Source organism: Monodon monoceros, unplaced genomic scaffold, assembly GCF_005190385.1.
Source record: "Monodon monoceros isolate NGI ecotype Baffin Bay Population unplaced genomic scaffold, NGI_Narwhal_1 Super_Scaffold_11, whole genome shotgun sequence".
Taxonomy (NCBI): Eukaryota; Metazoa; Chordata; class Mammalia; order Artiodactyla; family Monodontidae; genus Monodon; species Monodon monoceros.
The window spans coordinates 113,119,809-113,263,987 of NW_021703767.1; the positions used below are offsets into that span (position 1 = coordinate 113,119,809).

The window sequence follows — 144,179 nt, forward strand, 5'->3', positions numbered from 1 at the left end:
CTCAGTAGTTATTGAATTTTCAAATAGAGTTCTTAAATTTGCTATCTTTTTCTTATTAACTTCTAAATGGTCAAGGAATATGGCTTGCATTTTTTCCCTGTTGTTTAAAATGTACTGATATTTTCTTGGTGGTTGATGACATAACTTAGGACTGTTCCATGTATATTTGACCCCCCCAAAAGGTTTACTAGCACAAAACTGTGTATGTCTAAATGTTCTATTTACACTTCTCTCTATATCCTTTTCTTTTTATTATGGTTCATTTATTTCTGAGAGATGTATGAATGTCTCCCAATATGACTGAATTAGTACATTTTTCCTACAATTTCTATCAGGTTTTGCTTTATCTGTCTTGAAGCTCTATGGTTAGGAAATTAAAGGTGTTGACAGTCTTCATGGTGAGTTATACTTTTCACCCCTGGGCCACCTCACTTATTTGCCTTTCATCTGTACCCATTACATGACTCAGCATATCACTGAGGGTTTTTGTTTCTATTTTGACAAAAAATTTTAATGTCATCAATATGTATTATTCCCAGTTTCCCTCTTAATGGTCTTTGCCTTAAATGCTACTTCATATGATGTTAAATCGCTACACCTGCTTTCTTTTAGTTTGCACCAGCTTCATACATCTTTTTTTCATCCTTTGATTTGCAACCTTTTTATGTAGTTTTGAGTTAGATGTGTCCCTGCAAACACATCTAACTTTTGTTGCTTTCCTCAACCTAACAGACTTGATCTTTTAATACGTTATATTTTAATGGTTATTCTAAAATTAACGTATCTTTTTTTCTATATGCATAGAACTAAGTTCCAAATCCTCTAGTTATTTTCCTTGACAATTCTCCCAAATCCCTCAGAAAATATTAACTATATACACACACATACACACACACACACACACACACACATATATATGTATATATATATTCTAAGGTCTGTTTCCCCGAATATTAGCATCTCTGACAGGTAAATCTGGTGTCTCTCATTGAGAAGCCCTGTTTTCCTGCATGTTCTCCTTACCGAAGTGTCCTTCTGCTAACTGTGGAGGAGTGGCATGTGCTGCTGAGGGGTGGAAGGCGAGCTCCAGCGCCAGGCTTCCAGCCTCAGCCTGTGGGCACCGCGGCTCAACACAAAGGGGAGGCCAGGGGACCATGGCAATATTTACCTCAAGGCCTCTCCTCCTCCCATTGCTGTTGACTTTGACCTCAGAACGTGTGTGTTTGGGATTAGTGGTTCCATCTGGTCATTTATCTCTCTACGGATGTGGTCCCAGCTGCTTCTTGATTTTCAGGAATTCCTTAAGATTATTCCTGCTGATAAAAAAAATTTTCCTATTTCCTATTGATTTACTCTCTGAAAATGTTTTCTGCCATTTTATGGGAATTGGGATCGAAGGAAAACTAAAAATGGAGATCCATCCTCATTACTCAGGCATCTCATCCTCCTTCCCCCCTCCCTCCCTCCTTCTTCCCTTCCTCCTTCCTCCCTTCCAAAGGGGGGAGGGATAAAAATGCAGGAAGATGCTGCCAGTTCTCACGTCTCTGGCAGGTAAGAGGTCACTCAGCTTTGCAGGAGGTAGTAGGTGGGCTTGCATTAAGCCCCGCCCCGCCCCGCCACGCCGAGGCTATGCAGCCCTCCTGCGCTGCCTCAGAAGCCGCAGCCGGGAAACACCTCAGGCGAGGCCGCCCTAACAGACACTTGACCTTCCCGCAGCTGCGAGGAGACAGCATCAGCCTGAATCACTCAAGGCCGTAAGGAAGTGGGGAGGGTGGAGGGCAAGGAGGGTCGTGTGGAAGGGCCTCCTGGAGATTGGGGCGCGCTTTAGAAGGAAAGGTGCCTTAGTCATCCCGGCTCCTTCTGGAAAGCCCAGCTCAGGGCTTTCCCAGCCTCTAGGCCCGCACCCACCACGCTCTCCGCACTGGGCGTGTCCCAGGGACGGGGTGCCTGCAGCATCTCTGTGCTTCCCCCAGCAGATGCCGGTAAATGACTTGAATACATTGTAAGCATTTGAAAGAAAGTATCCCATTTCTATGTGGTCTGGCCTGCTGTAGTCTCTCATATCTCCAGAGCACCTCAACTCATTCCTGTTCGGACTAGAATTAACACCACTGCCCCTATTTATAGATAATTAGACTCAAGAGGGAATCCAGCCCCAGATTAGTGTCGCCTCTCGCCTCCTCCCACCTCCTGCTTCAGCAGTCACCATTTCCACCCTGGACTCTGAGCTTCCCTTCTCTCTTTCCTGAAAAGCTACCAAACCCTAAAGAGATTCCAGCACTCCGACACCTGAACGGGGACGACCTTCTTCTGCTGGCCAGTTTAATAAAGATCCGACGCCTGTTTCATAAACTGGAAGGATGTGTGAATTTCCCCTCCAGCCAGGTTTGGGAAAAATTAAAGCAACCTTCCTACCTTTCTTCACTTTCTCTAAAACTAATTGCCCTTTGTCACAATTCTGGTATGAAGCAAGATACAATAACAACAATAGCAGCTTTGATAAATGAAAAGATTTAACGACAGTGATGGTGCTTTCCTTTGTTTTCTTGAGTTTCTCCGGGAGGGGGTGTCGGAGATTTCAAGAAGTGTATAAAACGACTAGGAAATACCAAGGAATGTGCTTTATTACAAATTTAGAGCACATCCAGAGTCATCACTGGTTTGCATTCTTGGTGGGAAAACTAACAACTCACTCTGAGGACAGCAGAGAACAAGCAAGTCTGCCAAAGTGCCCCTATCAGCCAGAGTTCCATCAGGAAAACCGAAATCAGGGAGGGAGCAGGTGCTTCCACAACCTTCCCCTTCCTAAAGGCTGGGAAAGTGAAGGTCAAGGAACTGCCCTTAGGTCTCTGGGGAAATGAGGTAATCTCAGGAAGCCAAGAAGCCAACAGCACCAAGGAAGAGCTGCAGCCTCACATCCCCGCCGGTGCAAGACAAACAGCTACCCCCCTCCCCAAGTCCACCCTCCTGCCAGAGGTGAAGGATGGCTGCTGCTTCTCTCCCGCCTCCCACACCTCAGGCAGCTGCCTCCCCCTGGGGAAACATAATGGTTCCCACCGGCAAAGGGTTATGGAACAGTATGTATCTCCCCTTCTGAGGGGAGGGAGGAGAGATGTTGCTGGATCTGCAATGATGGCCCAGCACAGCATCCTCTGCTCAGTGATGAAGATGCTTCAGAGCAGAAAGCAGAGTTTAGAGTCGGATGTGGAGAACCCTAAAGACTGGACCGCCCAACCCTGCCCTCTCCTGAACTTCTGTGACTTCTCAGTTCCCTATTCTTTGGGAGAGGGAGGAATGTAGTTGGAGGGGCCATTCCTTATAGTGAATAACGCATTTGGTGCTAAGGTGTAGCAAGAGAGATTAAGCCTATCCACCGGTGATTGATCAGTTAGCGTGAGGTACTAAATCATACTGTTTTCCTACTAAAAGCCCGCTGAGGAAGCATGGGGAGGAGAAGGAAGGGACAGGAAGAGTGGAAGGATGCTGTGTCCCAGGGAGGGCTGAGTGCTGGGCAGCACGAAGCAGGTGAGCTACTGGGAGACTAGGGGCTGGTCTTGGTATTAATCCATTCACCACCTTTTTGTTTAAAGCTGCCTTTAACAAATTTACGGTTACCAAAGGGGGAAGCGGGTGGGGGAGGGATGAATTAGGAGTTTGGAATTAGTAGATACAAACTACTATGTACAAAACAGATAAACAACAGGGCCCCACTGTATAGCACAGGGAACTATATTCAATATCCTGTAATAAACTATAATGGAAAATATGAAAAAGAAAATATGTATGTATAACCGAATCACTTTGCTATACACCAGAAACTAACACAACATTGTGAATCAACTATACTTCAATTTAAAATAAAAATTTTTTTAAAGCTGCCTTTAGGGGACTTGTCTGGTGTCACAGGGTTAAGAATCTGCCTTCCAATGCAGGGGACACGGGTTCGATCCCTGGTCAGGAACTAGATTCCACATGCATGCCACAACTAAGGGACCCACAGGCCGCAACTAAGGAGCACGTGCCACCAACTAAAGGAGCCAGAGAGCCACAACTAAGGAGCCCACCTGCTGCAACTAAGACCAGGCGCAACCAAAATTTAAAAATTAAAATAGAAAAAAAAATTTTTTAAAGCTGCCTTTGGGCTTCCCTGGTGGTGCAGTGGTTGGGAGTCCGCCTGCCAATGCAGGGGACACGGGTTGGAGCCCTGGTCCGGGAGGATCCCACATGCCGCGGAGCAACTAAGCCCGCGTGCCACAACTATTGAAGCCTGTGCGCCTGGAGCCCGTGCTCCGCAACAGGAGAGGCCACCGCCATGAGAGGCCCATGCACCACGGTGAAGAGTGGCCCACGCTCGCCCCAACCAGAGAAAGCCCGTGCACGCAATGAAGACCCAGTGCAGCCAAAAATAAAATAATTTTTTTTAAAAAAAGCTGCTTTTAATTATCTTACATTTTAGGAACTGTGTCAACACTGAGAATTCAATTTTCTTATTTTTTCATTTCCATTCTTGCTAATCTCCGCTGCTTTCTGAAAAAGAGGTTCCGAGGCTTACGTCTTGATCAATGCTAAATGTCTCTTTCTCTTTCTTATTTTTGCCTTTTCCTTTTCACTGATAAGTGAAATTTTATTTTCTATAAAGTGAGACAGAAATATTGAGCTAATATGTTTCAATATAGCTCTGAAAAATAGCATATAACAGTATAACATGTAACAATCACAACAAAGCCTTAACTGGATCTGTTTTTGTACATCATTAAACACTATTTTTGGGTGTGCTGAGCCCTAGTGGATACTGAATAAGGCCTTGATTAACTGGAGATTGGCAGGATAATGAGACAACATCTTTCAACAATTTTGCTTCATGTTTAATAATAAAATGTTATTTAATTATTTAAAATAATTTATGTGTAATAAAGCAATTTATGCTGCTTCTTTAAAATGTATTAAAAATGAAAATGTTTATATCTACTTCTAGCTATCTTTTACGGTCATATTTCAAGGCAACTGTATTTACTGAAGGGACTGAGTTGTTAAAAATAACAATAATGATAAATTTTATTTTGAGTATCTATGTATACCAAAAGTGCATTGGGATATGCCACAGATTTTATTTATCATTGTCCATTTTTCCACTTCTCTGTTTCAGGTAATCTTGGTTTTGAATAATCTATTCTGTTAATTCATGGGGTGTTTTTTTTTTTTTTCTCATTTTTCACAATAAAAACCTCTTCAAAAAATTAATCTCGTCTAGGAAACCATAAACAAAACAAAAAGACAACCTACTGACTGGGAGAAAATATTTGCAAATGATGTGCCTAACAAGTGCTTAATTTCCAAAATATACAAACAGCTCATGCAGTTCAATATCAAAAAAACAAACAACCCAATCCAAAAATGGGCAGAAGACCTAAACAGACATTTCTCCAAAGAAGATATACAGATTGCCAACAGACACATGAAAGGATGCTCAACATCATTAATCATTAGCGAAATGCAAATCAAAACTACAACGAGGTGTCACCTCACACGGGTCACAAATAGTAAGTCCACAAATAATAAATGCTGCTGAAGAGGGTGTGGCGAAAAGGGAACCCTCTTACACTGTTGGTGGGAATGCAAATTGGTGCAGCCACTATGGAGGACAGTATGGAGGTTCTTTAAAAAACGAAAAATAGAGTTACCATATGATCCAACAATCCCACTCCTGGGCATGTATCTGCAAAAGACGAAAACTCTGACTTGAAAAGATAAATGCACCTCAGTGTTCACAGCAGCACTATTTACAATAGCCCAAGACATGGAAGCAACCTAAGTGTCCATCAACAGGTGAATGGATAAAGAGGATGTGGTACATATATACAACAGAATATTACTCGTCCATAAAAAAGAATGAAATAATGCCATTTGCAGCAATGTGTATGGACCTAGAGATTATCATACTAAGTAAAGTAAGTCAGACAGAGAAAGACAAATATCATATGGTATCACTTATATGTGGGATCTAAAAAATAGTACAAATGAACTTATTTACAAAACAGAAACAAACTCACAGACATAGAAAATAAACTTATGATTACCAAAGGGAAAGGGGATGGAGGGATTAACAGAAACACACTACCATATAAAAAAATAAACAAGGATTTACTGTATAGCACAAGGAACTATATTCAGTATCTTGTAATAACCTATAATGGAAAAGAATTTTTAAAAAGTATACACTTAAATATATAGATATGTATAACCGAATCACTTTGTACCTGAAACTTAACACAATATTGTAAATCAACTATACTTCAATGAAAGAAAAATTAAACTCTTCTAGCCATACACCTGAAAACTAACACAATACACCTGCAATTAACACAATATTGTAAATCAACTATATTTCAATAAAAGAAAAAAAATTAAACTCTTCTAGCCATAAAGTTGTCATATAGTAATATTGCATAAATTGAGGGAGAAGAAAACACTCTAAATGTGTAGGTTTTTCCAGATGTAAATTTCAAAAGAATTATTGATATACTTAAAGCTTAAAGTAGGACTACAAATCCTTGTCTCCATTTATTCCTGATCTCAGGATTTTCACTTTTTTATTTTGTTCATGCATATTTTACATTTTATGTGTACCATTTTGAACAGATAAAATGATCATCTTTGAGAAGATACATATATGCACTTCAATGTAACTGATAAGAAATGAAAACTTTCTGCTTCAGGTAAAGCTGGCAGCAAAGCATGTCAGCAAAGCCTTGGAGAACTGAGACGTAAGAGCACATCCAGTGTATGGGCCTCTGCACAGTTCTAATAGTGTGTGAGCAATATACACCAAAGTGAGTTTCATTGGTAGCTATTCCTGCTAATAAAAGTCATACCAGGGAATTCCCTGGAGGTCCAATGGTTGCAACTCCACGCTTTCACTGCCTAGAGGTCTGATAATAAATAAAATTAATTTAAAAAAATAGATTATAGACATAGGTCACATAGACTAAAAATTAACAGGAACTGGAGGCTGATATCAGAGTGAATGATTTAATTATTGCTATGACATAAGCTATATTGATAAGTACTGACAACAGCAAAAGTATCTTTGTACTATACAGACATATTTGTCTCTCACGGACAGAGAATGGATAGAAAATGCCGTGCACATACAAAACACATCCACGTAATTTCCATGAGCACACTTTTTTTTTGCAGAGTTTATTAGTCATCAGTCCTAATACAGATGAAGTTGTGAAGTATGAATCAACTTCTGCTTCATTAAACTACAAAGAAAAGGTTTAAAATAAATTACCTTCTAGTGAATGGTCCTTGGCCCTCCAGAAGGAAACGAAGCAATCCATCTAGAGCAGTGATCACTTTTCCCTTCTCAAGCCCTTAAAAAAAATTTTTTAATGCATGTTCTCCCTTGTACATTTTTCAGTTGACATCTATAATGATTCATCACAAGTTTAAGCAATTGCAAAGAATCTAATTTCCAATGTATTATAAATCTTAACATTTTGAAATAAAACATTACTTTCTGAAATGAATCCAGTGGAATCTAAATACCATAGCAATATGATACCCGTCATTATCCATTAAAAATATATGATTTTTAAAAATTTTTATTTATTTATTTTTGGCTGCATTGGGTCTTCGTTGCGGCGTGCAGGCTTTCTCTAGTTGCGGCAAGCAGAGGCTACTCTTCGTTGCGATGCACGGGATTCTCATTGAGGTGGCCTCTCTTGTTGCACAGCACAGGCTCTAGGCGTGTGGGCTTCAGTAGTTGTGGCACGTGGGCTCGGTAGTTGTGGCTCGGGGGGCTCTAGAGGGCAGGCTCAGTAGTTGTGGCGCTCGGGCTTAGTTGCTCCGCAGCACGTGGAATCTTCCTGGACCAGGGCTCAAACCCGTGTCCCCTGCATTGGCAGGCGAATTCTTAACCACTGCGCCACCAGGGAAGTCCCTGAACTAACTCTTCTTAACATCATTCTTTTTTTTTTCTTTTTGAACTTACACTTTCACCCTACTTCCTTCAAAGAAGTTTATTGGACTGTGATATATTTTTATGCTTGAAGATCTACTACTGATCATCTGCTCATACTTCTTGACTACAAAAGTATTTTATTTTATTTTAAAAAATTTTAAACTTCACTTCTTATGATCTTAAGGCTGTAAGTGTTCAAAAAAATTATTTTGATTGAGTTAACATTACCATTACTGGTAGCACATAATTGATCAAAACAACATGACAAATTTTAATTGAAAGTAAAATTTTAGTGGAAATTTATGACTCACCCTTTTAAAATTTGATTTAAAGCAAAGAATTGCAAACCCCTTGACAGTGATCTTCAAACTGGCGGCTGTCAATTAATACACAGGCCCCAACCACTAGGACCTAAGATGACAAAAGAAAATTCTTCCTCCCAACAGTGTTTGTGCGTTTATGTGTAGTAGTATCTGTTTCGTGACCAAGAACCATCTCCATTTTGCACCTCATATGGTGGGGAAACTGGACAAAGCATATTTGGGGTGTCAATTCTACCCTGGATATTCAGCTAAAGCTGATCCCCTGGGGAATCCTTCACCCCTGGGTGTCCTCATATCCCCAGTTTAAAGATCACTATTCTCACCATTTCAGTATATATTTAAAACTTTTCACGTAAGTGGAAAAACCACAACATACATATAAAATATACATATATTTTATATTTATATATACACATACATATATTTTATATTTATACACACACAGACACACACACACCTCAGATGGCTGGCTCCACCATCTGATTCTAAATTTAAGTTGGTCTAGGATGGAGATGGGCTTCAGTAGTTTTTTAAAGCTCCCCAGCTGATTCTAAAGTGCAGCTGAGGCTGATAATGACTGGATTAGGGCTAAAAGAAGGAAGAAAAAAAATTCCCTAAAAGCATCATAATCAGTGCAGACTCCTGCCTACACTCAGCAGGGCCTGCTTTTTTTGTTGTTGTTGTTTTTTCCTTTTGTACTGGAAGGAAAAACCATCACCTCCACCATGAAGAACTCTGGGACACGGTATTGTCTGGGAATTCGGGGACAGGGAAAGGGTTCTTCCCTGTAAAGCATACTGTCTCATGCAGAGATCAAACTGACAGTATTCAGACTCAAAGGAAACGTGTTTTTTTTTTAAACCAAATTTTTACAAGAAATTCAATGCATCCATTTTAAGTGTAGTGTCCCTATCTTCTGTATGGAGGGCTTCCTCTTCCTCTATAAGCAATGTGTCTTGTCTTCCTCCGGCTGCTTTATAAGGTTTTTCTCTTTATTATTGGTTTTCAGCAGATAGGAAAACAACAGAAAAAAAATCAATAAACCAAAAGTTTTTTCTTTGAAAATATCAACAAAATTGACAAGCCTTTAGACCGGCCAAGGGAAAAAAGAGAAAAGACTCAAATTACCTAAAACAGGAACAAAAGAGGAGACACGAAACTTACAGATATGAAAAGGATTATAAGCGAATACTATGGACTATACTAACAAAATAGATAAATAAAATGCACAAATTCCCAGGAATACACAAAATACTGAAACTGATATAAGAAGAAATGGAAAATATGACTTGGCCTATAAGATATAAAATTAGTAATTTTTAAATTTCCACAAAGAAAAGCTGAGGCCCAGATGGCTTCACTAGTGAATTTTACCAAACATCCAGAAAAGAAATGATATAAATTCTTCACAAATTGTTCTGAAAAACAGAAGAGGAGCAGACACCTCCCAACACATTCTATGAGGCCAGTATTACCCTGATACCAAATCAAAGATAGCACAAGAAAAGAAACTAAAGATCTATATTGCTTATGAATATTGATGCAAAAACTCTCAATAAATACTAGCAAACCAAATCTAGTAACATATAAATAAGATTACACACCACACCATGGCCACATGAAATTTATCCCAGGAATATGAGGTTGGTTTAACATCTGGCAATCAGACGGCTTGAAGATGGCGGAAGAGTAAGACGCGGAGATCGCCTTCCTCCCCACGGATACACCAGAAATACATCTACACGTGGAACAACTCCTACAGAACACCTACTGAAGGCTAGCAGAAGATCTCAGACCTCCCAAAAGGCAAGAAACTCCCCACGTACCTGGGTAGGGCAAAAGAAAAAAAAGAGACAAAAGAATAAGGACGGCACCTGCACCAGTGGGAGGGAGCTGTGAAGGAGGAAAAGTTTCCACACACTAGGAAGCCCCTTCGCGGGCGGAGACTGCGGGAGGCGGAGGGGGGAGCTTCGGCACCGCGGAGTAGTGCACAGCGACAGGTGCGGAGGGCAAAGCGGGGAGATTCCCGCACAGAGGATCGGTGCCGACCGGCACTCACCAGCCCGGGAGGCTTGTCTGCTCACCCGCCGGGGCGGGCGGGGCTGCGAGCTGAGACTCGGGTTTCGGTTTTGGACGGAGCGCAGGGAGAGGACTGGGGTTGGCGGCGTGAACATAGCCTGAAGGGATTAGTGCACCACGGCTAGCCGGGAGAGAGTCCGGGGAAAAGTCTGCACCTGCCGAAGAGGCAAGAGACTTTTTCTTCCCTCTTTGTTTCCTGGTGCGCGAGGAGAGGGGTTTAAGAGCGCTGCTTAAAGGAACTCCAGAGACCGGCGCGAGCCGCGGCTAAAAGCGCGAACCCCAGAGACGGGCGGGAGACGCTAAGGCTGCTGCTGCCGCCACCAAGGGGCCTGTGTGCGAGCACAGGTCACTCTCCACACCCCTCTTCCGCGGAGCCTGTGCAGCCCGCCACTGCCAGGTTCCCGGGATCCAGGGACAACTTCCCCGGGAGAACGCACGGCGGGCCTCAGACTGGAGCAACGTCACGCCGCCTCTGACGCCGCAGGCTCGCGCCGCACGCAGTGCCCCTCCCTCCACCACCACCACCCCCCCCGGCCTGAGTGAGCCGGAGCCCCCAAATCAGCGGCTCCTTTAACCCCGTCCTGTCTGAGCAAAGGGCAGACGCCCTCCAGCGACCTACACGCAGAGGCAGGGCCAAATCCAAAGCTGAGCTCCTGTGAGCTGTGAGAACAGGGAGGAGAGGGGGAAATTTCTCCCAGCAGCCTCAGAAGCGGCGGATTAAAGCTCCACAATCAACTTGATATACCCTGCATCTGTGGAATACCTGAATAGACAAGGAATCCCAAATTGAAGAGGTGGACTTTAGGAGCGAGATCTATGATTTTTTTCCCTTTTCCTCTTTTTGTGAATGTGTACGTGTATGCTTCTGTGTGAGATCTTGTCTGTATAGTCTTGCTTCCACTATTTGTCCTAGGGCTCTATCCGTCCATGGTTTTTTTAAAAAAATTTTTTTCTTAATAATTAATTGTAATTGTAATAACTTTATTATACTTTACCTTCGTTCTTTCTTTCTTTCTTTCCTTCCTTCCTTCCCTCCTTCAGACAACGAATCACCCCAAATTGAGGAGGTGGCCTCTGAGAGTAAGATTTATGATTTTTCCCCCTTTACCTCTTTTTGTGAGGGTGTATGTGTATGCTTCTGTGTAAGATTTTCTCTGTATAGCTTTGCTTCCAACATTCGTCCTAAGGTTCTATCCGTCTTTTTTATTTTAAATATTTTTTAATTCAATAACAATATTATACTTTATTTTATTTTTACTGTATCTTCTTTCTTTCTGTCTTTTATCCTTCTTTCCCTCCTTCCTTCCTTCCTCCCTCCCTCCCTCCCTCCTTTCTTCTTTGCTTCTTTCTTCCTTCCTTCCTTTCCTCCTTTCCTTCTTTCTTTTCTCATACTTCTACTAATTCTCTCTACTTTTTCTCCCTTTTACTCTGAGCCGTGTGGATGAAAGGCTCTTGGTGCTCCAGCCAGGAGTCAGGGCTCTGCCTCAGGTAGGAGAGCCAACTTCAGGTCACTGGTCAACAAGAGACCTCCCAGCTCCACATAATATTAAACGGCAGAAATCTCCCAGAGACCTCCATCTTAACACCAGCACCCAGCTTCACTCAACGACCAGCAAGCCACAGTACTGGACAACCTATGCCAAACAACTAGCAAAACAGGAACACAACCCCACCCATTAGCAGAGAGGCGGCCTAAAATCATAATAAGGCCACAAACACCCCAAAACACACCACCAGACGTGAACCTGCCCACTAGAGAGACAAGATCCAGCCTCATCCACCACAACACAGGCACTAGTCCCCTCCACCAGGAAGCCTACACAACCCACTAAAACAACCTTAGCCACTGGAGACAGACATCAAAAACAACGGGAACTACGAACTGCAGCCTGCAAAAAGGAGACACCAAACACAGTAAGATAAGCAAAATGAGAAGACAGAAAAACACACAGCAGATGAAGGAGCAAGATAAAAATGCACCAGACTTAACAAATGAAGAGGAAATAGGCAGTCTACCTGAAAAAGAATTCAGAATAATGATAGTAAGGATGATCCGAAATCTTGGAAATAGAATGGACAAAATGCAAGAAACAGTTAACAAGGACCTAGAAGAAATAAAGATGAAACAAGCAACGATGAACAACGCAATAAATGAAATTAAAAATACTCTAAAAAAAAAATACTCTAGAAGGGATCAATAGCAGAATAACTGAGGCAGAAGAACGGATAAGTGACCTGGAAGATAAAATAGTGGAAATAACTACTGCAGAGCAGAATAAAGAAAAAAGAATGAAAAGAACTGAGGACAGTCTCAGAGACCTCTGGGACAACATTAAACGCACCAACATTCGAATTATAGGGGTTCCAGAAGAAGAAGAGAAAAAGAAAGGGACTGAGAAAATATTTGAAGAGATTATAGTTGAAAACTTCCCTAATATGGGAAAGGAAATAGTTAATCAAGTCCAGAAAGCACAGAGAGTCCCATACAGGATAAATACAAGGAGAAATACGCCAAGACACATATTAATCAAACTGTCAAAAATTAAATACAAAGAAAGCATATTAAAAGCAGCAAGGGAAAAACAACAAATAACACACAAGGGAATCCCCATAAGGTTAACAGCTGATCTCTCAGCAGAAACCCTACAAGCCAGAAGGGAGTGGCAGGACATACTGAAAGTGATGAAGGAGAAAAACCTGCAACCAAGACTACTCTACCCAGCAAGGATCTCATTCAGATTTGATGGAGAAATTAAAACCTTTACAGACAAGCAAAAGCTGAGAGAGTTCAGCACCACCAAACCAGCTTTACAACAAATGCTAAAGGAACTTCTCTAGACAAGAAACACAAGAGAAGGAAAAGACCTATAATAACGAACCCAAAACAATTTAGAAAATAGGAATAGGAACATACATATCGATAATTACCTTAAATGTAAATGGACTAAATGCTCCCACCAAAAGACACAGATTGGCTGAATGGATACAAAAACAAGACCCTTATATATGCTGTCTACAAGAGACCCACTTCAGACCTAGAGACACATACAGACTGAAAGTAAGGAGATGGAAAAAGATATTCCATGCAAATGGAAACCAAAAGGAAGCTGGAATAGCAATTCTCATATCAGACAAAATAGACTTTAAAATAAGGACTATTAAAAGAGACAAAGAAGGACACTACATAATGATCAAGGGATCGATCCAAGAAGAAGATATAACAATTGTAAATATTTATGCACCCAGCATAGGAGCACCTCAATACATAAGGCAAATACTAACAGCCATAAAAGGGGAGATCGACAGTAACACATTCATAGTAGGGGACTTTAACACCTCACTTTCACCCATGGACAGATCATCCAAAATGAAAATAAATAAGGAAACACAAGCTTTAAATGATACATTAAACAAGATGGACTTAATTGATATTTATAGGACACTCCATCCAAAAACAACAGAATACACATTTTTCTCAAGTGCTCATGGAACATTCTCCAGGATAGATCATATCTTGGGTCACAAATCAAGCCTTGGAAAATTTAAGAAAATTGAAATTGTATCAAGTATCTTTTCTGACCACAATGCCATGAGACAAAATATCAATTACAGGAAAAAAATCTGTAAAAAATACAAACACATGGAGGCTAAACAATACACTACTTAAGAATGAAGTGATCACTGAAGAAATCAAAGAGGAAATAAAAAAATACCTAGAAACGAATGACAGTGGAGACACAACGACCCAAAACCTATGGGATGCAGCAAAAGCAGCTCTAAGAGGGAAGTTTATAGCAATACAAGCCCACGTTAAGAAGCAGGAAACATCTCGAATAAACAACCTAACCTTGCACCTCAAGCAGTTAGAGAAAGAACAAAAAAATAACCCCAAAGCTAGCAGAAGGAAACAAATCATAAAAATCAGATCAGAAATAAATGAAAAAGAAATGAAGGAAACGATAGCAAAGATCAATAAAACTAAAAGCTGGTTCTTTGAGAAGATAAACAAAATTGATAAACCACTAGCCAGACTCATCAAGAAAAAAAGGGAGAAGACTCAAATCAATAGAATTAGAAATGAAAAAGGAGAAGTAACAACTGACACTGCAGAAATAAAAAAAATCATGAGAGATTACTACAAGCAACTCTATGCCAATAAAATGGACAATCTGGAAGAAATGGACAAATTCTTAGAAATGCACAACCTGCCAAGACTGAATCAGGAAGAAATAGAAAATATGAACAGACCAATCACAAGCACTGAAATGGAAACTGTGATTAAAAATCTTCCAACAAACAAACGCCCAGGACCAGATGGCTTCACAGGTGAATTCTATCAAACGTTTAGAGAAGAGCTAACACCTGTCCCTCTCAAACTCTTCCAAAATATAGCAGAGGGAGGAACACTCCCAAATTCCTTCTACGAGGCCACCATCACCTTGATACCAAAACCAGACAAGGATGTCACAAAGAAAGAAAACTACAGGCCAATATCACTGATGAACACAGATGCAAAAATCCTCAACAAAATACTAGCAAACAGAATCCAACAGCACATTAAAAGGATCATACACCATGATCAAGTGGGGTTTATTCCAGGAATGCAAGGATTCTTCAATATACGCAAATCTATCAATGTGATAAACCATATTAACAAATTGAAGGAGAAAAACCATATGATCATCTCAATAGATGCAGAGAAAGCTTTCGACAAAATTCAACACCCATTTATGATAAAAACCCTGCAGAAAGTAGGCATAGAGGGAACTTTCCTCAACATAATAAAGGCCATATATGACAAGCCCACAGCAAACATCATCCTCAATGGTGAAAAACTGAAAGCATTTCCACTAAGATCAGGAACAAGACAAGGTTGCCCACTCTCACCACTCTTATTCAACATAGTTTTGGAAGTTTTAGCCACAGCAATCAGAGAAGAAAAGGAAATAAAAGGAATCCAAATCGGAAAAGAAGAAGTAAAGCTGTCACTGTTTGCAGATGACATGATACTATACATAGAGAATCCTAAAGATGCTACCAGAAAACTACTAGAGCTAATCAATGAATTTGGTAAAGTAGCAGGATACAAAGTTAATGCACAGAAATCTCTGGCATTCCTATATACTAATGATGAAAAATCTGAAAGTGAAATCAAGAAAACACTCCCATTTACCATTGCAACAAAAATAATAAAATATCTAGGAATAAACCTACCTAAGGAGACGAAAGACCTGTATGCAGAAAATTATAAGACACTGATGAAAGAAATTAAAGATGATACAAATAGATGGAGAGATATACCCTGTTCTTGGATGGGAAGAATCAACATTGTGAAAATGACTCTACTACCCAAAGCAATCTACAGATTCAATGCAATCCCTATCAAACTACCACTGGCATTTTTCACAGAACTAGAACAAAAAATTTCACAATTTGTATGGAAACACAAAAGACCCCGAATAGCCAAAGCAATCTTGAGAACGAAAAAAGGAGCTGGAGGAATCAGGCTCCCTGACTTCAGACTATACTACAAAGCTACAGTAATCAAGACAGTATGGTACTGGCACAAAAACAGAAAGATAGATCAATGGAACAGGATAGAAAGCCCAGAGATAAACCCACGCACATATGGACACCTTATCTTTGATAAAGGTGACAGGAATGTACAGTGGAGAAAGGACAGCCTCTTCAATAAATGGTGCTGGGAAAACTGGACAGGTACATGTAAAAGTATGAGATTAGATCACTCCCTAACACCACACACAAAAATAAGCTCAAAATGGATTAAAGACCTAAATGTAAGGCCAGAGACTATCAAACTCTTAGAGGAAAACATAGGCAGAACACTCTATGACATAAATCACAGCAAGATCCTTTCTGACCCACCTCCTAGAGTAATGGAAATAAAAACAAAAATAAACAAATGGGACCTAATGAAACTTCAAAGCTTTTGCGCAGCAAAGGAAACCATAAACAAGACCAAAAGACAACCCTCAGAATGGGAGAAAATATTTGCAAATGAAGCAACTGACAAAGGATTAATCTCCAAAATTTACAAGCAGCTCATGCAGCTCAATAAAAAAAAACAAACAACCCAATCCAAAAATGCGCAGAAGACCTAAATAGACATTTCTCCAAAGAAGATATACAGAATGCCAACAAACACATGAAAGAATGCTCAACATCATTAATCATTAGAGAAATGCAAATCAAAACTACAATGAGATATCATCTCACACCAGTCAGAATGGCCATCATCAAAAAATCTAGAAACAATAAATGCTGGAGAGGGTGTGGAGAAAAGGGAACACTCTTGCACTGCTGGTGGGAATGTGAATTGGTTCAGCCACTATGGAGGACAGTATGGAGGTTCCTTAAAAAACTACAAATAGAATTACCATATGACCCAGCAATCCCACTACTGGGCATATACCCTGAGAAAACCAAAATTCAAAAAGAGTCATGTACCAAAATGTTCATTGCAGCTCTATTTACAATAGCCCGGAGATGGAAACAACCTAAGTGCCCATCATCGGATGAATGGATAAAGAAGATGTGGCACATATATACAATGGAATATTACTCAGCCTTAAAAAGAAACGAAATTGAGTTATTTGTAATGAGATGGATAGACCTAGAGTCTGTCATACAGAGTGAAGTCAGAAAGAAAAAGACAAATACCGTATGCTAACACATATATATGGAATTTAAGAAAAAAAAGGATGTCATGAAGAACCTAGGGGTGGGACGGGAATAGACGCAGACCTACTGGAGAATGGACTTGAGGATATGGGGAGGGGGAAGGGTGAGCTTTGACAGGGCGAGAGAGAGTCATGGACATACACACACTAACAAACGTAGTAAGGTAGATAGCTAGTGGGAAGCAGCCGCATGGCACGGGGATATTAGCTCGGTGCTAATATGTGGGGATAGGGAGAGTGGGAAGGAGGTAGACGCAAGAGAGAGGACATATGGGAATATATGTATATATATAACTGATTCACTTTGTTATAAAGCAGAAACTAACACACCATTGTAAAGCAATTGTACCCCCATAAAGATGTTAAAAAAAAAAGTCTTTTATGTTTTTTTTAGATGTTGGGGGTAGGAGTTTATTAATTTATTTTTGCTGTGTTGGGTCTTCGTTTCTGTGCGAGGGCTTTCTCTAGTTGCAGCAAGCAGGGGCCACTCTTCATCTCAGTGCACGGGCCTCTCACTGTCGCAGCCTCTCCTGTTGCGGAGCACAGGCTCCAGACGCACAGGCTCAGTAGTTGTGGCTCACGGGCCCAGTTGCTCCGCGGCATGTGGGATCCTCCCAGACCAGGGCTCGAATCCGTGTCCCCTGCATTAGCAGGCAGATTCTCAACCACTGCGCCACCAGGGAAGCCCCACTAGACACTTTAATTACAGTGAATTTCATGCTCTCAGGACAAAAAGGGAAGCTCCTTCGTCAATAAGCAGAAAATAGATACAAAGAGATATTTAAATGATACCCAAGAGTTAAAAGTTAAATTTTAAACATGAGACTTTAGATTTAAGGAGGGTAATTCTAAGGGAATGTAAATTTTATCATGAACCCAAACCTTAAAGTAAAAGAAAACTCCCGAATATAAAGGGACTATGACCACAGAAGCTGACACTTATTTTTAATTGAATAAATCAGTGTGTGTGTGTGTGTGTGTGCGCGCGCGAGGATGCCAGAATAATATTTTTGTTACAGCCTCTGCCTCCCCTCCACTAAAGCCCTCCATATCCTCTCTACAGCCAAATTACCTCAAAACCCAGATCTGATCCTACTACTCATGTACACAAAAACCCTCCTTGGCTATCATCCATAGAATGCAGCCCAATTCCTCAGCTCTCAGTGCCCTCAATCATCTTTCCCCGACCTACCTTTCCAGCCTATTTCCCACCACATCACCCACCCCTCTTTCACCCACCCCCTCCGAGACACTTCTCCTCTATGGTCCTTCCCTTACAGGAATTATCACAAAGACCCTGTGCCTCTGTGCTCTTTCCCATCTCTAAAATGCTCTTTGTTCCTCTGTGCCTTCCCAACTCCCCTCCCCCATCTATCAAAAATTCTATATTTAAGGGCTTAGAGCCACTGCCCCACCCTCTGCTTCTGTAGCCCGCTTTGTTAGGCTTCTTTTACGAGGTCTTATTATGTTGTGCTGTGTTTAACTAAACTATAAGCTTGAATGCAGCAATTGTATTAGACGTCTTCACAACTGTTATCCTCCACATTACCTTGCACAAAGAAACCCCTCAAAACATGCAGGGCTTCCCTGGTGGCGCAGTGGTTAAGAATCACCTGCCAATGCAGGGCACACGGGTTCGAGCCCTGGTCCGGGAAGATCCCACATGCCGCAGAGCAACTAAGCCCGTGCACCGCAACAACTGAGCCTGCACTCTAGAGCCCGCGAGACACAACTGCTGGAGCCCATGTGCCACAACTACTGAAGCCCGCACCCCTGAGCCTGTGCTCTGCCACGAGAAGCCACTGCAATGAGAAGCCCACGCACCGCAAGGAAGAGTAGCCCCCACTCACAACTGGAGAAAGCCCACACACAGCAACGAAGACCCAACGCAGCCATAAATAAATAAATAAATTTATATATATATATAAAAACATGCTTGTAAGAAGCTAAATGGAAACATTATTCTGAAGTTGGAATATTCCAAGAACACGACTGACTTTCAAGTTGTGGATCTGCTTGTCCCTCGGTACAGACTCCAAAGCTATTTTTCCCCCTCAGTCAGCCTAAGGATAGGTGGAAGCCTGGAGAATTTAAACATAGTTATTTTAATCGTTGGAAGCCACTGCTGGACTCTACCAGTCTGGAATGTTAATCATCTTTTACCATCCAACTCATTAATACAAATGTCTCAAGGGGAAAAAATATTCCTACACCAATGCCACTTTTTTTAAGTTATTTATTTCAAAGTTGCTTCTGATCATGTAGCTTCACTTTCCCACACAAGTTCCAAGAAAATAGGAACTTCCCTAGGAAACACTGTAAGTCTCTTCTTTATGCACCCTTCTGTGCTCTGCTCTGACCCACGACCAACCTCAAGCCCTCAAAGTTCTTCTCTCCATTCCCTAATCAAAAACAGGATTTAATAAGAGCCATTTCTCTTTGTTGGCCTGTTACATTTGACGGTTCTTTCCCACAAAAATATGTCACCTTCAGTTTAGCTTTTTATTTCATTACTGGAATGAAAGGCTTCCTCTGTTGAAGTAATTTGAAATTTAAATATGGAAAAACTACTCAGGGGGGCAAAGGAGACCCTTTGAAACCACATCAGGCCTCCTTAATAGCAAATCCTTTCAGGCCTGGCTAGAAAAGAGCTGCCCTCTCCCACCCCCCTGGAGGCTGATGAGTTTTTCCACCCTCCTTCCCCTCCAGGTCCCAGCTAAAGGCTATGTATGGTTCCCAGGCTCCATTCCAGGACCCTCTCTGCATGAGCATGTGTTGGTCCACTGGTCTCTGTCTCTCAGTCTTTTTCTTCTCCTTTCCCACCACCCTCCTCCAACTCTCCTAACCCAGAGTTCTCAACAGCTGCCCTACTAACATTTTGGACCAGATTATCCTTTGTTGTAGCAAGCTGTCTTGGACACTGTGGGATGTTTCACAACATCTCTGGCTCTACCAGCTACATGCCAGGAGCAACACACCCTACGCTCCCAGGAGTAACAGTCAAAAATGTCTCATCACCACGTAGAGAATGGACTTGAGGACACGGGGAGTAAGAAGGGTAAACCGGGACGAAGTGAGAGAGTAACACTGACATATATACACTACCGAATGTAAAATAGCTAGCTAGTGGGAAGCAGCTGCATAGCACAGGGTGATCAGCTCGGTGCTTTGCGACCACCTAGGAGGGTGGGATAAGGAGGGTGGGATAGGGAGGGTGGGAGGGGAGACACAAGAGGGAGGGGATATGGGGATATATGTATATGTATAGCTGAATCACTTTGTTATACAGCAGAAACTAACCCACCATCGTAAAACAATTATACTCCAATAAAGATGTTTAAAAAAAAATAATAAAGCAAATAAAACAGAGGCTTAAAAAAAAAAAAGTCTCATCACCAGTGTCCACTAGAGGGTAAAACCCCCAGCTGCGAACCACTGCCTTAACCAAATCCATTCATTCATCCATCCATCCACTCATTCATAGGTAACATTTATAAAAGCACCATTTTAGCCTTCCTCAAGACTTCCAGAGGCTTATGTTATCAGCATGTCTGTCATTACTTTACTCTAGACAGTATTTAGTTTTTTGGTATTGTAACTCTATTTAACACTTTAAAACTCACAGTTATGCTTCTCACATTATCTTCCCACATGCATCTTCTGGATACAAATTTCCTGGAACACATCCTCTTCAGTTATTGTAATAAGTCCTAAGTGCAAAGCTTTAGCGCAGATTATATATAAATTTTATGTACATTTAAAGAAAATGACTATAATGTAGATCACTCCATGTTTCTTAAGATGGTGTGTACAAACAAGCACACTCACACACCCACACCGAGAAAAATAAGCAATGGAGCAGGGATTACACAGTCTCAGGAGAAACGGTTTCCTGGAATATGAATTTTGCTTGAAGATTTAGGGAGTTATTAATACAATAAAACAAAATTTTTATGTTAAAAGCAACATGAACAATTTGGAGCGAATTTCTTGCATGAATTTTAAAATAAGTATTTGGCAAAATTGTATTTTGCAAAGGATCACATCAAGCCGTAGTCCCAGGCAGACCTGTGCTTCAGCAAAAAAGTTGAGAAGCCCTACTTTAGTGGAACTTGCCTTCTCTTCTTCTGGGGTACCCTGCACTGTGTCGCCTTTTATTTTCAGTTTAGTTGAAGTGAAAAATTCCACACCATAGCTAAAGTAAAAGTAAATAAACAGTTGTGAAGTGAAACTGAGATTAAATTTTTAAGTTTGCTTTGTTACTGGTCTCTTCTCTTCCCACCAGGAGTAATTTCTGACGAAGCTCTCTTTGCTTTTCTACTCCTTCCCCAAGCCCCACCAACAGTATAGGGTTTTGTTTTCCTTTCATTTTAGCATTGCCACAAGCTATAGAAATCAGGGCAAGATACTTAACTCCTAGTCTTTTCTTTAGAATTCTGAAGTAAATCTCAAAATCTTTTGTAACACTAAATTTCCATGGCTCTGAATAATATAGAATTTTACTAGCAGAATCACACTGATTAACTTACCTATTGTTTAAATACATTATATATTTTAATACCTTTAAAACAGTCTCATCATGAGAGCCTATGGACTATTAAAAGATGAAATGCAGCCGCATTTTCTAATACATTAAAAAATATATATTTAGAAGGAAATGTCATCAGTACACTTCCCTGCAAACAGACCTGCTCTTAGCAACTCAAGAATAAACAAGAACAGTAATTGTCTTTTCCTCTAGTAAGAGTTGCTAGTACACAAAGTCATGAGTATAGCCAGTGGCCCCAGGGAGTACTGGTAGCAACCTGCCTGCCAGGTTCTAACACTTTACTAACCAAGCCAAGCGACCCAGTGCTGGCTCCTGATAATTCCCAGATAGCTAAGCACTTGGTCTCAGCAGCTTATAACCACAAAGACATAAACTTGTCTTAAACAGTTATGATCCTGAATAGGAAGGAGGTTGGGTGGAGGGAGTAAAGTCAATAATTAGAGAAAAGGAAGAACTAACATGACAAAATTATTCGTGGATATCAAGTGAGGAACAGAATCCAAAGATACGAATGTAACCCCAAGTTACACCAAAGTGCTTTCTAGGACTTTATCAATGTTCTCATTCCTCTCCCATCCTCCCCAGCCCCCCACAATCCTCTCCCCAATTATGGTGGAGGCTCATGGAGAAATGAGGCCAACTTTACCTTGGATTTTTCAGTTAAGTGAAAGTAAATCCTTTACTTCTGGGGGGCTTAATTAAGTTCAGATTGGATTTCCCCAGTGATATAAAGAATTCTATTATGGTTACTAAAATAAAACTAAAAGTATGCATTTTCCCTACTGAGAACAGTAAAAATTTAAATAATTTGTTTGACGTGAAAATCAAGATCAGTTGTCATTATAAAGATTAATGCAGGCATGTTGCCCACTTTGAGAAAACCTGGCAATTCAAATCAGTTATTTTATACTCAAAGATTTAACATTTCCTTTTAAAATACCCACTCCAAAAGTTTTAACATACTAACCCAACAAAGGATAACAAATATGTTGCACTGATACAACAGATTAATTGGGACAATTAAGTCCTCAATTTGTTTGCTTGGAAACAATCTCCCTCTCATCTCATTCTGTTTCTTCTTTTGGGTTCTCATTTTACTGAATTTCTTGTTGTTAAGTCATTCCATAAATGTGAAGCAAATATGCAAAATTTTCTTCTGTTCCACGACCTGTATTTCCTTCCAGAGTGTCCTGGGTCTTTTGCACTCTGACCTGTGATGGTGCAGTGCTCCTCAGTGTGGACCTCAAACTGACAGCATCAGCATTATCTGGAAGCTGGGCTAAAGTGCAAATTATACGGACCCCTCTCAGACCAAATGAATCAGAATCTCCAGGGATGGGATCCAGTAGTTTATCCTAATGATTCTTAGGCACACTAAACTTTTAAAACCACTACTGTTACACGTTTGCCTAGATATCATGTTGTTTCTTTTTATTTTGCTCATGCTTAACAAAGGCAACAGAAGACATTCTACAAGCCTTGACAAAGAATGGGTGACTTAACACTCTTCCCACTGTACATGAGACCAATTTCAATTTTTCTTCAAGATACAGTTCAGATCTGGGTCTGCTTCTATTTGCTTTTTTAAGCCTAGGGAAAAGGAGCCTGGGAAAAGGCTCAGCTGGATTTAAGAAAAATATCTGAACTTTTGCTTTCTCTTCTGAGATTGTTAAACTGTCTATATCAGTCAAGAGAAGTCCTCATCTTATTTCTATCCAGATTTTGGGAGGCTAGTATGACTTTTCTCAGGGATTCTGGAGGTTGGGGGTAAAGGAGATCAGTAATATAAACTGCTCCTCTTTGCTCCACCCCAGCACAGAACACACCACAGAACTGTTGAAATTTCAGGTAACAATGAAGCACACAAAACTGGACCATAAGGCTCAAGAAGTAGTTTAAGGTCCCAGAGTGGTAATACTGGGAGTGCCAGACTGGGAGGGGGAGAGGGGGGTGTAGCACTGGTTGGGTTAAGAAACCATTAGAAAACATTACTTGATGACAACAATTTTTACAACATAATATTTCCTAAATACAGTTATCATATAAAGTGCTCTAGCACAGATTCAGTTCCAGAAAGGAGGGGTTCCTTTCATATCAGCTTAATAAAAGTTTATTTTCACAATGCTTTAAAGCCCCCAGACTCTGCAATTCCTGTTTCTCTCAAAAAAGATTTTTTAAAGTCTTAGTATGAAATATTAAATCATGCTTTAAAATTCTGTAGGCTATTTCTTTTTCATCTAAATTAGTTAAAATCATGACAATAAAATGCCAACCAATCAAGGTCCCCAGCTAATGACATTCAAAATAAGAATCATCATTAGGATCCTGTTATGTTTTGATAGTGGTAAAGGGTGATCAACTGCCGCCATTGATCTTAGTGCCGTTAAGTTAATAACGCATTTATATTCTGAAAGCATATGTGTCTTGCACATTTCGATGCTGAGGTATAAAGCCATGTTTTGCCAACATTTTTAAATTAATCTAACATGTAATCTCTTCCACAATAGCAACTATGGTAAAAACCCCAATAACAGTAGCCAACCTGCTGTCATGTTCTATGGTCTTGCAATTAACAGAGTACATAAACATTTATAAACTACACAACCACACCAATTTGTAAGCAACTATGTAATAAATTTTGAAATGTTAGGAATATAATAAAGCCACATTCTAAATAGCTTTCTAACTTTCCGTTTTTTCATGTTTTTTTTTACATTCACACTTCCCACTAATTTTTTCACTAGACTACATTAAATCTTAGATTTAAATATGGCCAAACATAAAATAATATTGAAATGGGTGTGAACAAAATAGTTGAGTTTTATCAATGACCTAGCCACTTAAAGCTATTCTCCAAAGGATAAGTTATTCACCCAAGGCAAACATGGAAAAAATTAGAATTAAATCTTAAATTCTTCATGGTTGGCCTGTCAGATACATGGGAATATCCAAGACAAGTTTGGAAGGTCTAAATGTCAAAAGGTTAACTGTCACTGGTGGAATGTCTGTCACTGAAGAAAGACCCTACACACACTCAGCAGTGTGTTCAACTTGCAGAAGGAAGTTTGGGCTGGTACAAATCAAGTTAACAAAGTTTTAAGCCCTAGTCAAAGATAACAAAATGTTATTACACCTGAATAACAATCTCTAAGTAACCTCTAGCTTAAATTGTATAGACTCTTGCTACTGTACGATCTTAGGTTAACAGTTCTGCAGCCTTAATTAAAAGGATAAGGCATTTAATCAATTTTCTGCAGTGAATTATTAGGCTAACTTCTTTTCAGCTAGAGACTACAGTATGTTCCACCTTGAGGCTGTCACAATCATGATAATTACCAGACATGCATTTCAACAAATATTCACTGACAAATGAAGTATAAGATTGTGCTAAGTGTTTGGTGGACTCAACATTGAATTATCTCATTACTTTTCCATAAATCCCTTTACTTCCACTAATAAATCTAGACCTACCACTTTTATTCCTACAGGGAAAATGAAGTATGTTATGACTGTTGCTATATGACTATTTTTCTATATTATGGTCCTATTTCTGCTAAATTACTCTTATAGTCTTTATCAATTTAAGCTTTAAAAAAAAAACTACCTTTTAGAACTCTGGAAAGATATTAAATTCACTGAATAAAAAACCTTTCAATTTTGTCCCTCAAATATAATAAAATTCTGATATGATGTTAGACAAGTAAAATTATTAGACAAGTGATCTCCATTTACCTAATATTAATGTTGTAAAGAGGTTCAACCAACCTTTCTTTAGTGAGGCAAGTTTCAATTATCCTAAAAATGGTAAATGACCTATTATTTGTGTGTGAATCTAAAGTGTGTCCCATAGGAAATTCTCTGTGAGTCAAAAACAAAACTTCGCAGACAACTGTTAAATATAATGTTAACAGGTACGCTGGGCAATAAACTCAAGTTTTTTATTTAACTTACATCTGCTTAGTTTTTTATTGAGTTAAGTATAAAGGCCCAGGTAATCAACTCATTAAATTGGTCAAGGCAGGACACTTGAACTACATTAACAGGATTTAAAAAGTGGTTGGTCTTTTAGTAGTTCTCTGGTAATCACACACACACACACACACATACACAAATTGGTAGAGTACTCTGGATATAGGATTTCCCCCCATAATCTTATATAATGTGCTGTTCACAATCCGCAGTATTTTGAAAACTATATAAATTGGACATGACCAAATTAGAGATGTCTGATAAACTCTTATAAAGTATTTGGGAACTACAGCTCTAGTCCCAAAAGGATCAATTTTAAACTATAAAAAAGGAAAATTCATATAAAATCACAACAGACTTAACAGACATCTTTGAAAAAAAAAATCAAATTGCAACTCAATTTTCTACTTTTTCAAATATGACCGAAAAAAAAGAAGTGCAAGTAGTAACGTCTGCATTTTTTTAAAAAACTATTAACCGAGTGGACTTGGGGAAGAAAAAAAAAACTATACAGTATTATTGCACTCCACGAATGTGCAGAATTCCAAAATGTGCCAGCACTGAAAAACTGCCTTGCATTGAGGTTTTCCAAGAGGTACAACGAGCCTGCCAAGAAAGCATCTGGTCTGTACTAACAGCTTGCTGTCTTCAGTACAGGCCTTCATAATGTCAGTCACGCTGCTCTTGCAAAACTCCCTTAATGTCTGAAAGACACACAGAAAAAATATTTTGTTTCAAAATTCACTCTTGTAAAATCCACTCACTGATCAGAAAAGAACTGAGTACATCTCTGTTAAACAAAATTAACTAACTTTCACCTCTCTATGTTCACCCACATTTGCTTATAAATTTTCTATCTTGAGCATGTGAAAAGAATTTGCATAGTTTTAGGAACTAGTTATTTGAAGGTAAGGGGAGGGTATATATGTACAATGTATGTACAGTATATGAATTCTGGCCATTAGAAGTTCACAAGTCAAAAAAAAGATGTTACAGGCCCAATTACTAAGCCTTAAACATAAAATTAATAGTACAACCTTACTTTATTTTAGCAGATCCAAACTCTCTTGGTCATTTATAAATTTTAATGAAGAAGACAACCATCTGTTAAACCTTAAGTTGGAAACTCAATTGACAATATATGCAATATCTAATATTATATATATCTATATATATTATGCTAATATATGAAATATCTTGCTGATTCATGACAATTAACTGATACCTATACATAGTTACTGTATTTTTAAACTACTTACAGAAGAGTTTTCAGTGCTGATAGGTGGGGCTATGATCGATGGTGTGGGATTGAATCCATATGCACATTGAGCTTCATTTCATTGTCAAGAATTTGAACAAGCTGTTGCATGGATGGAAGGTGACCAGATTCCAGCTTAGACCACACAGGTACATCTATAAAAATAAATGGTACCACCCCTTCCACATTAAAGATGATTCTATAATAGACATTCATTCTATAAACATGTATTGTCTAAGCACACAGCTGGAGATAGAATTCAGCTTCTTGCTTTCATGGAGTTTACATTCTAGTAGGGGAAATATAAAAAGAACTATATAAATAGCTACAAAATCACATTTGTATACTAAAAATCAAAACTAGAAGATGCTATGAGAGGGATATATGAGAAGCTGGGAAGGAGCCTTTGTACTTACTATCATTAAAAGAGAGAGATTATTAAAATTGGGAGATATTATTAAACGTGAAAGCTGAAATATAGAAGAGTGGTACAAGGGAGGCTGGAAAGGTTGGCAGGGATTAGATCAGGGATCAAGAAACTATAAAGTAAGCATTTTCAGCTCAAGAAGATGCATAGTCTGTCCCAGCTACTTAACATTCATTGTAGCCTGAAAGCAGATAAATGAATGGGCATGGCTGTGTTCCAATAAAACTTTATTTACCAAGCAGGTAGCAGAGGACATGGTCCACAGGGCTATGGTTTGCCCATGCCCAGGCTACATCATTCAGGGCCTTTTGTCCATGTTAAATGTTCTGGTCTTTATCTTGAGAACAAAATAAGGCCATTTAATAAACTTGAGGGAGTGAAGCAACAAGATGAAATGTGCATTAAAAAAATTTTCTTTTAAATGACTCAAGTGTTGGAGCAGGTGTCAGCAAATTTTTCTGTAAGAAGCCAGATAGTATATATTTTAGGCTTTACATACCAAGAGGCAAAATCAAGGATACCATATAGGTACTTATAAAACCAGGGAGATATATTTCCACAAATTTTTCAGTGATGAAACTCAAAACTCTAGGTATGAATACTGAAGTCTGAATGTCATATAATTTCCACATCACAAAGTATTTTTAATTTTTTTAGCCATTAAAAAATATAAGAGGGAATTCCCTGGTGGTCCAGTGGTTAGGACTTGGTGCTTTCACTGCTGGAGCCCAGGTTCAATCCCTGGTCGGGGAACTAAGATCAAGAAAGCTGCGTGGCTTGGCCAAAAAAAAAAAGTAAGAGCCACCAAGCAAGATGGATGTACCTAGAGATTATCGTACTAAGTGAAGTAAGCCAGACAGAGAAAGACAAATATCATGTGATATCGCTTATATGTGGAATCTTAAAAAATAAAGACACAAATGAACTTATTTCCAAAACAGAAAGAGACTCACAGACACAGAAAACAAACTTATGGTTACCAAAGGGGAAAGGGGGGTGGGAAGAAGAATAAATTAGGAGGCTGAGATTAACATATACATACTGCTTTCTATAAAATAAATAACCAACAAGGACCTACTATATACAGCACAGGGAACTATACTCAATATTATGTAATAACCTATAAGGGAAAAGAACCTGAAAAGAATGTGAATCACTGTGCTGTATACCTGAAACCTACATGATATTATAAATAAACTATACTTGAATTAAAAAAAATTAATATAAAGAAATTTTAAAATTGTAAAGCCACTGTTAGCTCATAGGCCATACTTGCCAACCTCTGGTTTAGAGAATATGTTAGAGGATAGCAAGATAATTGTGGCTTGGATTAGGGTGGTTAGCAATGAAGATAAATAGAAGATTTTTGAAAACTGTAAAAAGTAGAATTGAGAAAAATTGGTAATCCATTAGATATGGAGAGTAAGGGAGAAACCTAGGATGTTATCCTAGGTTTCTGACATGGGCAACTGGGTAGAATGATAATGGTGCCCTTAAATAAGTGAGAAATGTCAGGGAAGGAGCAAACTGGAGTATAAAAGAATTGCAGGAAGCTGAGGTAATCAACAGTTTGGGAGTAGGTAATGTTCAGGATTCCTGGCTATAACACCTAGAAGAGAGGTCTAGAGCTCTCCAGAGCTATACATTTAAGGGTCATCATATAGATGTTATTCTAAAGCCATGGGAGTAGGTGAGGACCATGTAAAGAGATAATTTAGCATATTATGAAAAATGGAAAAGCCTGATGCTTATTATAAATCATTTAACATTTATCACAGAATGCAAACTATTCAGAACCTACCATTCAAAGTTATCTCAAATGCACCTGTTGACATACACTGGTTCTCAATCATGTTGCTCAAGAAAAAGACCATCATACATGCATAGACCTAAAAGAAAATACAATTAAGTACAATAGGTAAACTCATTTTCAAATCAAAACAACATCACAAATTAAGTAAGCTTTTAAATCGTCTCATTTTTATTTGGTAATTGCTCTTTTTAAATCTACTTTAAGTTTCTATACAAATTATTACTGCTACTCCATATATTCAGATAGTGTACACAGAAAATTGCAACATTAATTCACAGCTCTATACATTCTGAAGAAATTACGTTATTCCTAATGTAAAGATAAAACTTCTAGAAATCTCATAATGGCCTTAATAAGTTAAACAAAAGACTACCAGCATAAGAAGGGTTCATTTTAGAATTTTTATAATATAATGTATGAACTCACAAAAGACTAGCGATGCAACTAGTCAGCAACTCCCTGTATTCAACACAACCTGTCCGTGTTCCAAACAAATCATTTTAAGTCAAACTAAAAAAAAGTTGGTTAGAAAGCACTAGCATATTAAGTTACATTCATTCACCTTTTGAAGGCAAATCTATACTGTCCCAAAAGATCAGAGGCTCCTGTTGAACAGAAAAGTTTCAATTTAACAAAATCACCTAAAAGCAGGATGTAGTGAGGATGTCAATTCACAGCCAGCTGTTTCAGAAAAATAAATCAAAATGCCTATAGCAGATGAGAAGGAGATTTCCCCTAACCCCACTTGAGCTAGGTGGGCTTTGATTTCACAGAAGTTATCCTAGCATTTGGGCACAAAGTCTACTTTCATGAGAACAATACACAAGTCAAGTGTCACGAAAGCTACAGCCTTCAAGTATCCTCTTCCACAGTAGATTGACAATGTTATAAGCCTAAAGAAGTAAAATGCACTAAAGACAATTTAGAATCAACAGAATGAACAAATATAGCACGAAACATTATCAGTAAGTACTTAATTTCTAATTCTTAATCCTATGTAAATCAATATTTTGTTAATAACAGAGTAGAGACACATCTGAATTAGAGGTAGCACCTAAGGATGTTTATGTTAAGAAGCCTTGCCTGTGACTGGAAATAAGTGATTCCCTAAGAAAAAGAAGTACAGCTATGTTAGGAGTTGGCTAAAGGTAGTCTCAGCCTAGAACTAAAGGATAAGACCAGAGGACTCCAAAAGAGAATACTTATTAGAAGGAAGCCTAAGTAATCTCATTCAAGAGAGAAATTATTCCCATTTCTCACAGCAGAAAGGTACACCCTCCAGAAAAGATGGTTTTAAGTAAAACAGATGAGAGATCTGGAAAGAGTATATGATGCAGCAAGACCCTACCAAAGAATAAAATAAACAGCACAAGATTCTTACGTATATTTATATTAATTGTTTCAGGTAATCTGCTTTAGGTTACCCATGAACAGAAAAGTCAAAGAACAAATAATAAAAACAGAGAATTCTGATAAGAATAAATTGGTGGAAATCCCATTTTTAACATGAATAAACCTATTAATACCCATATTAGTTGGTATAAAAGGCCTACATCATGTATATATTATGTTTTGCTGTATGATTTGGCCCAACTTATATAATCAAAATCAAAAGCAGGTATTAAATTATTTTGTGCCCAGGTTCTACTAAAGTAACACCTCTCTGTCCTTCAAATAATAAAAAGGTAAGACCTAATCATTCTTAATGTATAAATATGGAGACTAAGGCTAAAGGAGGTTAAGTGCTTTGCCCAGAAATAAAAAGTGGTTTAAGTTGAAATAGCAAAAAGTACTTAAAAAAAAAAAAAAAAAGAAAGAAAGAAAGAAGAAGAATCCATTAAAATATCTCACTGACAACTAAGAACCTACAGCTACCAAAGCTATTACATTACATACCTTGTTTTCTTGGCCCCACTGCCAGATGCTAGGCGCTTGCATGCCAAAGAAAGCAAAAGGATCCTTGCCAACAATTATTAAGCCTATTAACACTAGCTTGAAGACTGACAGGAAAGATGCTATGTGTCTATTAAAAGAAAAGAAGGAAATTCATCAGAAGCTGCAATTTCGAATCTACTTCAAAATTTCTTTAACTCAAGTCTATGTGTATAGACATTTTCTAAACACCAAATCTAAAAATTGCCAGTTACACTAGGAAAAAACTAGTAACTAAATTTTATTGTGCAGTTTTAAAACAAAAATGTTTAACATCTTTTGAATCAATCAAAAAGTAATTTATAAAACTATAGAGCACTGGCCTTTAAAAATACTATTTTAACAGTACAGAATTTTGTACCACTGACTTTCTATAAAAATGTAGGAGTTCTTGGGCTCCCCTGGTGGCGCAGTGGTTGAGAGTCTGCCTGCCGATGCAGGGGACACGGGTTCGTGCCCTGGTCTGGGAAGATCCCACATGCCGCGGAGCGGCAGGGCCCGTGAGCCATGGCCATTGAGCCTGCGCATCCGGAGCCTGTGCTCCGCAACGGGAGAGGCCACAGCAGCGAGAGGCCCACATACTGCAAAAAAAAAAAAAAAAAAATTGTAGGAGTTCTTGATCTATGGCCACAATAAAAATTACATAAGAAAACACATCTTTAGAAGGGTTGCCATCTCTGAAATGATCTTCCTCTATTCCTTGTTACAGAAAAATTCTTCCATATTTGGATCAAATAAACTTGCCATTTATAAAACTGTTCTCTGTAAATTATAACCAACTAAGAAATTATAATAACCAAGGAAAGTTAATTGAACCAATTCACAAAAGTTTATTTACAAATGTGAAAGAATTCACTTAAAAAACTCGTTTATAAACTACAGAAATTTACTTACCTATATATTGGTTGAGGGAGGTAATTCTCTCCTTCAATGCGGATGTCCGGGTACCGCTGGCTAATAACCCGCATGTACTCCTCAAACACCCGCCTATAACCTCAGGAAACACTGCAGAAAAACGAAAGTGCTTCCAATTAGGTCGTTTAGAATATGACTAGATTTATTTTGTAGTTATACAAAGCCTAAAAATTATTACCAAGATTAAATATGTTTCTCAAGAACAGTCACAAACTAATAATGATTGATGCTGGATACATGAACTTTTTTCATAGATTTCACATATTTAAGTTATCTTCCCTTCAAGTAAATCCTTCTATTAGAACATTAAACTTTATAGATCTGGGTTACTGTTGGAGAGGAACAAATACCTATTCAGAGAATCCACCATATTCTGAGCTCTCAAATCATTTTGCCTTTTTTTCTGTTGTTGTTGTTGGTATCAACAACTGTATAAACACTGAAATGAAAACAACTCTTATTTATCTGAAATAGGGACTTTCAAAATTTGGGCACAGGAAGCTTAAAAAAATACCAAGGCACGAGACATGACACCCTGTTTCTTATTCCCACTCTACCCTTAACTAGGCAAACATGCCTGCTCAATCACAATAAAAGAAACTTGAAAAATTCTTAGAAAAAAAAAATTCTTAGATCCTTTCTGACTCTAAGATTTGATTCTATTTTGCAAAGGAAAACAAAGATTGGGAAGATACTTTTCAGCAATATGACAGTAATCTATGTCATTACTCCAGAAATTAAGTCAACAGCATCCCATCACCTTCATTAAAATCTCTGAAAAACTAGGCTATGGATATATGATATTTGTTGCCCCAGCAAGAAAAGGGAGATATGCCACCAGAATGAATATACAGGGGGAAAAAAGTACACTGAAAACTTTAGTAAGACATTAATGAAAGAAACTGAAGACACAAATAAATGAAAACATATCTCATGTTCGTGAATCAGAAGAATTTATATTTTTAAAATGTCTATACTACCCAAAGCAATTTACAGATTCAATGCAATCCATATCAAAATTGCAATGACATTATTCACAGAAATAGAACAAACAACCTAAAATGTGTATAAAACCAGAAAAGACCCCAAACAGCCAAAGCAATCTTGGGAAAGAAGAACAAAGCTGGAGGCACCATGCTTCCTTGTTTCAAACTATATTACAAAGTTACAGTAATCAAAACAGTATGTATGGTAGTTGCATAAAGACAGAAACACAGATCAATTAGACAGAAACCAGAAATAAACCCACACATACATGGTCAATTAATTTTTAACAAAGAAGCCAAGAATATACAATGGGAAAAGGATAGTCTCTTTAATAAATGGTGTTGGGAAAAGTGGACATGCAAAGAATGAAACTGGATCACTATCTTACACCACACACAAAAATCAACCCAAAACAGTTTAAACATTTGAACAGAAGACCTGAAACCATAAAACTCCTAGAAGAAAACATAGGGAGTAAGCTCCTTGACACTGGTCCTGACAATGATTTTTTTTTGGCCTTGACACCACAAGCAAAGGCATCAAAAGCAAAAAATAAACAAGTGGGACTATGACAAACTAAAAAGCTTCTGCACATCAAAGGAATCCATCAACAAAATGAAATGAAGGGCAACCTACACAATGAGAGAAAATACTTGCAAATATAACCTCTGATAAGGGGTTACTATCTAAAACATATAAGAAACTCATACAACTCAATAGCCAAAAAATTAATAACCTAATTAAAAAATGGGAAAAGGCGGGGCTTCCCTGGTGGCGCAGTGGTTGAGAGTCCGCCTGCCAATGCAGGGGACACGGGTTCGTGCCCCGGTCCGGGAAGATCCCACATGCCGCGGAGCGGTTGGGCCCGTGAGCCATGGCCGCTGAGCCTGTGCGTCCAGAGCCTGTGCTCTGCAACGGGAGAGGCCACAACAGTGAGAGGCCCGCGTACCGCAAAAGGGAAAAGGGGGGGGAGTTCCCTGGTGGTGCAATGGTTAGGACTCAGTGCTTTCAACTGCAGGGGCCTGGGTACAATCCCTGGTTGGGGAACTAAGATCCTGCAAGCTGGGTGCATCCAAAAAAAAAAAAAAAGGCAAGGAAAGCTGAATAGACATTTTCACAAAGATGACATACAAATGGCCAACAGGTAGATGAAAAGGTGCTCAACATCCCTAATCAACAGTGAAATGCGAATCAAAACCACAATGAATTATCATCTCATACCTGTAACGATGTCTATCATTAAAAACACAATATAAAGCAATGAAGGTACCACTTGGTAGGAGGGAGCAGAATCAGTAAGATAGTAGGGTGAAACCCGAGATGCCAACTTTGTCAATCATACGATCATCAAGGAAAAAAATACCACAATCATTAAGGAAAAAAATATCGACCACCACCACGACCAACTCAAGGGATCAGCAACAAGTTTAAATCTGATAGGGAGAACCAGTCCAAATATTAGTAGATCTCAATGTAAGAAAACTCACTTTTCAAAAAAAAAAAAGAGAGAAATTCACCACTCTTTCTTTACAAGTAATACTTCTTTTACATTTAGAATGAAAATTTCACACAAGATTAAGTCCCTAAAAAGTATGAAATTTTTGCAAAGGGAGACAAGTCTCTATTAACTAAATACTTAAAAGAACTTAATCTCCAGACACCTTATCTTTCCTAAACATTCACCTTATCCAACATTTTATTATTACTGTTGTCAGATTCACAACTGCTTTCTATATAAGAAAATTTTAATGTTGCTTTTGTTTTGAAGATACTACCAAAAAAAATGTAAAGCACTTATATGCCTAACTACCTTGAAACCAAGAAATGCCACCTGATTTCAATGCCTAAGTTTGCATCGGTGTTTACAATGGAGTTGATGATCTAAAATGACAGTAGATAACTTTTAATGCATTAATTGAGAGCTGGAGACTTACTGAGTTGAAATTTCCTTTTTTATAGATGAAGGGGAAAAAATTGAAACCCAGAGAGATCAAGTGACTTCAGATATGGTCCCTGCCCTTAGTCAGGGCTGAGATCAGAACACAGACTTTGTGATTTGAGATCCTAGGCCCTTTCCATTAAACCTCAATAAAAGTTAGATGATGTAAGAGCTAACCTTCCCTGTGTCCACAAAGCCACAATCAAGTACCCATAAAATAGCAGATATCTCTTGAGGTTCTTCCATGATGAAGATATAGATTCTCCCTCTGGGTGAACTAAGCCTGTGGACCCCAACAGTCCTCACATTTGCTCTGGGACTTCCAACCCTTCGTAAAGGAAAGTATAGTCTATATGTAGGCCACACTTTAGGTCAGAGTCCTCCTAGTCACCCAGTTTTCTGGCTATTATGCTCAGAAGCCTAACTCTATCCTTGGTTCTTCAGGTCTCAACTCCTCAGTTAAGTCACAAATCTTTGTATCAAATTTCAAACAGAATCAATCCATAATCTTGAAATATAAAAAGGACTTTAAACCTTGTAACTTTCTTCAAATTTCCAGTTATAAAATGATAAAGTCGTGGGGATATATAATGTACAGCATGGTGACTGTAATTAATAATACTGTATTTCATATTTGAAAGTAGCTAGGAGAGCAGATCTTGAAAGTTCTCATCACAAGAAAAAAATTAATGTAACTGTATGGTGATGGACATTAACTGGACTTATCGTGGTGATCGTTTTGCAATATATACAAATATCAAGTCACTACATTGTACACCTGAAACTAATGTGTTATACCTCAAAACAAACTGTACATTTCTTATTTCTGAAAAATGAAGTAGTTTACAAGACTGACACAACCTATTTTTAGGCAAGTTTACTTATGCATTAGTAAACTTTCCTCCCTATATTTGCTTTGAGACTTGTGAAGAAAAAACAAGTAACTTTTTCCCTATGTAATAATTTTCCCCAAATGTTCAAATTGTTTTGAAATAGCCATCTCTACTGCTGACAGATGTTTTCCAAAATAAAACATACCTACTGTTTATCAAGGTGGGCAAAATGTTAAATTAAAGGCACACATGGTAAGGAGCCAGTAATCATTCCACCTCTACCACCACACCCAGTTCTTTCAACTTTTCACTCTTTCTGGGTCAGTGAGTAAAACTATACAACTCAGAGTATACCTTCAACGAATAAATATGTAAACATGCTAAAAATATGTTGTAGCTGCTGCCTATTTCTTCTGCCCCTGGACCAAAGGCCCTTAAGTAAATTAAACTGTGAAAAGAAATCTTAATTTAAGTCCTAATCACCTTGCAAATCTCCTTCTTGCAATACAAAAATATCTTACTATATGGAGTCAACTTTTGCAGTTGTTTAATTTAAAATATTTTACACAATACTTTTCTAAGATTAATTTTCTAAAAGAAAGAACTTGCATACAAATTAGATCATCTTTCTGTAATGAACAGAAAGGAAATTTAAGCAATTTGTCCATGTTATTTCAAATAGATTCTGTGCTTTTTTAAGTCCATCAAGTTTCAGTCTCCTAATCCATGGTGCCAACCATCCCACTTTTCCTTTTCTATACTAACATCTGCCCCTAACTGTAGTCAAATGCCTACTTATATCAACTTGAGTCTGTCACAAACCCCAACCTCTCCTATCTCCTTATTAAAGGAAAACGGGGCAAAATCTCAGATATTTACTGTTATGAAGTAAATACTTGTGATTTCTATTTTTCGCATCTCTTGAACTCACCTTCCCCTTTTATTTACGATAACCTCCCCTCCAATTATCCTCCCACCCACACATAGGATTGGATCATGTTTATACAATAACACCCAACCCCTTGCCAATATCTAATGTTCCAGAAATGCAAGCCTGTCATGAAGGCTTGAGTTTCCTCCCTAAAAATGAAGAACTGGAATTTTAAAAAGTAACTATCTCCAGACAGGTAAACATTTAATCAGAGCTGTTGTAGGGTAGAGGAGAGTGGTAGTCTTTCAAAAGTACTGAGGAGGACTTCCCTGGTGGCACAGTGGTGGAGAACCCGCCTGCCAATGCAGGGGACACAGGTTCTATCCCTGGCCCGGGAAGATCCTACATGCCGCAGAGCAACTAAGCCCATGTACAACTACTGAGCCCACGAGCTCTACAGCCCGTGTGCCACAAGAGAAGCCACTGCAATGAGAAGCCCACAAACCTCAATGAAGGATAGCCCTCCGCGTGCCGCAACTAGAGAGAGCCCATGTGCAGCAATGAAGACCCAGCACAGCCATAAATAAATAAATTTTTTAAATAGTAAAAAAAAAAAAAAAAAAAAAAGACTGAGGAGATAAATCAATCTTCAAAGAGAAAAAGAAAAACGAAATATATTTTACTGAGAAGAATACAGATGTGAGCCAGAGCAAGAGTGTATGAAGTCCTCTCAGACCTTTCAGTTTTCTATTTCAGGCCATCTTCAGGCACTGATGCATTCCTGCCTTTGGATTCTATACTATTCTTTTAGTAGTTTTAAACAGATTTCCAAATATGTTGTTTAAAGCAGTTCAAAACTGGTTTCTCTACTTGCATTCTAAGAATGTCAACTAATATTTCTCCCATGGTGTATGCAGAAAATCAGGAAGGTATTTTTACCATGCTTTCTAATTGTCAACAGCATTGACCAATGCAATGAACACTGGGTTTTTAGAGGTAATCTTTACTTCTCCTTGCTCTGTTTAGTAGAAGCACTAATAGACATTTGTCTGGTGCATTACCTGCTCTAAGTGTTTTAAGCAATGAAATCTGAACAAGGGGCTCTATAAACCATACAAGAAACAAGATATTCAGGAGTGAACAGACTAACCTTATAAACGCTTTTTTTAAAAATTACAAACAAGAGTGCTCACACAATGTTCACAGCAGCACTATTTACAACAGCCAAGGCATGGAAGCAACGTAAACGTTCATCAACAGATGAATGGATAAAGAAGATGTGGTACATATATATGGTGGAATATTACTCAGCCATAAAAAAGAATGAAATAATTCCATTTGCAGCAACATGGATGGACCTAGAGATTATCATAATAAGTGAATGAGCCAGACAAAGACAAATAGCATATATCGCTTATATGTGGAATCTAAAAAAGATACAAATGAACTTATGTACAAAACAGAAATAGACCCACAGACATAGAAAACAAACTTATGGTTACCGCAGGGGTGGGGGAGGGATAAATTAGGAACTTGGGATTAACAAATACCCACTACTATATATAAAATAGATAAAAGACAAGGACCTACTGTATAGCACAGGGAACTATATTCAATATCTTGTAATAACCTATAATGGAAAAGAATCTGAAAAACTAACTGAATCACCTTGCTGTACACCTGAAACACTAAATCAACTATACTACACTTCAATAAAAAAAAAAAGGACTTTGAATGAAGTCCTTTGAATGAAGATCAAAATGTACATCAGAACTTGCTCAGCCTTTTGTTTTAATTGCGGTGTAGTTGTTTTACAATGTTGTGTTAGTTTCTGCTGTACAAGGAAGTGAATCAGCTATATGTATACATATGTCCCCTCCCTCTTGGACCTCCCTCCCGCCCCACCCCACCTGCCATTCTACGCCTCTAGGTAATCACAGAGCACCAAGCTGAGCTCCCTGCGCTTATACAGCAGGTTGGCACTAGCTATGTTTTACACATGGTAGTGTATATATGTCAATCCCAATCTCCCACTTCATTCTCCCCCTCCCCCTTGTCCACACATTTGTTCTCTACATCTGTCTCTATTCCTGCCCTGCAAATAGGTTCATCTGTACCGCTTTTTAAAGTTTCATATAAATGCATTAGCATACGATATTTGTTTTTCTCTTTCTGACTTACTTCACTCTGTATCACAGACCTTAGCGTTTACAGCACTAAACAGGTATGAGCTTATCAGGTTTAAGAACTGTATTATATGAAATCAAGTGATTTCCCTTCCAGCTGCCTCACTCTAGGAGCACCGCAGTGGCCACCACAGTAAAAACGCATACGAATACAAAATATGCCTAACATGGCTTCTAAGATTCCAGGCTTCCTGGGACTTCCCTGCCGCTCCAGTGGTTAAGACTTTGCGTTACCACTGCAGGGAGCTCGGTTCGATCCCTGGTCAGGGAACTAAGATTCCACATACCATGTGGTACGGCCAAAATTAAAAAAAAAAAAAAAAATTCAGGCTTCCTTAGAGTTTTTTCCAAAGATTTGATAAACCTAAAATTCAATTAATGATCTGTTTTTATTCTCTTCCTTCTTTGTGTCTTATTCTTGCGATCACTAGTTTCTAGTTTTCCTATACCTTTGGCATAACATTTCAGGAAAATTTTGCTGCAGACTATTCCACAAAGAATTTATAAATTGTGGGCTTCCCTGGTGGCGCAGTGGTTGAGACTCCGCCTGCCGATGCAGGGGACACGGGTTCGTGCCCCGGTCCGGGAAGATCCCACATGCCGCAGAGCAGCTGGGCCCATGAGCCATGGCCGCTGAGCCTGCATGTCCAGAGCCTGTGCTCCGCAACGGGAGAGGCCACAACGGTGAGAGGTCCGCGTACCAGGGAAAAAAAAAAAAAAAAAGAATTTATAAATTGTGTAAGTTCCTCAGCTCTTTGTGGAATTTTATCTCTTTACTCTGGAAAGCATTTCTCATCAACAGATTTATAAGGTATGGCAGCCACTCGGTAAAAGTGACTTGATAAAAGCATTCAATAAATGGTGACTTACCCGCATTTTGCAGGAATTTTTGTCTCATCTTAAAATATTTCATACATAACTTGATGCTTCTGTTAGAGGAAACACTGACTGAAACCGCCCGCCCTGGCCAGGCAAAGACAGTAACAATGTGCATGAGTTATTTTATGACAGGAGATCCTTGTCAGGAACACGAACTAACAAGCCACCACCAAAGGGAAGAATTCGGGAAAGGTCAAAAAGAGAGAGGAGGGGCTTCCCTGGTGGCTCAGTGGTGGAGAGTCCGCCTGCCGATGCAGGGGACGCGGGTTCGTGCCCGGGTCCGGGAAGATCCCACGTGCCGCGGAGCGGCTGGGCCCGTGAGCCATGGCCACTGAGCCTGCGCATGCTGAGCCTGCGCATCCGGAGCCTGTGCTCCGCAACAGGAGAGGACACAACAGTGAGAGGCCCACGTACTGCAAAAAAAAAAAAAGAGAGAGAGAGGAGATGCCACATGTCCACCTCCCAGAATCCTCCTCGCTGGAATCTATCTTGGCTGAGCAGTTGCACGTGCCACCAGGAAGGACCCTGAGTCTGAATGACTGGCCAGAGACAACCCAGAAACTAACCCATCACCATAAAACCCGAGACTGCGAGTCACGTGGCAGAGCAGTCCTCCTGAATTCCCTTACCCTCCTGCTCTACGCCCAGGCGCCCCTTCCAAATAAAGTCTCTTGCTTTGTCAGCATGTGTATCTCCTCGGACAATTCATTCCCAAGTGTTAGACAAGAGCCCACTCTCAGGAAGGGGTCCCCCTTCCTACAACACTTTTATTCTTTTCAATACATTTTTTAAAATTGAGATATAATTCACACACCATAAAATTCATGCTCGGTGCATTTTTATCATTTGTTAGAGAGACTGATAAAAAAAATATATTGTGTTCTATGCTAATTCAATGGCAAAACTGGATATGTCTCTTGTTTGCTTTCCTGCTTTCCTGTTTGTCTTATACTTTTACCTGTTGGTTGTAGACTGACTTCAGACATGAGAATAAACTCGATTAAAAAACCCAGGGATCTAAGAAAGAAAACCACCAACAGGATAAGCTGTAAGGGTGTGTTGGCCAATAAGAGCAGCAGGAAGATGACTGACAATAACACAATGAATTCTGGAAGTTTAGCCCCATCAGCAGAGATGGAGGCCAGGTCGAGAAGGTTACTGAGTGAAGAGTATGTTCAAAACTGAAGTTTTACATGTATCACATTCTATGCCTAAAAGCTACCAAACCAGAGGTCAAGCAAGTAGAAATCCACCTGAAAGGAACAGTATCAGAAAACACTGATCTATACTCCAGTTAAGAATTTTTAAAGGGAAGTGAGGAGGGAGAAAATAGGTTATGTCAGAACCAAACACAGTGGACTACCACGAGATTGTACTCACTTTTTCAATAAATATTGCCTGATGACAGGTACTGTTTTAGGCTCTAAAGATATACGGCAGCAAGCAAAACAGACAAAAATCTATGCCTTTCTGATGCTGGCAACATTCTAATGAAGAAGAGAGAGTAAGCTGTAACAGTCTAATGGAGAAGATACAGTTCATCAATTCATAATATCCGAAGCTGTTTCCCTTGTCTTGCTTGAGAAACAGGAACGAAAAAACAAAACAAAACACCCGAGGGACTATGGAAAAAGTGTCACAAATTGAAAGAGCAAAAACATCGAACAAGATTCAAAACAAGAACCGACAACCAAAAATATTCTGCAAGAAGCAGAAAAGGATGATAAAAGAGGTAAGGAAGGACTGTAAGAAACCTCAAAACCAAAAGCAGAATTTAAAAAAATATTTTAAGGCCCTGAAGAAGAAAATTGGTGGGTGGGAAACTGAATCAGTGTTAGAAGATGAATAATAAAAAGTACAGAAGATCTGAATAGTATCATCAATAAATGGAATCCACAGATACATCAGTTTTTTCCTATAGAAAACACCCTGAGAGACCACAGAATATTTACAACAATTGACCATCTATGTTAGGTCACAAAGAAAGCCTAATAAGTAGGTGGATGAAGAATGTCACCAACTATCAGTAAACAAAGGATGCTGCAACCATCAAGCCACTGCAGACACCCCCAGCTGTGCACCCTGAGGAGATTCAGGATGGAAAAAGACTCTTGCATCTTCCCATACACAGAAAAGCACTAAATTCATTAACTTGAGATGTCTGGTTTTCTTTAATTAACAGTAATCTTTTGATGTTCCGATAACCTGGAGGTTTTTTTTTTTTTAAACTCCTATATATTCTGGCTCCTCCCTTCTTCAGAATAGTCCCTCAGAGTTGAGAGGCTGTTTCCTGGGCCTAAGGCCTCAGTATGTCCGCGGAATAAAACATAACAGCAAATGTCACATTCTCTAATTACAGTGCAATAAACTAAAGAATTTTAAAAACCCAACCCACTTTAAGATCTTCTGGTAGGAATATTAACTAGTTTAATCATGTCAAAATTTTAAATGTGATACCCATTAACGTAATCATAATATTTTACTTCTATGGATTTAGTTTATGGAAATAATTGGACAAGCACACATGATATCTGAGGACAGTCATCTTAACAAAGTAATTTTATGAAAAATTAGGACCAACATTGTAAGGTCGGATCTTAACAAACGGCACCGCGAAACAGAGGAAAGCTTCAAGTGAGCTTTATTAGGGAGCGCTCCGGGCGAGGTTCACTGGTCCGAGAGAAAGGGGCCAGAGAAGTCGCACCCGGGCGAGGGTTGGGCAAGATTTTATAGGGGAAGAAGGGAAAGGGGTGTGGTGAATCTGGGAGGGCGCAGGGTATTCCTTATTTGGTGGTCTTTTCGGGTATCCTGGGGGACAGTTAGTCCCGCCCCTCGAAAGGCGGGAAGGCTGGGCCGGGTGCAAAGTCCCCAGGTCAGTTCCTGGAACTGGGTGGTCCGGAATGTCTCCAGGGCAGTTTCTGGAACTGGGTGGTCCGGAGAATTTCAGTCTGATGCAACCTGTGAATCTGATTGTGTTCCCCTGCCTCGGGCCAGTTGGCCTTACAAACATAAATATTAAACAAACAGATTCAGTGACTTAAATAAATTAAAGAATACCCATCTTATGGAGTACTGTGCCTGTTGATACAGAACAGTATCTGCCGATATGAAAAGATAAGTGATGAGGGGAAGGCAAATTTCAAAAAAAGCATACAACTATAAACTCACTAATATAAAATTATATAGCATTATGTTTCTGCGCGAAGAGTCGGCTTGAAGGAGGTTCTTCAAAATGTTATTAAAGAGTTACAAGGATATTTCACTTTCTTCCATATACTTTTTTAAAAATTATTTTTACAGTTAACATGTTATTTTCACAGTGAAACCGAGAAGGATCCTGTGGGGCTCCAGGGCATGGAAGCCTTTTTGTCCCCCATTTCTTACAGGCAAGACTCCAGCCTCCATGAACAGTTGCTAATCAAGGGAGGAGCAGCCAAGAAACCACCTGAGGGAAGATTAAAGGGACCAGAGAAGCTCATCAAGATTAAGAGACCCTGCACACACCCTAACCTTGTCCGTGACCCCACCCTTGAATTATTGCTGTAAGACTCCTCCTCAAATCCTCCTGGGTTGGGACACATAGCTTTTCAAGGCAGGAGCCCGCTGTGTTCCCCTTTGCCTGGCAAAGCAATAAAGCTATCCTTTTCTACTTCACCCAAAACTTTGTCTCTGAGATTCGATTCCGCACCAGTGTACAGAGAAGCTGAGCTTTCGGCAACAACAGCCAGAGAGCTATTTTCACTTTTTTAAGCTGAAAGTCAATAAGTAAAGGTTTCAAAGGTTTATTTACTGCAGGTCTTATTACAACATTAAAGACAATACAAATAATAAGTTACGATAACGAGCACTTGATAAATGGCAGTAGCAGGTACACTGTGCTAGGTGTTTTTAACTGATTAGCTGACTCCAGCTCTCCTCATTTCCTGTCTCCTCCTCCCCCTCTATGCTGAGTCAGGCTTCATTTGCATGTGTTCTTCTTTTAGATAGTAAAGCTCATTCTCTGTATCTCCTGGTGGAGTTCCCCATACCCTTGCAAAATTTCATTTCCTCCTCTGCAAAGCCTTCCAACTCTCCCTGAATAAGTAATCCTTCTTCTCTCTGGGTTTTTAAGACTTCTTTTAGAACACTCAGAACAGAGTGGTTTACTGTTATATTGTTTACATGTCTGTCTCTCCCACCAGACAACTGGTCTTCAAATGTTACTGTGAAAAACAAATTCGTATCTTCCTAAAAATTGGACAAAACAGGAAAACAAGTGGCATGAAAAAGGGGACATTAAAAACAAGGGCCTGGGCTTCCCTAGTGGTGCAGTAGTTGAGAGTCCGCCTGCGTCCGTGCCCGGTCCGGGAAGATCACACATGCCGCGGAGCGGCTGGGGACCCATGGCCGCTGAGCCTGCGCGTCCGGAGCCGCAACAGGAGGAGGCCCGCGTACCACAAAAATAAAACAAAAAAAAACAAGGGCTTGATAACACAACACTGTAAATCAACTATACTCCAATAAAAATTAAAACAAACAAAACAAGGGCTTGATTATGAGCACTTCGTGCTAAAATCTGTGACCAAGATTTCTTCCTTATCACTCCCAAGCTACACCCCAATCAAGATAAAGTATGTGAAAACATGATTTTCCTTTTTGAAAAGCAGGGACGGTGACAAAAATCAAATGAACCAGAGGACTCCAACTACACTCTTAAGTGACAAAGATGGAAATGAAACATACATGCATGCTTTTACTTTTTTCCTTCAAGCTTCTTTACAGTATCTAATAATAGAATATTAGAGGTAACTGGAATGCAACCAACACCCTTATTTTACAGATGAACAAGTTGAGAGCTAGAGATTAAATATTTCCCCAAAGTCATTCAGAAGATAAAACGCAGATCGAGTTAAGAACTAGGCCTCCAAACTGCTAGTCCAGTAAATGCTCACCTTCCCAGTACCTATACCATTCAAAATCTACGAGGTTATTTATGAGATTTCCAAATAATATATTAAATTTGATCTCTACCACTTACCTTAATGGCAAACTGTAAGGAAACAATGTTCCCATTTTCTGTAAGAGAAGATAAAACCTTAAACCATTCATATTTTACTTACATCTAAAAGCTTTGAACTAAGGTACTTCATTCATTATTAAGAAGAAACAACTATTTTGTGCACGGTATTCAGTTAGCTCCTGAGCTATTTATTGCTTAAAATGGTAAAAAACAAAAAACAAAAAACAGGGCTTCCCTGGTGGCGCAGTGGTTGAGAGTCCGCCTGCCAATGCAGGGGACACGGGTTCGTGTTCCGGTCCGGGAAGATCCCACATGCCATGCTGTGGACTGGCTGGGCCCGTGAGCCATGGCCGCTGAGCCCGCCTCCGCAGCGGGAGAGGCCACAACAGTGAGAGGCCGTACCGCAAAAAACAAACAAACAAAACTGGTGACTAAATTCTATGTAACTTCAAAATTCTAACATAGTGGCAGGTGCAGCAGCCACCATTTTATTTGTTCTCTAGAGCACTCTGTACTACTCTACAACCTGAATCAACTTATCTTATTACTCCTTTACTTCACTGTTTCCAAGTAGTACATTCTTCCTATTTAGCATCTTTTCAAAAACCAAGATTTATCTTATAACCATTAGTGTGTCACAGTTTAAATGGCCACAGTTTTTTCCTTCTGAGCGGTATACAGAAAAATGGTGTATCTTACAACCTATCATATTGTAGGTTTGGAGAAATATAATAACTGTTATTTAAATTTTTAGTTTCAGTTACTGTGACTATTTTGGGGAGATGAAAATTTCTTTGTAGGATTTTCCCCTGGCTGCTGTGTTTTTAGTTTTAAAAACTCAGCAACAAAGCAAAACAAACTTATGGTTACCAAACAGGATAGGGGTGGGGGGAATAAATTAAGAGTTTAGGATTATCATATAAACACTACTATATATAAAACAGGTAAACAACAGGGACCTACTATATAGCACAGGAAACTACACTTAACATCTTGTAATAACCTATAATGGAAACGAATCTGAAAAAATATATATATACTATATATACTTACATATATCTATAAGTAAAAATATATACTATATATATTTATATATATAGTATATCTATAACAATCGCTTTGCTGTACACTTGAAATTAACACAACATTGTAACCTATGCAAATTTTTTTAAATTCAGGATTCATCCCCTTCAGTTCCCCCTCCCAATGCCCTGCAAAAAAAACCCATAAAAATTGTCTTCTTTGTTTATCACTACAGTGAATGGCACAGCATCGCTCCAGAACTCAGGAGTCACCTGTGACACCTCTCACTGCATGCCACCTCTCCGGCCCCTCAAATAATGTAATCACCAAGAACTGCTAAATTTATCGGCAAAAAAATCTCTTAAACCTGTCCCTTTACTCCTACCACCACCCTTCTATTTCAAGCTCCATTGTCTCTTGCCTGGGCAACTCCAAGAGTCCCCTAAAATGGTCTCCCCACATCTATTTTTGTGTTCCTTGCAATGTCTTTTCCACAATGATACTTACTGGTTTTTCCTTAACATAGCCATCCAGACCTTCCAGGGTCTGTGCTACCTTCTCTTTGATCTTTAAGGTCAGCAGCCTTGGCCTCAAGAAATTATGTTCCCTTCTTGGATTGGAAGAATCAATATTGTAAAAATGACTATACTACCCAAAGCAACCTACAGATTCAATGCAATCCCTATCAAATTACCAACGGCATTTTTTACAGAACTAGAACAAAAAGTCTTAAAATTTGTACGGAGACACAAAAGACCCCGAATAGCCAAAGCAGTCATGAGGGGGAAAAAACGGAGCTGTAGGAATCGGGCTCCCTGACTTCAGACTATATACTACAAAGGTACAGTAATCAAGACAATATGGTACTGGCACAAAAACAGAAATATAGATCAATGGAACAGGATAGAAAGCCCAGAGATAAACCCACATGGTCAACTAATCTATGACAAAGGAGGTAAGGACATACAGTGGAGAAAAGGCAGTCTCTTTAATAATTGGTGCTGGGAAAACTGGACAGCTACATGTGAAAGAATGAAGTTAGAACACTCCCTAACACCACACACAAAAATAAACTCAAAATGGATTAGAGACCTAAATGTAAGACTGGACACTATAAACCTCTTAGAGGAAAACCTAGGAAGAATACCCTTCAACATAAATCACAGCAAGATCTTTTTTGATCCACCTCCTAGAGTAATGGGAAAAAACCCAAAAATAAACAAATGGGACCTAATGAAACTTAAAAGCCTTTACAAAGCAAAGGAAACTACAAACAAGACGAAAAGACAACCCTGAGAATGGGAGAAAATATTTGCAAACAAATCAACGGACAAAGGATTAATCTCCAAAATACATAAACAGCTGATGCAGTTCAATATTAAAAAAACAAACAACCCAATCCAAAAATGGGCAGAAGACCTAAATAGACATGTCTCCAAAGAAGACATACAGATGGCCAAGAAGCACATGAAAAGCTGCTCAACATCACTAATTATTAAAGAAATGCAAATCAAAACTACAATGCGGTATCACCTCACACCAGTTAGAAAGGGCATCATCAGAAAATTTACAAACAACAAATGCTGGTGAGGGTGTGGAGAAAAGGGAACCCTCTTGCACTGTTGGTGGGAATGTAAATTGATACAGCCACTATGGAGAACAGTATGGAGGTTCCTCAAAAACTAAAAATAGAATTACCATATGACCCAGCAATCCCACTACTGGGCATATACCCAGAGAAAACCATAATTCAAAAAGACACATGCACCCCAATGTTCACTGCAGCACTATTTACAACAGCCAGGTCATGGAAGCAACCTAAATGCCCATCGACAGATGAATAAATAAAGAAGATGTGGTACATATATACAATGGAATATTACTCAGCCATAAAAGGGAACGAAATTGGGTCATTTGTAGAGACATGGATGGATCTAGAGACTGTCATACAGAGTGAAGTCAGTCAGAAAGAGAAAAACAAATATCGTATATTAATGCATATATGTGGAACCCAGAAAAATAGTACAGATGAACCAGTGTGCAGGGCAGAAATAGGTACACAGATGTAGAGAACAAACATATGGACACCAACGGGGGAAAGTGGCCGGGGGGTGGGGGTGGGGGTGTGATGAATTGGGAGATTGGGATTGACATGTATACACTAATATGTATAAAATGGATAACTAATAAGAACCTGCTATATAAAAAAATAAAATTCAGAAAAAAAAGTACAATTGATATAATAGCAAAAAAAAAAAAAATTATGTTCTCTCCTACTGTAAGGTCACTGAACGTGCTATTTCCATTGCCCAACAGTGCTCTCTAAATACATTTTATCCTTCAAGCCTCAGTTCAAAGTTCATTTTCTCCTGGAAACCTTCCCTGACCCTGTGACTAGGTCTCTTTCATATCATATTAATCTCCTACAGCAATTAACACAACTGTAATTTTATGTGTTGTCCATGGATTAACGACTGCCTTCTACTCTTGCCTTTAACATCTATGAGAGCACTGAACGGAATTCCCAGCACCAAGCAAAGCACCTTCACACAGTCGGTGCACAAATATTTGTTAAATATACAAATGTTGTCTAAGTAACTAACATGATCTCTATAACTCCCAATTTCTCAGATTTCTTCAATTCAGCATTTTACTAATCTTGATCAGTATCAACACCCAAATCAGACTTAGGCCTTTATTTTCTTGCCTCTATACCATGAAAGCAAAGGCTAAGTTGGTATAAATTTCAATTAAAATCTGTTCTTCTAGTAGTTGCTTCATTTACCTCTTAAAACTCCATTTAGAAGTTGGTTGTCCTAAAATTATAGCAGTGGATTCTTAAATTAACAAAAACTGGAAAATTCTGCTGTATTCTGCTTATGTTTTGATATATTAACTTTAACCTGCTATTCTTAGTAAATCAACTGTCAAATGTTCAAATAACTGTTAACCATAAACAGCTGTAGATAGTAATCTCTTTAAACTCCAACAACTGATAAAATGTTGTAAATCTGATGACATGTTAATTCACATGTATGGGAGGAAAAAAGCATGCATACGAACATGCCAAACAGTACCTGTCAGAATACATTTACACAAAAAAAATCACAAGAAAGGAAAATGTGACGAGGGAACTTTATTTTAAGCTCTGATTAGAGAACTTCCTTTTTTATGTTTAATACTTAAACGTCCAAATAAGCAGTACAAATTTTTTCCCCAAATATGCAATCAATGTCATCAAACTTACCTAATTCAATTGCTCAATCAACGGATGTAATAAATCAAACACTCAGGTACATAAAGTAAGTCTGTGCTTCTCTGTAGGCTTCCAGAGGAGCCACATTTGTCTTGTTCACCAAGGTATCTTTAGCCCTTGGCACAAGCAGGTACTGAATGAGGATTTACTGAGAAAATACATCAACACAAAATAGGAACGTTTGTTTTAAGCTATTTTGCATGCTTGATCTCTCTCCCTTCAACTCCATTTATGTGTTGGGTTATTTTTTTCTATTAGCAATTACAAAAGTGCCACAATTAACAGATGATATATTGAGCTAAAGTTAAAGAAAGAGTACTCATAATAAATATAAAATAATAAGGGACAAAAGCAATGGAAAGGAAGGTAAAAATTGTTTTCTCCTTTGTTAACATTGGTAATTAATGAAAAGTTGCATTTTATAGCACTCCGATTTCAAATGGAATTAAAAGAATTTTCACATATTTACCCTCAATTGTCTTCGCTTCCTCTCCTTTCCCAAACAAACTTGCAAATAAATGCCCAAGAAACTCTACCAAAATCAGAAACCAAATATTCACTTTCCTATATACACATTAATCTCTGGGGGAAAAAGTAACAAACAAGCAAATTTACCTGTAACGGGTATGGCATAGGGCATATTAATAGTTATTTCCCATCTACAGATTAAAAAAAAAAAGGGAAGGATTTTTGTATGTAACATGCTCAGGATGACTGCAAAAGAAAATACTTAACAGACTTTTGTAATTCTCTACTTAAAGAAAAAAAAAGGAAAGGAAACAAAAATTAAGTATCAAAAGTTTAACTGAAAAAAAAAAAGTTTAACTGAAGTACTTAGACTTTTTTAAAAGTTTAGTTTGAAGGACTAAATGCCCTTCCCCCTACATTTGTTTACACATTTTCAAAACTTTATAAGGTACATTTGTTAAATTATTGTGACAAGTATTCCAATACAAGCAACTGTAAAAGAAGAGTATTTTGGAAAAGCCCAAGTGAAACCAAGATATACAAAATAGAAAAATTACATAACTTGGAAAATGCAGTCTTTTTTTTAACTACTTAAATCCAAAAGTATCACACTTAATCCTTAACAATATTTATTAGTAAGATGACTGCCACTTTCTAATGGAAAAAAATAAATATGGAGAAAAAAGTCAGAATAATCAAGCCATAACTGCCCCTTACAGTATCATATACGAAAGATGATATGATGATATATGCCAAGCACACAGTAAACACTACAGAGAGCTTTTTTTTTAATCAGAAGGAAGTTGCAAGGTTTTTAGTTTTCACTCCAAAAATAAAGACTTACCATCTTATTTTCTGACTCTCTTTAAACAGCACTTAAATTGATTTAATATTAAAGATTTGCTTAGTCTTTAAAGATAAAGCAAAAAAAAATAGTTGGATAAGTAGAAAATCTAAACTTTAGTACACTTATATTAATACATGAAGTTTGAAAAAGCTGATTTTAAATGCATTATGGACAACACCAATGTTCCAAAGTATCAGGACTCTGAAGACTTACTAATCCAACCATCCTATTCTGAAATAACGTCACCTTTTGAGATACGGGATTCTAATTTCCACAACTTTACAATTTTGTTTTTAATCTGAGCCTTTCAAACCGTCCCCAACACCACTTACCTTATCCCATGCATTACTGCTCTGCTTCTAATACCAAACTAGGTAACCACAAAATCACTTACAGAACATTGTCGAAAAATGCCGGGTGTGGGGGGAAAAGGGTTGTTTTTTCTATTTCTCTGAATGCCCAAGAGATTTAAAAGGCAGAACTCACGGGAGTAAGGGGAGTGGGGGAGAAGATGCAGTTGTCTGGGAGCGAAAGGTTGTCAGAAGAGCAACGTGCTCCTTTACAAAAACACTTTAGAAATTGCAAACGGAGAATCAGCCTCCCCGTCCAAGCTTATCAGCTGTCAGAATCCCTACGCTCTCACCCAACAGTCACCCCGGCGGATCCTGGAGAAAAAGGCGTCTGTCCCTCGCGGGTCTCCTTCAACGACCCGAGGTGACCTTCGCCTAGCGGGGCAGCGAGGCCGCCTGGCGTACCCCGCGAAAGCCGAGAGGAAGTTAATCGGGAAACAAACGCTGCAGCTCCTCCGCCGACCCTGCGCCGACTCATGCCCACCTCCGCAGGCAGCCGGGTGGCCATGGAGTGACGCCGCCGACCCGTCCTCCGTACTGACAAGTGTCCCCGCGTCTTCGCCTTTCAGTATTTAACCTTCTCGTGCCCTCCTTCCCCATGCCCTCCATTATAGGAACCAAAAAAGAAGTGAGCGGTTGTGTCTGGAGGCAAAGAAGGCGGCCTGGCCATCCCCGGGAAGAGCCCCGGAGAAGGTAGGCAGCGGAAGGCTGCTGGCACCGTTCTTCCGGGACAGGGAAGGTTCAGCTCTCTAGGCCGCAAAGCCGCGGCCTCGCGTAGTGAGAGGCGCCGAGCGAAGGGGCGGCGGGGCGCCGGCGCACATACTCACCAAATCTGGAACTTGAGCAGCGGCCCCGTGGCGTACTGCATCTTTAATCTCTTGCCAGGCACGCCACCCAGGTTGGCCGAGGCATCGCTCCGGACCACCGCTGACGCCGCCACCAGGAGAAGTAGCAGAAACCTCATCTTAAACGAGCAAACCACTTCGGCCGTCCTCAGACTCACACTGCAGCCGACCCAAGGTAGAGCCGGAGCCGCGAGCTGCTCCCCACCGCGCAGGCGCGATCCGCCAAGGTCGTGAGGGAAGCTGGAATGCGCCTGCGTATCCCGGCCCCTGCGCGCGCTCTGGGAGGGAGAGCTGACCTGTTTCACGGTCCTGACCCACCATCTTGGATGTGCGCGGAGACTCTTGGGATGGAGTGAGATAGGTAGAGAACAAACAGCAGCTGATGGGATAGTAGAGGAGCCTGCTAATTAAAGCTTCTGGCACACCTGGGTTCTACATAAAATTTCATGTAGTTCAGACTTTTATCTCCCCGAGACACTTAGGAACACCTGTTTAACAGCCTTGATTCAGGTGTGGGAGATAAGAGAAAGCCCCCGCCTTCCAAACCGGAATGCTTCACTCTTTCTGTGTGCATGCTATGGCCTTTTCTTTGAACTTGGAATATTAAGCTCTCCTAAAGGAGTCTTTTTAAAAAAGACCTTTGGAAAACTTCGACATATACAAGAACAAAATAATTACCTAACTCATTAACGACCTTTAACAATTACTGGTATTTTGGCAATAGTACAGCTCTAACCACTTCTCCCCCAAGGAAGCAAATACCAGACATATCACTTCATCTATGGATTTTTAAGCATGTATCTCTAAAACATAACTTTTCTTTGGAGAGAAGAAAACTGACCACAATACCATTATCCCACCTTGAAAAATAAATTATTGCTTAATACCAAAATATCCAGTGTTCAAATTTCTCCTATCTTAAAGAATATTTATTTATTTTTATTGTTAATTTGTTCAAATTGTTACGGAACCAAACTTGGGTCTGCTCACCTGTGGGCAGTAAACCAATTTACTGACACTGGACTGTAGTGAAGGAAAATGCAGCATTTACTGTAAAGGCGCCAATACAAGGAGGATGGGTGGCTTGTGCTCTAAAACCCTGAAACCCCTGGTGGTTTTGCCTATAAAAGTCTTTATAGGCAAAATTTGGCGTGAAGGATGCAGGGTGTGCAGCTTTCTTCTGGTTGGTTGGTGGTGAGGTGCTCAGCTTGAAGTTACCATCCTCCACCAGGGTAGGGGCCTTAGTTCCAGCAGAAGAACTCAAAGATATTGTTATGTATATTCCCAGGGCTGCACTATTGTTTCTTGACTGCTCCTCCCTTGTTTCTGTCCCTTCCCTGATTAGCAACAGTTTGAATCTGCCCTTTGGAACTCAGGGAAGGTCAAGGAGTCTGAATGAAGCCTATTTGCTACAAACAAGAAACCAGAGACACAGAAAGGATTTGTACCCAGGAGAGCCCCACAGGGGCCCCACAGTTCCATTTCAAAATCAGGACGAAAATAAAAAGTAATCCTTTGCCATTGGTTGATATGTCTTTTAGATCCCACCAAACAAAGCCTTTAAGGTCAAGATTACACCAGGAATTGAAAAAGTTTCATGTATTATTCATTGCAGCAAAGGGAACACACACCACAGGGAATCAAGGGGAGTCTCAGTAAGAGGGTGTTAGGAAGATTATTATAGCATCTGGGCTTTGGATGATTTGGGAAGAGTATTGGGAGTGCCAATGGAAAATTTGGTCATATTTTTTAAATAAAGCCTCAGAGTGAATAAACATCAACATTTTGGATTATTTAGCCCAGGTATTGCAGTTATGAAATACATCAGGTATGAATTCAAGAAATAGTTGAATAGGAAGTTCTCAATAAATGTGTATGCCCATAGTTTCTCATATCCAATAGTTTGAATGAAGCACATGATCAAAAATTGTTTCCTAATTTAAGGATGCAGTGAAAGTCTGAAAACACTTCACAATATTTGATTTCAACTCAAAGTGACTAAAACAAGTCTTATATATCTTAGTGAGATAGGAAGGGGGCAGGGCACAACCTTTAAAAGAATGACATAGCTGTTGAGGACATGACATAAACTGGTTAGAACCAACTAGGTCCAAGATCGTGGATGAGTAGACTTCCACTAGACCTTGAGCCTCAGTATATGCTCATCTACTGACAAACTCTGAGTACAGCAAGGTTGCTGGATATAAGCTCATTTTACAAAAATCAATAATTATCTTTCACCAACAACTTAAAAATGTATTTTTAAAAAAATGTATCCTTTACCAATACTTCCTAGAATAAATCTAAAATGAAATGTGCAAAACTTTTATAAAGAAAAATATAAACCTTTCTACTTACTCTTCAAGGCCAATTCACTGTTTGTTCAGTGAAGTCTATCTTCAGCCCTTCCTGCACTATGCCCCTGATGCACTCAGCACTGACCTCCTACCTAGTCATTATATAACACTGTAATCGGTTATTACTATGTCAGACTCTTCTGCTTTTAGCTGAGACTGGCAAGGTTAAGGACTGTCATTCTTCCTTGTAGTCCAGGTGACCATGGACTTCTTGAAATAACAATGAGAATAAAATGAGAACAAATAATATCAGCTACTATCTATCGAGTGCCTACTATATACAAGGTGCTATTAAGGGCTTTACTTATATTATCTTTATTTATTAATTAATTACTTACACAGAGCAAATAATGTTTGAATGTGTGCATGTCATGGATGGTTAAGATTTTAAACAGTGAAGAAGAAAAGAGAACGTAAACAAAAGCCAGGAGAGGGGTCGTTGCAGGACTGCTGTGCTAGAGGGGGGTTCCACTAGGGGATGAATGGGAAACCAGATTGGGAATGTAGGTGGGGCAGATTGTGGAAGTCCTTGAATGCCAGGCTAAGCAGTTTAAATTTTTTTCCTATAGAAAATGGGAGCTATTGAAGATTGGCAGCATTATCAAAGCACTGTCTTAGGAAGACTGATGTAATAACTGTGTGCATAGTGATTGAAGCAAGAAGTGTCTAAAGGTAGGAACTCAGATACAACAGGGAGTAGTTAATGCAGAACAATCATTATAAACCACTTTGACATAGCACAAAGCCAGGGCACAAGGAATAACTAGACTTGCTGGGTTCTTGAGGAACGACTTCTTAAAGAAGATCACTATAGGGTAAGAAAATATTTCAACTGGGAACAATAAGATGTGCAAAAGTAGACAAGTGGAAAATCTCATTAAGCCTAGAAGGTTTCCACTGCTGGGGCTCAGACATGTGTGGTGTGGCTGGCAGGTAGACACATGTGTATGTGGGTTAGGGTGGGGGGACATGGAATGAATCCTTCTGGGAAACAATGCATTTTATGAGAAGGAACCAAACAACAAGAGCCCAGGCAGCGACAGAGCACAGGTCTTTGGGGGAAAGATGATTCCAAATCCAGCATAAGGACTGTTGCTCAGATTGTATCCCCATCCCAGCCCAACTCAATTCAAAAAAAGTGACAAGTCTAAAAGCCTAAAAATGCAGCACAACATTGGAACCCCAGAAGCACAACTTTTAACAACTCTCCCCCAAAAGAATATAATGTAAAGGGAAGAGAGACATTCTCCATCTTATCCAGGGACACAAGCTATGGCATGATGAAGCTCTAGCATATCAGGCTTATGATATGCTAAATATGCCCAGATGTTGAAAGAGACCCCAGGGCCCAGTGGAGCAACCTCAGGTGCCAGCAGAGGGTGGGGTATGCAGCAGTGCAGATGTAGCAGTTATCAGAAAGAAGTATGGTGCAATTAGGGGCAGTGGCAACACCCGATAAGAGTGAATTCACTTACTGAATATAAATCAGACATCCCCTGGAGCCTCCCAGACATACTTGGAAGTGGGGCAGGGGTGACAGGCATTAAATGGATTTGCATGTAGGACCAATGAGTCTGTGACATGTGAGCTGGTATTATTATTATTTTTAAAAATAAATTTATTTTATTTGTTTATTTTTGACTGCGTTGGGTCTTCGTTGCTGCGTTCAGGCTTTCTCTACTTGCGGCCAGCGGAGGCTGCTCTTCGTTGCGGTGCGCAGGCTTCACTGCAGTGGCTTCTCTTGTTGCAGAGCACGGGCTCTAGGTGCGTGGGCTTCAGTAGTTGTAGCACGCGGGCTCAGTAGTTGTGGCTCACAGACTCTAGAGCGCAGGCTCAGTAGTTGTGGCTCACGGGCTTAGTTGCTCCGCAGCATGTGGGATCTTCCCTGACCAGGGCTCAAACCTGTGTCCCGTGCATTGGCAGCCGTCTTCTAGCCAGGAAGAGGGCCCTCACCAAGAACCAAGCTGGCCAGCACCTTGATATTGCACTGCCCAGCCCCCAGACCTGTGCAAAATAAATGTCTCTTGTTCAAGCCACACAGTCTATGGTATTTTATTATAACAGCCTGAGTTAAGACAGTGAAGAAGCAATAATCATGTCTCTAGCTCAGGTGTTCTTCTGATTTAATTGGTCTAGGATGAGGCCTGGGCACCGATGTATTTAAGTTTCCCCGGACTATGAAGCCAAGTTTAGTGTACTAGACTTGAGGTCTCTTAGGGTATAGACTCAGGTCTTATCTGTCTTCAAATCTCCAGAGAACCCAGCAAATTACTATGAACATGGAAGTTACTTGAACTTTGATTGCAGTGAATGGTAATGGAAAATTTGGCAAGTGGTAAAAGAAGATAATTTGTCAACGTGTTAAATTTCAACTTTTGACTAGATAGTCAAGTAAACTTATGATGGAGATAACTAGTAATATGGTACTAGAAAGAGACAGAATGTAAACATATGTATTTGGGGATAATTTAAGTGCACGTGGTAGCTAAAATTATGAAAGAACATCCATATGTAGTAAACATATAATAGTTTTGATGCCTCAATTAAAAGCATTTGATACAAAGTAAATTAATATAATCATCTAGAATTGAACTTAAAAACAGTATCTAGAGAACATAGGCTGTATGGAAAAATATTATTTGAACCGAATGTATCCATTTCAAGATCGAAAGTAAGAAAGAAATAAAGAACGCTGTACAAAATTTGAGCAGCAAGTTACCTTGTGGGGGCTTCTTCATAATATTAATAAGGTGCATATTGTAGGAAGGCTCCCCAGCATTGACTCCCCCTCTTCTGGTAATGGCACTTCAGTTTCTCTTTGGAGGACTGGCCGGAACCCATTGCACACAATCTTGTTGGGACTGTCAATTAAGATGCCCAGGGCTTCCCTGGTGGCGCAGTGGTTGTAGCACGCAGGCTCAGTAGTTGTGCCGATGCAGGGGACACGAGTTCGTGCCCCGGTCCGGGAAGATCCCACATGCCGCGGAGCGGCTGGGCCCGTGAGCCATGGCCGCTGAGCCTGCGCGTCCGGAGCCTGTGCTCCGCAACGGGAGAGACCGCAACAGTGAGAGGCCCGCGTACCGTCAAAAAAAAAAAAGAAAAGATTCGCAAAGCTTTCCCAGCCAGAGCTGTGACCATGTCCCAAGCCAAAAACTATTGAAGCCAGTTAATTCTGGTAGAAGAACCCTGAGGAGCATTATAGACCCCAAACTACTCTGGTTCCTGTCATCTCCTGGGCCTCACTGTTTTTCTTTTCACTTGAATCTGTGAGCTGTAGCATATTCTGTTACTACTCTTTTCCTCTTAAGTTAGAGAGAGACCATTTCTTTTGCTTGCAAACTAAGAACCCTAACCTAGAGCCATGTTAAGCTCTTTCTTTCCTTAAGCCTGGTTTCGATTTTTAAACTCTTGCCACTCCCATCTCCAACTCTTAAACATAGAATTGTTGGCAGACAATACTTAGAAGTTCAGACAGTAGACTATCAGTGTCTAGGAGGCCATTACACAGATGGGATAACCCGGGCCCAGCAAGCTGTTCAGGCCAGCAAGCTCAGAATCAAGGCCAGACCTCAGTACCAGGAAGGGGCTGGAGCAAGAGGCCTAAGATTAAAGGCGTACAATAAAAACTATGTTCACACAAACACCTGCACATAGATGTTTATAGCAGTTGTATTCACATTGTCAAAACCTGGAAGCAACCAAGATGTCCTTCAGTAGGTGAATGGTTGAATAAATAAACTATGGTCCATCCAGACAATGGAACACTATTCAGCGCTAAAAAGAAATGAGCTATCAAGTCACGAAAATACATGGCGAAACATTAAATGCATTATTACTAAGTGTAAGAAGCCAATCTGAAAAGGCTGCATACTGTATGATTCCAACTACGTGACATTCTGGAAAAGGCAAAACTACAGAGACAGTAAGATCAGTGGTTGCCAGGGAGAGAGTAGGGAGATGAATAGGTGGAGAACAGAGGATTTTCCCATCAGTGAAATGACTCTGGACGCTACTATAATGGTGGATACACGTCATTGCACCTGAGACCAAACCCATAGAATGTGCAACACCAAGAGTGAAACTTAATGTAAACTACGGACTTTGGATGATTATGATGCATCAAGATAGGCTCACCAGTTGTAACCAATGTCCCACTCTGGTAGGGGATGTTGATAATGCGGGAGGCTGTGCATGAGTGGAAGAAGGGGTATACGGATAATCTCCGTACCTTCACCTCAATTTTGCTGAGAGCCTAAAAACTCATCTAAAAAAGAAAATCTGAAAAAGAAACCACCTTTCCTTCCTCTGCAGCAGTCTTGCTAGGGTCAGCCACTACCTCTTTCTCCTCCAGGGAACAGGGGGATGTTCAGAAACAGTCAAGTCTCTTCATTTAGATTGGAGGGAGTTCAGATTCTCACAGCTTCTGTGCGGGGTTGGCTTCATGGCTGTGTGACCTGTGTAGTTACACAGGGCCCAGGACTTAAAAACGCCCTGCACTTGGTTTAATGCTTTGCTGTCACTGCCATGAAACTCTTAGTTTTTGAACAGGAACTCCACATTTTCATTTTGCACTGGGCCCCTGCTACTTCTGTGCCCAAGGCTGATCACGTCTCTGTTCCGGTCAATATTACCAAACTCTCTATCTAAATTCCCAAGTCTTTCATTGCCAGTGTTTAAATGCAAATGCCTGCTTGAGTTTTGTGGTCCAGATGTATTATTTCAATCAATAAGTATGCATGAATTGTCTCTATTATATGACTGGGGGCTTGGGAGAGGAAGCACAAGCCAAGGACTTTAGACTCCTTAAGAGGGTACCATGGGCCCTTGCTGGGAAGAAGAGGGGGAGAGAACACAAAAGCAAAGCAGCCTGGGCGCAATAAAAGGTTCTCTCTGGTGATATCACAATTCTAGGATTTGACCTGTTTAGCTTCAACTGAACATAGACAAATAAACAAAACTGTGCTCAGAAGTAATTTTGCCCAAGGATGTGAATGCAAGCAGCTCTGCTTTGCCATGTCTTTTAAGACTTTAAAAACACAGCTGGGGGCTTCCCTGGTGGCGCAGTGGTTGAGAGTCTGCCTGCCGATGCAGGGGACACGGGTTCGTGCCCCGGTCTGGGAAGATCCCACATGCCGCGGAGCGGCTGGGCCCGTAAGCCATGGCCGCTGAGCCTGCGCGTCCGGAACCTGCGCGTCCGGACCCTGTGCTCTGCAACGGGAGAGGCCACAACAGAGAGGTCCGCCACCGGAAAAAAAAAAACAAAAACAACAACAACAAAACACAGCTGACTTTTGTTTTTTGACTTTTCTTTTGAAAGGAGCTTAATTCCTAAGAGATTTGTGGAGGTATTCCCAAGTCACACAGTTCCTGATTTGCAGCTATACCTGGGTTACACAGCACCTATTTCCTCTTCCAAGGGTGCTCACCATCACTCCCAGCTCAGAAAAGAACCAGAGATGGTGTCCTGGGTGTGATGGCTCTGACCCAATTCCAGGGTCTCTTTGCTTCACTTCTCCCTTGCTTTCTTTCTCTGTCCATCTCATGTATATCTTTTTCTCTGTAATGTCTTTTTCACTTTCCCTCCTGCTTCCATTTTTTGCTTAGTGATCTTAGGAAAAATCTCAGTTGTGGTTGAATTTGGAAATAGTGAAAATTTAAATGAAGGAAAAGAGAACATAAGTTTATATGTATGTAGCAAAGAACCAGTATCTAAAGCACACAAAAATGACCAAAAGCATCTATAGGAATCTCCTAAAAATTATTTTCTTCTACTTTTTCCTTCATTTAAATCTGCTTAAAAAAAAAGTTAGCATTCAAACTTTCAAAAAGAATTCTCAATGGGCTTCCCTGGTGGCGCAGTGGTTGCGAGTCTGCCTGCTAGTGCAGGGGACACGGGTTCGAGCCCTGGTCTGGGAGGATCCCACATGCCGCGGAGCAACTGGGCCCGTGAACCACAACTACTGAGCCTGCGCGTCTGGAGCCTGTGCTCCGCAACGAGAGAGGCCACAACGTGAGAGGCCCGTGCACCGCGATGAAGAGTGGCCCCCGCTTGCCGCAACTGGAGGAAGCCCTCGCACAGAAACTAAGACCCAACGCAGCAAAAATAAATAAATTAATAAACTCCTACCCCCAACATCTTCTTAAAAAAAAAAAAGAATTCTCATTCTATTTTCTATTATTGGCCTTACATTTTAAAAATTAATTTGTAAACAGCTTTTTTGTTTTAATGAATCTATACTCAGTTCTTCCATGTAAAGTTTTCATGGACTCACCTCAGCACCAATAACCACTTATATTATTATCCTCTATGGGAAAACATATGCAAATTCCATTTGCAAACATTTGACCTACAAACAAACTCTTGAGACACGATTCATTTGCAGCCAATAGGAGATTACTGACAGAACTCAGGGGAAGGTAGGAGTTAAGTCTGATGGCAAGGGGCTAAAGAGGGTTAATTCAAGGAGTTTGTCAATATAAAAAGAGCAGGGACTTCCCTGGTGGCCCAGTGGTTAAGACTCCATGCCTCTAATGCAGGAGGCATGGATTCAATCCCTGGTGGTCGGGGAACTAAGATACCACATGCTGTGCAGCCAAAAAAAAAAAAAAGGAGCAGCACCCCATGCTATTACGTTTTCATTTGCATATTTCTAGTATGGAACATATTTCCATAAATTCTAATTCCTTACTTCCCCAATTCTCTGATCTTTGAAACCCTCTAGTGAACATAACAGGAATTGTGCTTTGGGTGAAATGAAAAAAATGCTTTTGATTTTCAAATTCACTTAAAATATAAAGATATTATAAAATATTTTTTAAAAAACCTTTAGAAGTATGCTTTTCTGACTTCCACTTTAAGATAGCGAAATAAGCACATGCATTTGCCTCTCTCCTTTCTCAGGATCTTAGAGAAATGACAGTAAAGTGGTACAGCAATAAATCCATGGCAACGCTGGAAAGAAGGCAGTGGTCTAGAAACTGTAAAAACTCTATAGACAGGGAAGTGTAATTCTCCCACATGACCAGAAGACGAGAACAAGAAATACCGGTAAACCACAGTAGTATCTCCCATCTCTTTATATCGATATACAATGTATGCTTGTTTTATGTATTTTTGCCTAGGTGCTATATGGACTGAATGTGTGTGTCCCTTCAAAATTCCTACGTCGAACCTAGTCCCCAGCATGATGGTGTTTGGAGGTGAGGCCTCTGGAAAGTGGTTAGGTCATGAGGGCAGGGTCCTCATAAATGGGACTAGTGCCTTTATAAAAGTGGCCCCAAGAGCTCCCTCACACCTTCCACCACGTGAGGAGATGGTAAGAAGACAGAACCGGGAAGCAGATTTGTCAGAAATAAATGTCTCTTATTTATAAGCAACCCAGTCTATGGTATTTTGTTACAGCAGTCCTGACGGATTCAGACACCTGGCTACATCTTTTGGTACCAGGTCTTGAATCTTCAAGTGTCTTTCACTTCATTTCAATGTCAATCTTAACATTTCTAAATACATTGTATTTCCTTTGTAACCTGCACTTTACACAGTAAACACTTGATGAATTGACCTATGCACCTCTCTAAAAAGCACTAAGTTTATTCCTCCTCAATCTGGTTTGATTTTATGGTCTTGGGGGCAAAGATGACCCAGAGAAGTAAGCACCTGGTGTGGCTTATTCCACTATTCCTCCTTCCTTCCAGGAATAAAGAAAACACTTAACTTTGGCAAGATTGGAACAGCAACGCTGTCACTGTAATTTCTGTCATTTTACTACTTATAAATTCATATCACTTTGCCTTGCTCTGGACATTAATATATTTACATGGGTGAATGAATCCAAGAACTGCTTTGAAACCTCACTTGAATAAAGATTTTTAATAGTCCTAGCTGTCCTTTCTAATATCTCACTAACTCAAAGAAATATACTGCAAAAATGACCACCAGTTAAACTGAGCATCCATAGAACAAATTTAATTTCTCAAAACATCCAGCTTAATCCCAGAATACAGATAAACATCTATACTTGTTATTTTAAAGCATGTGTATATATGTGTGTTTAACTGACATTTTATAACCTAAACGTACATCAGTATGAGCTGGTTAAATTATCTTACCTCCACACAATGTGGTCATTATAAAGATATATGTATAAATTTTAAAAGAGCTATGTACTGATATGGAATGATTTCCAAAATATGTTAAGGGAAAAAAGGAATAAAGAACAGTGTATATGCTTTTTTTTTTAACGGAAGTGTATGTATACTTGAATATAAATATGCAATGTATCTTTAGAAAGATACATAAGGAAGTGGAAATTGCTGCATCTAGAACAGAGGTACTTTTCACTGTGTGCCTTTTGCACTGCTTGAATTAAAAAAAAAAATCCTGTTCACATACTTCCTATTTAAAATTTAAAAAGAGAGGATTTTATGTTACTATATACGATATTCTTACAGATCAGTAAGATGAAAGCCAAATAGAGAAATGGGCCAAGGAAAAGAAAAAAACAATTCACTAAAAAAATATAAACCACCATCAAATGTGGAAAAGTACATAACCCATTACTAATAAAAAGAAATAACAAAACCAAAAAGTATTATTTCCCTTCCCTCGATTTGGTAAAAATTCAAAAGCCTTATAGATTTGATAAGAATATGGGAAAATTTCACTGGTAGAAGTATAAACTTTTAAAGAAGGAAGGACTTCCCTGGTGGTCCAGTGGTTAAGAATCCGCCTTCCAACGCAGGGGACTCGGGTTCGATCCCTGGTCAGGGAACTAAGATCCCACACGCTGTGGGGCAATTAAACCCGCATGCTACAACTAGAAAGCCCGCATGCTGCAACTACAGAGCCCACGTGCTGGAGCCCGAGCACCCCAACTAGAGGAAGCCTGCGCGCCGCAATGAAGAGTAGCTCCTGCTCGCCACAACTACAGACAGCCCGTGCGCAGCGACGAAGACCCAACGCAGCCAAAATAAATAAATAGATAGAAAAAAGTTAAACATTACAAATAAGGTTAAAGTTCCTTTTGACTACCGCCCATCCTAGTAGTCAATGTTATCAGTCCAGTGCATACCCTGTCCAAAGTTTTTTCTGTAAGTTTACATACTTAAATGTAGCCATAAAAAACATAGTATTGTTTCAAAAATATTCTGTATTATTTGGCAACATATATGTTTTGACGTAAATTGTATCTCTATTCCTTTTCTAAGAGAATTCCTTTTTTCCAGCTACAAAAGTTGGGTTTTGCCCCTTTTTCTCTTCTCTCACTGGGAAGCTTGTGTAACGCATGCACGAGCCTTTGTGTCTACTGCAGTTATCTCCCCTCAAGCTTACAATGGTATTCACAGATGCTTATGGTAAATGCCAAATACATTTCAGAGATGATTAAGGAAAGGAGATTTTTATGAGAATACAGGATTTATAGATTTTCCTTTATAATGAATACACAGCAGTGTATTTAAAATTTCATTTTCAAGCACACGTTTATCACCTTACACTCTTCTATCACCTTACTCTTACTCCCTGAGGACAATGTATTTAAAATAAAAATCAAACAAAATATGTAGTCAAAGAACATGTCAGTGATTTTTATATTGATATGTGCTCAGAAATAAAACATTTCTTTGGAAAAAATTAAATGGATTAAATTACACAAATAAAGACAATTCTAAAAAACGAGTCCAAGCAATCTAATTTTGGTCAGAACAGTCACCTTGGAGCAATTAAAAAGCATCTGACTAAAACAAAAGGTTCAATGATACTACCTCTAAAATAAACATTTTATTTTATTTTTCTTAATTTTTTTTGGCCACGTGGCATATGGGATCTTAGTTCCCAGACCAGGGATCCAATCCATGCCCCTGCAGTGGAAGTGTGGAGTCCTAACCACTAGGCAGCCAGGGAGTTCGCGTAACATTTTAAAAATGATGAATATATTTGCTGTAAACTGTGTAAACTGGTAATTCATTTTAAAAATTTAAAATTAAAAAAAATTATTAGGCTGCCAGGCCAAAAAACATTATACTGTCTCAGGACGAATTATTTAACATTTTATTAGAAAAACAATTTTTAAATATATTATAAAAGCAATATATTACTTTTAAAAAGCTTAAGTTTCTATTAACAGAAATAAATTAATGTTGAAAGCAATTATATGTACATGAGTGTGTGTATATTCACACTCACTTCACACACAAAACATTTAAAATACCACTCAAATTTTAATGCATTAGGTCTTTACCAAATCTTATTTGCAGCTTTGGGGCATCAGAGAACTCAGTTATCTGTTTGTGTATATCTCTCAAAGTATTCCTAGATTCTTTTGTTTTACTTAAATACTAGCTCTAGATAATGAAAACCTGTATCAATGCAAATGAAATAAAAATAACTTCAAATGTAAATCAGATGAAAAAAATTAACAGTAATAGATTCTAAAACGAAATAGAAATTAGTTTTGATAGCTGAGTATCTTGGATTATCAGTACATCTTTTATTCTTCATATGAGTGAACAATCAAAACAATCAAGGTGACTATAGCAAAATGATCACAGTTCATGTTTAGAAAATATTTACCTCATCATTAAATGATCAGGTTTATTATTTGAAATATCAAAATAAAATGTTTTGCTATTTTCTATTTTTATTCTATACTTACTTTTTAGAACTAGTCAGAAAAACTTTACTTCAAATACTACAAATAATATAAACAATTTAATATATTTATCTTATTATTTTTTAAAAATTTATTTATTTATTTTTGGCTGCATTGGGCCTTCATTGCTATGCGTGGTCTTTCTCTAGTTGCAGTGAACAGGGGCTACTCTTTGTTGCAGTGCGCTTCTCTTGATGAGCAACACGGGCTCCGGGCGCGTGGGCTTCTGGAGTTGTGGTGCTCAGGCTCTAGAGTGCAGGCTCAGTAGTTGTGGTACACGGGCTTAGTTGCTCCACAGCATGTGGTATCTTCTGGACCAGGGATCAAACCTGTGTCCCCTGCATTGGCAGGCAGATTCTTAACCACTGTGTCACCAGGGAAGTCCCAACAATTTAATATATTCCGTACAACCTGATTTTAAGGTGTTTCTTTAACGTCTGATAATACAGTGTTTAGGATCAAGATAGCCACATTATATATTCAAAGGAAATATTTCCCAAACTTGCCTTGTAAATTAATAAAGAATCCGTTAATTGACGAAAGTCAACAATGATCAAATTTAAAACGTCTTTATTCATTCATATGGTAAATACTGTCCCCTACTAAAAAACAATGACATTGGTCTTTCAATCTGTCAAGCTTAGCTTAAACGAAAAATCATGTCTCTTTTCTATATCATGTGTTGACAAGATATAGGATGCAGGAGGTAAAAATCAATTTAACAGACATTATTAAATAATTCCACACATATGCAGAATCTTGGATAAATGGTTAAAATTATAAGTGAACATTAAATGTGGGCACATGAATATTCCATGTACACCAATGGGTTTAACAGAAAATATGTTTGCATTGATTTCTGGTAACCAACTTGCTTTCTTTGAATCTTTAAATACCCAGTTCCAAATCTTCCAGCTCCTGGAGAAGGGTTTTCTCTTTCTGAATTTTCTCCAACTAGAAAAGTTTAAAACAATAAAGTTATTAAATAGGAAATAAAATAATTATTGGATCTATAGCCATATAGCAAAAGAGAAAAAATTTAGAGAAAGAATATTTCTGAGACTTTACCAGATCTACTGGTAAACATAGATTTAAAAATACAGATTAGAAACAAGTTCTAATTTGTTATTTGGTATGAATTAAGGGAGCAAAAAATGGAGCTGTCTTACTGCATGCATCTTTAGGTCTAATAAATCTTCCATTCTACACTTGGGCTTCAAAGTGTTGAGGAAAGGAGGAGGGAGAGGGGCAAACGGGACAGTGTGACCTGAGACACAGGAAAGAAGAGAATCTTCCATTTGTCTAACATAATATAAACTGCCTTTATTTTCAGCAGCAATGGCATTAGTATGCCTCAGAGGAAATAGGGACTTCCTCATTCACCACGATCCACATCATGTCTTCCCCTACCCTTGCCTATTTAAGACTAAAAATGTTAAAAACAAAAAAAAGGCACATGGTTTTCAAAAGAAGTTTTAAAATCTATATGCTCTTTTACCTGATTAAATAATTGCTTATAATAAAAAGGGAAGGGTGGTAGTGACTGTGAGCCCAAATGAAAAACACAGAAAAGACCTGATTTTTTTCTAGCTGTTTTCCAGTTGCTGCTTGTTCTTTCAGTTGTTCAATTGCTTTCAGTTTCTGCAAACATCAAATATATTATGAGTCAAAAGGAAGAATAAGTAATTTTAGAATGCAAATTTTCTTATTAACAATTCAATCATATAAATGTGAAGCCTGAATAAGGAAAATCAATTATCTTACATTTGTATCAGGAACAGATTGCTAAAATGCTAAGGTAAACTACTTTTTAAAATTAAATGTAAAATTGGGTATGTTAAGAACATGGAATTTAGCAAAGTATTTTTCAAGATTTTAATTAATATTATCATATATGTGTATACATGTACATGTATTTAAATATATCACCATTTTCACCATTTATTTCAGAACCTCATTGTACCTGGACAATGTCTTTGGCTTTAAGAGAAACTCCATAATGTAGCCTGGGAAGGGCTCTAGAAACCTGGATTTTACCTCCAAGGCCGCCATCACAAACTGGTTGCAATTTGACAAGTTAATAAACTTCCTTTTGTTTCTCTTTCTTCATCTTTAAAAATGGGATAAATATCTGCCCTTACCTGTCTCACAAGTGTCTAATGAAAGAGTGAGTATAAAAGTGTTCAAATGTACATTATTTCTTATTACTCCAAAAATCAATAATAGAGACTAATATCCTTTAGACCACTGTGAACAGAACTAAAATAGGTGCCATTCCTAAGTTACAGTATTTCATGGTGAAAAAGCAACAATGAGGACTGTACAAACCTCTCGGATGCCTGTCTTTAGGCATCTAAGCATTACTTTCTTTGTATAATTCTCATGTATTCTTTCAATAAACACATGTGCTTTTCACTTAAGCCTCCCACCTTCTTCAGGTTCTTGATTTTTTTGTCTATCTCAGGGTCTCCGGAAGTTGACTGAGAGATAGTATTTCGTGGTGTGCTCTGTGGGGCAGGGGTAGGTGCCATATCTGGACTCTTATCACTTCTTGCTTCCTACAGGAAATATTTTCAAAAATTCAATTTTCTAAAATGAAATCATTAAAGTATTTCAACAAACACAGCCTTGGTACATAAAATTCACAAACCAATATATGATTTTATCTTTTCCACATTTTATATAAAGAAAGCATCTGAATTGCTGGTCTCATGAAGTATGCTATATTGTCCCATAACAGATAATTACAATGAAGCGTTCAAAAAAGTCACAGTATAATAAACTACCCAAAAGGTTTTCACTATATAATTGTCATAGGGAACACTTTGCTAGATCTAGGATTTAAAGTTAGGGAATTCCCTGGCAGTCCCATGCTTAAGACTCTGCGCTTCCAATGCAGGGGGTACGGGTTTGAGCCCTGGTCAGGGAACTAAGATCCCACATGCTGTGACGTGTGGGCCGCCCCCCCCCAAATTAAGGTAACATAATAATAAAATAAAAAATAATAGTATATTAGTAATATAATATTATATTAGTAATATAAAATATTATGTTAGTAATATAAAATATATAATTAGTAATATAATATGGAAATAAATGAAATAACCTTAGCAGAGTAAACTAGGAGGTTTCTGTATCAGCAAATAAGCATTCCAAATTTTTGGATATTTTGGTAAGTGCCACTATGTGGATGGTTGGAAATGTGAGAGGGCTTTTCTAATTAAGGTGTTTGAAGTTTCACTCTTGGAATATCCTCAAAAACTATTACACATATATCAAGTACATGTAATAGATTATGCTACAGGATAAGTTCCATAGAGATTTATTTATAATCAGATCAATTCAGCTCTGCAAGAAAGTGCCACGGAAAACTTTGTTCCCTGAAAGGGACATATATTGCTCCCAATGTGATCAGATCTCTGATGACCTTTCTAGCTTCATCCCTTCTCACCGAGTAATCACTGATTCTGAACCATTTTTATTTCCCCTAAGGTGCCATATATTCTTATTTCCTGGCCTTCATGTGTACTGTTCCTTGTGCCTAGAACACCTTCAGGTCACCTGGCTAACCCTACTTATCCTTTAGGCCTCTGGAAAATTCCCCCACCCCCCAAGAGACCAGATTAGTTGCACAACACATGGTATGTTTCCTTACTGTAACTGCACTGTACTATCCCCCATGAGACTGTACCTGAGGTTTCTCTGTTCACTTGTGCCCTCAGAATAATGTGAGCTCGACTGTACATGCTAAATAAATGAAAGAGCAGAAGACCGACTCTCCTTTGTAATTATGACAAGACATACGTTTTGACAAGAGGAGGGAAAAGTTATGAAAGTCTTTCTTTATTGGACCAAAGGTAGGGTTTCTACTTCTTCCTTATAGAGTTCCCGGTGGAATGCACAGACCCTGCAAGACTCTAAAACCTCTTAAGAGTTCTGGATGGAATACTCCAAACTACCAAAGCATCCCAGGGGAACATGGGACAGGCTATCACTCCTAGATCTCCAAATCTAAAAATGTCTGCCTGAGAGTTTTTAGAGAGTGCAGAATTGGAGTATTTTTTTCTCTTTAGAGTCATGTTGGTTGTATTTTGTACATTACAATCAACAAACATTAATTCCTAACCTTCTATGTGAGAACATTACTGAGCACTTTAACAGAGTATTCAGAAAGAAATTATTTAGTTTCCACTCTTAAGGAGCCTATAAGTTCTGATAATATACAGTTTGGTATTTTTCATAATATAAAATTAAAGGAGAAGAGTGGATAAAAGGAGAAGAGACACACTTTGCCTATCAAAATTCACTTTTGACATCAGATAAAAATTTTTAAAATTTAGTTGTTTGTAATCAGCTGAGAATATTAATTTTCTAGGAAGATAAATGTTATAAATATGAAAAACTATTAAAGTTAAGTGAGGGACTTCCCTGGTGGCGCAGTGGTTAAGAATCCGCCTGCCAATACAGGGGACACAGGTTCGATCCCTGGTCTGGGAAGATCCTATGTGCCGTGGAACAAGCCCGTGCGCCACAACTACTGAAGCCCGCGCGCCTAGATCCCGTGCTCCGCGACAAGAGAAGCCACGGCAATGAGAAGCCTGTGCACCACAACGAAGAGTAGCCCCTGCTCGCCAAAACTAGAGAAAGCCCGTGCACAGCAACAAAGACCCAACGCAGCCAAAAAAATAAAAATAAAAATAAATTTAAAATAAATAAGTAAAGTTAAGTGAAATGACGATTTTCCTCCATATTTTAAAAAAACAAGAATAAGTTAAAATGTTTGTGTTAATATACCTGAATTCTGGTCATTCTCTAAAAAAGGTTATGTACATGGTAAGATTAAACTTCGTTTCAATTATTTTTGGTAAACCTGATAAGCTTACAAAGTCATCACCAGTTTATAAAAGTACCTGGTTAGATTATGTACATCTGACTCCTTTATCTTTGGTTCCTTAATTCAGTCAGGATGAGATCCTGTCATAGATCATTTACCTTTGTTCTATCACACAGTCATAACTTTTACTAACTCCAGCCAGTTGTCTCAAAAATACATACTAAAAGGATTATCTTGCAAGTAGAAAACTCTTTGTCATCACTGAGAAAACACGCAGAATAACTCCAAAATGACGGATTAGTAGTGTCATCTTTAGTAAATAATGTGTGGGTGATTATATGGTTGTATGAGGTGGGGTGTGTGTGTGGGCGTTGTTTTTGTAATTATTATGTTTTACATTAATAGCACTGATTGTTTTTTCAAAAGAACCACAGAGTTATCTTTAAGAAAGTCACATTGGGACTTCTCTGGTGATCCAGTGGTTAGGACTCCACGCTTCCATGACAGAGGGTGTGGGTTCCCTGGTTGGGGAACTAAGATCCCACATGCCGTGCGGTATAGGCAAAAAGAAAAAGAAGTCAGACTATTTTAATATTAATTTTTCTAAATAAGACATACTGATTCTATGACCCTCCTCCCCAAATTTTATGTGCTCAAATACCAGAATAACACACAAAAATAAACAACTAATGGGACTTCCCTGGTGGTCCAGTGGGTAAGGCTCCATGCTCCCAATTCATGGGGCCTGGGTTCGATCCCTGGTCGGGAACTAGATCTCACATGCATGCCACAACTAAGAAGTCTGCATGCCACAACTAAGAGTCCGCGTGCCTCAACTAAGACCCAGCACAGCCAAAATAAATAGTAAATAAATATTTTTTAAAAATAAACTAATATTTTATTACAAAGGGACCTTAGCTCAGTACCCGCAATGGTCATGTTAAAAATATCTTCTGATAAAGAGGGAGAAACAGCACTTATAAAAGTGGGATTCTACGTTGAGGGGGTTTCTGAAGGCCCTTAAATCTCAGTTAGAAGGAATCTTATACAGTCATTATAAAAAACAGTATGGCGGTTCCTCAAGAAATTAAAAATATGTGATCCAGCAATCTCACTTCTGGGTATATATCCAAAGGAAACAAAACTCATTATCCCAAAGAGACAGCTGTACTCCCATGTTCACTGCAACATTATTTATAATAGCCAAGGTATGGAAACGATCTATGTGCCCTTCAACGAAAGAATGGATATAGAAAATGTGATATATAAACATACCTACATATTTACACAGAGTAGAACATTATCCAGTCATAAAAAAAGGAAATCCTACCATCTGCAACAACATGCATGAAACTGGAGGGCATTATGCTATGTGAAATAAGCCAGAAAGAGAAAGAGAAATACTGCATGGTACCACTTATATATGGAATCTAAAAAAAAAAGTCAAACTCATAGAAACAGCGAGTAGGATGTGGTGGTTGCCAGGAGCTGAGGGGTAGTGGGAGAAATGGCGAGAGGTTGGTAAAAGGGTACAAATCGTCAGTTATAAGATGAATAAGGTCTGAGGATCTCATGTATAACATGGTGACTGTAGCTGATAATACTATATTTTACTGAATACAGTAAATGAAATTTGCTAAGAAAGTAGAATTTAAGTGCTTCATCCCCCAGAAGTAAATATGTAAGGTGATGAATGTGTTAATTAACTTGATTGTAGAAATCCTTTCACAATGTATACCTATATCATATCATCACATTGAACACTTTAAAATTTTTATTTGTCAATTATACCTGTAATTATTAGCTGGAAAACCAACAACAACAAAAAAGGAATCTTAGCTACCAGTTTGTAATATTCGGGGCCAGCAGAGGTGTCTACCCACTCTGATGAAAGGCCAAGTCCTCCTTTTTACACAAGTCTAATACAGGGACTAGATCATTTTACTTGGAAGGACCTAAGCCTGAGTTATTTAAAGACATTTCTGGAGATGAAATATATTAACTACAAAAGAGCACACCGATTTTTTTAGGCCCAGATTTTAACAGAATATGGCTGCATAATGAAATTCTATACCTTAAAATAGTAACTGCCTGTCAAAACACACAAGTAACCTAGAACTGTCAAAATTCAAGCATTAATAGGCAAGATGGAATTGTCTCGATCTCAAAAATGTGGTTACCATGACTTTACTAACCACAAATTTCCAGCCCAGCAGATCTCACTATCACCGTAAGCCACACACCATCACAATTTACTTGTCAATTATTATGCTGGTGTGGTTTTTCAACTACCAAATCATATAAAAAATTATTTTAGAACAATTCCATTGTTTGGGTACTCTAGTGTTTAGATTCCCAGCTGAACAATTCCTATAGTAATATACTGAGTGACAAAATGGCCTTATAGTCATGTAATTTCTGGTTTCTCTTAAACATATGCTTTCAAAAAAGCAAACTATACCACTTCACACAGCTCCTCCAAGAGGGTCTGTTGCAAGTAACACACTACACAATCCCATGAGGGTTTCAGGTTTTAAGGTCAGTTCCAGTTTCCTAGGTCCCACATTATATATAAAGGGCTACTGAGAAATTCATAGGCAAACACAAAAGAGACATTCTGGCTACTTAAGTCTAACTCCAACTACATTTTATAACCTGTCAACTTTTTAGGACTACAGTTCTTTAAACTTTAAGGCACACAGCTAATTTAACTGGTTTCATTTGTTTGTTTTGTTTGAAAAGATAAGCGCCCCAAGTACCTGCTTTGCAGCTTTCTTAGCCTCATGCTTCCTTTGATTTTTAAGAGCTGTTTTTGATAACGGCTTCTCATTTCCTGGTTGTGGTTTCATATTCTGAGGTGGTTCCTCCTCATGCTATAGAAAATGTAAAATAAATGACTTTGAAATGGAGTCCATGTATTTACAAACATATACAACAAATTATACAATTTGGCTAGTACAGGACAAACTTACTTTACCAAATTTATCATAAGTTCACTGGCAAAGAATATTTCAAAACTCTTGTTGTAGGCACACTTCAACGGTCAAGATGGATTTAATAAGGATCTTCCTACTAGTTGATATATGATATCTTTCAGTTATATAAGAGCCAGCAAAATTCACTTTATTTCTGTTTAAACAATGGAATTTTTCTTAGTACTACCACTGACACATGATTTTTATGAAATTAGATACTAACAATAGTTTCTTCTGGGGTCCTTTTGGATTTGACTACTGCCAACAGAAAGAGTTGCCTCATTTGTTTTCTTTGCACAAAGAGTCACTTGCTAGATCTTGCAAAATCAGAGATTAGAAGATTAAAAATAAAAGCAAATGGAAAAACTAAAACAGACAATAAAAAATTAAATCAAATATGAAGGGGGTAACTACATAGTTATAAATCCAGAATTAACATAATGAAGAGGTTTTAAAACACTAAATGACTTGTCAGACTATACTGTGAAAACAGGCAATCATTTTCATCATCAGATATTTATGTAACTATCAACCACATTCAACAACAACAGAATTACATACAGGATCAAGAAGGATCTAATGTAAAACACAGTGACTATACTTGATAGCACTGTATTGTATAATTGTGTAACTGAAATTTCCTGAGGGTAGAATTCAAATGTTCTCACAAAAAAAAAAAAAAAAAAAAAAAGAAGATAAATATGTGAGGTGATGGATATGTTAATTAACCAGATGAGGGGAAACCTTTCACAATGTGTATTAAATCACCATGATGTACAGTTTCTTGAGTACTAGATCTCAGAGCTGTATTGTACTTATAAGTGCTATAATCAAATGCGCAGGGCTCAAACATTTAAAATATAGAGGAATAAGTAAAAAACCATAAAGTGATTTTTATCTTAGCAGCTGCATTAACTATTGCAGGCATCGAAGTTCTGTGTGTGAACATACCCTACTTGAAGCAACTGAATATATGAGAACCCACATTTGGAGAACAGACAAATTTGCATGGCAAGCCTCTTGTACTTTTTTGATCCCCACTGCACATAATGTTAGTTAAGATATACTAATCCTTGAACATTTGTTTTATATTCTTTCAATAGTGAGTTCTTCTATAGTATCTTGCTTTGGCTGAAAAAGCTTCTACTCATGAGAACTTTTAAAAAAAAGAGAAAGCAATTAAGAATGATGCAAGAAGAAAGGATGAGTTACAAGTCTCTTCCACACTGTGAGCATCATGTAGCCACTGACAGACTTTCATTTTATTTATTTATTTTTAGCTGTGTTGGGTCTTTGTTGCTGCATGTGGGCTTCTCACTGCGGTGGCTTCTCTTGTTGCGAAGCACGGGCTCTAGGTGCGCAGGCTTTAGTAGTTGCGGTGTGTGGGCTTAGTTGCTCCGCAACATGTGGGATCTTCCCGGATCAGGGATCGAAACCATGTCCCCTGCACCGGCAGGCGGATTCTTAACTACTGCACCACCAGGGAAGTCCCCTGACAGACTTTCATTTTAGATGAAAAAAATCCACACAGCTACTACGGATCATGAGCTTTTCTGGCTTTAGCAATGTGTCTACTGTACACAATTTCATCCTCATTAATAAAGTTTGTTTCTTCAATTACATCAATTATAAGATTGTCTTGATAAACACATTATAAAAGTGAAGGGTTTTTTTGAAAGCCAAGAAATACTTCTTTAAGTATAATTTATATATGCATTTTTACTTATAAAAAAAGTAATTTTTTCCTTCAGGGGAAGAATCCAAACACCTTTTTCCCCCTCTGCTATGTAACCTTCTTCCTTTGTGAAGTTATTGACCAGACTATCTTTGTTTCTAGTAATTTCTTGACAATGTTTTCTTTGCCATTTAGTTTTCTGGAATTAGATACAAACAATAATTTCTCATTCATAGGCATATAGTTCCTTCAAATAAAATGATGTGATAGGATCACATAATCACCAGGTTATATACAAAAGCAAGAATTTAGTAGAAATCTTAAATGTCAAAAAAGTTTGGTTTGGGGACTTCCCTGGTGGTCCAGTGGTTAAGAATCCGCCTTCCAATGCAGGGGACGCACGTTCGATCCCTGGTTGGGGAACAAAGATTCCATATGCCGCGGGACAACTAAGCAAGCCTGCGTGCCGCAACTACTGAGCCTGAGCGCCACAATTAGAGAGAAGCCTGCATGACACAATGAAAGACCCCACATGCTGCAACAAAGATCCTGCGTGCTGCTACTAAGACCCGGCACAGCCAAAAAAAAGTAAAAAAAAAGTTTGGTTTTAAGAAGTTCTTACCTAGTTTTTTTTCACTATTTTCAAAATATATTCTTTCTATATTAATTTTTCTCCCTCCACCAACCAAAACAAATTAGTTTTATGAGTCAGAGAATAAAAATATACACTAATTCAGAAGTCCTTCCTCTTGTGCTATCTTACACAGATTTAGAAAGCAGGATGTGTTAAGGTCACTTCTTTTTTTTATCTCAGGTAAGGAAAATTTCAATAAAGAGACAGAACAAATCCTAAGACTATTATATCTTTTTAAAAAAAATCTAAATGCAAAAATAATAAACAGGGCTTAATTTGTTATATGTTTCTATATATTTTTACTAAATAACTTAATGCAACAAAAATGTTTCACCAACATTTCATTGAAGTCAAAATGCTACATTTTGTGGAGGAAGAAGGCTTGTTCTTTTGTTTTTGTTTTTCAGAGGGTTAGGAGCACAATGGAGGCACAGAAATATTTATCCTTTGAAAAAGTATCTACTTCCCTGAGTGCCTTAATAATTAAGTGACTATATATTCCCATTTACTTGGAACAGTTCCAGTTTACACCTATTGTATGGTCATCATTCTATTAATATGAATAATATTGTTCATTCTTACAGAGCAACTTTATTCCTTAATGTCATCACAGAAACTCAGGATATTAATAAATGCTTTCCCCTGAGCTCTGAAATGCTAACATTTTAAAGCAGATCAGAATCTGACCAATACTCCAGTCATAACTTTACAACAGAGGTCTGGAACTGATGGCCTAAGGACAACAAGTGTGTTTTGTTTGAATAGCAGTGTTTTAAAAATTGAGAAATTTCATACAAGCATCCAGACTTGTCTTGAAAAATCAAACTCTTGGCAAACTGGGCCTAAAATCTCCTGTGGAAACAATGGGCTACTGCTGTGTAGTTGCTATGGCCTTGAAAGAGGGCATGCTCTCTCCCTTTCACCATTCTCTCCCACTCACCATTGCCTTACACTAGCAGCCTAGCCTGACAGGCATTTGAATTTGAGCCCACAATCTACACCCAGTTATCTTTCCCAGAGATTTTTACATTAATTACTTTGTCAACTTAACAATAGTTCACTGGAACTTTCGTGTCAGTCCAGTGGTTCGGACTCCTCACTTCCACTACAGGGGGCCCAGGTTCAATCCCTGGTCAGGGAACTAATCCCGTAAACCGCAGTGCACGGCCAAAAAAACAAACAAACAAAAAAACAAAACCTAAAACAACCATTCACCATCTTCAGCAGCAGGTCCTCCACAATTTCTACCCTAGAGTTTATATCTTCTAATCAGATACTAAGTAACACAGGAACATGCATAAGGATCTAGGGAACTCTACACACTGAAAAACCTTTTCCTACCAAAGTAGTAAAACTTTACTTACCAGTTTGGAATTGGTGACTGGTTTATTTCTTAAAGCTGGGGGTCTATAAGCTGTTGCAACTTTAGGTTCTTCACTAGGTACATCACTTGGAACTGCTTGGTAAGTTATCGCTTTTTCTGGAAATATTCCATCTAGGAATGGCTGCCAAGAAACCTGCCATAATTCTGCATTTGATGGTACATCATACTTGTGTAAGACAGAACCGGTATAATGCCAAATCTTGTACCCATTATTAACACGTAACCTGGGAGCACATGTGGCTGTTAAAATATGCTCACCATCTGGGCACCAAGCAAAATATGTAGAATCAGAGGCCACCGGTTTAGAAATAAGTTTGTAGTTTTTAACATCCCACACTTCCATTTGCCCCCTCAGATTTCCAAATCCAGCTAGTACTAATATATGTCCATGAGGGCTGTAGTAGGCTGCATTACGAGGGCCAGTTCCAAAGTCAAACACAGGATCACACTTCAAGTTGAAAATTGTTGCTTTAGCAGGCATGAAACCATAAACAGCACAAAACTCAGTAGAACTAGAATTCCAAACTACATCATAAATGGGGCCATTTTTTGCTAGAAAAAGAATATAAAATCCAAGTTAGTGATAAAGAAATACGTATAGTATTATAATATTTAATAGCACAAATTACAATCATAACACTCATAAACACAACAAACACTAAAAAAAAAAATCCAAAAATTTCATGGTATGTTAAAATATTTTTACATGACATACTATGGGGATTAATGTATGATTATAAATTTATTTAAGAACGCTTAATGAATCTTAATTTCTTTTTTTTTATAATTGTTTTGCAATTTTGTATATTATTATTTGTCTTTAGTACTTTTATTAAAATTTTTTTTTTTTGGCCATGCCGCGTAGCATATGGGATCTTAGTTCCCTGACCAGGGATCAAACCCGTGCTCCCCTGCAGTGGAAGCACGGAGTCTTAACCACTGGACCACCAAGGAAGTCCCTTAATTTCTTGTAAACGTTCTGGCAATGTGGGCTCATAGAAGCATAGGTTATTATTACTATTAAAAAACTAGTTTTTCTAGTAATATATGCATACAGTAATAAAGATACAAACTATATAAAAAGACATGCCACAAAAATAAGTCCCTCTACGCAAAGGCAGCCCTCTGTTATACTTCTTGCATATCCTTTCAGAATATTTTTGTTGAAATTAAGCATCTCTCTCTTAAGCACTTACACACACACAAAAAGTTCTAAACCTTTGTTTTCATTTAATACTCTTGGAAATTTTTCCATGTAAGCACACTGAGCTCTGTGCCTCATTCAGTTGCAGTGTATTCCATTACAAATCTTGCTGTTTATATTCCACTGTAAATGTACACAAATACATCTGTAGGAGAGAAACTGCCTGGTCAAAGGGCACATACATTTACTTCATAATGTACCACCAAAATGCCCTTCAAAGAACTTGTACCAGTTTACACTACCAGTAGTTTTTTTTTTTTTTTTTTTAATTTATTAAATTTACTTATTTTTGGCTGCGTTAGATCTTTGTTGCTGTGCATGGGCTTTCTCTAGTTGCAGCGAGTGGGGGCCACTCTTCGTCGCGATGGCTTTTCTTGTTGCGGAGCACAGGCTGTAGAGCACAGGCTCAGTAGTTGTGACGCACGGGCTTAGCTGCTCCGCGACATGTGGGATCTTCCCGGACCAGGGCTCAAACCCGTGTCCCCTGAATTGACAGGCAGATTCCCAACCGCTGCGCCACCAGGGAAGCCCTACCAGTAGTTTTTGATAGCAAAGATTTTCCCCTCACGCTCACTCGTACTGTTTCATATTTTTATCTTTGCCAACCTACTAAGTGAAAAATTGTATCTTGTTTTCCTTTATTATAAATGAAGCACCTTTTAGTATACTTATACATAATTTTATTTCTTTTTTGTGGACTATTTTTTACTGTCCTATACCTATTTTTCTCTCCTGTTATTGGTCTTTTATTGTTACACTTGAGATATTAACAAAATTCACCTTTTCTCATATTTATCCCTTGTCTAAAACTTTTTTTCCCTAATTTTTTGTTTGTTTTGCTTAATTTATGGACTCTTTTCTTCCCCCAGTGTAGAAATCTGTAATTTCATATACTAAAATTTATCACTTTCCCCATACGACTTCTACCTTGTTTAAAGTCTTTTTCTACTTTAAGATTAGAAAAATGTACGTATAGCTGATTCACTTTGCTGTAGCTGTATAGCAGAAACTAACAACACTGTAAAGTAACTATACTCCAATAAAATTTTTTTTAAAAATTCTCCCACATTTTCTTCTAGTTCTGTAGTTTTAGATACAATTTTTTGGCCCAATTGGAACTTATTTTGGTAAAGAATTAGCAATAGTAACTTTTTGTTCCAAATAGCTAGCCAACTGTCCCCAAACCACATATTAAATGATCAATATTTTCCTGCATTGATTCAAATGCTGACTTTATTATACGTCAATGGCTTTGGAAGTATGGATCTATTTGTGGATCCTATTGTGTTCCACTGATTTATCTGCTTATCCATAAGCCAGAACCAAATTGTCTTAATTACAATTGCTTTACATTTTAATATCTAATAGTATCAGAATCCCTCCTTCGCTACTCTTTTTTTTGCAAAGTTTTCAAAACATTCTTGCATGTTTATTTTTCAATATCAACTTTAGAACCAGCTTATCTAATTGTAAAAAAGAAAATCTACTGGCATTTTAGTTTAATTTTTAGATCAATTTGGAGAGAAATGACATCTTTGTCAAGTTATTAAAGGTTATAGTTTGCCCCTCAGAAGTTTTAAAGTTTTCTTCCCATCAGCCCTATATATTTCTTTTTTGTTGCTGTATATGGAATCTTTCCTTCCATTTTGCTTTTTAAGAGGCTGTTGTTTATGCTGTAACTTCATCTGATGAGCAGAGATGATTCGATTTTCACCTTTCTAAACTGTATACTTATTCTTTTGATCAGGTACACTGACTAGGTCTTTCAGAATGTTAAATAATAAATGGAAGGGGGGCGGGTCATCCTTGTTTTGTTCCTGATTTGAATGGGAATACACAGTTTTTGAAAGAAAGGTTACCTTACCCATACATGTTCAATTCAAAATAAAAAAGATTAGGGAGTTGCCAGAATTTTAAAACTAGTTTTTCACAGTTAACTCATCAAAACAAAATATGAAGTGGTTAAAACTCTTCAGTTCTGAAGATGGTGCTAAACACACTACACCAACTTGCTGTCATAATTAATTACACAAGTCCCCAAAGAGCTATTACAATGAAATTATCTCATCAGCAAGTTCCCTACTAAACTGCTAGCATAACTAAATTAACTAATTGGATTCTGTCAAAATAAGGTATGTTTGGGGATGCTAAGAGGAATTTTATCTTAAAGGTTATTAAAATACGTGAGTTCTATCACTTGATCAAGAACTTAGATGAGATCATCTTTATGGCACTGTATTTTTTACTATCATTTATTCTATTAAAGGAAGACTGCTGGAACACTCACGTAATTGCACCACAGCACTTTCTCCATTTGTGGCAATGTAATGCAGCGTCTGTTCCCCATAGTAGGAAGCTCCTGTCTTGTCAACATCAGTACTAGCTATTACCAACACAGCAGTAGCTGTAAGTGTAAAAACTTTAATTAGATTTAAAACACAAATTAAACTAATGGTGATTAGAAAAATATTAAAAAGTGTAACAAAGCACATGTAAATTTTCATTGAATAAGCACTGATACTCTTTTCTTTTTCTATATACATAGGAATATAAGTCTAAATTAATGCTTGATAAACAAAATGGGAGATAAAATATATTTATCATACCTTTTTTATTCCATAGCATTGTAACCTTATCAGCCTTAAAGAAACTTTTATTGGCTAAAGCTGCATGAGGTCCATCAAAGTTGGGGTACTGATATAATCTAACAAATGAAGGTGCACCCTTACTTCCTGGAACATAGACAGCCACCTAAGATACACAGACATAAATAATGACTTAAATTTTTTGAAGCATATAAACTAAGATGGACATGTTTTTAAAGTCACTAAAAACTAGGAAAAGGTTTAATGTCATAATATTCCACATGAACAAACAAAAACATTAGCAGTTACCTTGTACGGCTGGGGTCCAGGTGATAACACAAAATCATTAATTTTTTTCAAATGCAATTTATTTGCAAATGTATCTAAAAAAAAGTAAATGGTATTAGATTAATGAGAGAAGCTAACAGAAATATCTCAAATTCTGAATGCATCATAAAAGGTTAACGTAACTATACACAAAACGGCTCACTGTAGTCTCATGTCGGTGAGGCAGAGTAACAGAGTGGAAGAAGCATGGGTGAGTGAGACAGACCTGTGCGTGAATTCCTACTCAGTCACTGTGTGACTGTGTGACCTTGGGCAAGTAATGGGATTACATACCTAATTCTTAGTGTACAGTGCCAGGCACACAGTAGGTATTAAATAAATATCAGTTCTCTTCTCTTAAATCTCTGAACTAAAGTAGTCTTAGAGCCCATTTGATGGGACAGATGACCCTAGCTTGCTACTGTAGAACGTGGAAATGAAAATTCTGTAACTAATGTGATAAACAGATCCACAACAATGATAATCAACAATAGTAACTATAACAATGGCCGATATTTGTTGAGTGCTTACTCTGTGCCAGAAGAAACCATGTTATGAACACTATGCTCTCCTAGTTAATGGGATCAAGAGCTATTACTCTTTCTTTGTTCAAATATAGAGACCAACAGCTATTCAAAAGTAGCATACCAAACTGCTAAACTGGCAGCCCCCTTCTTCTGGCATGCTCATAAAGAGGCAAGGAAGATAAGCGAGCAAGCTAACCCCAAATTAGTGGGGAAAGGATTAAGCCTCAAAAGCAGGAAATTGAAGGGTAATGCTAAATGACTGTGTAGATGGTGTCAAAATCTGCCTGCATGCCATCTTCTGTAAATGTGAACATTTGCCAATTCCCATTCTACTTTCTCGACTTATGATGGGGTTATGTCCTGATAAACCCATGGTAAGTTGAAAATATCATAAGTTGAAAATGCATTTAATAAACCTTATGTACTGAACATCATAGCTTAACTTAGACTACCTTAAATATTAAGTGCTCAGAACACTTAATATTAGTCTACAGTTGAGCAAAATCATTAAACACAAAGGCTATTTTATAATAAAGTGTTGAATATCTCATGTAATCTATTGAATACTCAACTGAAAGTGAAAAACATAATGGTTGTACAGGTCCAAAAGAGTTCTAAGTGTATCAATTGTTGACCCTTGTGATCATGTGGCTGACTGGGAGCTGTGGCTCACTGCTGCTGCCCAGCATCACGAGAGGGTACCATTCCACATGGCGCTAGCCCAGGAAGAGATTGAAATTCAAAGTACAATTTCTACTGAATACATAGCACTTTCACACCATCATGAAGTTGAAAAATCTTAACTCAAACTATTGTAAGTCAGTGACTGTACTAAAAAGTGTTCAGTCACCAATGGAATATTCTAAGGACAAAAGGAACTGCAAAACTTTCTTCTTTAAATTATTTTTCAGTAATCATGTTATAGGTGTTACTATTGGTATTGCTATTCTAAGAATGCTATGTGGTCAATGAAGAATAAAGCAAATGAATAATTATGTGGATGTGATATTCTCAAACTATCACCCGTTATCCCAGAGAAACACATTCTTGGTGTTGGCAAAAGGCAGTACAGATATAAGATAAAAAAGAAAAAAAAAAAAAAAAAAAAAGGCCTAGAAACAATGATCAATCAACACAGTAGCAATGAGAATCCTCTACACCCAGACTGTGGTCTCTAAATACCATTTTCCACTAAAAGGGAGCAGAGTATATTGGAGAATTGGCTGATTCTAGGTGTATAGCAAGAAATATACAAGATAATCCTAGAATGATTTGTCCTACCATATAGCAAAAAAGTCATTAAAGACTAATTGACCAATGATGGGACAATTTGAGAATCAATAAGAATAGTAATTAAAATGGATTGAAACACATCATGTGTAAATCCATAGTTCATTAGGTTGGGGGTGGGGACTAATCAGTTGCAATGGAGATTGCTAAAGAAAGAACTCATTTTATTAAAAGTGATAAAGGAGAAGAATATTTATTTTGCCTTTCCCATATAAATGGTCCACTAGGTAACCAAATAGTAGAAAGGGGAATTTCTCCTTATAGAGGTAGTACAGCTAATAAATGATAAGGGAAGGAGGGAAACTATAGTATCACCAATTTTTAACCACGCATTGAACATTAACGCCAATTAACCATACAAAATTAAAGACAATGAGACATTATGTGCTTCTTTTTTTTTTTTATGTGTTTCTTGATAAAAGAATTGAACACTGCCTTATGATGTAGTCTTGCCCTCAGCTCCCCAAAACAGAACTTGAAGCTGACCAACTCTAGATCCAAACAGTTATTTACAGGAAACAGATGAACATGTTAAATGGGATACAAGAGCAAAACTCAAATATGGGAGTATATATAAGTAACTTTGTTTCTTAAATAATAAATTGCAAGGGGGAAAAAAGAATGGAGAGGGAACTTATAGCTTAAAGAAACTTAAAAGATATATAAATCAATTGCAATGTGAAGGACCTTATTTGGATCCTGAGTTTTAAAAAAATTATCACATTTTCAATTATTAGAAGTTTGAACACTGACCAGATATTCTATAATCTGTGATAATGGTATTATGACTAAGTTTGAAAAAAATATTAAGAGCCCTAATCTTCAGAATACATACTGAAATAGTTATAGGTAAAATTATACGATGTCTACAATTTTCTTTAGCAGAGTAAAAGAGATGGTAGGTGGACAGATGCATGGATGAAGGTTTGGCAATGGGCTGATGGCTATGGGACTAGGTGTCTACTTTTGTATTTGAAACTCTACACAACTAAATATTTTAAAAATTTGTATCACAGAATTTCAATAGCAACTAAACTCAGAAAGAGGTACTCAAATGTCTTAATAGTAATTATTAGATAGTAAAAGTTTATTATAAAAGAATGTTTGTGTTATAAAGTTTTACTAGCAATTACACTTGGAGTTATTCAAATGAATTACTATAACAGCAACTGTTAATATATTAACAGTATTTAGGAGAACCCTATGATACCATGTAAGGCAATAAAAACTGTACATATTTATAGCAAATAATAAAATCATTTCATAAATCTTTCCATACTAAAATTGTTGTTTTCAAAGAAGTGAACTTCATTGTTAACATTTCGGGCACAAAGAGTTTCATCTTCTGACCAGGATGGACACCTACATTGAAAAGAAAGAATATTAAAAAATTTTAAATAGAATGTAACATCATATGTTAACATGTTAAAGTTTATGATATTGTTTACTATTTAAGGAAAAATACTTATAAATATGATGTCAAGTCAGTTACTAATAGTTTTAGTCAGCATATATAATAGAAAAATATTATTCCTTTTGATTCAAATACTAAATAAAATATCAAGTTTTTACTCTATTACATTCTCACATACAAAATCCTTAAAGATCTAGATTTTGATCTGAGAAGTTATTTTCTAAATCAATACCAGAGAAACAAATAACATACAACAAAGATATTTAAAATATTTAAAAATAATTAGTATTTTAAAGCATTTATTTACCAATTTTGCATTTTTTTCTGGATGAAAGACTTCAAACACGTCCCAGTTTTCACATCATAAAGTTGTAGGTTAGGTATCCCAGCTGTATCATCTTTAGAAGCTGCCATAAAAACAAAAATTTTTGCAGTAATTGTCTCCTAACACTAGTAAAAAGATTTCATTCTTAGAAAAAATTTGAACAAGATTATAAAAGATCGGGTAAGAGCTGCTTTCAATCAACTTTCCCCTCTAGCTTTAATTATAGATTTAATCATCCATTCCTAAAGCTATGACAATATGATGGCTGTCTGAGCAGAATTTTGTATTTCTGAAATGAGTTAATTACTACAGTTTTTAAGAATACTTGAAGAGATTAAGTGTGACATAGTTTGCTGTTAAACAGATTAAACTGTCTTATCACGAAAGCTGTGTCTGTAAGTTACACACATGAAGAAAAGTTATATAAAACCACTCACAGTTCTCAACTGATTCTCAATTTCCCTTTTACTTACTTGGAAAAATAATATTCATTAGAGTCCATGCCTCTTGGAAGAACGAACTCAGGAAGTTCATAATCCAACAATGAGCTACTATCATATATTTATTCAACAATATCCACATTATTACAAAATGCTTCTTAAAATAAGCCCTATACCGGGACCCAATATTTTATCACTGATCTATGAAGCACAGCTATATATTGGGTTGGCTAAAAAGTTCATTTGGATTTTTCTGTAAGATGTTATGGAAAAACCCAAACGAACTGTTGGCCAAGCCAATAAAATGTTCATATAATGTATATTAGATCTTTAAATGCGTTAGAAAATGACACACCATTTCCTACCTTTGTCATACCATAAACATTTCTTAGACGTTGTGTCTACTGTACTTCCTCTTTCATTTATAATTATATAAAACGATTTTTATTTTAAAGGTCATTATTCTTCTTAATTTTTGCGATCTTCTCTATCCATTGGTTATTTACTTTATAAATTTTCCCTTGAGCTTTTTTCTTTTCCTCTATCTCATGATGGATCTTCTCACTAACTTACTATACCTTGAAATTACTTAAAGTACATTCTATTTGGGGAATACAAGATTCACTGTCAATTAAAAATATTCTCAAACACTATTTACTATCATAAATATTAATTACTTTCCTATAAGATTATAAACCTCCTTTTTTTTCCCCACTGAGTTGAGTTGGTCCTGTCAGAATATTTTTACAATTGGAAAATACTTACTAGTGTAAGGCTGCCATGTTGCCAGGACAGTGTTTTTTGGCGAGAACTCAAGGCAAACTGCCTTTGGAAGGTCGAAGGAGTGCAGTTGTCCCTTGTTAGTGACATTGATAACATTTATTCTGGTTTCAAAAGAAATTACTTCAGCAATGAAATACTGTTTCACAATAGCCAGCACTATCCAAAACATTCATACTTCTTTTTAAGTACAGATCACTCTAAAGTGTTCATTCCTCATAAAAATCAATTTTCAGTCAGTTCTAGAAAATATCCAATAAACACTTTAACGTAAAAGAGTGTACATTTTACCAAAGGCCCCTATTTAAGGCTGGTGTTGGGAAGTAATATAGAATTTGCAGAAAGATACAATAGATACCACCTTCAACCAAAAAGGAAAAAACAGGCCTTTAAGTGAACACAGAACAAATCTACAGACAAGCTGACGAATTTCAAATCCAAGAGAAAATGAAAAGTATGTATTTTTTAATTTGAGTAAATGGAAACTGCAGCGGCTAGGGAAATCAGCAAGGATACTTTTGATGTCTATAAAAATCTCAGAAGCAGTCTACAAAAGATATTACTGTAAGAATTATCGTGGTACAATGACAAAAAAGACAATAATTGTAAAAAAAAAAGCAGTTTCCACTTTTGGGGACACTTTCTATGAACCATGTTCTGGTTTAACCACTTTATGTACATTTTCTCATTTAATCCTCACAACAATCTCATAAAACAGGTATTATCATCTCCATTTTACAAATGGTAAAACTGCAGGTTAGAAAAATGAAATGATCTGATGATTTGCCCAAGAGCATACTCCTAATAAATGCCAGAGCAATGCTCTGAAACCTGTTTGGCCTGACTTGCTCTTACGTAGTCCTTGTGGTGAAAGAAAGAAAGAAAAAAAAAAAGATACTCCATCTCATTGCAGAAATTCCTTAAAGTTACCTTGTTCAACTCAAGTTTGAGGACACTGGGTTAGGATAAGTGGCAACTGGTAAGAATAAACAATTACCATATATTATTTAAACACAGAAACATACACACAAACACACACACTTATGACTGTAGATTCTTTACAACTTACTGTAAATTACATATTTTAGAATTACATGAAGCTTTCTTTTTTTTGTTGTTAATAAACTTTAAAGTTATTCTTAGTTTAATGAAGGGGGTTTATTTTAATTTAATAAGCACAAATTTAAGGAAAAATCAGTTATAGCTTCTGACTTAGTTAACCATGAACCCAGCAAAGACCACAATCAATACACTATATCTGTTTCTCTTGCCCCAGGAACAATATGTACTGTTGTGGCTGCAGCACCTTAAGGAAATAAATGCTAGAACCAGGTATAAAAAAATCTATTAAAAAGATGGACACAACATGTGGGGACATATTAAGAGGACTGAGTTGAATCCAACAGAAAACAAAGTGGAGATATGACATATAAAAAATTAATAATAATTGCCAAAGTGGAAATAGACTTACTCAATAAACTGTAAGCTAGTAGAATAAGGGATACCTCAAAAAGATAATAGGCAATGCAAAGATGTATGATATGTCCCATCAGATAGCAAATTTCTATCAACTCATTACTCAAATACTGTAAACTAAAATATGAATTTAGGGACTTCCCTGGCGCAGTGGTTAAGACTGCACTCCCAATGCAGGGGGCCTGGGCTCGACCCCTGGTGGGGAACTAGATCCCACATGCACGTCGCAACTAAGAGTTCCCATGCCACAACTAAGACTCAGCGCAACCAAATAAAAATAAATAAATATATATATAAATATTAGAAAAATAATAAAATATGGATTGAAAAAAAAACCCCAAATACCCACAACAGGTTACACCTAAAGAAATAAGAAAAGTTGAGAGTACGTCCTTTCCTTCAGGCTGAGAGTAAGACTGTCTGTTAACACTGTGAATAAGACCCAATATAATTATATTCTTAATAATTTGAGAGTAGTAGTTTGTTGGTTGGATTCAATAACTTAAAAAAAAATAAAATACTGATGAACATTTTTAATTATAAAAGCTAATTCTGCCAGCTACTTACAGTCATAGAAATGAATCAACTAATTCAACACAATCATTTTAGCATTTTTAAAAATCATGTGTTAATCCAATCTGACCTGATAGCTGAAAGACCTCAGAATATAGTACCACTGTGTAAGAAACATTTAAAATATACTTTTCAAAAGGATGCAATCATTTTTCCCCCTTTAAAAAACCTAAGATATTATATCTGGCTAAAAACAACAAAAATAACTTTAAACCAAGCAACAAATATTCAGGCATTTTCCTGCTGTGAACTGAAATACAGTGACTATGGAAAATTGAAAAGAATTGGTTTTCTAAGTGAAATTATGAACACTGAACCAAAATACTTTTTTTTTTGCAAGACCAATTTTGTAATCTGATTATTTTATGTAATACAGACTATACCAAACATACTTTTGAATAACTTATATTTAGATGACATGCTGTTATACACAATAAAACTAACAGTAATAAATATAGACAGTTGTTAATAAGTTAATAGCAAAGATATAAGGTATCTACCATAAACAAGCAAAGAGAGTTATTCTCTAAATGTTAGTGCAGAACTTAAGAAACCCTAACCAATCACTTAGAGCACTATTTAAAACAACCTCTCAGCTTCTTCTGCATTAAATTAATTGCCCTTTTTTTTTTTTTTTTGCTGTATGCGGGCCTCTCACTGTTGTGGCCTCTCCTGTTGCGGAGCACAGGCTCCGGACGCGCAGGCTCAGCGGCCATGGCTCACAGGCCCAGCCGCTCCGCGGCATGTGGGATCTTCCTGGACCGGGGCACGAACCCGTGTTCCCTGCATCGGCAGGCGGACTCTCAACCACTGCGCCACCAGGGAAGCCCCATATGTTACTTTTTAATTCTAAGTAACCAGAGAACTCAAAGAAGTCCTGGCACATAAATAGAAACTAACAACTTTGTAGATGTTCTATGGATGTTATATTGGAGATAATACCTAACAGCACCAACACATTAAAAGATGGACTTTATAAATGACATCCAAATACATGTTATTCACATAAAACAATTATGTTTTATATTCACAACACACACATAAAATGTTATATAAATGAACACTAACTTTTCTCCGTTGCCCCAGGCAAACAAGGTCCCATCCTTACTAAAGGTACAGGTTTTGCAATTTTTCCCAGATTCTCTGAAAATAATAAGAAAAAAAGCTTAAATTAATAAGCATTAATACTTTTTTAAAAAATCTGATTAAAAATCCACAATCTTACCACAAATTTAATGACTAAGAACTTACATAAATTTTAGAAAATAATTCCAAAATGCTTTAGTCTACCAAAAATACTTTCTCACTTAAAATGCAGTGCCAACTACCACTGTAAAGCTGGAAATTGATTTTATACCAACAGACCAATGTTAAGTAAGAAATAGAGCCCTTTTGGGTAAATAACTAGTCGGTATGAAAACCCAAAAATGTAGGTGTATGTGGAAGCTACCAGCTGTCAGCCCTTATCTTGAGAGAGCTGAAGGATTTCAACACGGAGGTTTTGTAAAGAATTTCCCAAACTACCTGCATAACAAAACAATGGTGGATAAAATATCCTCAAGCGGCCAAGAGGTGACCCTGGATTTCAAGGACAAAGACCTTCTACCAATTTCTCATGTGCAGAGACAGAAAGTATAAAAACGATAAGAGGATCTTCACATTAAAAAAATATGGATGCAGGATTCTGTACAAAAACTAACCTGTGGAACTCGAACTTCTTGGCAATCTTCTATCAAATGATCAAAACTTTAAGTACTGTATTTCTCAACTGGAGATGGCTACTGTGAGTACACCTCCCAGTGATAATGAAGACCCAAACAGAAATGTGTGCATGTGTGTACAGTAGATGTCCATATGTGTAGTCACAACATTAGATCAGAACTTTGTGGCTAACAAATATTTGAATTGTCAAATAACGACACACAGAGAACTGACCAGTACACCCCTTCTAAACTGGACAATGTCTTTGTTTCTGTTGTTGTTGTTTTAAATAAATTTATTTATTTAATTTTTGGCTGCGTTGGGTGTTCGTTGATGTGTGCGGGCTTTCTCTAGTTGCCGCAAGTAGGGGCTACTCTTGGTTGCGGTGCGCAGGCTTCTCATGGCTGTGGCTTCTCTTACTGTGGAGCACGGGCTCTAGGCACACGGGCTTCAGTAGTTGTGGCTCGCGGGCTCTAGAGTACAGGCTCAGTAGTTGTGGCGCACGGGCTTAGTTGCTCCGTGGCATGTGGGATCTTCCTGGACCAGGGCTCGAACCTGTGTCCCCTGCATTGGCAGGCGGATTCTTAACCACTGCGCCACCAGGGAAGCCATGGACACTGTCTTTGCATTAATTCATCTGAAGATGACATTTGTGTTTCTGCAATCATACAATAATGGTAGCTTATCCTCAGTGTATAGCTACTAAAACATTTTTTTTCTCACTCCCTTACATAAATAGCTATGACCAAGATGTCCTCCATTCTAAACTTGTGCAACTTATTTCTGAACCTTAAGGCAGAATTTTACAATTATTCTTTTTAAATCCTACCCAACTTTTGGTCTATTATTCCAGCCTACTGATATCTACTTATATCTTCATTTTCCCTTTTAAAAGCATTAGTCATTCCTCACAGATTTAAGTAAAATATAAATTATAAAACATCATTCTAAGCTATCATCTAAATTAATTATGAGAATATTGGATGACCTTTGAACAACCTGTGGCTCACCAATAGTCCTTCCCTCAAACTAAATCAACTTATTAGTCAGCTGACTTCACAGCTCTTAACCAATGACAACTCTGTCACTAACATCATTCAACCAAAAGACTTTCTCATTTCTCACATACTTTGCTAAAATCATGTTTATAGTTCTATTCTGATGTGTCTGGAAATTCTACTCAGAAAGGAAATGAGATAAACGTGAAACAATTTATTCTTAGCAAGCTCATTTTGACTCCAATAATTACCTCCTTATTGTAATGATTACAAATTGTCTTTTTAATAACTCATTCTAGAATTATGTTTAAGAATGAAAGCAAGCTTCCTACACTATAGTATCCAGACTTCAATTCTTTTCTTAATTTTGGCAATTGGAAAATTTTGTCTATTTCCTTCTGGAACAATCTTTTAAATGAAAAATTTCAAATATACACAAAAATAGAGCAAAAGTATGATAACCCCCCTACACACTTATCACCAAGCTTAAATAATTATTAACTCATGGTCAATTTTCTTTAATCTACTCCCTACTTTCATATTTAACGCCAGAATATTTTAAAGCAAAACCAGATGTCATATCATTTTACTCTATACTTCAGTATGCATCTCTAACTGACAAGGGCATTTTTAAAAAACAGAACCACCACTATGCCACTTTAACTCATGAAATTAACAATAATTCCTTACTATCATTTAATAGCCAGTATTTGGATATCCGGTTTTTTAAAAGCTCCCCAAGTCATTCTAATGTGCAGCCAAATTTAAGGACCATTCATCTAAAAGCTTGATTAGAAGCAGATTTTTAAAAATCTTCATAGAAGGTAAGTACCGCATAGTTCCTATTGCAACTTACCAGGAGACACATAATGTCTCCTTGTTCTGCTCTTAGTGATGCTGAGATTGTACTGGACTCATTATGCACCTCCTCAGACTCACCTAATCCTTCCTGCTCCCAGGCACCAGCTATTCAACGAAGAGACCTGGCCACCTCATCTCCTAACACCACTGGTTGTCTCAGACTCTCCAAGAATGAAGGCCCCATTTCAGCACGGCTTCCATTATGCCTATTGCAGTAGCAGGAAGAGAAGCACGGGCACTCAGATTCAACCCGAACAGATCAAAAGAAGATTCTGGCTGCAGACCAATTTCGTACCCATCCTCTTCAAAACAGATTGTTCTAAGGCACAGTGGTTCTATACAACCTCTCTGGAGAAATTCTGCATGACCAAGCAACTTGGATGGATTTTGTGAATCTGTGGTCAGTTCAGTGCACCTCACTCTATATTTGCTTTCACTTTTCCCTTGTCTCATTTCCCTTTCCCCCTCACTCCTGCTGCCTTGGGATCGCACACCCCAATGAAGTGCAGCACAAAAGCTTTAACACAGACTCTTATTTTCTAAAGTGGTGCTTTTCAAATATTAATGTGCATACAAATCACTGAGGAGCTGGTTAAAATACAGATTTTGATTCAGTAAGCTGCGTAGGGCCTGAGATGTTCTGATGTTTGATTTCTGCACCAGCTCAAGGTGATGCCAGTATGGCTGATCTTGGGCCCATACTTCCTGTAACAAGGTTCTAGAGAACTGAGTCTAGTAAAAAAAATGGTCAATAGAGTCAGATGACGGCAGCCTGATTATAAAGTTCCCTATCAACAGTTCATCTAACAGCATCTTTTAATGATCATTTGCGTAGATCAGTCGTTCTCAAAGTGTGGACCCTAGACTTGCAGTGTCAGCATTACCTAGGAACTTGGTAAAAATTCTAATTCTTGGGCCCCTGCCCCAGATCTAATGAATCAGAAAATCTGAAGAGGGAACAGTATCCTGTGTTTTAACAAGCTCTTGATTGTGATGCATGCAAAAGTTTGAGAACCACTGATACATGACTTCTTTAGGATAACGAAATGGTGATTATCTAATCCCATCATTCTTTTTAAATTTACTACTGTTCTATAAAGAAGTTTTCCTCATCAACAATTTGGTTACTGAAAAATAGTTTGTACAGGAAAGGCAACATAAATGCTTGATTTTTTCTTTCTTTATCAATTTTCAAAGTAATGAACAAGGATCCCATCAATTTCTAATGCTGACCAATAAGATTTGGAGAGAGGAGGATTTTTTTACAGACTACTTATATACTTAACATGTCTTAATTCTTAGAGTCATTATTCTTCTTAATGCTCAAATTGTCCCATCTAAGGTTGGTATAAACCCCTTCATGTTGACTCCTGTGACAGTTTAGCAAAACCCCATTAGCCTTTTATAACTTCCTCGTTTTCTGGCACAAGATATGTATGGCTCAACTCATACATTTTTTGTCCTATACCTGGAGTTGACCACTCCTCCAAGGAACTGGTTCCTTTTAGTGAAGAATGGCATTTAGAAATCATAATCTGTGAGGTATTTACTGCTACCAGGTTATCACTGGCTCTAGCCCTTTAGAGTGGACAGAACTATGAAATACAAATTTTTTATGAAAAGAAATCATGAATTCATATTGATACATGCAAGTCTATCTCCCCACTTCACTCTTATGCTGAAACTTTGGTTCCTAATGACATTAATATAATTATTTATTTGTTTTACCCTACAATAGATTTAAAAGGACAACATCAATTTTCTATTAATAATAAAACTATTGAATGCATTTAAGAATATTGTACATCATCATATGGGTATGTCACCAACTTAATATAAAGCTAGGTTCACTTGTTCCCATTTTCCATTTAAATATTTTTTTTAATTTAAAACAATTACGTGGTCCAAAGTCGAAACGATATATACCAAAGTTCATTTACAGACATGCCCCTGGATCTTGCAATTCTCTCTCCTCCTATAGATAATCACTTTTGTTAGTTTTTGGTTTACCTTTCCATTATTTCTTTTTGGGAAAAATGTCTCTCTATTTATCTAGCTATATATTTATATGTATATATTTTTTGTATATTTCATTTCTTATACCTTTTTCATTCTATAATTTATCGAAGATTATAGGCAGTGGTTTGGCTATCACATTTGCAGGTTTTTCCTTAGTCCCTAAGATAAAATTCTTCTAAGCTAGAGGCATGAACTGAATTACACTATTGCCTACACCTTTTCTTTTAAACATGCTTAAGCTATTATTTTCAAATCTAAAGATCATTTTTCTTGATAGAGAATATGCATTCTTTCATTCTTTCCATCGTCTGTTAATATTATATATGTCCCAAGAAGCTAGTTTATCTGTTCTTTTTCTTTTTTGTTCAGAATATAACAACAAAAATACTTTAGAATGCATTGTATAGTTCTCTGTAACATTACTCGACAAAATAAACCATACCTTGGAAACACTGTGCTTTCTGTAAAATGTGGTGGTCCATTCACCATGTATAGTCCTTCTGACCCTCGGACTAAAGAAAAAAAAGGGAAAGAACCACCATTACTTTGTTAATAAATACTCAGTTATCACAAATGTTTAAAAAAAAAAAGCTTTCAGTCAAAATACTAATGAAATCATTAAACATTTCATAGAACTATCAAACATCAGCATTAAAAGGGCACACTTTTCTTCCTCTTGCATAAAATCATATAATCGCTGAGAAATAAATAGGTAATGCAATGGACTGAATGTGTCTCCACAAAAATCCTCATGTTGAAACCCTAATCCCAATGTGATGGGATTGGAAGGTGGAGCCTTTTGGGGGGTTATGAGATCACAAAGGTGGAGTCCTCATGAATGGGATTAGTACCTTTACAAGAAAAACACAGAGGATACAATAAGTTGGCAGTCAACGAACAAGAGGGTCCTCACCAGACCTGACCATGCTGGCACCCTGGTCTCAGACTTCCAGCCTCTAGAACTGTAAGAAATAAATTTCTGTTGTTTATATGCTACCCAGTATGTGGAACTTTGTTATAGCAGCCTGAACTGACTAAGACAGGTAATATCCCTCTTAGTTCTTTTCCTATAGAGCAAATTCATTTAGTCTCTAAGGAGACTACTTCAATAAATCCACTTTTATCTATCTTACAAGAAATCTATGCATTTGCATTGAGATACAGCATTCATACTTATATTCCTTCATTCAAATGGAAAAAAGTGATCTTAGTATTATGTTTTCACATTATTTTCTAATCTCATTTTCAAAATGTATGGATGTTGGAAACAGAATTAGGAGCTGAGTCTAAGTTAAATCTTCTTGTATCAGCTTACTCTCTCAAGTAACTTTTATCATTAAAAACTCAAAATTGTAACTGTCACCAGTGAAAGGCAGTTGTACTATAGTAGAAAGGACATGAACTCAAAGGTAGACCTCAGTTCCTATCTGATTGTGGAACCTTAGATGCATCGTCACCTCTGAATCTGTGCCCCAATCAGCAAAATATAAACTTTAAAATACTGTGTGCTTTATGTAAAATAATAACATAAAAATATAGTATAAATTCATTCAAAGTTCTTAAAAAATATGACATTATTAATATATTTACAATTTCTCAAGCTAAGAGAACAAGCAGGATGAGATACATTCATTTACTAAGCTCCCAATGATAGTAATATTCTAAAAAATTAAGTGGGAACAAAGTTCAAGATTAAATAAGCAGAAACATCTACAGAGCTAGATTATACTTTTTTAAAATGACTGAATTAGAAGCTTCTAAAGCTGAACCAAATAAAATGATTCATTCATTCAGCAAATGCTTACTGGAGGAAAAGAAAACTACCACCAAAACCTTATGTTGAGTACTGCAGATACAATAGGGAGGAAAATCAGCCTGTCCCTGACCTCACTAATCAGATAATTAGTCAAATATATGGAAATCTATAACTGCATTTAGTGCTACAAAGGAAAGATATAAGAGGCTACTACAGTGAATGATATGGAGTTTTAATCTAAAAATGGAAGGTTAGGGAAAGCATCCTTGAGTAAGTGATTTGTGTGCTAAGATCTGAAAGATGAATAGCAGTTAACAAGCAAGGAGAACAGTAACAGTCGCAGAAACTCCGTGACAAGAGAGATGACAGCGTCACAGGAATGGAAAGGAGGCCTGCGTGGCTGGAAGGAGGTGGATCTGGAGAAGAAAACAGGGCTCAGACCAAGCAGGATCCTGTGGCTTAAGTTAGGCAACGTTGGACTGCAGCCTAAGAATGCTGGGAAACTTCAAAAAAGTTTTAGGCAGATTTTTAAAACCAGACTTGCAATTCGAAAAGCTCAACTTGGTACAGTGTAGACAGTGAACCAGAAGGCAGTAAGATGTGAAGAAACTACTCAAGATGGTCTGCAGTAGTCCTACAGAAGAGATAATAGAAACTTTGGGAATTCCCTGGTGGCCCAGTGGTTAGGACTCCAAGCTTCCACTGCCAGGGGCCTGGGATCCATCCCTGGTGGAGGGAACTAAGATCCTGCAAGCCGAGCAGCACGGCCACAAAAAAACAAAACAATACAAAACTTGGACTAGGGTAGGGCAGTGGAAATGGAAAGTGGAGAATAAGTGTTCAATATTCAAGAGAGAAAACTAACAGGACTTGGTGATGAGTAACTATTTTATCAGCTAGAACTCCTGCTAGCAGCAACAGTATAAGAGCTGAAGAAAGGAAAAAGTTTTACTGAAGTCCATGGCTACAATTTCACTTCCTTCCTTTTCTGCCAGCTATTCACAAATCTCCCACTCTTCAGCAGCAAAGTTGGTAGCGAGGGGCCACTCTTGGCTCCAACTCTGATCCCTATATCCTTTCCCTTCTCAAGGGACAGTTCTCATAACATCAATTTTCTACCTGTAAATTAACTAGCTCAATCTTCAGATATTGAAAATAATATAATCTACCTTCCCAAAGTAAATAATTTAAAGTTAGACTGAGGGAATTCCCTGGTGGTCCAGGGGGTAAGACTCCACACTCCCAATGCAAGGGGCCCGGGTTCAATCCCTGGTCAGGGAACTAGATCCTGCACGCATGCCGCAACTGAGTTCGCACGCCACAACTAAGATCCCGCGTGCTGCAACTAAGACCTGGCGCAGCCAAAATGAATGAATGAATAAATAAATAAATAATTTTTTTGTTTTTAAGTTAGAATGAAAGTAAAAGGACCACTGACAAACAAGATAAAAATCTATGTACTCACAGAGCTTCCATTCTAGTGGAAATGATGAAAAATAAGGGAGTAAACACGTAATTGAGTAATGAGTTTCTGGTCAGATATCCACAAGTATACAACTGGATACCATGTTTCCTCATATACTAAACTGAGTTGCCAAACTGTTGTGGGTAGTTTGCCCTTGAATAGAATGGAGTCTAGCAAAGTGTTCTACATATCAAAATCTAAACTCCTCACACTACTGCCTACAAGGCTCTATACCTGGCCCCTGCACAGCTCCATGTGCTAGGCATTAGGGATCTTAAAAAATGAGTCCATCACTACACTCAAAATGATGATTTCAAAAGGAGCTCAGTCTACTGCTACACCTTGAATGAAACACTGACGATATCTATTCTAAAAATCTCTAATACATTTAGTAAACATTTTGTGCCAGGAAATGTTTTCCTAGAAGACTTGAAAACTATGAAGTTTAATTCTTTAGCATTAGAAATTCTCAACTGCTTCTTGGCATTCTGGCTAAAATCAAGTATTGCATCAAAATTCTCTTACTACACAGGCAAAGCTGTGTTGTTTCTTGTCACCAAATCAATCGTCTGCTGCAATATAATGTATGATACATTATGATTTAGAAGAAAACAAGCCATTCTTTTCTTCATACTACAGTTAAGGTTTTAATAAACATTTATTTGAGGGATTAATAAAAAGTGAGTTTCCCAAACTAGGGGGTTTGTAGTTGTCAGATTACATGTTATCGCTAGGTTGCATAAAATTCTGTCAGCCTAATGAGGTCCCTCCCACAAGCTGCAGTGACAATTTAACTCACTAATCGCTCTTTCAAAATTCTCATACTTATCTAGGAAAACAAAACAGTACATTATCAGTGTATACCCAATGAAGCCGCAATACTTTTAAAATGTGCCATATGATGATGCAATCAAACCATGCTCTATTGCCTTAACACATGCCTGAAGTGATTGGCAAAAAAGAAAAAAAGCTTTCCCTAGCTCATCTCAGCTTCTTGTGTTCTCATGACACTTGTACCTAGTGACCTTGGTCCTCTGTATTTGTTGACTTTGCTGTTATTACCGACCACAATGTTTACTTGGTGAAAATCCAAAGTTTTCGTACGTTATATTAAAGTGGCAGCTGTACCTCAGAACCCATGAAGGTAGCCTTCTGGCCACAGCAGTGGGAACTTTCAGGGTATTCAGGGCAACCAGTATGGGTACAAGGTTTTCCTTTTCCAAAATTTCTATTTCATACTTACATCCCAAACTAAGACATGTAGAAGATCCCAAAAGAGTTGCTAAGACTGAATGTTTATGTACCCCTACCCCAAATCCATATGTTGAAACTTAATCCCTAATGGTATTTGGAATGGCTTTGGGGAGGTAATTAGATCATGAAGGAAGAACCCTTATGAATGGGATTAGTGCCCTCATGAAAGAGGCCCCAAAGAGGTCCTTTGTCTCTTCCACCATGTGAGGACACAGTGCAGAATGGCTGTCTATGAGCCAGGAAGCAGGTGATCACCAGACACTGAATCTGCCAGTGCCCTGATCTTGGATTTGCCAGCCTCCAGAACTGTAAGAAATAAATTTCTGTTGTTTACCACCCAGTCTATGATATTTTTGTTACAGGAGCCAGAATGGACTAAGACAGGAGTGGGGGAGCAAAACTCCCACTTAACTTAATAATGCAGATTATTAACCCAAAATCTCAGAAGGCAACACCGACAGAAATGTCAGTGTGAAAAGTGCCATGTCTTTCTTGCTCAAGTAGCATTCAGTCTCATGTGGCTTTCAATTACTGGTTTTAGTATGTTTCTGGAGAAGCAAAATCTTGAGTCAAATTTATCAACTGCTTTTCAACATGCATATGTTCACATTCTAAATAAAGAACACTTTGAAAACAAAAATTAAAAGGTTACATAGTCTATGATTCCATTTATAAAACTTTATTTATTTATTTATTTTTAAACTTTTTTAAGGAAAATACATTTGTATTTTGCATAGAGATGGAGAAAAAAAGGCAAACTGTTGTTGTTTGAAATTTAGAAGTACATTTCAATTGTCCCTTGAATAATAATCAAGATAATTTCACTAGGTAGTCTCAATAATTTTGTATTATATTAAGGTTGCTATTCAGGTTGCTATTCAATATTTATCACAAATTATGTTCGGCCATGCTATAAAAACTTACTAAAAAAAAATGGTTGGCTTTTCACCAGGATATATAACACTCATGAAATGACAAAATTATCATGATACAGGACAGATCAGTGGTTGCCAACGGTTAGAGTTGGAAGGAGGGTCCAATGATAAACGGGTAACATCTTTGTGGTGATAGAGCAGTTCTATATTCTGATAGTGGTGGCTACATGAATCTACACGTGATATAGACATGCACAAACTAGTAAAATCCAAATAAGGAGAGCAGTTTAGTAAATAGGACTGTACCAGTGTCAATTTCCTGGTTTGGCTAATATACTATAAGATATTATCATTGGGGAAAGCTAGATGAAGGATATGCAGGAACTTTCTTTATTCTCTCTGCAACTTCTTTCAAGTCTTAATTTATATCAAAATAAAAAGGCTTTTTAAAAGCCCATCCCTTTTTGGTAATATTTTGTTCACAATACGGCAAGAAATAAAACCAATCAAAAGTCTGTCAACATTTCTCAAGAACTGATTTGCCTGGGAATACAGGACAGAGGTGTTAAATTAAAATTAAAAATCGAATAGACCAAGATTTTTATACTAAGATAAAAACATATTCTGCAAGACAAAAGTATATATCAAAGCTACTTCATACACTGATGATACTGTTGATTCCCATTAAATTAGACAACCTTTGTACATGATGCTTTACAATAGATATGTCTGTTATATGTGAACTAATTATCAATTAAATTCATGATAAAAGTCATATTGAGTCATTATAGTTTTGTTCATACATGTAAACCACTATTTAAAACAAATATTTCCTTTCACACTTCCCTACATAGAAGCATAACTATGAGAAAGTGCTGTAAGACATTTTGGAACCACTAAGATACTATACTGGATTTATTAGTTTGAGCAACTTCTTATACAAACTTGAATACGTGGATATACAAAGTTTATCAGAAGAAACACAAAATCAGGTTCATAACAGAACATAAACTGCATTATAAGTTAATAAAAGCAAAAATAAATATGGACTCAAACTCTTTTCAATAACTGAAACAATTTTTTCTACATATGAATTTCTAATGAGGAATTCATTTTAATTAGAAGCGACTAAATGTGAAACACTGAGTAAAATGTGGGGATAGCTTAACATAGCGTATTGACATTTGATATGATTCCTTATTTTTAGTGATTTTCCCCTTTAATCAAAAAGGATCAGCAATATGTTCTACTGGAAAGAAAAATCTGGAATGCTAACAGTTCTTGTCATTAAAGCAACAAATAAATGCCAGAGTTTCACACAGAATAACTGTTTAAAAACAACAATTACATTAAATACTGTACCTACATAGTATCTTTTAAAAACTTACTAGCCTTTCTAGATACTCACATACTATTTATTGCTCTAGGCCTGAGTCAATATGAGAAAACTACTGGACTTCAACAAACAAGGGTCCTATGCCAGGGATATGGTGATCATTATAGTATGATACTTTTTCCAATGCTTACATCCCCTGAAGTATATATCAATTTAAGAAAATGACTCAGTCTTGATTATCTCAATGGCTTCAACTAGGCAAGCTGATTGGACAATATGGGCTTCATGTAAGGGCTATTGTTTTACATGCCTAGCATCCAGGCCCCCCTTTTAGGAGACTTTAGTTTTCCTTTGGGAAATATCCAGGGGTGAGAATATAATTTGGTCCTGGTGGTCTGATTAAAAATTGACTGTTTCAAAGATGAGCATGAGCCAAGCCAAAGACAGCCAGCCTTGAGACTGGCACAGATGTGCACTTTCCTCTGGGGCTGTTGAGCTGCTTGACTGTAAACCTGGAGCTCCCGATTAGAACGTCAGCCTGACAATAAGTTTAATCGGAAAGAAAGCAAGAGCTGAAGGAGGAAGAAAAACAGATTTTTGGAGTCATGTGAATACCTGGATGTAACAGTAGAAGCTTTAAGGTTACATGAGCTTTTTCTTAAAAAAAAAAATCCCCTTTTCGGGGCTTCTCTGGTGGTGCAGTGGTTAAGAATCCACCTGCCAATGCAGGGGACACGGATTCAAAGCCCTGGTCTGGGAAGATCCCACATGCCACGGAGCCACAACTACTGAGCCTGTGCTCTAGAGCCTACAAACCACAACTACTGAGCCTGCATGCAACAACTACTGAAGCCCATGCGCCTAGAGCCTGGGCTCCACAACAACAGAAGCCACTGCAATGAGAAGCCCACGCACCACAACGAAGAGTAAGCCCCGCTCGCACAACTTGAGAAAGCCCACGCGCAGCAACGACGACCCAACGCAGCCAAAAATAAATAATTTTTAAAATATCCCCTTTTTACCTGCTTTAGCTTTTTGTCATTTCCAATTAAAAGTCATAACTAATAAAATTTACTGGATAATCTTTAAATTATTCACAACTCCAAAGTCCCATAAGTCTATATTTAAAAAAAGGTTTTGGAAGTAAAAGAATCTATTATTGACTGAAATACCTACACTAAGAATGTTTAAAAGATTAATCAGTGTGTTCTAGTGAAAGAAAAGTGGGCCATGGAGTTGAATGACTGAATATAATCCTGATTCTGCCAATTTGCAATGTGAATTTCTCTGAGCTGCTATAAATATGAGAATATTTGGAGCACACAGACTAGATAACCCTTAAGCTCTTACGAAGTCCTTGACCTTAAGCACTGTAAGAAAACTGTCACTCTTGGTTAATCTGACTACAAATGAAGTGGTTATCATTCATTAATTTATTCTTGCATTAAACACTTAGTGTCGGGCTTCCCTGGTGGCACAGTGGTTAAGAATCCGCCCGCCAATGCAGGAGACACGGGTTCGAGCCCTGGTCCGGGAAGATCCCACATGCTGCGGAGCAACTAAGCTTGTGCGCCACAACTACTGAGCCTGAGCTCTAGAGCCTGCGAGCCACAACTACTGAGTCCATGTGCCACAACTACTGAAGCCCGTGTGGCTAGAGCCCGTGCTCTGCAACAAGAGAAGCCACTGCAATGAGAAGCCTGTGCACCACAACGAAGAGTAGCCCCTGCTCGCCGCATCCAGAGGAAAGCCCGCGTGCAGCAACGAAGACACAACACAGCCAAAAATAAAAAAACAAAACAAAAACAAAAAAACCCACTTAGTGTCTATTGTTTACCAAGCATTGTACTTGGTACTGAGAAGACAGGGATGAATAAAGCTCTGCCCCTGCCATTAAGGAATTCACAGTCTAGCAAGGGAGAAAAGCATCTAAACAACTAGATAATTACCCTATGTGATAAGTGGGGAAAAAAAACCCAAAAACCTCAAGTATATATGAGGTACCAAAATAGGCTGGGGAAAGACTATCTGGGAAGGCTAAGGAAAGACTTCACAAAGTAATGATGTCTAAAATGAAATTTAAAAGATAAAAAGACGTCAGCCAAATCAAGAGGAAGAGAGCAGTGTTAGACTGAGGAAATAGGTTGTTCAAGGGTTTTATGAGCAGTTCAGTATTGATGGAGAACAAAATAGGATAGGATGGCAAGGAGTAAAATGAATGACAAGAGCTATTCAAGGATTATAAAGGGTTCTATATGCTATGCTAAACAGGATGGAATTTACCCTGCAAGCAGTCACTGTAAGGATTTTAAAAATCCTTATTTGATAATGATCAAATTTTAAAATGTACCAGTTTTTAAAGTTCAAAAAAAGCATTTAGTATTCCAAAATTATAAGTAACATACAAGCTACCTTTATGAAGCTACAGAAATAAATTCATTTAGTTACTTTTTAAGCAGTATCTGCCTGGTATGTTATCTAACAAATTAGTTTTTGATAAATGTGTGGTGAATGAACTGTGGTAGCCAGATTGAATATGAATGGGCAGGGTGCTTAATAACAAAGATTTCAAAATGTAGAATGGTGAAAAGTGCAAAAGCTTATTTTCCCCCCAAGTCTCAGGGGGAAATAACCCCTTTCCTCAAAAGTAGACAACCTTTCTCTCAATGGCTTCTTTTTCCTTAATGTTATTAAGTTATTGGTAACTTATAGCCTTCTTTTCCCTCCCAACTCCCCTCTCCTTACTTGACGCTCATATATGAGACTCCAGCCATTAATCCAGAGTCATCGCCGACATTGTCTAAGACTAAGTTTATTATCTTCTCCAACATTATAAACTCTGCCTCAGCTTCGAAACCTCAGGAATCCTGTAATGTTCTAACGTTGCTACTTTATCTTTATAATGTTCATTATATGCTACCACCCCAGACCACACTCTCATCCCCTTAAAACCTACACTACTGCAGCTCCACTCGCCCTACTCAGTCCCACAAATTTCATTAAAGCAAGGAGTGCAGGATTCGGTATCACTTAAATTCAGGTGTATTTAATGTGCGTGGTTATTCTAGTAGACCGAGTCATACGTTTACGTTTTTTTCTTATTACAGAACTAGCTAAATGACTTCACCCTGTCAACAGGGCCTGTCACCAAGTAAGCGTTAGTGTAACACCAGTATTGCAGACCCAGAGTAACAAATCCCACTAGCACTCTTCGTTTTTATGCCCCTTCCTCTATTCCTGTAGAACTTAAAAGTGTCAGGAAAGAATGATGGACGAGCAAAAGGGAAGGGGAATGCTGGAGCTCCGAGGCTAGAGCCTAACTTCCGACTGCCACGCTACACCAAGAAATCCAAAAGGCCCTCCGGCTCTCCTACAATCCACAAGAAAAGGCGGATCAGACTCCAAGGCTTCTCGGGTGGTGCCCAAGATTAGAGACACAAAAATTATTGCTCTAAAGAAATAATCCCTTGCTCGTTCAGAGCTCACCTGTAAGGAGCGGCGTGGACGGCGCCATCTTGTCCCGGAAAGAAAAACTCATATGCTTGGGTCAGAGTTCACGAGAGCCGAACCCGGCCCCAACACGTCTCCTCCGGCGTGAGACGGCGAACTGGTGTTTCCGGGGTCGCCAGCCTCGGGGCCAATTCACTTCCGGTCGGAGACAGACGTGAAAAAGGAGCCCGAACGCGCACGCGCAGCTCTGGGGCAACACTTTACGGAGCGTGGAGGGGCGGAGCTAAGGCTGGAGTGACGGCCTTCGCCCTCCCTCTCCCTCTTCCTCAGCGGGCGGAGCGTGCACTTCCGCGGGGCGGAGTCGGCCCAATGCTGACGTTGGCAGCCGAACCCGAAGTCGTTCGAGGCGACGGCTTGCACCGTCCGGTTGTTGCGTTGTGTAGCGTTGCGTTCTCTTCCTCTCTCACTCCACGCTCCCGGCGGAGGCCACAGCGGAGACGCGAGAATATCACGGCGGCCTGCTCTCCCCCCCCCGCGCGCCCGTCTCGCTCGGCCGGACGGTCCGGCGTCGTCAGTCAGCCGGCGGCCCGCGCCCAGCTAAGGGCTCAGCCCCCGCGCCCGCCGCGCCCAGGCCCAGCGGCCGGAGCTAGCGCCCCACCTGAGAGCCTCCTCGCTCCGGCGGCGCGGGCACCGGGAGCGGAGCGTTGGTCGCAGCGACCCGAGGAGAAGCGAGCGAGCGAGGCCCAGCGGTGGCCGGGGCAGGTGGTTGCGCTGCGAAGATGGTCGCCAAGCAGCGGATCCGTATGGCCAACGAGAAGCACAGCAAGAACATCACCCAGCGCGGCAACGTCGCCAAGACCTCGGTAAGGGAAAAGCGGGCGCCCCTCTTGGTTCCGCAGCCGGGTATGAGGCCCGGGCCCCGGGGCCGCGCCGAGCTCTCTTCCCCAGACCCGGGCGACTCAAGGGCCCGAGGTCGCGAGCCGGACGCTAAGTTGGGAGCTCAGGGAGGTGGGTGCCGGAGCCGGGCGGCTCGGGAACGCAGGGGAGACCAGTGAGGTGCAGGGACCCGGCGACCTGGCCCGGGGTGCAGGGTGAGAGCCCGGGGTCTGAGTGGTTTTTTTGCATTGGAGACCGTGGATTTTCCTTTTTGCAGAGAAATGCTCCCGAAGAGAAGGCGTCTGTAGGACCCTGGTTATTGGCTCTCTTCATTTTTGTTGTTTGTGGTTCTGGTAAGTGCTTTGGGGGCGATCATCGGGTAGGGTGTTGGATGACGGGTTGGGGATGACGTGGTGATCCATCAGTGGTGAATCCTGCCCGCTTGGTTCTCAATCCACCTGCCGGGAGCTCCGCATAATTGTTTTATCTGAACCCAATTACTTGTCCCACATACGCACAGAGGGTGGTGCTCTAGAAACTTCTCCCCGCTTGATTTGAGCTCACAGGAGAGCAGAAAAGGAGGTCAGGTCCTTAGTAATGATCGAGTTGACAAATATTAGACCAAAACAAAAAACAAAAACACCTCCCAGAATGAGAATTTAGAATATTTTGCAACCTTTGCGAAAGTGAAGCTTATGAACAACATGTACATGTGGATGTTCGAACTTAATTTAACATGTTCTGAAATCTAATGTCTTTATGTCAAAATTGGATATATTTTATAAAGTAAAGCTAGTGCAAAGAATTGGCTCATTGTAGAGGAACTTGTACCTGATTGGCAATTTAACGTGCGAGACAAATGTTTTTAGTTTAATAAAAGAAATGTTTGACATATGGTAGGAAAAAATAGTTATCAGGACAGACTGCTGTTAGAGTAGTAGACTCTTGCCCAAGGAGATGGATTACAGAATGCCTTCTTCTCTTCATCTTAATATGCAAGCTGTTAATATGGAAATACTTGTTTCTGTTTTACATGTTCCGACATCTTAAAGTTACTGAGGTTTCTTTTAAACATTTCACTTTGCCTGTCTCCTAAACATACCAATTGGAAGCTTTCCTGATAAATGGCCAAGAGCCAAGCAATTTATGTAACCTAAAGATTATTGACTTTCAGCCTTGTGAGAATGAGGAAATGTGCATATGTTACAGGCCAAATACACCTAATGTTTAGGGTTAAACCAAAATAATTGTATGCTAGAAAAACCTTTTTGCTTTGGTGCTTTAATTTCTTTCTAAAAATCACTGCTTATTTGGTAACTCTCTAGACATTTTGGCATAAAATTCAAGGAAGCTGAGGCATAAAAAGATTGTATTATTACGGTAGGCCTGTGTTCATATTACTATGAAGTTACATAGTATTTGCAAGTAATTGTAAGGGTATTCTTGGATTCTTGAACTACCTTAATATTTGTCAGTTGCCAGGCCTGTTTTATTCCAAGCATGTTTTAATACTTGCTCTTTCTCTTTACAGCAATTTTCCAGATTATTCAAAGTATCAGGATGGGCATGTGAAGTGACTGACCTTAAGATGTTTCCATTCTCCTGTGAATTTTAACTTGAACTCATTCCTGATGTTCGATACCCTGGTTAAAAACAATTCAGTAAAGCATCCTGCCTCAGAATGACTTTTCATATCATCCTTCATGTGTCATTCCAAGGTTTCTTCACAAGTCATTCCAAGTTTTCTAGTCCATACCACAGTGCCTTGCAAAAGCACCACATGAATAAAGCAATAAAATTTGTTAAGCTACAGTAGTGGACCCTACTTATTCAGTCAGTAAAGAGTAAGTTTTTTTTTTAATGTGGTTATTAGAACAGTATACAATATAGGTAATTAGATTGAATCTGTGTAGACAGGGTCTAGATTTTGTTAGCCCTAATGTGTAAATGCAATTAGCTTAATTTAAAATTTGGAATCCTACGGTTTTTATATAGCTAGGCACTTTATTACTATTTCTTGAAAGCACACTCCCATAGAGGGTCATGTAACCGTCCTGTAATAAGGTGCTTATAAATGGAACAACTACACAGTTAGCCTAGTTTTCCCGAAATCTTTAGCACCTGAAAATTTTAAAAAGCTTCTAAATGCCTAATATAAAGGGAGATGCTTATAGCCACAACGTCTATTTTAACAATATTATTCCTTTTACACTACCTTGGATTTTGCATGAGTGAATATACTAACGTAAGAGGCCATAAGAAAACAACTTGGTTGAGCATTTTATAACTTAGTCACTTCGGTTTCACTAAAAGCAGCCATGGTGGAGTAAAGTCAGGGAAGGTTTTTTATATCACCATTGATTTCACCAGAATTACTTTAATATATCAAAGGGGCCTATTATGCTCACAACATTTTAGGGAAAAATAGTACTAAAAATGGATGCCTCATCAGGACGTACTGTTGAGTCCAGTGTGCCGTAGGACAGCATGTTAATAGCGCTTTTAATACCAAAAAGGCACATCAACTGCAAATTAGTTTGGAAATGGTTTTTCTTGATTTATGATTAAAATTCTGTTAGGGTACTAGATACATCAGACTAAAGTGTCATGTGAAATGAAATGGATTTACTGATACGGATCAGTCTTCAGTCTTCCCTTTGTTGTATGATTTTATAGGTTATGATTGATCAAACTTTCTTTTTACTAATGGTAAGGGTGAGTGATAAGGCAGGTTTTGAGTTTTCTGGTACTGTTGAAAATTTCAAGTATTGGCTATTTAAATTCTTAGCCATAATGATGAAAAAAGCCTGAGAGGTGTCTATGTGGTAATGAATTGGAAAGAAAGCTACTTGTTTGCTGTGTTAATTGCCTCAGGATACCTCTTGAAAATAAGCTGTTTTAAGAGGAACAGAAGGGAAATCTACTACCTAGTCTATATACAGTGTGAACCTCAGAGCTTCCCATACCCCTAAGTATGGGGAGAATAAAGGAGAGGAGTGGTTAAGGACGTTTAGGAACTTGACTACAATAGGAAAGGAATCTGCTGACCTTAGGCCAGCAGGTTTTTATCTGCATTGTTACCTGCCTTTCTCACCCAGGAAATCAACCCCTGTACTTGTTTCCCTCTTGGAAACAAGTGTCTTGGTTAACTAATTCTATTTTGTTGTAACTTAAAAAATGAAAGTTATTGTTCTAAATTCATAGCAGGTGCCTTATTCTTTGCTTTGAGTCAAACTATTCCATATCAGAATTTCCCTTGGTTTCCTATAGATAACTGGCTTTAAGACATTGAGGGTTTTTGTGTTGTTTTGTTTTTAATGTACAATGTCTGTTAATTTGTTAAATTGCCATAGTGAGCAATCATTTTACATATGTAAAGTTGCATTCCCTTTGTATATCGTGTCATTACCAATTGGGTGCATTTTTAAGGATGGATTATGCATGTTTGGGTCAATGAAAGCTATGTCATTTCATTAACCCTTTAAAAATAAAGATCCCTGAATATTTGATGCCTTCTAAAAGGAAATGATTTTATCGAGTTCTCATCTGAGTATACTTTTTATACTTAATAGAAAATGATTTTAAGGAACGCCTGGTATGTTGTACTTGAGTTAAAAGAAATAGTACCCAGAGGCACAAATTTAAGGTTTTAACTGGGAATAGGTAGCAAGAAAAATATATAAAAGCACAATGAATTAAATACTTTCCCAACTGGGGTTTACCCTCATCTCATTATTTGAGTCTGGTTCAAGGAAAAGCACAATTTTTTTTCTTTTTTTTGATTTCCCTTTCCCAGTTGAATTTTATATGTCATCTAATATTGAGCACAATGTGAGAATAAATACTTTATCGGGGTTGTCTACATTATCCAATTACTCTTTGTAATTTAGCTATAACGTTTCAAGGAGTTGTCAGTGATTTCATTGTATCTGTTGGGTTGTATATAATGTTGCTCAAAATGATTGAGTGAGCTTCCAAAATAAGTGAAGATTTTCATTGTAACAGAATGCATTGTAATAGGCTTTGATTTACATTAAAGAAATGTATATACTCAACTGCAAGGCCATGGCTATTGTCACTGAGGTTCCTGGAGTTTTGTTGGCACAAAGGACTACCATGTAGTGCTGGATTATATTCTTGGGAGGTTCAGCAACAAAATTTTATTATGCTTTTAGCATCTGTAAAATTTAGGACATCATCAGATTTTCCATTTAGAAATTGTTCTGAAGTTTGATTCACATTTACCTATGTATTAGTTTTTTTAACTTGTCATTTTAGATGCAAACCACAACTTTAAGAGGTAGGAGTTGGGTTCAATAACAAATTCTATGACATTCCCACAGAGAATCCTTTCCTGTCTAAACACAGTCCCACTCTAGCTGCTTGTACCACTTTATCTTCAAGTTAGAACAAAAATGGCCAAATCTGGAAAGAGTGCTAATGAGCAATAAAATGCTAGAAATCAAGCTGAAGGGAAAAATTCAACTGTCTGGACTTAAATAATTCAAAGTAAATTCATATCAAAGAATCAAAGATAGAAATGCCATAGAGGGCTTCCCTGGTGGTGCAGTGGTTAAGAATACACCTGCCAATGCAGGGTACACGGGTTTGAGCCCTGGCCGGGGAAGATCCCACATGCTGCAGAGCAGCTAAGCCCATGTGCCACAACTACTGAGCCCGTGAGCTACAACTACTGAGCCCACGTACCACAACTACTGAAGCCCACGTGCCTAGAGCCCATGCTCCGCAGCTATAGAAGCCACTGCAATGAGAAGCCCACGCACTGCACCCACCCGAAGAGTGGCCCCCACTTGCTACAAGTAGAGAAAGCCGTGCACAGCAATGAAGAACCAAAGGCAGCCAAAAATAAATTTATTTTTTTTTAAATGACGGGAAATTTAGTACAACTGCCTCCATTTACAGATAAGTAAAAAATTCATTTATTCAGTGAATATTGAGTAACTTATGTGCCAGATCTGGAGATAGATATGTGAATACAGAATCTCAGCACTGAGGTATCTTTCAGTCCAGTAGTGAGGAAAAAGACAATACAATGAAAACGACCATAATTGTGATAAGTCTTTCAAAGGAAAAGTAAAACCAGATAAATGGTGGATTTGCCCTCACAGAACTAGTTGAGGTAGAGTAGAAACTAGAGCCAAGATTTCCTGACTCACTCAACCATCTAGAAACCATAAGAGTGACTGCAAAATACCCACACAGGACACTTCTGTTTTCATGAGCTCTTTGCTTCTGCTTTTAGAAAGCTAAAATTTTTGCATGTTGCCAATTTAAAGAAGAAAGAAAAAACGTTTGTCCTTTTATGGATGCAACTTTTTTTTGAAAATGAATTTGTGACAAATTTACTATTGGTGTTTCCTGTACAGCACAAAATTAACAAAGATCAAATAAATAATGTTATTCACTTTCACATATTCCAGAGTACATTTTTAAAAGTAGCTTTGCTAAAGTTTTTTTTGTTTAATTTCTTTTTTATCTGTGATGTTGAAAAATAATTTTTGATAGCCCAGTAGTCAAAAAAATACACATATGTGCTCTCCACAGATACAAGTTTCAGTGAATAATGCATATGTGACTTCTTTTCCAGTGTAAAAAAATTAAAACCATGATTTCAATATCATTAAATGGGTTAGTAACAGGTTTTTCTTCTTTTCTCACTGTTACAGAGAAAGTCAAACAGGAGAATGAGAATAATTGAGTTTGGAGCTAAAAGGAACTTTTCAAATGATCTTGATTTACACTTGAGGAAATTATGGCCTAGAGAAGTTATCTTTCCCATCATCAGTGAACCAGTAGCAAAGCAAGGATTAGAAAACTGGATTTGGGATGACCAAATTGGCTCTTTAGTATGTTGAGTGCCAAGGAATTATAATTCTTTAGGAATGTTTCCTCTTACCTTAGAAGATTATATATTAATCGCATGAACCCCCTTGAGTGTTTGATAAAGGTAAAATCTGAGGATTAACTAAACTTCAATGGCTTCCTACTGCCATTGGGTTGCATTAACTCTTTAGCTTTGATTTTTAGGACACTTCACAACGTGGCCCAACCTAGCCTTGTCCCAACATCTTCCTGTCATAAACTCGCTCTAGCCCAAAGACTCTACTTTCATTTTTCAGATGCCTTGTGCCTTATGCTTTTCTTTTTTTCAATGCTTACTTCGTTTATTTGTATAATTCACAATAAGGTTCTTGTACCTCAATTTTTTCAGATTCAGCATTCCAGACATGGTAACTAATTCTTTTCATTTATGTGGAAAAAGAACAAACACAGAATTGACCTTAAGTAGAGACATCAAATGACGATTTGCCTACACACTCTGACTTGAGGGAGGTTATAAAAGTGAAAACAACTAAAAAGTATTCTTTAACTCTTGGTTTTGGGCTCAAAATTTTACCATTTTGAGTACTGTCTTCTCCCTGGGGTTCTGTTAAAATCACAAATACATGAAAGGCTCATATTATCTAGGTTCAGTGTACATGAGCTCTATTGCATTACTTTTATTTTGACTAGTGGAATTGGTTAGCATTAAAATCACTTTTCTTTCCTCTAGAAGGAAGAATGAACTTCAAGAGAAAACTGATCCCCATATACAGGCAAACCTCAGAGATAACGCGGGTTCAGTTCCAGACCACCACAATAAAGTGAATATCACAATAAAGGGAGTCACAGGAATTGTCCGATTTCCCAGTGCATATAAAAGTTATGTTTACACTACACTGTAGCCTATTAAGTGTGCAATAGCATTAGGTCTTTAAAAGATGAATATACCTTAATTAAAAAATACTTTATTGGGACTTCCCTGGTGGTCCAATCGCTAAGACTCGGAGCTCCCAATGCAGGTGGCCTGGATTCAATCCCTGGTCAGGGAACTAGATCTCACATGCCTCAACTAAGAGTTCACATGCCACAACTAAAGATCCCACGTGCTGCAACTAACACCCAGCACAGCAAAATAAATATTTTTAAAAATAACAATCATCTAACAATGCAGGGTTGCAACAAAAACTCAATCTGTCTAAAAACAAAACAAAACAAAACAAAAAAAACAAAAAAAACACAAGCAGACTTCCCTAATGGTGCAGTGGTTAAGAATCCGCCTGCCAATGCAGGGGACACGAGTTTGAGCCCTGGTCTGGGAAGATCCCACATGCCGCAGAGCAACTAAGCCCACGAGCCACAACTACTGAGCTGGCGCACCACAACTACTGAGCCTGCACTCTAAAGCCCACGAGCCACAACTACTGAGCCTGTGTGCCACTACTGAAGCTCACGCGCCTAGAGCCTGTGCTCCACAACAAGAGAAGCCACCGCAACGAGAAGCCCGTGCACTGCAACGAAGAGTAAGCCCCGCTCGCACAACTAGGGAAAGCCCACGCGTAGCAACGAAGACCCAACGCAGCCAAAAATAAATAAATAAATTTATTTTTTTAAAAAATAAAGCAATATCTGCTTAGGCATATCTTACTTTATTGTTCTTCACAGATACTGCATTTTTTACAAATTAAAGGTTGTAGCAACCCAGTGTCAACTATAAGCACCATTTTTCCAACAGCATTTATTCACTTTACTAAGTGTTTTGTTCTAGTTTCATTAAGATATAATTGACATATAGCACTGTGTAAGTTTAAGATGTAGAGCACAGTGATTTAACCTACATACTTCATGAAATGATCACAATAAGTTTAGTGATCATCCATCATCTCATAGATACAAAATTAAAGAAATAGAAAAAAATATTTTCCTTGTGATGAGCACTCTTAGGATTTCCTCTCTTAACAACTTTCATATATAACATACAGCAGTGTTCACTGTATTTATCAGGTTGTACATTACATCTAATACTTATTTTTCTTATAACTGGAAGTTGTACCTTTTGATTGCCTTCATCCAATTCCCCCTCCCCCCAGCTCCACCACTGCCTCAAATCTCATCTCTTTTTCTCTGAGTTAGTTGATTTGTTTTTGAAGTATAGTTGACCTACAACACTATGTCAGTTCCTGGTACCCAACATAGTGATTCAATATTTCTATACACTTCAAAATGATCATCATGATAAGTCTAGTTATGATCTGTCACCATACAAAGACATTACATAACCATTGACTATTTTCCCCACATTTCACCTCTGTGACTCATTTATTTTGCGGCTGGAATTTTGTACCACCTCACCTGTCACCTACTTCTCTCCTCCCCCTAGTCCCTTCCCTTCTGGCAACCACCTATTTGTTCTCTAGATAACCTGCACTTTAAGTGTTTTTGCTCATTTTTCCTACGTTACAATACTACACAGCCTTCAAAGTCTAGCTTAAATTTTACCTCCTCTGTGAAGTTTTCCCTTGCTATGGGAGTCAGAAACACTCTCTTTGGAACTGATGACTCTGGACCAGTTAGTGTTTATTATGTTCCCATAATTCTTGGTTTTGTTTCTTAGTTTCTCAGCTAGTGTATGCAGTCCTTAAGAACAAATGCCAGGGGCTTCCCTGGTGGTGCAGTGGTTAAGAATCCGCCTGCCAATGCAGGGGACACGGGTTTGAGCCCTGGCCTGGGAAGATCCCACATGCTGTGGAGCAAACAAGCCCGTGCGCCACAACTACTGAGCCTGTGCTCTAGAGCCCGTGAGCCCGCGCACAGCAACAAAGACCCAATGCAGCCAAAAATAAATTTAAAAAATTATTTAAAAAAATAGAACAAATGCCATATCTTTCTTTTTCATTCTTTTTCATTTACTCTCACCACCACAAAGGCTAGTGTGAAACTTTACATACATAGGGGGAGCTCAACATTTTATTTTTTTATTTTTAAATATTTATTTATCTTTGGCTGCATTCTTAGTTGCGGCACGAGGGATTTTTGATATGGTGCAGGAGCTTCTCTCTAGCTGTGGCGCATGGGCTTCAGAGCAGGCGGGCTCAGTAGTTGTGTCACTCGGGCTTAGTCGCCTGGCGGCATGTGGGATATTAGCTCCCAGACCAGGGATCGAACCCACTTCGCCTGCATTGGAAGGTGGATCCTTAATCACTGGACCACTGGGGAAGTCCTGAGCCCAACATTTGAGTTGAGTGATAAAGTGAAGGAGAGCAATGAGAACGCTATTATATCAGAATCATCTTTAAAGTAAGAACGTGTCTTGTAAGATCATCTAACCCCAAAATAACATGCATCCCAGATACTTCCAATCCTGGCAACCTCTGCTTAATGGCTGGGCTCAGCATTAGAATTCAGACTACCTTAGAAACAAACTCTCCCAAGAGAAGCTTGATATTTGGAAATATATCAATAGCCGTATTTGTCCTTTAGTCACATTTGAGAACCGTTCATAATAATTGTAATTGAGAAAACCAAAAAATGCTTCACAAAGAAAGCTGATACCTCACTATACCAGTCTGTCCACTTATATGGAAAGAGTCAAACCACCGCACCTGCTGTTTAGGACAGGTGCCTATGGGCTGTCAGCTGCCCTCTGTCCCCAGCCCCATTCTAGGGCACTGGAAGGGGCAAGGATGCCACACTGGGGCACCCTTCTCCACACCAGACTGGGAACCCAGAATGGCTTTGTACCCCCCAAACCAGATCCAGTCCCTGGGAGAATAGCTGCTTCTCTTCACAGAGGAATTCCCTACAGCAAGGCTGTACCACGTTGTTAAGCATTTGGGGTGTGGTGTGGTTACCAAATCAGATCTCATACTCTGGGAAGAGGAGATTCACAGGGCCCCTCTGGGTAAATGCGGGTCGCGCTCCCACTCAGAGCTCCTGAACAGCACTTAGTTCCTGACACCCAGGAGTGCTGGGGAACCAGGGTGAACCACGAAGGTGCTGCAGGTTTGTTTTCTGTTTGACACACTGAGCATCAGTTAATAAACAATTGTAGATTCTAAGGTGGAAAGGCATCCAGGACTGAGGCAGACTATAATTTCTGACAAAGCCTGAATCATAAAGATAAATCAACACTGGAAGTACCCAAGCATGCTTCTGCCTAGCTCCAGTCCTGGTTACCCGTGCATGGCCCACCTATTAATTACAAATGGATTACACAAAGAAGGAAGGTGCCAGAGAGAATGAAAACATGAAATCTTAAAGTCATTTCTGCTTGCTTGGGAACAACATCAGGATTTTTTCAAGGTGAGATCCCTTTCTTTTGCTAAACATTACATTTAAATCCATCTGCACTGCGAAGGACAGACAGGGAAAGTGGACCAGTGGAGTTTAATATCCAGCCTGTGTCAATGGTCTAATCTCCCACTACTCAAGATTGTGGCCAGGGGACCCACAGTAACCTGGAAACCTGTTAGGAATGCAAAATCTTGGGCCTCACCCAAGGCCCACTGAAAGATAATTTGCATTTTCACAGGACCACCATCTGATTTGTATGAACATTAAACTTTGAGAAGTTTTAAAGCGGGCTCCGAGTTCTCGATCTATGGCCTTAAATCCCCTAAGTTTCTTGGCCTAAGGAAAAGGAAACACCCTCTTGTCACACACAACTGTTCTGAAACCTAATGATGGTAAAAGCACTTTTAAAACTTAAAAATACTCTATGCAAATAACATTCCCCTGCTTCGTGAACCGCAAAAACAAAGAGATCTCTGATAGGGTAAGGGGCCTTCCTCATCGAAAACAAAAAGAAGGCAGCCTCCATATTTAACGTGGCAGGAAGTCACCAGCTTTCTTTTTCTCAATATTTGTACAGCTGTAAACAACGTGGATGTTTATACATTGTTTCCTTGTACAGATGTATATAGAATTTCTCTAGTCTAGAAGTGGAACTTCTGGGTATGAGGTATGTACATCTTCAAATGTATTAAGTATGGTGAAATCATTGTCCAAAATAGTTTCTAAAAAATTAAATTTACACCAGCAATGTGTAAGAGTTCCTATATCCTCAACTTTTGCCCTTCTAATAAGAAAATAGTCTCAGTGTTGTTGTAATATGCATTTGTCTGATTCCTAGCAAGGTTGAGCAACTTTTCAAATGCTGGCTCTGAAGCCTGGGTTTGTATCTGTTTTTTATCGCTTTGTATCTGTGTAACCTTGGGCAATCTATTTAAAGTCTCAGTTTCGCAACTATAAAATGAAATTAAGTGAGCTAATGCGTGTTGCATGATCAGGCCACTCAAGATGGTTATTCTCTTGCTCTCTGCACATCCCCTGCCCAACCAGTGCCTGCTTTGCCTCTGCCCTACCCATATGACTGACCTTCCTAGTACTTGCCCCTGGCCCCAGCTAGTGAAAGCTTCTCAGAGTCCTAACCACTGGACCTCCAGAGAATTCCCAGTGATAGCTGATCAAAGGTGTAATGAAGGGCGTGCTCCTCTGCTCCTCTGCTCCTCTGCTCCCTGTGCTCCTGTTTCCCTAGTAACGAATGAGCCTACCTGATGTCAATTCCCCTATAACTGGTAATTTTGCCCCCACCCCCAACCCAGCAAAGACTGCCACCATGTCCTGCTCACTGTCTGCCACACATGGTGGGATGTCGCTCCAGGACCTTGCTTCAGACGTGTAAGCTCCCCCTTATCCATTAAACCATTGATGTCTCTGTTGCTGACTCCAGGCTCTAGGCCTGAGGGGTACAGCCCAACACATGTAAAGCACATAGAAAAGAGACTGGCATAACAAGATGCCCAAGATTCACCTGATATATTTCCTGCCCTAGATATGGAATTGGCCATTTTCTCAGAGTTCTTTGTACCAGGATACGGTATTTAGAGATCACAACCTAAAGTCTATGGATGCTAATTGCCCATGTGTTTTCATTGCTTCTAAGACTTTTAGTGAGCAAAGATAGAAAATATGATAAAACAAAGATAACAAAAGGTAGAAAACAAAAGAGAAAATACAACATGAATTTATATCAATAATTCCAACTAAAATTTAAGATTACAGGCTTTCACATATTTCTTAAATTTTAATTTGTATCCTTTTTTTCTTAAATTGAAAACCTTGGCTCCTGAGAACATTAATATAATTATTTAGTTACTTTATCCCACTAAATCTACACTAGCTTCAAAATACAGTAATAATTTTATTAACACTATGATTACTGAAAACAATGTTTTAAAAAATTTCTTTGCAAAAAAAATTTTAAAAAGAAAAAACAAAACAAACAAACAAAAAGAATAAAAAATTTCTTTGCAGTTCTTTTTGTCCTTGGGCAATATTTCATGAGGGAGATAGAGTCAATTGGGTTTTCAACAAGGACACCAAGGCGATTCAATAGGAAAACAATAGTCTTTTCAACAAATGGGACAACAATAGCCACAAACAAAGGGATCAAATTGGACCCTTGCCTTATATCATATATAAAAATAAACTCAAAATTGATAAAGACCTAAATGCAAGAGCCAAAACTATAAAACCCTTAGAAGAAAACATGGGCATAAATCTTCATGACCTTAGATTTGGCAATGAATTCTTAGATATGACACCAAAAGCACAAGCAACAAAAGAAGTAGATTAATTGTACTTCATCTAAATTTAAAACTTTTGTGCTTCAAAAGGCGCTATCAAGAAAGTTAAAAACACAATTCATAGACTGGGAGAAAATATTTGCAAATCATATATCTGATAAAGGACTTGTATCTAGGATTATATCAAGATCTCTTACAAATCAATAATAAGAAATAAATATTTTTTTAAATGGGCAAAAAGAGATCTCATATTAAATATTCTTTGATGGATGGTTACCCGAGGCAGGGGGTGGTGAGTGGGGTGCGTGAAACGGGTGAACAGAGTCAAAAGGTACAAACTTCCTGTTATAAAATAAATTAGTCATGGGGATGTAATGCAGAGCATGGCCACTATAATTAATAATACTGTATTACATATTTGAAAGTTGCTAAGAAAGTAAATCTTAAAAGTTTCCATCGCAAAGAAAAAAAAGTCTGTAACTACGTATGGGGATGGATGTTAACTAGAATTATTGTGGTGATCATTTTGCAGCATATATACAAGTATTGAATCATTATGTTGCACACCTGGACTGATATAGTGTTGTATGTCAATTATACCTCAATTTTTAAAATGTTCTTACTAAAATAAAATAAAATAAAAATAAGCACAGGATGCATAGATATTTCACCAAAGAAGATACACACTCAGCCAATAAGCACATGAAAATCATTCGCCATCAGGGAAATTCAAACTTAAACCACTGTGAGATACCGCTTCACACCCACTAGGATGGCTGGAATCAAAAAGATAATAATAACAAATGTTGACAAGGATTTAGAGAAATTGGAACCCTCATACACTGGTGGGGATGTAAAGCTGCTTTGGAAAACAATCTGGCAGTCCTCAAAAAAGTTAAACAAAGACTTAACAATTTGACCAAGCAATTCTACTCCTAGGTATATATCCAAGAGAAATGGAAACGTACGTCCACTCAAAAACTTGTACACAAATGTTTATAGCAGCATTATCCACAATAGTCAAAGGTAGAAACACCCCAAATCTCCATCAGTTCATGAGTGGATTCACAAAATATGGTATATCCATATAATGGAATATTGTTCAGCTGTAAGAAGGAACGAAGTGTTTATAAATGCCACAACATGGATGAAGCCAGTCACAAAATATCACATATCAAATGATTCCATTTATATGCAATGTCCACAATAGGCAAATACATAGAAACAGAAAGTATATTAGTGATTGCTTTAGGCTATAAAGTGGGGGGGGGATAATTGAGTGGTAATTGGCAAAGGGTACTAGATTTCTTTTTGAGGTGATAAAAATGTTGTGATTGTGGTGATGGTTGTACAGCTCTGAATATCCTAAAAACTGCTTAATTTTTCACTTTAATAAAATGGGTGAATTGTATGGTATGTGAATTATATCTCAATAAAGCTGTTAGGAAAAAAAAAAGAAAGAAAGAAAAGCCTGAAAATCAAAATCAAATGGAACAAATGAACCTAACTGTGTAACAAATTAGTAGCATAATCACAGAGAGGAATTTCAGGTGATTAATTGATTGATTGATTGATTGATTATTTTTTTGGCCACACCATGGGCATGAGGGATCTTGGTTCCCAGCCAGGGATTGAACCCGTGTCCCCTGCAATGGGTTAGGGTTAGGGTTAACCACTGGACTGCCAGGGAAGTCCCTCAGGTGGTTTATATATATGTGTTTATTTCTGAACTTTCAGTTCTATTCCATTGATCTATATGACTAGCTTTACACCAGCCCCAGAACGTAGATTACTCTTGTTATGTAGTAAGTTTTGAAATCAGGAGGTGTGGGTCATTTAACCTTGTTCTTTTTCAAGATTATTTTGGCTATTCTGTGTTCCTTGAGTTTTTATATGAATTTTAGAATCTGGTTGTTAATTTCTACAAAGAAGTCAGCTGGCATTCTAGTAGGGATAATGTTGAATCTGTAGCTTGGGAAGCATTGCCATTTTAACAATATTAAGTCTTCCAATCCATGAACATGAGATATCCTTTCATTCATTAGGTTTTCTTTCATTTCTTTCAACAATGTTTTGTAGTTTTCAAAGTATATGTTTTGCACTTACGTTAAATTTATTCCTAAGCACTTTATTCTTTTTGATTCCATTATAAATGAAATTGGTTTTTTTGCCTTTTTTCTTTTTTTTTTTTTTTTTTTTTTATTGCACCCCAGGGCTTGCAGGATCTTAGTTCCCCGAGCAGGGATTGAACCTGCACCCTTGGCAGGGAAAGTGCAGAGTCCTAATCACTGGACTGCCAGGGAATTCCTGAAATTGTTTCCTTAATTTCATTTTTTTGTTTGCTTAGTGCTACTATATAGAAAAATGATTTGTTTCTGTATATTGCCTTGTGTACTGCAAACTTACTAAGCTCATTTATTAGTTCTAACAGTATTTTTTGGGGGGGGATTCCTTAGGATTTTCCACGTACGAGATTGTTTTCTGCAAATAAAAATAATCTTAGTTCTTTCTTTTCCAATCTGAATGTCTTTTCTTTTTTTGTCTAATTACTCTGGTTAGAACCTCCAGTACAGTATTGACTAGAAGTGGCAACAGTGGACATAATTATCTTGTTCCTGATCTTAGGAGGAAGGCATTCAGCCTTTTACCATTAAGTATGATGTTAGCTGTGGGTTTTTGTAATGCATTTGCTGAGGATTTCTGCATCTAAATTCATAAGAGATCTGGGTGGAGTTTTCATTTCTTGAGATGTATTTGTCTGGTTTTGGCATAACCAGGATAGGATAATACTAGCTTCATAGAATGAAATCGGAAGAGTTCCTTCCTCTTCTATTTCCTGAAAGAGTTTATGAAGAACTGGTGTTAATTCTTTAAATGTTTGGTAGAATTCACCAGTGAATGGTAATCCTTTTGCAATTTATACATATATGAAATCATTACATTGTACACCTTAAACTTACACAATGTTATATGTCAATTACATCTCAATAAAGCTACAGGGAGGGGACATCCCTGGTGGTGCACTGGTTAAGAATCCGCCTGTCAATGCAGGGGACCTGGGTTCGAGCCCTGGTCCGGGATGATCCCACACGTCACAGAGCAACTAAGCCTGTGTGCCACAACTACTGAGCCAGCATCCACAACTACTGAAGCCCGAGCACCTAGAGCTTGTGCTCCACAACAAGAGAAGCCACCACAATGAGAAGCCTGCGCACCACAACAAAGAGTAGGCCCTGCTCACCGCAGTGAGAGAAAGCCCACATGCAAGGAGCCAATGCAGCCAAAAATAAATAAATAAATAAATAAATTAATTAATTAATTTAAAAAAATGCTGCAGGGAGAAAAGAGTTCACCAGTGAGGCCATCTGGGTCTGGAGTTTTCTTTATTGATAGTTTTTTTTAAATTACAAATTCTATCTATTTACTTGTTAGCTTTTCTGTCTTCTTGACTCAGTTTATGTCTTTTAAGAAATTTGTCCATTTTATCTAAGTTACCTAATTTATTGGCATACAATTGTTCATAATATTCTTTCACAATCCTTTTTATTTCTGTAAGATGAGTAATAATGTCCCTCTTACATTTGAGCCTTCTCTCTTTTTTTTGATCAATCTAGCTAAAGGCTGGTCAACTTGATTGTTCTTTTCAAAGAAGCAACTTTTAAAAAAATATATTTATTTATTTATGGCTGTGTTGGGTCTTCATTGCTTCTCTTGCTGCAGAGCATGGGCTCTAGGTGCGTGGGCTTCAGTAGTGGTGGCACGCAGACTCAGTAGTTGTGGCTTGCGGACTCTAGAGCGCAGACTCAGTAGTTGTGGCTCACGGGCTTATTTGCTCTGCAGCATGTGGGATCTTCCTGGACCAGGGATCAAACCCATGTCCCCTGTATTGGCAGGCGGATTCTTAACCACTTTGCCTCCAGGGAAGTCCCCAACTTTCAAGTTTATTTATTTTTGCTATTGTTTTTCTATTTTCTACTCCTTTAATTTCTGCTGTATAGCCATTGGTATTCTTGGCTTGCTTGTCTGAGCATGGAACCTTTGCTTTATGAATGAGCTAGAGCGAGGGGAATCAGACCTTAGTATTCTCAGTGTGCCAGACCCAAGGTAGAGCCTCTGTCCCATGAGTGGGAGGTGGGTGGAAGATGGGAGCCTTATGTCTTGGCAGCATCCATCTGGAGTGAAGGTTCCATCACTCTGAGTTGGGAGAAGGGAGGGAGTGGGTTCAGAGGTCACAGATTCTCATTGCTCTTACCAAATTTTAGTAAGTTTTCCTGAATAAATGTTTTTGCATTTGCTACATGGCCTAAAGACGATCTCTAGAGGATTGAATATTTTAAAGTGATTTTCACCAGTTTTACTGCGGAGTGAACCATGAAGATCCTCAGACTACCATGCCAGAAATAGACCCCTGGGGGTTGCTTTCTAATTTTTTAGTTTGATTTTATAACTATATGGCACATTTACATGATTCTAAAGTCAAATCTATTAAACAATGTATATTCAGAGAAATCCAGTGTCTATTCCTATCCTTTCTACTCTGTTGCCTCTTCCTGCTGATAAGACTAAAACATTTAAAAATATTAGATATAATTAATACACGATAACATTCACCCTTTAAAGTGTACAATTCAGTGGTTTTTAGTATATTTACAAAGTTGACAACTATCATCACTATCTAATTTCAGAATATTTTATCTTCCCCAAAAGAAATCCCATACCAGTTAGCAGTCACTCCCCATTTTCCCTTCCCCCTAACTCTGGCAAACACTAATCTACTTTCTTTCTCTCTGGATTTGCCTATTCTGGACTTTTCATATCAATGGAATAATATAATATATGGCCTTCTGCGACTGACTACTTTCACTCGCACAATGTATTCAGGGTTCATTTATTTTATAGTATGAATCAATATGTTTTCTTCTTTTTTTTTTATTCAAACAGAAAGTCACAAAAATTATAATCATCCTCATCAGTTAGTCAATATGTCTTCTTTTTTAACGACTAAATAATATTCCATTGTTTGTACATAACACAATTTGTTTACTCATTCATCAGTTGATGGGTTTTTTCCATTTTTTGGCTATTATGAATAGTGCTGCTATGAACATTCATGTTGAAGTTTCTGTGTGGACATACGTGTTTTCTTTTCTTTTGGGTGTATGTCTAGGAGTGGAATTGCTCGGTTATAGATAACATTTCTGAAAAAGTTTTTGTTTTGTTCTTCCATAGACAGATAGAGGTAGAGATGTAAATATTATGCATATATCATCACTTTCTTAGGCAAGCACTTTCTTATGGTAGCACTGCATACATATTTTTTTCTTCTCTTTGCTTTTTTCACTTAAAATATATCCTGCAAAACAAAATAAAAATTTCATATGCTAGGCATCAGTCCATTTCAGTATACAGATATTCCTTGCTTCTTTTTACAGTTGCATAATCAGGATGTGCCATGATTATTCAACCAGTAACCTATTCATGGACATTTGGGTTGTTTCACAGTCTCTTGCTGTTTCAAAGTGAACTGGAATAAATTGCCTTATGTATATATCTTTAATTTTTTAAAAAAATTTTTTTGGCCACATTATGCAGCTTGTGGAATCTTAGTTCCCCGACCAGAGATCAAATCCATGCCCCAGCAGAGAAAGCACTGAGTCCTAACCACTGGACCACCAGGGAATTCCCTATCGTTTCATATTTTTGCACATGTATTTTTGAGATAAATTCTTGGAACTGAGATTTTGGGGTTAAAGGATAAATGCAGTCTTCTCAAATTCCTTTCCACTGAGGTTTCTCTACATTATATTCCTAGCCAGTATCCCTATGTGGTTACTTTTTATAATGTACTATATATGATTTTAAAAAAATAATGTGTATTTTTTAGTTTGTGGCGCCAGTTCTGTGTTTGTTACCTTGATCAAATTGTTAATTATGCTGTTTAAATCTAGATTCTTATTAATTTTCAAACTTCTTGATAGAAGTTTATGGGTTTGTAAGTTTCTAAGTTTCTTCTAATATTTCTGCATGTTTTTGCTTTAAATATTTTGAGACTATGTTTAGGTGTATTCAAATTATACTTTTTTTTTTACTTTTTTAAACTTTATTTATTTTTTACTTTTTTTTGCTTTTTTTATTGGAGTATAGTTGCTTTACAATATTGTGTTAGTTTCTGCTGTACAGCAAAGTATATAAGTTATACATATACATATTCAAATTATACCCTTTCTGATAGCTTTTTTCCGCTATGTAGTGTCTATTCTAATCTCTGATAATGCTTTCTGACTTTATTATATTTCATGTGGAATATATATTCATATATATATGTATTCACCTTTCTTTTGGGTGCTGTTTGTGTGGTGTCTTTTTTAAAAAAATTATTTATTTATTTATTTATGTCTCTGTTGGGTCTTTGTTGCTGTGCGCAGGCTTTCTCTAGTTGTGGCGAGCAGGGCTACTCATCATTGCTTTATGCTGGCTTCTCATTGTGGTGGCTTCTCTTCTTGCAGAGCACAGGCTTTAGGCGCACGGGCTTCAGTAGTTGTGGCACATGGGCTTAGTTGCTCTGAGGCATGTGGGATCTTCCCGCACCAGGGCTTGAACCCGTGTCCCCTGCAATGGCAGGTGGATTCTTAACCACTGCACCACCAGGGAAGTCCTGGTATCTTTTTCTATCTCTTTATGTTCAATCTTTCTATGTTATTATGTTTCAAGTATCTATTTTAAACACCATATACTTGAAATTTGAATATGTTTTTATGTAGTTAAAAAACTATGCTTAGTACATTTATATATATTATTATTAGTGATGCTTTGGAATTTATTTCTACTATCATATTTATCATTTTCTGTTTGCCATGTATTTTAACTTTTATCATTTTTTAATTATTTTATTTTGCTTATATTTAACTCCTATTCCTGCCTTCTACTGGACTGTTGGGTTATGAAATTTCTGAGCTTTTTTATGGAAAATATGGAAAAAATCTATCTCAGCAGCATGATATTTTCTTTAGTATAATTTTTACCATTTTTTTTCCTCAGAAATTGGAGACCATCTTTCCATTTCATTTTTTCCTTTCCTCCCAGGTTAGGGATAACTTGAGAGGAGCTTATTTTGTAGAAGTTAGTATAAAATTATTTTTATTTCTAAACCATAATTTAAGTACATGTAAAGCACACAAAACTGTAGCTTACAATGTATGAAGCTTTGGGAAAAAATTTTATCTTAATCTTTTGTACTGTAAAAATATTTTCAAAATACCATCAAAAGAGAGACTCTTTTGAATATCCCTATTATCAGGAAATATACACTAAAATATTTAGGGGTGAAGACTCCTTATGTATGTAACTTTTCTGCGAATGGTTCAGGAAAATAATTATAGATAGAAAGAGTTATTAGAAAGAAAGAGAGAGAGAATGATAAAAAGTGAATGATATAAAATGTTCATATTAGGTAAATCAGGGTAAAGGGTATATGACTGTTTTGGTACTATTTTTATATTTGCAACATTCTATAACTTTGAAATTATTTTAAAGAAAAAATATTTAAAACTATATTTGGAGAACTCTAAATATAAAGAAAAAAAATTTTAAACTCTATATTTAGCAAAATATTTAAAAGAAAGTTTCTTTTTGTATGAAAATTTCCATTCATATTAAGTAAAAAAAGTGAATACATTAATATTTTTGATGATGATTCGGTGCCACCCAGTGTTCAATTTCTGCAACTGCTAATCTTACAAATTTAAACTCAACTGTATTTGGAAATGACTTTTTGTTGATTTCTTTATGCTGGCAACATAAGACTATAAAAACAATGTATGTGATCAAAATTAGTAAAAAGAAATCTATTAAATATGAAAAAAGAGTAATGCATTGTGATATCAAATGCAGATTTCTGCCTCCCTTGAACTTTAAAAAAAATATATATATATTTATTTATTTGGCAGCACTGGGTCTTAGTTGAGTTATGTGGGATCTAGTTCCCAGACCAGGGATTGAACCCGGGCCCCCTGCATTGGGAGCTCAGCATCTTAGACACTGGACCACCAGGGAAGTCCCTGCCTCCCTTGAATTTTAGCAAAACTGTGAGAGGACATCAAAGTAGCTGGAGCATACAAGAAGCCTCTGATCAGTCACAGACTAGTCAAAACTAGGGATTTACACATAATCCATAATAATTACAGGGCATAAAATTTATTATTTAGAACATCCATATACTGGAGTGAATTGGTCACAGCAGAAAACTAGTAGCTTTTTTTTCTTTTTCTCTAAACAACAGATGTAGTTTATTTTTAAAGCAAATTAAATTCCATTATAACAAAAGAACAAAGTGGATTTAACATTTGACTTAAGATAATTCAGTATCATACTTTTTAAAAAATTTTATTTTATAAGTTTATTTATTTATTTATTTTTGGCTGCATTGGGTCTTTGTTGCTGCGCGCGGGTTTTCTCTAGTTGCGGCGAGCAAGGGCTACTCTTCGTTGCAGTGCGCGGGGTTCTCATTGCAGTGGCTTCTGTTGTTGCGGAGACCGGGCTCTAGGCACGTGGGCTTCTGTAGCTGTGGCACACAGGCTCAGTAGTTGTGGCTCATGGGCTTGGTTGCTCTGTGACATGTGGGATCTTCCCAGACCAGGGCTCGAACCCGTGTCCCCTACAATGGCAGGCAGATTCTTAACCACTGTGCCACCAGTGAAGTCCCTTAGTATCATACATTTTTAAAGAAATATAATACTTTAGGGACTTCCCTGGTGGTCCAGTGATTAAGACTCCGTGCTCCCAATGCAAGGGGCCCGGGTTCAGGCTTGGTCAGGGAACTAGATCTTGCATGCCGCAACTAAAGAACCCACACGCCACAACGAAGATCCTGCATGCAGCAGCTAAGATCCAGTGTAGCCAAATAAATAAATAAATATTATTTAAAAAGAGAAATATAATACTTTAAAACAAATATCAAAAATTTATCTGCTTTAACACACCACTCATGCTAATGATGTTTTAGTCTTCTTCACGGGTTGCGGCTAAGATCCAAATTGTGCAAGAATACTCAGAAAAATCAGGATGTTAAACGTTGAGTTCAATTTAGATATCCTCAGTGTCTTCATCATCTCCAACATTTAACTGGATTTTGGCATCATCTCTGGGAACAAATGTAACTGCCTTTGACTGTAGCTTGTCTTGGAAGCTCAACATATGCCTGCAGATGCCTTTATGTGTGAGATGTAATGAAAAATTATGTAGCTTTGCTGTCCAGTAGTCTTGCAAGCCCAACAATATAGTGTCTTAAGTTCTTACTGAAGCTTTTTTCCCTCAATTTCTTCTGACCATCAAAACATATTGCTTCTAATTGTGCATTTCCCAACATTTACTTACCTGGGCTACAGGCCCATTCTTGAACACTAGTTCTTTGTTTCAGATTCATTCTCATTCTTACCTCTGTACCTATTTTTACCTTTATTCTTGGGCATGGCTGCCACGGGGATCTGGGTTTGTGTCTCCTTCCCTGGTGCATGGGACACAGCAGTCCTGGGAGACTGGGTGCCGTGTGTGGGAGAGCGTCCAATTGAGGCTTCTTTATCACCCCCCACCCACCATCTTTTTTTCATAGTTATACATTCTATACCTATTCTCTCAATGAACACTTTTAAAACTTAACTAGGTATGTTTGATGAAGTCTAAAATTAACGTTTATTTCTACCTTCTTGAACAAAGACTTTAACATGCTTTGATTTCAATCATCTCTTCTTCCATAATGTATGTTAATGTTGTCTTGTATTTTTCTTTGCCCAAATTAGCTATTATTGTTGTATTTTATGAGCCTGTGTTGTTTTTACATTGCTCCATGTTTACCAATTTATTTATTCACCATTTCTTCTTGCATCTCATTCCTTCTGGGTTCCATTTCCTTCTTCCAGAAGTACATCCCTTAGTACTTCTTTCAGCAACTAACAGTGAGTGATAATTGCTCTCAGTCTTTTTGTTTGTTTGTATGAAAATGTTTTTATTCTGTCTTCTGTCTTGAATGGCTTGCATATTGATTTCCAGATTGACAGTTATTTCCCCTCAGCAATCAGATGTTATTCTATTACCTCCTGGTTTCTCTATTATTGCTGTTATAAAGTCAGCTATCAATTTACTGTCCTTTCTTTGTGCATTATATGTATTTTCTCTCAGGGTTCTTAAGTCTTAGAAGATTTTCTCTTTGTTTCTTGGTTTCACTAAGGTGTTTGGGACAGTGAGTCTATCTTAACTTTTCCTGATTTCCAGATCATAGTGATCCTTGAATCTGGGGATTTATGTATTTCACCAAGACTGAAAATTTTTATGCCATTTATCTCTTCAAATTTCTCTCTCTTTTCTCTTTCCTTCCAGAATTCCTATTCTAAGTATGGCTAACCTTCTCATACTGCCTTCTATGTCTCCTAATCTCTTGGCCATAACCCTTTCTCTTTATCTCTCTTTAGTATTTTGGATCATTTTCTCATATCTACTAGCCTGATAATTATCTTTAGTTTTGTTTAATGGGTTTTGACTCATCCATTGTGTGTGTGTGTGTGCTTGTTTTAATTTCAAATAACTCCTTTTTACTTCTGAAGTTTCTATTTAATTCTTTTTCAAATTTTCTCCTCAAATTTGCCTTTAAAAATAGGGTTTTGTGGTTTTCTTTGGTTGGTTTTGATTATTTTTAAAATATTTTAAATAATTTTAATAATTATTTTATTCCTTCAGTTTATCACTTTTTTTTTTTTTTTAGCCATGCCATGAAGCATGTGGGATCTTTAGTTCCCCAACCAGGGATTGAACCCACACCCTCTGTGGTGGAAGCGTGGAGTCCTAACCACTGGACTGCCAGGGAAGTCCCAGTTTATCTTTTTAATTACCTCAAGTTCTGGTACTTGTGTTCACTGAATCACTTGTGGTGGAATATTTCCTCATGCTTTAACAATTTTTTACAGTTAACTCACTTTAGTGGGGGTTGTGTTTTCTGTGAAAATAGTTAGTGGCCTGAGTTGTGGAAACATTCTTCCACAGAAGAGTATTGGACTTTTCACAGAGCTGGAAGATATCACTAATCTCACAGTATTTTATATTAATTTATCAGCTGGGGGGGGGAGAATGGAGTTCCTGAATCATGAAATTCTTATACCAAAACTGAGTGAGGTATTAGGCCCAGGGTTTAAACCTTATAAACAAACAAACAAAAACAAAAAACAAAACCTGTTTTTAACCAGAGTGTAGAACAGAGACAGACAAGCTTCCTTGACATCTCCCTGACTTGGTGGACACATTTCATTCTGATCTACCCTGTCACTGAGGTCATAGACCTTCCAAGGGCTCAATTTATTCACTTCCACCTCCCCTAACCCTTGTGGAACAAAAGTTTGTCTCTAGTCCCTTTGTCATTTCTAGGACAGCCACAGGATTATCTCTTGTACTTCCCACCTTGGTTTTCCATTCCTTCTTTACTCTGGCACTTGGGGATTCTCCTTTATAATCTGCGAGTTTAGCCACTCACTTAAGGAGATAATTGTTATACTTTATTTAGCAATTCTTTGAATGGAAGGCTAGATTTTTCTAGTACTCTTATTGGAATTGGGAGGTTTGATCTTGTTAAAGGATGATTTTCAAAAAAGGCTAAAATCATAATTCTCAATTAGATATATGAACATGTATTAAATATTTATTTAATTCATTATTAATGAAGGAACCTGTAAGATGTTAACCAGTTCAAACAGGAAGTCAAGAAACACAAACTTATATGAAATAAAGGAATGTTGAAATGAATTTACAAATGAATAGGGAAATTGGCTTTTCCATGGGGAGGAGAAAAGTCAATTAAACATCCATCAGACAGTATATTTGCATGTTTATAGACAAGACTTTCCTTGTATTGCTATCATTTATCCATAATTTACAGAGTTGTAAAATACCTAAAAAGCAATGAAAGGCTTAGAATCAGGTAACCTGAAAAGGTGGGCTCTAAATAGTGCCAGTTTTGGGCTTCCCTGGTGGCACAGTGGTTGGCAGTCCACCTGCCAATGCAGGGGACACGGGTTTGAGCCCTGGTCCGGGAACATCCCACATGCCGCAGAGCAACTAAGCCCGTGCGCCACAACTACTGAGCCTGCGTTCTAGAGCCCACAAGCCACAACTACTGAGCCCACGTGTCGCAACTACTGAGGCCCACACGCCTAGAGCCTGTACTCTGCAACAAGAGAAGACACCGCAGTGAGAGGCCTGCAACCACAACGAAGAGTAGCCCCTGCCCCGTGTGCAGCAATGAGGACCCAATGCAGCCTAAATAAATAAATAAATAGTGCCTAATTTGGGGATGTGAGTAGGGGATAAAGAAAGAAAAGGAATTACTTTAGTATCGTCTCCCCCATTTCCTCCTTAAATTTTGAGAAACTATAAGGGGCCATAAATGAACATTTGATTCTAGTCCCCCTTGGACCTTAGTCTAATCAGATTCTTTACTGGTGGAGGAGTGGGTGACGGGAGGAGGGGAGCCATTGCTGATTTGTGGAATATGCACAGGGTGTAGATGCTTTAGACTCCAGGGATAGAAAATCCATTCTCCTTCCTCCTAGTACTCCAAACCATTACCTGTGAAGCATATTTTGAAAACCACTGCAGGAGTTTGAAAGGTGAAGTTGCATTCAGGATTTTCCTTTAGATTTCAGGGTTGCACCTTATCACTTTTGTTTCTAGGAAGGAAGACTGAGCAGATTTTGTTCATATATTATCATAGGTCTGAAAGCACTTTGGGGATAGCCCCGCATGCCTAGCCTGGGGAACTCTAAGGGAGTTAGACAAAAAGCCTTTCTTGGTTGGGATAAAAGGTAGGAAAGATGACCTCTTCCTCCAGCCGTGGGTAAGCAGCTGGATCTGCTTGTCCCTCATTTTATGTCTTTCTCTGTGAGGTAACAACAGTGTCTTACACAGAGGCACTTGACTGAGGCAGTTGCTCTTTCATGTAGAAGAGATTAAGGGGATGGAGTAAAATGTGGAAGCATTCTATTTTGTCCCATGTGGGGAGGAACGAGAAATTTACAAGGAAGAAAAGATTGATAAGTTTGCTCTGAACACTTGTGTTAAGTAGAATTCGGAGGGAAATTACTAGGTTGAAGGATTTAGGCATATTTTAATCAGTTTTACATAGCTCCTATATATTCATTTAATAAAGTTTGTCTTGTAACATGGAAATCTTTAATAATAAGTGAGAAGGGCAGGATATAAAGTAATAGGTGTACTGATATATGCAGGCAAAAATGGGAAAAGAATATGGGTAATATTAATTTGGTGGGGTTTTTTTTTAACCATTGTAGGGTCATGTGTGTGTTTTTAAAATTGTTTAGATTTTTATCATTGTGTCCAAAATACTTGGATAATTTTAAAAAGCAAAAGTATAGGAACTCCCTGGCAGTCCAGGGTTTGATCACTGGTCAGGGGAAGTAAGATCCTGCAAGCCCAGGGGCACGGCAAAAAAAAAAAAAAAAAAAAAAGGAAAAGTAAAGCAAGAGGAAAAAACAATACAATTGCTTATTGTTATTACGACTTAATTGCAAACGTTCACATTTTACCCTTATGTATAGCCTTGAAGTGGAACAAATAATACATATCAGATTACTTAAGGGATACTGGGAAATACCTATGGCTAGATAACTTATGGAATTTAAAATTTGTGTTTGCTCTCCCTGCATTTTAGGTCCTAAGGGCTTTGAGGCTTCAGGGATTCTTGCAGGATTAAACGCAGAAACAACCAGAAGTCAAATGTTCTCCCGGGCCTTAAAAGCCAGAGAAGAGATAAAGCCGGGTGTCGTGGTCGTGGAGTGTGAGAGATCTGAGAGGCACAGCGGGTCCCCTGGGGCTGGAGGTGATTTGGGTAGGTGCTGGAAGGGACCTGTGGAGGAGATTGCCTGACCCCTTGCAGGGTTTGGAGGCTGAGCGCTCCCGGCAAGCGAGGACCCCGAGGGAGCGAGACCCATTTTCCTGTTCCATGCATGCCTCCCTGGAGCTGCATAGCTTGGGCGCGGAAAAGAGCACATCACGACCGAAATGGGTCTCCCTCCACTCTAGGACGGGCTGTTCAAATTAAGGTGATAGAAAATAAAATAAGCTCCAGTCTGTGCCCTGAGACTCATACTGCTAAGCAAATAACCCCGGCAAAGAAGAGAAATGTGAGTTAAAATCGGAGTCTACATCCAGTGTTTGGGAGCTAAAGCCAGGTGTTTGAAATGTTAATCGTCTGTAAAGTCCGTGCCTACACAAAGTACTTGGGCACAGCGGTAGCTCTCAAACCCAAGCGCACCCCAGAATCATCCAAACCCTCCCTGAACATGGCTTCCTGGGCCCCTGTCCCATTGCTTCTGATCTGATTCCAGCAGGTCTGGGTTAGGGCCTGAGAATTTGCACTTCTTTTTTTTTTTTTTTTGCGGTATGCGGGCCTCTCACGTTGCGGAGCACAGGCTCCGGACGCGCAGGCTCAGCGGCCATGGCTCACGGGCCCAGCCGCTCCGCGGCATGTGGGATCCTCCCGGACCGGGGCACGAACCCGTGTCCCCTGCATCGGCAGGGGGACTCTCAACCACTGCGCCACCAGGGAAGCCCAGAATTTGCGTTTCTAACAAATTCCCAAGTGAGGCTGCTGCTGGTTCTCAGACAATACTTTGGTAATTGGCAGTAAAATGTGTTTTCCAGATACTTTATTATCAAGTGTCTTTTTTTAAAAAAATAAATTTATTTTATTTTTGGCTGCGTTGGGTCTTCGTTGCTGCATTCGGGCTTTCTATATTTGTGGCAAGCGGGGGCTGCTCTTCGCAGCGGTGTGCGGGCTTCTCATAGCAGTGGCTTCTCTTGTTCCAGAGCACAGGCTCTAGGTGGGCAGGCTTCAGTAGTTGTGGTGCACAGGCTTCAGCAGTTGTGGCATGCGGGCTGTAGAGCGCAGGCTCAGTAGTTGTGGTGCACGGGCTTAGTTGCTCTGTGGCATGTGGGATCTTCCCGGACCAGGGCTCGAACCCGTGTCCCCTGCATTGGCAGGCGGATTCTTAACTAATGAGCCACCAGGGAAGCCCTATCAAGTGTCTTGATGCCCACTCCCCCCCCATCTAATGTGGTGTGATGTCAGTTTCACCAACATTACCATCCCCTTGACTTTGGCTTCGTTTATTTTCAGATTTAGGAATGGAGCCTTTGGAATTTGTTAGACTCATTTCAAAGGCCCCTTAGGCAGAAGTTGTCCCAATGCTTTCACTTACTTTATAGAAGACTGTAATTTTTTAGAAGACTTCCATAATAGAAGTAAAAGGATCGTTTGTGTAACCTCTATCCGTTTAGAACGTTTTCACATATATTATCTGATCAGGGTATTTCTCTTAATGTAAATATTCAAAAATATGTCTTTGGATCTTTTAGCAGCAGTCCCGTGAGGTAAACAGGAATATTTTTTTCTGTTTTCTATTGTTAGTCACAGAACTGGGATTAACTCCACACTGCCTCCTAGCAGGTATGTGTAGGTGTAACACCTATGATGTTACAAAGGGGTGTGATTAGGGAATAATGAAGGGAAAACCCCTAAACAGCCAAGGAATGTTAATCATCTGACTCTGTAATGAGAATTCATACACAAAGGCTTGTCTCCCCCCAAACTCCTTCCCAATAAGCCTTCAACTGGAAAGAGACGGAGCCCTCCACCACAGAGGAAAAGCTTCTGACACCTAAAGGACCATATTCCAAAACTGAGTTCCAAAACCATATTCCAAAACACCACTATTTCTGTAAATCAGTGCATTCCCTGAGGCCACAGGGCACCCTATTTCCTGCCCCAGGTCTCTCATATCTTAACTTTTGCCTCCTCACCGGCTGGAGTGGTAGAAACAGAAGCCTACACTCCAGTCCTGGAGTGGACAAAAACATACAATGTTTGGCCTTCTCTACAAGTGGAGGGAAAGAGCATATGTGGGGAAAGGGGGGCCAGCAAGCGTGAAAAAGTTGAGATTTGATTGACAGGAAACTGCATGTCTCAGCCTCAGGAGAAAGCAATTCTACAATTTCATGCACTGTCTGAGCTCTGAAATATGAAGAGAAATGACTTGAAAGGAAGGAAAAACAAAACTGGCAATTAGAGAGCAGCTGGGCTCGGGGCATAGAGATATTTCAACTTCCAGGGTCTCTTCTTCCTTCTCTTCTCCTCCCCTCCTTTCCTTCCCGTCCCCTTCTCCCTATCACCTCTATTTTATCTACTTGAAATCAGTTATAACTGACAACTGAAGGTAGCCTTGAAGGGGGAAAAGTTAAAAATACACAGAGGAGAAAAGCATTATGACCCAGTTTGATTTAGTGATAGGAAATTTCTCAGGCTAACTAGACTGGTGGGATTGTGCTTTCAATTTTATTTATCTAATTTTTCACAGTTTTTTAAAATTGTGGTTTAGGGGCTTCCCTCATGGCGCAGTGGTTAAGAATCTGCCTGCCAATGCAGGGGACACGGGTTCGAGCCCTGGTCCAGGAATATCCCACATGCTGGGGAGCAACTAAGCCCATGTGCCACAACTACTGAGCCTGTGCTCTAGAGCCTGTGCTCTGCAACAAGAGAAGCCACCGCAAGGAGAAGCCTGCGCACCGCAACGAAGAGTAGCCCCCCCTCTCCGCAACTAGAGAAAACCCGCATGCAGCAACAAAGACCCAACACAGCCAAAAATAAAAATAAATAGAATAAATAAATTTATATAAAAAAATTGTGATTTAACTTACATAAAGTGAACATATTTGTTGTATAGCTGAATGAGATTTCACATATATATCGATCCACACACACTCTTGTACCCATCTTTCAGGTCAAGATATGGAGCATTTCTTTTTTTTTTTTAATTTAATTTAATTTATTTTTTATATAGCACGTTCCTATTAGTTATCTATTTTATACATATTGTATATATATGTGTATATCTGTCAATCCCAATCTCCCAGTTCATCCCACCACTCCCTGCCTCGCCACTTTCCCCCCTTGGTGTTCATACGTTTGTTCTCAACATCTGTGTCTCTATTTCTGTCCTGCAAACTGGTTCATTTGTACCATCTTTCTAGGTTCCACGTATATGTGTTAATATACGATATCTGTTTTTCTCTTTCTGACTTACTTCACTCTGTACAAGATATAGAGCATTTCTAATATCTCAAAAGTCTGCCTCATGCCTGCTCCCGGGAAATACCCCAAAGGCAACCACTGCTGACTTCTATTGCCACTGAATGGAATCATACAATATGTACCGTTTATTGTCTGGTTTCTTCTTCTTTCTTTTTTCTTGGCCGTGCCATGCAGCATGCAGGATCTTCCCTGACCAAAGGTCAAACCGTGCCCCTGCACTGGGAGCATGGAGTCTTAACCACTGGACCACCAGGGAAGTCCTGCCTCGTTTCTTTTTTAAAAAAATTTTATTGATGAGTTTGATCCGCCAAGATGGCAGAATAGAAAGACCCTGAGCTCACCTCTCACAAGCACACCAAAGTCACAGCTATCTGCAGAGCAACCACTGATGAAAAAGCCTAGAACCTACCAGAAAAGATCTACAGCCAGAGGCATAAAGAAGGATGGGTAGGAGGGGCAGACTCACGGTATAATCGAGGGTCACTCACAAACTGGAGAATAGAGTGCAGAGGTTCTCCCATAGGAGTGAGAGTTCTGAGCCCCACGTAGGGTTCCCCAGCCTGGGGGTCCTGCACTGGGAAGACGAGCCCTCAGAGCATTTGGCTTTGAAGGCCAGCAGGGCTGAATTTCAGGAGTCCCAAAGGACTATGGGAAATAGAGACTTCACTCTTACAGTGCACACACAAAATCTCATGTGCACTGGGACCCAGGGCAAAAGCAATAATTTAATAGGAGCCTTGGCCAGACCTACCTGCTGGTTTTGGAAAGACTCCCAGAGAGGCGGGGGTGAGGGGGTGGCCGAAATTCATGCTGGGGACATAGACTCTGGTGGAAGCCATATTTGGGAGCATTCTACCGCGTGGACACTGCTACTAGTGGCCACCATCTTGGAATCCTTCCTCTAGCTCATTAGTGCCAAGACCTGGCCCCACCCAACAACCTGTAGGTACCAGTGCTGGGATGCTTCAGGCCAAACAACTAACTGGGTGGGGACAAAGCCCCACCCATCAGCAGAATGGCTGCCTAAAGACTTCTCGGACCCTCTAGACACAGCTGTGCCCACCAGAGGCCCAAGAACAAGCTTTACCTACCAGCAGGTGGGCACCAGCCTGGCCCTCCAGGAAGCCTACACTAGCCTCTAGACTAGCCTCTCCCACGAGGGAGCAGACACCAGATGCAAGAAAACTACAATTGTGCAGCCTTCAGACCCAGACTGCCCATTGCAGGCCAGACTGTACCTTGGGACCAGCTGGGTCCCAGCCCTGCCCACTAGCAGGCCAACACAAGTTTCATGATATGCTGGACCCCATACCCTACTGCATCAGGATCTGCCACTGCTCTTTCCCCCCACCTCTGCCCCCCCATCCACAGAAATCTGTAACCAGCTCTGGGGTCCCTGGGTCCTGAATCCAGACTCCAGGGCCTGGCTCTGCCTGCCAGGAGTCCAGCACCAACCCCAGGACCTGGCTTCACCCACCAGTGTGGAGGCAAGAGCCCTGGAGTCTTTGGACCCTAACTCTGCCCACTGGTGAGCCAGCACTAGCCTTGGAATCCCCTGGGGTTCTGCAGTCAGCCACCTTGTGGCCAGGACACACTAACCAGCAGCCAGGGCCAGACAACCAACACACAAGCATTCACACAAGGCAGGGCTAGACAACCAACTGGGTTAGGGGCCAATCAATTCTACCAGACCACCAACATAGTCAGCCAGCCACAACAGAAGGGCCTGTGCAGCCCTCTTAGGGGGAACCCCTACAGCACATAGCTTGGGTGATGAGAAGGGAGTGCACTGCTGGGACACATAGGACATCTCCTGTGGAAGGCCACTTTTCCAAGGTTGAGAAATGTAACTAACCTACCACAAACATAAAAATACAAATAGCAACTTAGACAAAATGAGACAGCAGGGGAACATGTTTCAGATGAAGGAACAAGATAAAACCCCAGAAAAGGAACTAAGGGAAGTGGAGATAGACAATCTACCTGAGAAAGAGTTCAGAGTAATAATGGTAAAGATTATGAAAAAACTCAGGAGAAGAATGGATGCGCAGAGCAAAAAGTAGAGGTTTTTAACAGAGTTAGAAAATATACAGAACAACCAAACAGAGATGGAGAATACAATAACTGAAATGAAAAATACACTAGAAGGAATCAATGGTGACTAAATGATACAGAGGAACAGATCAGTAATCTGGAAGACAGACCAGTGGAAATCACTGCCGCTGAACAAAGAAGAAAAAAGAATGAAAAGAAATGAGGACAATTTAAGGGACCTCTGGGACAACATTGAGTGCACTAATATTTGCATTACAGGGGTCTCAGGAGGAGAAGAGAGAGAGAGAAAGGAGCTGAGAACATATTTGAAAACATAATAGCTGAAAACTTCCCTAACATGGGAAAGGAAACAGTCACCCAAGTCCAGGAAGTGCAGAGAATCCCGTACAGGATGAACCCAAAGAGGAACACACCAAGACACATTGTAATTAAAATGACAAAAATTAAAGATAAAAGAAAGAATATTAAAAGCAGCAAGGGAAAAGCAACAAATAACATCAAGGGAGTTCCCATAATACCATCAGTTAATTTTTCAGTAGAAACTCTGTAGGCCAGAAGGGAGTGGTACAATGTATTTAAAATGATGAACAGGAAAAACCTACAACCAAGAATACTCTACCAGCAAGGCTCTTGTTCAGATTTGTTGGAGAGATCAAAAGCTTAACAGGCAATCAAAAGCTAAAAGAGGGACTTCCTGGTGGCGCAGTGGCTGGGAATCTGCCTGCTAATGCAGGGGACACGGGTTTGATCCCTGGTCCAGAAAGATCCCACATGCCGCGGGGCAACTATGCCCGTGTGTCACAACTACTGAGCCTGTGCTCTAGAGCCTGCAAGCCACAACTACTGAAGCCCGTGTGCCTAGAGCCTGTGCTCTGCAACAAGAGAAGCAACCACCGTGAGAGGCCCAGGCACTGCAGTGAAGAGTAGCACCATGGCTAGAGAAAGCCCATGCACAGCAACAAAGACCCAACGCAGCCAAAAAAAAAAAAATTAAATTAAATCTTTAAAAGAGTTCAGCACCACTAAACCAGCTTTACAACAAACGTTAAAGGAACGTCTCTAGGTGAAAAAGAAAAGGCCACAGCTAGAAACAAGAAAATTACAAATGAAAAACTCACCGGTAAAGGCAAACATACAGTAAAGGTAGGAAATAATCCACACACAAAGCTAGTAGGGAGGTTAAAAGACGAAAGTAATAAAATCATCTATTTATATCCACAATAAGCAGTTAAGGGATACACAAAACTAAATATAAAATATGATATCAGAAACAGTAATCATGAGGGGAGGAGAGTACATATGCAGGGTTTTAAAATGCATTTGAAATTAAGAGATCAGCAACTTAAAACAATCGTTTTTATATATAGGCTACTATACAAAAACCTCATGGTAACCACAAACCAAAAATCTATAATAGATATACACACAAAAAAGAAAAAGAGGACTTCCCTGGTGGCGCAGTGGTTAAGGATCCACCTGCCAATGCAGGGGATACGGGTTCAATCCCTGGTCTTGGAAGATCCCGCATGCCACGGAGCAACTAAGCCCGTGCACCACAACTGCTGAGCCTGTACTCTCTCCCAAGATTGGACCAGGAAGAAATAGAAAATATGAACAGACCAACGACAGCATTGAAATTGAAACTGTGATTTAAAAAACTTCCAACAGAGCTTCCTTGGTGGCGCAATGGTTGAGAGTCTGCCTGCTGATGCAGGGGACATGGGTTCATGCCCCGGTCTGGGAAGATCCCACATGCTGCGGAGTGGCTGGGCCCGTGAGCCATGGCCGCTGAGCCTGCGCGTCCGGAGCCTGTGCTCCGCAACAGGAGAGGCCACAGCAGTGAGAGGCCCGCGTATCGCAAAAACAAACAAACAAACAAACAAACAAACAAAAACTTCCAACAAACAAAAGTCTATGACCAGATGGTTTCAAGGGCAAATCCTATAAAACTTAGAGAAGAGTTAACATCTATCCTTTTGAAACTATTCCAAAAAATTTCAGAGGAAGGAACACTCCCTAGCTCATTCTACAAGGCCACCATCACCCTGATACCAAAACCAAAGATACCACACAAAAAAAGAAAATTACAGGTCAATATCATGATGAACATAGATGGAAAAATCCTCAGCAAAATGTTAGCAAACCCAATGCAACAATACATTAAAAGGATCATACACCATGATCAAGTGGGACTTATCCGAGGGATGCAAGGATTTCTCAGTATCCACAAGTCAAGCAATGTGATACACCACATTGACAAATTGAGAATAAAAACCACATGATCATCTCAGTAGAGGCAGAAAAATCTTTTGACAAAATTCAACATCCATTTATGATAAAAACTATCCAGAAAGTAGGGGTAGAGGTAACATACCTCAACATAATAAAGGCCACATATGACAAACCCAAAGCTATCATACTCAATGTTGAAAAGCTGAAAGCATTTCCTCTAAGATCAGGAACAAGGTAAAGATGCCCAGTCTCGCCACTTTTATTCAACATAGTTTTGGAAGCTTTAGCCACAGCAATCAGAAGGAAAAAGGAATCCAAATTGCAAAGGAAGAAGTAAAACTGTCACTGTTTGCAGATGACATGATACTATACATAGAAAATCCTAAAGATGCCACCAGAAATCTACTAGAGCTCATCAATAAATTAGGTAAAGTTGCAGGATACAAAATTAATATACAGAAATCTGCTGCATTTCTATACACTAACAACAAACTATCAGAAAGAGAAATAAAGGAAACAATCCCATTTATCATTACATCAAAAAGAATAAAATACTTAGGAATAAACCTAGCTAAGGAGGTAAAATACCTGTACTTGGAAAACTATGACACTGATGAAAAAAATTGAAGGAATAGATGGAAAGATATACCATGTTGTTGAATTGGAAGAATTAATATTGTTAAAATGACCATACTACCCAAGGCAATCTACAGATTCAATGTAATTCCTATCAAAACACCAATGGCATTTTTCACAGAACTAGAGCAAATAATCTTAAAATTTGGAAACACAAAACACATGGAAACACAAAAGACCTCAAATAGCCAAAACAATCTTGAGAAAGAAGAACAGAGCTAGAAGAATCACGCTGCCTGGCTTTAGACTCTACTATAAAGTTATAGTCATCCAAACAGTATGGCACAAAAAACAGACAGAGAGATGAATGGTATAGAATAGAGAGCCCAGATATAAACCCATACACTTATGGCCAATTAATCTGTGACAAAGCAGGCAAGAATAACAATGGAGAAAGACAGTCTCTTCAATAAGTGGTGCTGGGAAAACTGGACAGCTACATGTAAAAGAATGTATTCTCTACCACCATATATAAAAATAGACTCAGAACGGATTAAAGACCTAAATGTAAGAGCAGAAACCACGAAACTCCTAGAGGAAAACATAGGCAGAACACTATTTGACATAAATCGTAGCAATATTTTTTTGATCTGCTTCCTAAAACAAAGGAGATAAAAGCAAAGATAAACAAATGGGACCTAATTAGACTTCAAAGCTTTTGCACAGCAAAGGAAATCATTAAAAAGACGAAAAGACAACTATGGACTGGGAGAAAAATATTTGCAAATGATATGACTGATAAGGGGTTAATATCCAACAGTTCAAACAACTCAACATCAAAGAAAAAAACAACCTGATTAAAAAATGGGCAGAATTTTTGAATAGGCATTTTTACAAAGAGGAAATGCAGGTGGTCAACAGGCACATGAGAAGATGTTAAACATCGATAACTGTCAGGGAAAGGCAAATCAAAACCACAATGAGATAGCACCTCACACCAGTTAGAATGGCTCTCATCAAGAAGAACACAAATAACAAATGTTGGCAAGAATATGGAGAAAAGGGAACCCTCCTACACTGTTGGTGGGAATGTAAACTGGTGCAGCCACTGTGGAAAACAGTATGGAGGCTTCTCAAAAAACTAAAAGTAGAACTATGATGTGATCCAGCAATTCCACTCCTGGGTATATACCCAAAAAAAGTAGAAACACTAATTCAAAAAGATATATGAACCCCAATGTTCATAGCAGCATTATTTACAACTGCCAAGACATGGAAACAACCTAAGTGTCCATCAACAGATGAATGGATAAAGAAGCTGTGGTATGTATATCCAATGGAATACTACTCAGCCATAAAAAGGAACAAAATTTTGCCACTTGCAGCAACATGGATGGACTAGGAGGGCATTACGCTAAGTAAAATAAGTCAGACAGAGTAAGACAAATACTGTATGATATCACTTACATGTGGAGTCTAAAAAATACAACAAACTAGTGAATATAACAAAAAAGAAGCAGATTCACAGATACAGAGAATAGCCAAAAGAAACTAGTGGTTGCCAGTAGGGAGAGGGAAGGGGGGAGGAGCAATAAAGGGGGTATGAGATTAAGAGGTACAAACTATTTGGTATAAAATAAGCTACAAGGATCTATTGTACAATACGGGGAATATAGCAATATTTTATCATAACTATAAATGGAATATAACTTTAAAAATTGTGAATGACTATATTGTACACCTGTAACATATAATATTACTGTACATCAACTATACTTCAATTAAGGAAAACAAATTTAAAAAATTTTATTGCAGTAAAATTGGTATGTAACATCACATACATTTCAGGTGTACATTATGATTTGACATCTTGTGTTTAATACAAAGTGATCATCACCAAAAGTCTAGTTACCATCCGTCACTATACACTTGATCGCTTTCACCCTATGTCTGGCTTATTTCACTCAACTTTATGTCTGTTAAATTCACCTACATTCTTGCATATAGCAAGAGTTTATTCTTTTAGATTGTTATGTATTATTCTACTGTGTGAGTACAGTACAATTTCTATTTATCCACTGTACTGTCAGTAGACACTTGGGTTATTTCCAGTTTTTTGCTATTACGAATAAAGTTGCTATGAACATTCTTTTTAAAAAACAGTTTTACTGAGATATAATTCACATATCTTATACTTTACCCATTTAAAGTGTACAATTGTTTTTAGTATGTTCATACAGTTGTGCATATAGCACCACAATCAATTTAGAACATTTTCATTATCCCAAAAAGAAACCTTGACCTCTCAGCCTTTACCTCCAGTCATTCCATTCTCCTAGCCCTAGGAAACCACTAATCTAATTCCTGTCTCTATAGCTTTGCCTATTTCAAACATTTCATCTAAATGAAATCACACAATATGTGGTCCTTTGTGACTAGTTTCTTTCATGTTTTCAAGGTTCATCTGTGTTGTAGCGTATATCAATTGTTCATTTCTTTTTATTGCCAAAAAATATTCGACTGTATCGATATACTACATTTTATTTACCCATTCATCAGTTGATGGACATTGGGTTGTTTTTATCTTTTGGCCATTGTGAATAACACTGCTATGAACATTTGTGTACAAGTTTTGTATAAACAGTGGACATAAGTTTTCATTTCTCTTGGGCATATACCTAGGAGTGGAATTAACTGAATCATATGGTAACTCTACATTTAACTCTTTGAAGAATTGCCAGACTGTTTTCCAAAGAAAATGCACCATTTTACATGTCCACCAGCAGTGTATGAGGGTTCTAATTTCTCCACATCTTCACCAACCCTTGTTATTATTTGCCTTTTTGATTCTAGCCAACCTGGTGGGTGTGAAATGGTATCTCATTCTGGTTTTAACTGACATTTCCCTGATGGCTAAAAACGTTGAGCATTTTTTCATGTACTCGTTCGTCATTTATATATCTTCTTTGGAGAAATGTGTATTCAGATCCTTTGCCTATTTTAAAAACATGAGTTGTCTTTTCATTGTTGAGTTGTAATAGTTCCTTTAATATTCTACGTATAGGTCCCTTATCAGACATACGGTTTGTCAAAAATTTTCCAGAACCACTGTTTATCTTGGTGGTTTTTCATTTTTATGGATGTAGAGCTGCCAGTTGCTTTTCTAGGATTTGGAGCATTGGTGTCATGTTAAGAAAGGCCTTTCTCATCTAGAGGTATACAAATATTCTATATTTTTCCTGGTATTCCTCTCTGTGTGTTTTTAAACATGTTTTCTTTAATGTAACCGAAATTGATTTTCATGCATGGAGTGAAGTGGAGATTTAATTTTATTTTTCTTTAATATGGTGCTAAAATAAAGTACATTTAGACAAGGGAAAGACTATACAAGCCTGTGACTCTTCATCCACTTTGACAGGGGCCATGTTCATCTCCACTCTGTTATTACTTATAAGATTATTTGGAAGGGTTTTTTCTTTCCTGATTAAGGTGGTAATACTTGTTCATTGTGGGAAATTTGGAACCATAGTCATATCTAAAACCTAAAGTTAAAAGGGGGTATTATATTTGCCTTTACTTTAGCCTAGTCTCAGGCCTGGCTCCACTCCTGTGTGTTACACACACACACACACACACACACACACACTGTGGTAAATTTTCTTGACCACAACTTCACCTCTGCTTCCTTGTTCTCAGGTGAGTTGGTAACCACAGGGGTTCCTCTTGACCTCAGCTTCAACTCCTGAGAATGTGAATAATCTTAGTTTAAAGAATCACGGAGTTAAACGAGCCCTGGATGAATGGTTTTCCCTCATCCTTTCACCTTGCACAGGACTGCACCAACAACATTCCAGAAAAACGATTCCAGAGAATTCTACCATCTCCTTCCAGAGCCCTCACCGTGTTAAGTCTGCAGACAGAAATTTCTTGTATTTGGCCCAAACCCTTCTGATGCAGTGCAAGCCCATCTCTCCTCGTCCCCTTCTCAGACCTAACAGGCAGCAGCTGCTTACCATGTCTCACAGGATAATCCTGTTCACATGTCCACACATTAGATGTACTCATGGGGACAGTGGCAGTGTCTCCCCTGATCTGCAGGACAGCAGTGGTGTCCCTGGATCGACAAGGAGATTTTTCTTCTTAAACTCCTCTCTTTCTGTTGAAAGAAAGCTGTTTAGTTCAGCATTTACGAAAGCAGATGCTGAGGCAGACTACCTAGTTTTTATTTTGGGTGATCTTGTAACCCAGCAAAACCCTACGGGGCCTTCCTTCCCAGGGCAGACCCCTTCCCCATATCCTCTGCTTTAGCCCTCTCTGAAGTACCTAGATAATACATCTGATGCACATTTCCTGAGTTGTTTTACAGATGTGAAAACCTCCACCGAATGGAAGATGTTAACTACTTGATGACCATGAGCACATTGCCCCCAGGCCTACTGGAGCCTAAGGATGGAAAATGTTAACCCTTGTGACACCACCCTGTTACCTCACCATCAACCAATCAGAGAATTGTACAGGAGCTGATCACATACCCTGAGGACCCCCCACCCCCACCCCCGGGGTTTTAGAGCATGAGCCACCAGTTCTCCTTGCATTGGCTCCTTTACAATAAACGCTGCACATTTCCTTCACTACAACCCAGTGTTAGTATATTGGCTTTCTGTGTGCAGGCGAGCGGACCCAAGTTTGGTTTGGTAAAAACCTCAGGCAGGTCAACTACTCTTTCTGGGCTTTGTTTTTTTCTCAGCAAAATTAAAACAGTATTATTTCATTAATAGCCACTGTCCAACTTGTTTTAGGTGCCAAATATAAAGAAAAAAATGTAGGGTTCTTATGTGAGTGACACTTTAGCCTTTTGGATTGTTCCTATAATTTTTGCATTTCTTTTTTATTTTTAATTGAGGTAAAATACACACAATAACATAATTTACCATTTAGCCATTCAACATAAATTTACCATCTTTACCATTTTTAAGTGTACAGTTCAGTAAGTATATTCACATTGTTGTGAAAATTTTTCATCTTGCAAAACTGAAAATCTATCCTATTAAATAATAACTCCTCCTTTCCCTCTCCCCCCAGGTCCTGGCAACCACCATTCTACTTTCGGTTTCTATAAATTTGACAAATTTAGATACCTCATACAAGTGGAATCATTATAGCATTTGTCTTTTTGTGACTGGTTTATTTCACTTAACATAATGTCCTCAATGTTCATCCATGTTGTAGCATGTGCCAGAATTTCCTTCCTTTTTAAGGATGAATAATATTCCATTGTGTGTATATATCACATTTTTAAAAATCCATTTATCCATTGACAGACACCTGGGTTGTTTCCACCTTTTGACTTTTTGGATTATTTTTGCTATATTAAATATTTTTGTGACCTGAAGACAACATATATTTTGAAGAAGTAAATAGAAAAGGGATTATGGGCCATTTCAGGTATTTGTGTATTTATTCTAAGCAGCTATACGGTCTTAGAAGAAAGTCTTTCCTAGTACATTGTGTCAGATTCTGTAACCCTCTGATCACTTGCATTAGCCTCCTTGTATACCCCCCAGTTCTCCTGTGCCTACTATCTATCTCAATATGAATTACTTGGCTAGTTTACTTGAGAACAGAGTAGGGGGTTATGGGGTAGCATCAAATATAGCCACTTATCAGAGATACAATTTTTTTCTAGTTGAGATTTTATGGAACATTACATGTTTGCAAAGTATTGTGTGATCAATTTAATCAGGCAAAATTTTTTTTTTTTTTTTTTTTTTCGGTACGCGGGCCTCTCACTGTTGTGGCCTCTCCCATTGCGGAGCACAGGCTCCGGACGCGCAGGCTCAGCGGCCATGGCTCACGGGCCCAGTCGCTCCGCGGCATGTGGGATCTTCCCGGACCGGGGCACGAACCCGTGTCCCCTGCATCGGCAGGCTGACTCTCAACCACTGCGCCACCAGGGAAGCCCCCAGGTAAGCATTTTAATAGTCCTCTGGGATTTATGTTTTAATCAGTGAAATATCCAGATCTAATAGGAGATAAGGAAAGAGGGTTATTCCTGGCCTGGGGGCAGTGAGAGGGGAAGAGAGAAAAGGGGTGGGAGAGGCTTTTCACTTCTTTTAGTGAAACTGACATGCTACAAAGCAAAATTTTCTCTAAGACTACACAAAATGAAAAAGCAGCATTTGGACATGTGACTTTGAGTTTCTAATCTACTCCTCAGCAACGTCTAAAGTTCGGTCAACCATACCTTACTGCTTTAAAGCACTTCTAGTGGTCATGCTTCATCATTG

General features: G+C 38.5%; 4 protein-coding genes across 4 annotated transcripts in view; 2 read left to right on the forward strand and 2 right to left on the reverse strand.

Annotated features, from left to right (window-relative positions):
- The window catches only part of ERICH6 (glutamate rich 6), a 34,468-nt gene extending 31,788 nt beyond the window's left edge, over positions 1 to 2,680 (forward strand). The window contains exon 14 of the mRNA XM_029213746.1: positions 2,254 to 2,680. Within this exon, the coding sequence (XP_029069579.1) occupies positions 2,254 to 2,517 (264 nt within the window). The 3' untranslated portion in view covers positions 2,518 to 2,680. The remainder of the gene's footprint in view (positions 1 to 2,253) is intronic.
- A 22,879-nt stretch (positions 2,681 to 25,559) lies between these two features.
- SELENOT (selenoprotein T) lies at positions 25,560 to 51,633 on the reverse strand. Its single transcript, XM_029214579.1, has 6 exons — positions 51,398 to 51,633; positions 31,912 to 32,022; positions 30,982 to 31,108; positions 29,074 to 29,161; positions 26,847 to 27,000; positions 25,560 to 26,291 (listed from the first exon to the last, which is right to left on the reverse strand). Exons 1-5 carry the CDS (start codon positions 51,532 to 51,534, stop codon positions 26,876 to 26,878), a joined length of 588 nt encoding a protein of 195 aa, XP_029070412.1. The 5' UTR covers positions 51,535 to 51,633; the 3' UTR covers positions 25,560 to 26,291; positions 26,847 to 26,875.
- Positions 51,634 to 64,974: 13,341 nt separating this feature from the next.
- On the reverse strand, positions 64,975 to 102,719 carry EIF2A (eukaryotic translation initiation factor 2A). The gene is made up of 14 exons (XM_029215022.1): positions 102,616 to 102,719; positions 92,886 to 92,955; positions 87,933 to 88,007; positions 84,801 to 84,919; positions 83,578 to 83,677; positions 83,136 to 83,218; positions 80,022 to 80,095; positions 79,734 to 79,878; positions 79,415 to 79,531; positions 75,904 to 76,475; positions 72,015 to 72,128; positions 66,851 to 66,979; positions 65,997 to 66,062; positions 64,975 to 65,375 (listed from the first exon to the last, which is right to left on the reverse strand). The coding sequence occupies exons 1-14, from the start codon at positions 102,665 to 102,667 to the stop codon at positions 65,310 to 65,312; spliced, it is 1,782 nt and encodes a 593-aa protein (XP_029070855.1). The 5' UTR covers positions 102,668 to 102,719; the 3' UTR covers positions 64,975 to 65,309.
- A 527-nt stretch (positions 102,720 to 103,246) lies between these two features.
- SERP1 (stress associated endoplasmic reticulum protein 1) lies at positions 103,247 to 107,989 on the forward strand. The gene is made up of 3 exons (XM_029215216.1): positions 103,247 to 103,442; positions 103,733 to 103,808; positions 104,987 to 107,989. Exons 1-3 carry the CDS (start codon positions 103,359 to 103,361, stop codon positions 105,025 to 105,027), a joined length of 201 nt encoding a protein of 66 aa, XP_029071049.1. The 5' UTR covers positions 103,247 to 103,358; the 3' UTR covers positions 105,028 to 107,989.
- Positions 107,990 to 144,179: the final 36,190 nt, after the last annotated feature.

Excerpts from the sequence above, each read along its gene's own strand:
- SERP1 (XM_029215216.1), top strand. The coding sequence starts at position 103,359 with ATGGTCGCCAAGCAGCGGATCCGTATGGCCAACGAGAAGCACAGCAAG. Across the intron at positions 103,443-103,732 it reads GCAACGTCGCCAAGACCTCG|AGAAATGCTCCCGAAGAGAA; the intron begins GTAAGGGAAAAG and ends TCCTTTTTGCAG. Across the intron at positions 103,809-104,986 it reads TTTTGTTGTTTGTGGTTCTG|CAATTTTCCAGATTATTCAA; the intron begins GTAAGTGCTTTG and ends TTCTCTTTACAG.
- EIF2A (XM_029215022.1), bottom strand. The coding sequence starts at position 102,667 with ATGAGTTTTTCTTTCCGGGACAAGATGGCGCCGTCCACGCCGCTCCTT. Across the intron at positions 83,219-83,577 it reads CAGAAAAAAATGCAAAATTG|GTGTCCATCCTGGTCAGAAG; the intron begins GTAAATAAATGC and ends TTTTCAATGTAG. Across the intron at positions 79,532-79,733 it reads AATGCTATGGAATAAAAAAG|CTACTGCTGTGTTGGTAATA; the intron begins GTATGATAAATA and ends TTACACTTACAG.